The sequence below is a fragment of the Triturus cristatus genome, chromosome 1_1, assembly GCF_964204655.1.
Source record: "Triturus cristatus chromosome 1_1, aTriCri1.1, whole genome shotgun sequence".
In the NCBI taxonomy this organism is placed as follows: domain Eukaryota; kingdom Metazoa; phylum Chordata; class Amphibia; order Caudata; family Salamandridae; genus Triturus; species Triturus cristatus.
The window spans coordinates 814,415,543-814,552,412 of NC_140579.1; positions in this window are offsets into that span (position 1 = coordinate 814,415,543).

The window sequence follows — 136,870 nt, forward strand, 5'->3', positions numbered from 1 at the left end:
GGTGAGCTGCAGAAAGAGGGAAGAGAGGTGCAGAAAGAGATAAGAGGTGCAGAAAGATGGAAGAGAGGTACAGAACGAGGCAAGAGAGGTGCAGAAAGAGGGAATAGAGGTGCAGAAAGAGACAAGAGGTGCAGAAAGATGGAAGAGATGTGCAGAAAGAGGCAAGAGGTGCAGAAAGAGGCAAGAGGTGCAGAAAGAGGCGAGAGGTGCAGAAAGAGTCAGGCGAGGTGCATAAAGGAGAGAGGTGCATAAAGGAGAGAGGTGCAAAAATAGGCAAGAGGCGCAGAAATTGGCAAGAGGCAGAGAAATGGGCAAGTGGTGCAGAAAGAGGCAAGAGAGGTGCAGAAAGAGGCAAGAGGTGCAGAAAGATGCAAGAGAGGTGCAGAAATAGGCAAGAGAGGTGTAGAAAGAGGAAAAAGGTGCAGAAAGAGGAAAAGGTGCAGAAAGAAGCAAGTGAGGTATATAAAGAAGAGAGTGAGGTGCAGAAAGAGGCAAGAAGTGTAGAAAGAGGGAAGAGAAGTGTAGAAAGTGGTAGAAAGGTGCAGAAGGAGGCAATAACAAGAGAAATGCAGAAAAAGAAAGAAGGGCACCGAAATAAGCAAGAGAAGTGCAGAAATAAGCAAGTGAGGTGTAGAAAGAAGCAAGAGAGGTATAGAAAGAAAAGAGGTACAGAAAGAGGCAAGAGAGGTGCAGAAAGAGTCAAGAGAAGTAAAGAAAGAAGCTAGAGAGGTGCAGAAAGAAGCTAGAGAGGTGCAGAAAGAACAGAGAGGTGCAGAAAGAAGAGAGCTGCAGAAAGAAGAGAGAGCTGCAGAAAGTGGCAAAAGGTGCAGAAAGAGGCAAGAGATATGCAGAAAGAAGAGTGAGTTGCAGAAAGAGGCAAGAGAGGTAGAGAAAGAGGCAACAGACATGCAGAACGAGGCAAGAGAGGTGCAGAGAATGTCAAAAGAAGTGCAGAAAGAGGCAAGAGAGGTGCAGAAAGAGGCAAGGGATGTACAGAAAGAGGCAAGAGCGGTGCAAAAAGAGGAAAGAGCGGTGCAGAAAGAGGCAAGAGAGGTACAGAAAGAGGCAAGAGAGGTGTAGAAAGATACAAGAGAGGTACAGAAAGAGGCAAGAGAGGAGCTGCAGAAAGAGGGAAGAGAGGTGCAGAAAGAGGCAAGAGGTCCAGAAAGATGGAAGAGAGGTGCAGAAAGAGGCAAGAGGGGTACAGAAAGGCAAGAGAGGTACAGAAAGAAGAGTGCAGCTGAAAGAACCAAGAAAGGTGCAGAAAGAGGCAAGAAAGGTGCAGAAGAGGCAAGAAAGGTGCAGAAAGAACCAACAGAGATGCAAAAAGAAGAGTGAGCTGCAGAAAGAGGGAAGAGAGGTGCAGAAAGAGGCAAGAGAGGTGCAGAAAGAGGCAAGAGAGGTTCAGAAAGAGGCGAGAGGTGTAGAAAGAGGCAAGAAAGGCAGAGAAAGAGGCAATAGCAAGAGAAATGCAGAAAAGGAAAGAAAGGTGCAGAAAGGAGCCAGAGAAGCACAAAAAGAAGCAAGAAAGGTGCAGAAAGAAGCAAAAGAGATGCAGAAAGAGGCAAGATAGGTGCAGGAAGAGGCAATAGACATGCAGAAAGAGGTAAGAGAGGTGCAGAGAATGTCAAAAGAAGTGCAGAAAGAGGCAGCAGAGGAGCTGAAAGAGGCAAGAGTTGAGTAGAAAGGCAAGAGATGTGCAGATAGAGGCAAGGGAGGTATAGAAAGAGGCAAGAGCGGTGCAGAAAGAGGCAAGAGAGATACAGAAGGAGGCAAGAGAGGTGCAGAAGGAGGAAGAAAGGTGCAGAAAGGGACAAGAGAAGTGCAGTAAGTGGAAGAAAGGTGCAGAAAGAGGCAATAGCAAGAGAAATGCAGAAAAGGGAAGAAAGGCGCAGAAAGGCGCAAGAGAAGCACAGAAAGAAGCAAGAGAGGTGTAGAAAGAAGCAAAAGAGGTGCAGAAAGAAAAGAGTGGTGTAGAAAGAGGCAAAAGAGGTGCAGAAAGAGGCAAGAGACATGCAGAACGAGTCAAGAGAGGTGCAGAGAATGTCAAAAGAAGTGCAGAAAGAGACAAGAGAGGTGCAGAAAGAGGCAAGGGAGGTACAGAAAGAGGCAAGAGCGGTGAAAAAAGAGGAAGGAGCAGTGCAGCAAGAGGCAAGAGAGGTACGGAAAGAGGTGAGAGGTGCAGAAAGAGGCAAGAGATATGCAGAAAGAAGAGTGAGTTGCAGAAAGAGGCAAGAGAGGTACAGAAAGAGGCAACAGACATGCAGAACGAGGCAAGAGAGGTGCAGAGAATGTCAAAAGAAGTGCAGAAAGAGGCAAGAGAGGTGCAGAAAGAGGCAAGGGATGTACAGAAAGAGGCAAGAGCGGTGCAAAAAGAGGAAAGAGCGGTGCAGAAAAAGGCAAGAAAGGTACAGAAAGAGGCAAGAGAGGTGTAGAAAGATACAAGAGAGGTACAGAAAGAGGCAAGAGAGGAGCTGCAGAAAGAGGGAAGAGAGGTGCAGAAAGAGGCAAGAGGTCCAGAAAGATGGAAGAGAGGTGCAGAAAGAGGCAAGAGAGGTACAGAAAGGCAAGAGAGGTACAGAAAGAAGAGTGCAGCTGAAAGAACCAAGAAAGGTGCAGAAAGAGGCAAGAAAGGTGCAGAAGAGGCAAGAAAGGTGCAGAAAGAACCAACAGAGGTGCAAAAAGAAGAGTGAGCTGCAGAAAGAGGGAAGAGAGGTGCAGAAAGAGGCAAGAGAGGTGCAGAAAGAGGCAAGAGAGGTTCAGAAAGAGGCGAGAGGTGTAGAAAGAGGCAAGAAAGGCAGAGAAAGAGGCAATAGCAAGAGAAATGCAGAAAAGGGAAGAAAGGTGCAGAAAGGAGCCAGAGAAGCACAAAAAGAAGCAAGAGAGGTGCAGAAAGAAGCAAAAGAGACGCAGAAAGAGGCAAGATAGGTGCAGGAAGAGGCAATAGACATGCAGAAAGAGGTAAGAGAGGTGCAGAGAATGTCAAAAGAAGTGCAGAAAGAGGCAGCAGAGGTGCTGAAAGAGGCAAGAGTTGAGTAGAAGGCAAGAGATGTGTAGATAGAGGCAAGGGAGGTATAGAAAGAGGCAAGAGCGGTGCAGAAAGAGGCAAGAGAGATACAGAAGGAGGCAAGAGAGGTGCAGAAGGAGGAAGAAAGGTGCAGAAAGGGGCAAGAGAAGTGCAGTAAGTGGAAGAAAGGTGCAGAAAGAGGCAATAGCAAGAGAAATGCAGAAAAGGGAAGAAAGGCGCAGAAAGGCGCAAGAGAAGCACAGAAAGAAGCAAGAGAGGTGTAGAAAGAAGCAAAAGAGGTGCAGAAAGAAAAGAGTGGTGCAGAAAGAGGCAAAAGAGGTGCAGAAAGAGGCAAGAGACACGCAGAACGAGTCAAGAGAGGTGCAGAGAATGTCAAAAGAAGTGCAGAAAGAGACAAGAGAGGTGCAGAAAGAGGCAAGGGAGGTACAGAAAGAGGCAAGAGCGGTAAAAAAAGAGGAAGGAGCAGTGCAGAAAGAGGCAAGAGAGGTACGGAAAGAGGTGAGAGGTGCAGAAAGAGGCAAGAGGTGCAGAAAGAGGCAAGAGAGGTACAGAAAGAGGCATTAGAGGTTCAAAAAGAGGTAAGACATGTAGAAAGAGGCACGAGAGGTGCAGAAAGAGGCAAGAGAGGTGGAGAAAGAAGAAAGGTACAGAAAGGGGCAAGAGAGGTGCAGAAAGAGGCAAGACAGGTGCAGAAAGAAGAGAGTGAGCTGTAGAAAGAGGCAAGAGAGGTACAGAAACAGGCAAGAGAGATGCAGAAACAGGCGAGAGTTTCAGTAAGAGGTAAGAGAGGTGCAGAACATAGAGAGTGAGCTACAGAAAGAGGGAAGAGAGGTGCAGAAAGAGGCAAGAGAGGTGCAAGAGAGGTGCAGAAAGTAGAGAGCGAGCTGCAGAATCAGGGAAGAGAGGTGCAGAAAGATGTAAGAGAGGTGCAAAAAGAGGTAAGAGAGGTACAGAAACAGGCAAGAGAGGTGCAGAAACAGGTGAGAGGTTCAGTAAGAAGCAAGAGAGGTACAGAACGTAGAGAGTGAGCTATAGAAAGAGGGAAGAGAGGTGCAGAAAGAGGCACGAGAGGTGCAATAGAGGTGCAGAAAGTAGAGAGTGAGCTGCAGAATCAGGGAAGAGAGGTGCAGAAATAAGCAAGTGAGGTGTAGAAAGAAGTAAGAGAGGTATAGAAAGAAAAGAGGTGCAGAAAGAGGCAAGAGAGGTGCAGAAAGAGGCAAGAGAAATACAGAAAGAAGTTAGAGAGGTGCATAAAGAAGCTAGAGAGGTGCAGGAAGAAGGGAGAGGTGCAGAAAAAAGAGAGCTGCAGAAAGAAGAGAGAGCTGCAGAAAGTGGCAAGAGGTGCAGAAAGAGAAAACGGTGCAGAAAGAAGCAAGAGAGGTGCAGAAAGAAGAGTGAGCTGCAGAAAGGGAAGATGTGCAGAAAGAAGAGTGAGTTGCAGAAAGAGGCAAGAGAGATGCAGAAAAATGCAAGAGAGGTGCAGAAAGAGGCATTAGAGGTGCAAAAAGAGGTTAGACATGTAGAAAGAGGCAAGAGAGGTGCAGAAAGAGGAAGAAAGGCACAGAAAGAGGCAAGAGAAGAACAGAAAGAGGCAAGAGAAGTGCAGAAAGAGGCAAGATGTGCAGAAAAAGGCAAAAGGTGCAGAAAAGAAGAAAGGTACAGCAAGAGGCAAGACAGGTGGAGAAAGAATGGAGTGAGATGCAGAAAGAGGCAAGAGAGGTGCAGAAAGAGGTGAGAGGTGCAGAAAGAGGCAAGAGGTGCAAAAAGAGGCAAGAGGTGCAGAAAGAGACAGGAGAGGTGCATAAAGGAGAGAGGCGCAGAAATAGGCAAAAGGCACAGAAATTGGCAAGAGGCGCAGAAATAGGCAAGTGGCGCAGAAAGAGGCAAGAGAGGTACAGAAAGAGGCAAGAGGTGCAGAAAGAGGCAAGAGAGGTGCAGAAAGAGGCAAGAGAGGTGCAGAAAGAGGAAAAAGGTGCAGAAAGAATCCAGTGAGGTGTATAAAGAAGAGAGTGAGGTGCAGAAAGAGGTAAGAAGTGTAGAAAGAGGCAAGAGAAGCGCTGAAAGTGGTAGAAAGGTGCAGAAGGAGGCAATAGCAAGAGAAATGCAGAAAAAGAAAGAAAGACACCGAAATAAGCAAGAGAAGTGCAGAAATAAGCAAGTGAGGTGAAGAAAGGAGCAAGAGAGGTATAGAAAGAAAAGAGGTGCAGAAAAAGGCAGGGGAGGTGCAGAAAGAGGCAAGAGAAGTACAGAAAGAACCTAGAGAGGTGCAGAAAGAAGCTAGAGAGGTGCAGAAAGAAGAGAGAGGTGCAGAAAGAAGAGAGCTGCAGAAAGAAGAGAGAGCTGCAGAAAGTGGCAAGAGGTGCAGAAAGAGAAAAGGTGTAGAAAGAAGCAAGAAAGGTGCAGAAAGAAGAGTGAGCTGCAGAAACGGAAGAGGTGCAGAAAGAGGCAAGAGATGTGCAGAAAGAAAAGTGAGTTGCAGAAAGAGACAAGAGAGATGCAGAAAAATGCAAGAGAGATGCAGTAAGAGGCATTAGAGGTGCAAAAAGAGGTTAGACATGTAGAAAGAGGCAAGAGAGGTGCAGAAAGAGGAAGAAAGGCACAGAAAGAGGCAAGAGAAGAACAGAAAGAGGCAAGAGGTGCAGAAAGAGGCAAGAGGTGCAGAAAAGAAGAAAGGTACAGAAAGAGGCAAGAGCGGTGCAGAAAGAGGCAAGAGAGGTACAGAAAGAAGATAGTGAGCTGCAGAAAGAGGCAAGAGAAGTGCCGAAAGACAAGAGAGCTGCAGAAAGAAGCAAGAGAAGTGCAGACAGAGGGAAGAGAGGTGCATAAAGAGGCAAGAGATGTGCAGAAAGAGACAGGAGAGGTGCAGAAAGAAGAGAGGTGCAGAAATAGGTAAGAGGCACTGAAAGAGGCAAGAGGGGTGTAGAAAGAGGCAAGAGAGGTACAGAAAGAAGAGAGTGAGCTGCAGAAAGACGCAAGATAGGTTCAGAAGAGACTAGAGGAGTGCAGAAAGAGATGAGAGGTGCAGAAAGAGGAAAAAGGTGCAGAAAGAAGCAAGAGAAGCGCAGAAAGAAGCAAGAGAGGTTTATAAAGAGGCAAGAGAAGAGCAGAAAGAGGTTGAAAGGTGCAGAAAGAGGCAATAGCAAGAGAAATGCAGAAAAAGGAAGAAAGGCACTGAAAGGCACTGAAAGAAGCAAGAGAAGTGCAGAAATAAGCAAGAGAGGTATAGAAAGAAGCAAGAGAGGTACAGAAATAAAAGTGAGGTTCAGAAAGATGCAAGAGAGGTGCAGAAAGAGGCAATAGAAGTGCAGAAAGAGGTAAGAGAGGTGTAGAAAGGAACAAGAGAAGTGCAGAAAGAAGCTAGAGAGGTGCAGAAAGAGGCAAGAGTTGAATAGAAAGTCAAGAGAGCTGCAGATAGAGGCAAGGGAGGTGCAGAAAAAGGCAAGAGAGGTACAGAAAGAAGCATTAGAGGTGCAAAAAGAGGTAAGACATGTAGAAAGAGGCAAGAGAGGTACAGAAAGAGGCAAGAGAGGTGGAGAAAGAAGAAAGGTACAGAAAGGGGCAAGAGAGGTGCAGAAAGAGGCAAGACAGGTGCAGAAAGAAGAGAGTGAGCTGCAGAAAGAGGCAAGAGAGGTACAGAAACAGGCAAGAGAGGTGCAGAAACAGGCGAGAGGTTCAGTAAGAGGCAAGAGAGGTGCAGAACATAGAGAGTGAGCTACAGAAAGAGGGAAGAGAGGTGCAGAAAGAGGCAAGAGAGGTACAAGAGAGGTGCAGAAAGTAGAGAGCGAGCTGCAGAATCAGGGAAGAGAGGTGCAGAAATAGATAAGAGAGTTGCAAAAAGAGGTAAGAGAGGTACAGAAACAGGCAAGAGAGGTGCAGAAACAGGCAAGAGGTGCAGTAAGAGGCAAGAGAGGTGCAGAACGCAGAGAGTGAGCTACAGAAAGAGGGAAGAGCGGTGCAAAAAGAGGCAAGAGAGCTGCAGAAAGTAGAGAGTGAGCTGCAGAAAGGATCAAGAGAATTGCAGAAAGAGGCAACAGAGGTGCAGAAAGAGGAAAGAGGTGCAGAAAGAGGCAAGAGAGATGCAGAAAGGAGATTGTGCTGTAAAAAAAGGGAAGAGAGGTGCAGAAAGAGGCAAAAGAGGTGCAGAAAGGAGAGTGAGCTGCAGAAAGATGCAAGAGAAGTGCATACAGAGGCAAGAGAAGTGCATAAAGAGGTAACAGGGGTGCAGAAAGAGGCAAGACAGGTGCAAAAAGGAGAGGTGCAGAAAGAGGCAAGAGAGGTGCAGAAAGAGGCAAGAGAGGTGCAGAAAGATGCATCAGGGGTACAGAAAGATGCAAGAGAGGTGTTTACAGAAGGGTGAGCTGCAGAAAGAGGGAAGAGAGGTGCAGAAAGAGATAAGAGGTGCAGAAAGATGGAAGAGAGGTGCAGAAAGAGGCAAGAGAGGTGCAGAAAGAGGGAATAGAGGTGCAGAAAGAGACAAGAGGTGCAGAAAGATGGAAGAGATGTGCAGAAAGAGGCAAGAGGTGCAGAAAGAGGCAAGAGGTGCAGAAAGAGGCGAGAGGTGCAGAAAGAGTCAGGAGAGGTGCATAAAGGAGAGAGGTGCATAAAGGAGAGAGGCGCAAAAATAGGCAAGAGGCGCAGAAATTGGCAAGAGGCACAGAAATGGACAAGTGGTGCAGAAAGAGGCAAGAGAGGTGCAGAAAGAGGCAAGAGGTGCAGAAAGATGCAAGAGAGGTGCAGAAATAGGCAAGAGAGGTGTAGAAAGAGGAAAAAGGTGCAGAAAGAGGAAAAGGTGCAGAAAGAAGCAAGTGAGGTATATAAAGAAGAGAGTGAGGTGCAGAAAGAGGCAAGAAGTGTAAAAAGAGGGAAGAGAAGCGTAGAAAGTGGTAGAAAGGTGCAGAAGGAGGCAATAGCAAGAGAAATGCAGAAAAAGAAAGAAGGGCACCAAAATAGGCAAGAGAAGTGCAGAAATAAGCAAGTGAGGTGTAGAAAGAAGCAAGAGAGGTATAGAAAGAAAAGAGGTGCAGAAAGAGGCAAGAGAGGTGCAGAAAGAGTCAAGAGAAGTAAAGAAAGAAGCTAGAGAGGTGCAGAAAGAAGCTAGAGAGGTGCAGAAAAAAGAGAGAGGTGCAGAAAGAAGAGAGCTGCAGAAAGAAGAGAGAGCTGCAGAAAGTGGCAAGAGGCGCAGAAAGTGAAAAAGGTACATAAAGAAGCAAGAGAGGTGCAGAAAGAAGAGTGAGCTGCAGAAAGGGAAGAGGTGCAGAAAGAGGCAAGAGATGTGCAGAAAGAAGAGTGAGTTTCAGAAAGAGGCAAGAGAGGTACAGAAAGAGGCAAGAGACATGCAGAACAAGGCAAGAGAGGTGCAGAGAATGTCAAAAGAAGTGCAGAAAGAGGCAAGAGAGGTGCAGAAAGAGGCAAGGGATGTACAGAAAGAGGCAAGAGCGGTGCAAAAAGAGGAAAGCGCTGTGCAGAAAGAGGCAAGAGAGGTACAGAAAGAGGCAAGAGAGGTGTAGAAAGATACAAGAGAGGTACAGAAAAAGGCAAGAGAGGTGCTGACAGAAGAGTGAGCTGCAGAAAGAGGGAAGAGAGGTGCAGAAAGAGGCAAGATGTACAGAAAGATGGAAGAGAGGTGCAGAAAGAGGCAAGAGAGGTACAGAAAGGCAAGAGGGGTACTGAAAGAAGAGTGCAGCTGAAAGAACCAAGAAAGGTGCAAAAAGAGGCAAGAAAGGTGCAGAAGAGGCACGAAAGGTGCAGAAAGAACCAACAGAGGTGCAAAAAGAAGAGTGAGATGCAGAAAGAGGGAAGAGAGGTGCAGAAAGAGGCAAGAGAGGTGCAGAAAGAGGCAAGAGAGGTTCAGAAAGAGGCGAGAGGTGTAGAAAGAGGCAAGAAAGGCAGAGAAAGAGGCAATAGCAAGAGAAATGCAGAAATGGAAGAAAGGTGCAGAAAGGAGCCAGAGAAGCACAAAAATAAGCAAGAGAGGTGCAGAAAGAAGCAAAAGAGATGCAGAAAGAGGCAAGATAGGTGCAGAAAGAGGCAATAGACATGCAGAAAGAGGTAAGAGAGGTGCAGGGAATGTCAAAAGAAGTGCAGAAAGAGGCAGCAGAGGTGCTGAAAGAGGCAAGAGTTGAGTAGAAAGGCAAGAGAGGTGCAGATAGAGGCAAGGGAGGTATAGAAAGAGGCAAGAGCGGTGCAGAAAGAGGCAAGAGAGATACAGAAGGAGGCAAGAGAGGTGCAGAAAGAGGAAGAAAGGTGCAGAAAGGGGCAAGAGAAGTGCAGTAAGTGGAAGAAAGGTGCAGAAAGAGGCAATAGCAAGAGAAATGCAGAAAAGGGAAGAAAGGCGCAGAAAGGCGCAAGAGAAGCGAAGAAACAAGCAAGAAAGTTGTAGAAAGAAGCAAAAGAGGTGCAGAAAGAAAAGGGTGGTGCAGAAAGAGGCAAGAGAGGTACAGAAAGAGGCAGTAGACATGCAGAACAAGGCAAGAGAGGTGCAGAGAATGTCAAAAGAAGTGCAGAAAGAGGCAAGAGAGGTGCAGAAAGAGGCAAGGGAGGTACAGAAAGAGGCAAGAGCAGTGCAGAAAGAGGCAAGAGCGGTGCAGAAAGAGGCAGGAGAGGTACAGAAAGAGGCAAGAGAGGTACAGAAAAAAGAGGTGCAGAAAGAGTCAAGAGAGGTGCAGAAAGAGGCAAGAGAGGTGTAGAAAGATGCATGAGAGGTACAGAAAGAGGCCAGAGAGGTGCTGAAAGAAGGTTGAACTGCAGAAAGTGGGAAGAGAGATGCAGAAAGAGACAAGAGGTGCAGAAAGATGGAAGAGAGGTGCAGAAAGAGGCAAGAGAGGTGCAGAAAGAGGGAAGAGAGGTGTAGAAAGAGACAAGAGGTTCAGACAGATGGAAGAGATGTGCAGAAAGAGGCAAGAGAGGTGCAGAAAGAAGCAAGAGAGGTACAGAAAAAGGCAAGAGAGGTACAGAAAGAAGAGTGAGCTGCAGAAAGAAGAAAGAGGTGCAGAAAGAGGCAAGAGAGATACAGATAGAAGAGAGTGAGCCACAGAAAGGTGCAGAAAGACACAAGAGAGTTGCAGAAAGAAAAGAGTGAGGTGCAGAAAGAGGCAAGAGAGGTGCCGAAAGAAGCAAGAGTTGAATAGAAAGACTAGAGAGGTGCAGATAAAGGCAAGGGAGGTGCAGAAAGAAGCAAGAGAGGTACAGAAAGAGTCAAGAAAGGTGCAGAAAGAAGAGTGAGCTGCAGAAAGAGGGACTAGAGGTGCAGAAAGAGGCAAGAGAGGTGCAGAAAGAGGCGAGAAGTGCAGAAAGAGGCAATAGGTGCAGAAAGAGGCAAGGGTGCAGAAACAGACAGGAGAGGTGCATAAAGGAGAGAAGTGCATAAAGGAGAGGGGTGCATAACGGAGAGAGGTGCAGAAATAGACAAGAGGCGCAGAAATATGCAAGAGGCGCAGAAATAGGCAAGTGGCGCAGAGAGAGGCAAGAGAAGTCCAGAAAGAGGCAAGAGGTGCAGAAAGAGGCAAGAGAGGTGCATAAAGAGGCATGAGAGGTGCATAAAGAGGAAACAGGTACAGAAAGAGGAAAAGGGTGCAGAAAGAAGCAAGTGAGGTGTATAAAGAAGAGACTGAGGTGCAGAAAGAGGCAAGAAGTGTAGAAAGAGGCAAGAGAAGCGTAGAAAGTGGTAGAAAGGTACAGAAGGAGGCAACAGCAGAAGAAATGCTTAAAAAGAAAGAAAGAAAGGCACCGCAATAAGCAAAAGAAGTGCAGAAATAAGCAAGTGAGGTGTAGAAAGGAGCAAGAGAGGTATAGAAAGAAAAGAGGTGTAGAAAGAGGCAAGAGAGGTGCAGAAAGAGGCAAGAGAGGTGCAGAAAGATGCACGAGAGGTACAGAAAGAGGCAAGAGAGGTGCTGACAGAAGGTTGAGCTGCAGAAAGTGGGAAGAGAGATGCAGAAAGAGAAAAGAGGTGCATAAAGAGGCAAGAGAGGTTCAGAAAGAGGCGAGAGGTGTAGAAAGAGGCAAGAAAGGCAGAGAAAGAGGCAATGGCAAGAGAAATGCAGAAAAGGGAAGAAAGGTGCAGAAAGGAGTCAGAGAAGCACAAAAAGAAGCAAGAGAGGTGGAGAAAGAAGCAAAAGAGATGCAGAAAGAGGCAAGATAGGTGCAGAAAGAGGCAATAGACATGCAGAAAGAGCTAAGAGAGGTGCAGAGAATGTCAAAGGAAGTGCAGAAAGAGGCAGCAGAGGTGCCGAAAGAGGCAAGAGTTGAGTAGAAAGGAAAGAGAGGTGCAGATAGAGGCAAGGGAGGTATAGAAAGAGGCAAGAGCGGTGCAGAAAGAGGCAAAAGAGATACAGAAGGAGGCAAGAGAGGTGCAGAAAGAGGAAGAAAGGTGCAGAAAGGGCCAAGAGAAGTACAGTAAGTGGAAGAAAGGTGCAGAAAGAGGCAATAGCAAGAGAAATGCAGAAAAGGGAAGAAAGGCGCAGAAAGGAGCAAGAGAAGCAAAGAAACAAGCAAGAAAGTTGTAGAAAGAAGCAAAAGAGGTGCAGAAAGAAAAGGGTGGTGCAGAAAGAGGCAAGAGAGGTACAGAAAGAGGCAGTAGACATGCAGAACGAAGCAAGAGAGGTGCAGAGAATGTCAAAAGAAGTGCAGAAATAGGCAAGAGAGGTGCAGAAAGAGGCAAGGGAGGTACAGAAAGAGGCAAGAGCAGTGCAGAAAGAGGCAAGAGCGGTGCAGAAAGAGGCAGGAGAGGTACAGAAAGAGGCAAGAGAGGTATGGAAAAAAGAGGTGCAGAAAGAGTCAAGAGAGGTGCAGAAAGAGGCAAGAGAGGTGCAGAAAGATGCATGAGAGGTACAGAAAGAGGCAAGAGAGGTGCTGACAGAAGGGTGAGCTGCAGAAAGTGGGAAGAGAGATGCAGAAAGAGACAAGAGGTCCAGAAACATGGAAGAGAGGTGCAGAAAGAGGCAAGAGAGGTGCAGAAAGAGAGAAAAGAGGTGTAGAAAGAGACAAGAGGTTCAGACAGATGGAAGAGAGGTGCAGAAAGAGGCAAGAGAGGTACAGAAAGAGGCAAGAGAGGTACAGAAAAAGGCAAGAGAGGTACAGAAAGAAGAGTGAGCTGCAGAAAGAAGAAAGAGGTGCAGAAAGAGGCAAGAGAGATACAGGTAAAGAGAGTAAGCCACAGAAAGGTGCAGAAAGAAGCAAGAGAGGTGCAGAAAGAAAAGAGTGAGGTGCAGAAAGAGGAAAGAGAGGTGCCGAAAGAAGCAAGAGTTGAATAGAAAGACTAGAGAGGTGCAGATAAAGGCAAGGGAGGTGCAGAAAGAAGCAAGAGAGGTACAGAAAGAGTCAAGAAAGGTACAGAAAGAAGAGTGAGCTGCTGAAAGAGGGAAGAGAGGTGCAGAAAGAGGCAAGAGAGGTGCAAAAAGAGGCGAGAAGTGCAGAAAGAGGCAATAGGTGCAGAAAGAGGCAAGGGTGCAGAAACAGACAGGAGAGGTGCATAAAGGAGAGAAGTGCATAAAGGAGAGAGGTGCATAAAGGAGAGAGGTGCAGAAATAGACTAGAGGTGCAGAAATATGCAAGAGGCGCAGAAATAGGCAAGTGGCGCAGAAAGAGGCAAGAGAGGTCCAGAAAGAGGCAAGAGGTGCAGAAAGAGGCAAGAGAGGTGCAGAAAGAGGCATGAGAGGTGCATAAAGAGGAAACAGGTGCAGAAAGAGGACAAGGGTGCAGAAAGAAGCACGTGAGGTGTATAAAGAAGAGAGTGAGGTGCAGAAAGGGGCAAGAAGTGTAGAAAGAGGCAAGAGAAGCGTAGAAAGTGGTAGAAAGGTGCAGAAGGAGAAAACAGCAAGAGAAATGCTTAAAAAGAAAGAAAGAAAGGCACCGAAATAAGCAAGAGAAGTGCAGAAATAAGCAAGTGAGGTGAAGAAAGAAGCAAGAGAGGTATAGAAAGAAAAGAGGTGTAGAAAGAGGCAAGAGAGGTGCAGAAAGAGGCAAGAGAGGTGCAGAAAGATGCACGAGAGGTACATAAAGAGGCAAGAGAGGTGCTGACAGAAGGGTGAGCTGCAGAAAGTGGGAAGAGAGATACAGAAAGAGACAAGAGGTGCAGATGATGGAAGAGAGGTGCAGAAAGAGGCAAGAGAGGTGCAGAAAGAGGGAAGAGAGGTGTAGAAAGAGACAAGAGGTTCAGACAGATGGAAGAGAGGTGCAGAAAGAGGCAAGAGAGGTGCAGAAAGAGGCAAGAGAGGTGCAGAAAAAGGCAAGAGATGTATAGAAAGAAGAGTGAGCTGCAGAAAGAAGAAAGAGGTGCAGAAAGAGGCAAGAGAGATACAGATAGAAGAGAGTGAGCCACAGAAAGGTGCAGAAAGAAGCAAGAGAGGTGCAGAAAGGGAAGATGTGCAGAAAGAAGAGTGAGTTGCAGAAAGAGGCAAGAGAAATGCAGAAAAATGCAAGAGTGGTGCAGAAAGAGGCATTAGAGGTGCAAAAAGAGGTTAGACATGTAGAAAGAGGCAAGAGAGATGCAGAAAGAGGAAGAAAGGTGCAGAAAGAGGCAAGAGAATAACAGAAAGAGGCAAGAGAAGAGCAGAAAGAGGCAAGAGGTGCAGAAAAAGGCAAGAGGTGCAGAAAAGAAGAAAGGTACAGAAATAGGCAAGAGCGGCGCAGAAAGAGGCAAAACAGGTGGAGAAAGAATGGAGTGAGCTGCAGAAAGCGGCAAGAGAGGTGCAGAAAGAGGCGAGAGGTGCAGAAAGAGGCAAGTGGTGCAGAAAGAGGCAAGAGGTGCAGAAAGAGGCAAGAGGTACAGAAAGAGACAGGAGAGGTGCATAAAGGAGAGAGGTGCATAAAGGAGAGAGGTGCATAAAGGAGAGAGACACAGAAATAGGAAAGAGGTGCAGAAATTGGCAAGAGGCGCAGAAATAGGCAAGTGGAGCAGAAAGAGGTAAGAGAGGTACAGAAAGAAGCTAGAGAGGTGCAGAAAGAAGAGAGAGGTGCAGAAAGAAGAGAGCTACAGAAAGAAGAGAGAGCTGCAGAAAGTGGCAAGAGGTGCAGTTAAAGAGAAAATGGTGCAGAAAGAAGCAAGAGAGATGCAGGAAGAAGAGTGAGCTGCAGAAAGGGAAGATGTGCAGAAAGAAGAGTGAGTTGCAGAAAGAGGCAAGAGAGATGCAGAAAGTGGTAGAAAGGTGCAGAAGGAGGCAATAGCAAGAGAAATGCAGAAAAAGAAAGAAAGAAAGGCATCTAAATAAGCAAGAGAAGTGCAGAAATAAGCAAGTGAGGTGTAGAAAGAAGCAAGACAGGTATAAAAAGAAAAGAGGTGCGGAAAGAGGCAAGAGAGGTGCAGAAAGAGTCAAGAGAAGTAAAGAAAGAAGCTAGAGAGGTGCAGAAAGAAGCTAGAGAGGTACAGAAAGAAGAGAGAGGTACAGAAAGAAGAGAGCTGCAGAAAGAAGAGAGAGCTGCAGAAAGTGGCAAGAGGTGCAGAAAGTGAAAAAGGTACAGAAAGAAGCAAGAGAGGTACAGAAACAGGCAAGAGAGGTGCAGAAACAGGCGAGAGGTTCAGTAAGAGGCAAGAGAGGTGCAGAACATAGAGAGTGAGCTACAGAAAGAGGGAAGAGAGGTGCAGAAAGAGGCAAGAGAGGTGCAAGAGAGGTGCAGAAAGTAGAGAGCGAGCTGCAGAATCAGGGAAGAGAGGTGCAGAAAGAGATAAGAGAGGTGCAAAAAGAGGTAAGAGAGGTACAGAAACAGGCAAGAGACATGCAGAACGAGTCAAGAGAGGTGCAGAGAATGTCAAAAGAAGTGCAGAAAGAGACAAGAGAGGTGCAGAAAGAGGCAAGGGAGGTACAGAAAGAGGCAAGAGCGGTGAAAAAAGAGGAAGGAGCAGTGCAGCAAGAGGCAAGAGAGGTACGGAAAGAGGTGAGAGGTGCAGAAAGAGGCAAGAGATATGCAGAAAGAAGAGTGAGTTGCAGAAAGAGGCAAGAGAGGTACAGAAAGAGGCAACAGACATGCAGAACGAGGCAAGAGAGGTGCAGAGAATGTCAAAAGAAGTGCAGAAAGAGGCAAGAGAGGTGCAGAAAGAGGCAAGGGATGTACAGAAAGAGGCAAGAGCGGTGCAAAAAGAGGAAAGAGCGGTGCAGAAAGAGGCAAGAGAGGTACAGAAAGAGGCAAGAGATGTGTAGAAAGATACAAGAGAGGTACAGAAAGAGGCAAGAGAGGAGCTGCAGAAAGAGGGAAGAGAGGTGCAGAAAGAGGCAAGAGGTCCAGAAAGATGGAAGAGAGGTGCAGAAAGAGGCAAGAGAGGTACAGAAAGGCAAGAGAGGTACAGAAAGAAGAGTGCAGCTGAAAGAACCAAGAAAGGTGCAGAAAGAGGCAAGAAAGGTGCAGAAGAGGCAAGAAAGGTGCAGAAAGAACCAACAGAGGTGCAAAAAGAAGAGTGAGCTGCAGAAAGAGGGAAGAGAGGTGCAGAAAGAGGCAAGAGAGGTGCAGAAAGAGGCAAGAGAGGTTCAGAAAGAGGCGAGAGTTGTAGAAAGAGGCAAGAAAGGCAGAGAAAGAGGCAATAGCAAGAGAAATGCAGAAATGGGAAGAAAGGTGCAGAAAGGAGCCAGAGAAGCACAAAAAGAAGCAAGAGAGGTGCAGAAAGAAGCAAAAGAGATGCAGAAAGAGGGAAGAGAAGTACATAAAGAGGCAAGAGAGGTGCAGAAAGAGGCAAGAGACGTGGAGAAAGAAGAAAGGTACAGAAAGGGGCAAGAGAGGTACAGAAAGATGCAAGAGAGGTGTCAAAAGAGGAAGATAGGTACAAAAAGATGCAATAGAAGCACCGAAAGAAGCAAGAGAGGTGCAGAAAGAAGAGAGGTGCAGAAAGAGGCAAGAGATGTGTAGAAAGATACAAGAGAGGTACAGAAAGAGGCAAGAGAGGAGCTGCAGAAAGAGGGAAGAGAGGTGCAGAAAGAGGCAAGAGGTCCAGAAAGATGGAAGAGAGGTGCAGAAAGAGGCAAGAGAGGTACAGAAGGGCAAGAGAGGTACAGAAAGAAGAGTGCAGCTGAAAGAACCCAGAAAGGTGCAGAAAGAGGCAAGAAAGGTGCAGAAGAGGCAAGAAAGGTGCAGAAAGAACCAACAGAGGTGCAAAAAGAAGAGTGAGCTGCAGAAAGAGGGAAGAGAGGTGCAGAAAGAGGCAAGAGAGGTGCAGAAAGAGGCAAGAGAGGTTCAGAAAGAGGCGAGAGTTGTAGAAAGAGGCAAGAAAGGCAGAGAAAGAGGCAATAGCAAGAGAAATGCAGAAATGGGAAGAAAGGTGCAGAAAGGAGCCAGAGAAGCACAAAAAGAAGCAAGAGAGGTGCAGAAAGAAGCAAAAGAGATGCAGAAAGAGGGAAGAGAAGTACATATAGAGGCAAGAGAGGTGCAGAAAGAGGCAAGAGACGTGGAGAAAGAAGAAAGGTACAGAAAGGGGCAAGAGAGGTACAGAAAGATGCAAGAGAGGTGTCAAAAGAGGAAGATAGGTACAAAAAGATGCAATAGAAGCACAGAAAGAAGCAAGAGAGGTGCAGAAAGAAGAGAGGTGCAGAAAGAGGCAAGAAAGGTGGAGAAACAGGCAAGAGAAGTGCAGAAAGAGGAAGAAAGGTGCAGAAAGAGGCAATAGCAAGAGAAATGCAGAAAAGGGTAGAAAGGCACAGAAAGGAGCATGTGATGTATAGAAAGAAGGAAAAGAGGTGCAGAAAGAAAAGAGTGAGGTGTAGAACGAGGCAAGAGGTGCAGAAAGAGGCAATAGACATGTAGAAAGAGGCAAGAGGTGCAGAAAGAGGCAAGAGTGGTACAGAAAGAGGTACGAGTTGAGTAGGAATTCAAGATCGGTGCTGATAGAGGCAAGGGAGGTACAGAAAGAGGCAAGAAAGTTGCAGAAAGAGGCAAGTGAGGGCAGAAAGAGGCAAGAGAGATGCAGAAAGGAGATTGAGCTGTAAAAAAAGGGAAGAGAGGTGCAGAAAGAGGCAAAAGAGGTGCAGAAAGGAGAGTGAGCTGCAGAAAGATGCAAGAGAAGTGCATACAGAGGCAAGAGAAGTGCATAAAGAGGTAACAGAGGTGCAGAAAGAGGCAAGACAGGTGCAAAAAGGAGAGGTGCAGAAAGAGGCAAGAGAGGTGCAGAAAGAGGCAAGAGAGGTGCAGAAAGATGCATCAGGGGTACAGAAAGATGCAAGAGAGGTGTTGACAGAAGGGTGAGCTGCAGAAAGAGGGAAGAGAGGTGCAGAAAGAGATAAGAGGTGCAGAAAGATGGAAGAGAGGTGCAGAACGAGGCAAGAGAGGTACAGAAAGAGGGAATAGAGGTGCAGAAAGAGACAAGAGGTGCAGAAAGATGGAAGAGATGTGCAGAAAGAGGCAAGAGGTGCAGAAAGAGGCAAGAGGTGCAGAAAGAGGCGAGAGGTGCAGAAAGAGTCAGGAGAGGTGCATAATGGAGAGAGGTGCATAAAGGAGAGAGGCGCAAAAATAGGCAAGAGGCGCAGAAATTGGCAAGAGGCAGAGAAATGGGTAAGTGGTGCAGAAAGAGGCAAGAGAGGTGCAGAAAGAGGCAAGAGGTGCAGAAAGATGCAAGAGAGGTGCAGAAATAGGCAAGAGAGGTGTAGAAAGAGGAAAAAGGTGCAGAAAGAGGAAAAGGTGCAGAAAGAAGCAAGTGAGGTGTATAAAGAAGAGAGTGAGGTGCAGAAAGAGGCAAGAAGTGTAGAAAGAGGGAAGAGAAGCGTAGAAAGTGGTAGAAAGGTGCAGAAGGAGGCAATAGCAAGAGAAATGCAGAAAAAGAAAGAAGGGCACCGAAATAAGCAAGAGAAGTGCAGAAATAAGCAAGTGAGGTGTAGAAAGAAGCAAGAGAGGTATAGAAAGAAAAGAGGTACAGAAAGAGGCAAGAGAGGTGCAGAAAGAGTCAAGAGAAGTAAAGAAAGAAGCCAGAGAGGTGCAGAAAGAAGCTAGAGAGGTGCAGAAAGAAGAGAGAGGTGCAGAAAGAAGAGAGCTGCAGAAAGAAGAGAGAGCTGCAGAAAGTGGCAAGAGGTGCAGAAAGTGAAAAAGGTACAGAAAGAAGCAAGAGAGGTGCAGAAAGAAGAGTGAGCTGCAGAAAGGGAAGAGGTGCAGAAAGAGGCAAGAGATATGCAGAAAGAAGAGTGAGTTGCAGAAAGAGGCAAGAGAGGTACAGAAAGAGGCAACAGACATGCAGAACGAGGCAAGAGAGGTGCAGAGAATGTCAAAAGAAGTGCAGAAAGAGGCAAGAGAGGTGCAGAAAGAGGCAAGGGATGTACAGAAAGAGGCAAGAGCGGTGCAAAAAGAGGAAAGAGCGGTGCAGAAAGAGGCAAGAGAGGTACAGAAAGAGGCAAGAGAGGTGTAGAAAGATACAAGAGAGGTACAGAAAGAGGCAAGAGAGGAGCTGCAGAAAGAGGGAAGAGAGGTGCAGAAAGAGGCAAGAGGTCCAGAAAGATGGAAGAGAGGTGCAGAAAGAGGCAAGAGAGGTACAGAAAGGCAAGAGAGGTACAGAAAGAAGAGTGCAGCTGAAAGAACCAAGAAAGGTGCAGAAAGAGGCAAGAAAGGTCCAGAAGAGGCAAGAAAGGTGCAGAAAGAACCAACAGAGGTGCAAAAAGAAGAGTGAGCTGCAGAAAGAGGGAAGAGAGGTGCAGAAAGAGGCAAGAGAGGTGCAGAAAGAGGCAAGAGAGGTTCAGAAAGAGGCGAGATGTGTAGAAAGAGGCAAGAAAGGCAGAGAAAGAGGCAATAGCAAGAGAAATGCAGAAAAGGGAAGAAAGGTGCAGAAAGGAGCCAGAGAAGCACAAAAAGAAGCAAGAGAGGTGCAGAAAGAAGCAAAAGAGATGCAGAAAGAGGGAAGAAATGTGCAGAAAGAAGAGTGAACTACAAAAAGAGGCAAGAGTGGTGCAGAAAGAGGAAGATAGGTGCAGAAAGAAGAGTGAACTGCAAAAAAAGGCAAGAGAGGTGCAGAAAGAAGAGTGAGGTGCAGAAAGAGGCAAGAGAAGCACAGAAAGAAGCATGAGTGGTGCATAAAGAAGTGTGAGGTGCAGAAAGGCGCAAGGGAAGTGCAGAAATAGGCAAGAGAAGTACATAAAGAGGCAAGAGAGGTGCAGAAAGAGGCAAGAGAGGTGGAGAAAGAAGAAAGGTACAGAAAGGGGCAAGAGAGGTGCAGAAAGATGCAAGAGAGGTGTCAAAAGAGGAAGATAGGTACAAAAAGATGCAATAGAAGCAAAGAAAGAAGCAAGAGAGGTGCATAAAGAAGAGAGGTGCAGAAAGAGGCAAGAAAGGTGGAGAAACAGGCAAGAGAAGTGCAGAAAGAGGAAGAAAGGTGCAGAAAGAGGCAATAGCAAGAGAAATGCAGAAAAAGGTAGAAAGGCACAGAAAGGAGCATGAGATGTATAGAAAGAAGGAAAAGAGGTGCAGAAAGAAAAGAGTGAGGTTCAGAACGAGGCAAGAGGTGCAGAAAGAGGCAATAGACATGCAGAAAGAGGCAAGAGGTGCAGAAAGAGGCAAGAGTGGTACAGAAAGAGGTACAAGTTGAGTAGGAAGGCAAGAGCGGTGCTGATAGAGGCAAGGGAGGTACAGAAAGAGGCAAGAAAGTTGCAGAAAGAGGCAAGTGAGGGCAGAAAGAGGCAAGAGAGGTGCAGAAAGAAGAGAGTGAGCTGCAGAAAGGATCAAGAGAACTGCAGAAAGAGGCAACAGAGGTGCAGAAAGAGGAAAGAGGTGCAGAAAGAGGCAAGAGAGATGCAGAAAGGAGATTGAGCTGTAAAAAAAGGGAAGAGAGGTGCAGAAAGAGGCAAAAGAGGTGCAGAAAGGAGAGTGAGCTGCAGAAAGATGCAAGAGAAGTGCATACAGAGGCAAGAGAAGTGCATAAAGAGGTAACAGAGGTGCAAAAAGAGGCAAGACAGGTGCAAAAAGGAGAGGTGCAGAAAGAGGCAAGAGAGGTGCAGAAAGAGGCAAGAGAGGTGCAGAAAGAGGCAAGGGAGGTACAGAAAGAGGAAAAAGGTGCAGAAAGAAGCAAGTGAGGTGTATAAAGAAGAGAGTGAGGTGCAGAAAGAGGTAAGAAGTGTAGAAAGAGGCAAGAGAAGCGCAAAAAGTGGTAGAAAGTTGCAGAAGGAGGCAATAGCAAGAGAAATGCAGAAAAAGAAAGAAAGGCACCGAAATAAGCAAGAGAAGTGCAGAAATAAGCAAGTGAGGCGTAGAAAGGAGCAAGAGAGGTATAGAAAGAAAAGAGGTGCAGAAAAAGGCAGGGAGGTGCAGATAGAGGCAAGAGAAGTACAGAAAGAACCTAGAGAGGTGCAGAAAGAATCTAGAGAGGTGCAGAAAGAAGAGAGAGGTGCAGAAAGAAGAGAGCTGCAGAAAGAAGAGAGAGCTGCAGAAAGTGGCAAGTGGTGCAGAAAGAGAAAAGGTGTAGAAAGAAGCAAGAAAGGTGCAGAAAGAAGAGTGAGCTGCAGAAAGGGAAGAGGTGCAGAAAGAGGCAAGAGATGTGCAGAAAGAAAAGTGAGTTGCAGAAAGAGGCAAGAGAGATGCAGAAAAATGCAAGAGAGATGCAGTAAGAGGCATTAGAGGTGCAAAAAGAGGTTAGACATGTAGAAAGAGGCAAGAGAGGTGCAGAAAGAGGAAGAAAGGCACAGAAAGAGGCAAGAGAAGAACAGAAAGAGGCAAGAGGTGCAGAAAGAGGCAAGAGGTGCAGAAAAGAAGAAAGGTGCAGAAAGAGGCAAGAGCGGTGCAGAAAGAGGCAAGAGAGGTACAGAAAGAAGATAGTGAGCTGCAGAAAGAGGCAAGAGAAGTGCCGAAAGACAAGAGAGCTGCAGAAAGAAGCAAGAGAAGTGCAAGTGCAGACAGAGGGAAGAGAGGTGCATAAAGAGGCAAGAGATGTGCAGAAAGAGACAGGAGAGGTGCAGAAAGAAGAGAGGTGCAGAAATAGGTAAGAGGCACAGAAAGAGGCAAGAGGGGTGTAGAAAGAGGCAAGAGAGGTACAGAAAGAAGAGAGTGAGCTGCAGAAAGAGGCAAGATAGGTTCAAAAGAGACAAGAGGAGTGCAGAAAGAGATGAGAGGTGCAGAAAGAGGAAAAAGGTGCAGAAAGAAGCAAGAGAAGCGCAGAAAGAAGCAAGAGAGGTTTATAAAGAGGCAAGAGAAGAGCAGAAAGAGGTTGAAAGGTGCAGAAAGAGGCAATAGCAAGAGAAATGCAGAAAAAGGAAGAAAGGCACTGAAAGGCACTGAAAGAAGCAAGAGAAGTGCAGAAATAAGCAAGAGAGGTATAGAAAGAAGCAAGAGAGGTACAGAAATAAAAGTGAGGTTCAGAAAGATGCAAGAGAGGTGCAGAAAGAGGCAATAGAAGTGCAGAAAGAGGTAAGAGAGGTGTAGAAAGGAACAAGAGAAGTGCAGAAAGAAGCTAGAGAGGTGCAGAAAGAGGCAAGAGTTGAATAGAAAGTCAAGAGAGCTGCAGATAGAGGCAAGGGAGGTGCAGAAAAAGGCAAGAGAGGTACAGAAAGAGGCATTAGAGGTGCAAAAAGAGGTAAGACATGTAGAAAGAGGCAAGAGAGGTGCAGAAAGAGGCAAGAGAGGTGGAGAAAGAAGAAAGGTACAGAAAGGGGCAAGAGAGGTGCAGAAAGAGGCAAGACAGGTGCAGAAAGAAGAGAGTGAGCTGCAGAAAGAGGCAAGAGAGGTACAGAAACAGGCAAGAGAGGTGCAGAAACAGGCGAGAGGTTCAGTAAGAGGCAAGAGAGGTGCAGAACATAGAGAGTGAGCTACAGAAAGAGGGAAGAGAGGTGCAGAAAGAGGCAAGAGAGGTGCAAGAGAGGTGCAGAAAGTAGAGAGCGAGCTGCAGAATCAGGGAAGAGAGGTGCAGAAAGAGATAAGAGAGTTGCAAAAAGAGGTAAGAGAGGTACAGAAACAGGCAAGAGAGGTGCAGAAACAGGCGAGAGGTGCAGTAAGAGGCAAGAGAGGTGCAGAACGCAGAGAGTGAGCTACAGAAAGAGGGAAGAGCGGTGCAAAAAGAGGCAAGAGAGGTGCAGAAAGTAGAGAGTGAGCTGCAGAAAGGATCATGAGAATTGCAGAAAGAGGCAACAGAGGTGCAGAAAGAGGAAAGAGGTGCAGAAAGAGGCAAGAGAGATGCAGAAAGGAGATTGAGCTGTAAAAAAAGGGAAGAGAGGTGCAGAAAGAGGCAAAAGAGGTACAGAAAGGAGAGTGAGCTGCAGAAAGATGCAAGAGAAGTGCATACAGAGGCAAGAGAAGTGCATAAAGAGGTAACAGAGGTGCAGAAAGAGGCAAGACAGGTGCAAAAAGGAGAGGTGCAGAAAGAGGCAAGAGAGGTGCAGAAAGAGGCAAGAGAGGTGCAGAAAGATGCATCAGGGGTACAGAAAGATGCAAGAGAGGTGTTGACAGAAGGGTGAGCTGCAGAAAGAGGGAAGAGAGGTGCAGAAAGAGATAAGAGGTGCAGAAAGATGGAAGAGAGGTGCAGAAAGAGGCAAGAGAGGTGCAGAAAGAGGGAATAGAGGTGCAGAAAGAGACAAGAGGTGCAGAAAGATGGAAGAGATGTGCAGAAAGAGGCAAGAGGTGCAGAAAGAGGCAAGAGGTGCAGAAAGAGGCGAGAGGTGCAGAAAGAGTCAGGAGAGGTGCATAAAGGAGAGAGGTGCATAAAGGAGAGAGGCGCAAAAATAGGCAAGAGGCGCAGAAATTGGCAAGAGGCACAGAAATGGGCAAGTGGTGCAGAAAGAGGAAAGAGAGGTGCAGAAAGAGGCAAGAGGTGCAGAAAGATGCAAGAGAGGTGCAGAAATAGGCAAGAGAGGTGTAGAAAGAGGAAAAAGGTGCAGAAAGAGGAAAAGGTGCAGAAAGAAGCAAGTGAGGTATATAAAGAAGAGAGTGAGGTGCAGAAAGAGGCAAGAAGTGTAAAAAGAGGGAAGAGAAGCGTAGAAAGTGGTAGAAAGGTGCAGAAGGAGGCAATAGCAAGAGAAATGCAGAAAAAGAAAGAAGGGCACCGAAATAAGCAAGAGAAGTGCAGAAATAAGCAAGTGAGGTGTAGAAAGAAGCAAGAGAGGTATAGAAAGAAAAGAGGTGCAGAAAGAGGCAAGAGAGGTGCAGAAAGAGTCAAGAGAAGTAAAGAAAGAAGCTAGAGAGGTGCAGAAAGAAGCTAGAGAGGTGCAGAAAGAAGAGAGAGGTGCAGAAAGAAGAGAGCTGCAGAAAGAAGAGAGAGCTGCAGAAAGTGGCAAGAGGTGCAGAAAGTGAAAAAGGTACAGAAAGAAGCAAGAGAGGTGCAGAAAGAAGAGTGAGCTGCAGAAAGGGAAGAGGTGCAGAAAGAGGCAAGAGATGTGCAGAAAGAAGAGTGAGTTGCAGAAAGAGGCAAGAGAGGCACAGAAAGAGGCAAGAGACATGCAGAACAAGGCAAGAGAGGTGCAGAGAATGTTAAAAGAAGTGCAGAAAGAGGCAAGAGAGGTGAAGAAAGAGGCAAGGGATGTACAGAAAGAGGCAAGAGCGGTGCAAAAAGAGGAAAGCGCTGTGCAGAAAGAGGCAAGAGAGGTACAGAAAGAGGCAAGAGAGGTGTAGAAAGATACAAGAGAGGTACAGAAAGAGGCAAGAGAGGTGCTGACAGAAGAGTGAGCTGCAGAAAGAGGGAAGAGAGGTGCAGAAAGAGGCAAGAGGTACAGAAAGATGGAAGAGAGGTGCAGAAAGAGGCAAGAGAGGTACAGAAAGGCAAGAGGGGTACAGAAAGAAGAGTGCAGCTGAAAGAACCAAGAAAGATGCAGAAAGAGGCAAGAAAGGTGCAGAAGAGGCACGAAAGGTGCAGAAAGAACCAACAGAGGTGCAAAAAGAAGAGTGAGCTGCAGAAAGAGGGAAGAGAGGTGCAGAAAGATGCAAGAGAGGTGCAGAAAGAGGCAAGAGAGGTTCAGAAAGAGGCGAGAGGTGTAGAAAGAGGCAAGAAAGGCAGAGAAAGAGGCAATAGCAAGAGAAATGCAGAAAATGGAAGAAAGGTGCAGAAAGGAGCCAGAGAAGCACAAAAAGAAGCAAGAGAGGTGCAGAAAGAAGCAAAAGAGATGCAGAAAGAGGCAAGATAGGTGCAGAAAGAGGCAATAGACATGCAGAAAGAGGTAAGAGAGGTGCAGAGAATGTCAAAGGAAGTGCAGAAAGAGGCAGCAGAGGTGCCGAAAGAGGCAAGAGTTGAGTAGAAAGGAAAGAGAGGTGCAGATAGAGGCAAGGGAGGTATAGAAAGAGGCAAGAGCGGTGCAGAAAGAGGCAAAAGAGATACAGAAGGAGGCAAGAGAGGTGCAGAAAGAGGAAGAAATGTGCAGAAAGGGCCAAGAGAAGTACAGTAAGTGGAAGAAAGGTGCAGAAAGAGGCAATAGCAAGAGAAATGCAGAAAAGGGAAGAAAGGCGCAGAAAGGAGCAAGAGAAGCAAAGAAACAAGCAAGAAAGTTGTAGAAAGAAGCAAAAGAGGTGCAGAAAGAAAAGGGTGGTGCAGAAAGAGGCAAGAGAGGTACAGAAAGAGGCAGTAGACATGCAGAACGAGGCAAGAGAGGTGCAGAGAATGTCAAAAGATGTGCAGAAATAGGCAAGAGAGGTGCAGAAAGAGGCAAGGGAGGTACAGAAAGAGGCAAGAGCAGTGCAGAAAGAGGCAAGAGCGGTGCAGAAAGAGGCAGGAGAGGTACAGAAAGAGGCAAGAGAGGTACAGAAAAAAGAGGTGCAGAAAGAGTCAAGAGAGGTGCAGAAAGAGGCAAGAGAGGTGCAGAAAGATGCATGAGAGGTACAGAAAGAGGCAAGAGAGGTGCTGACAGAAGGGTGAGCTGCAGAAAGTGGGAAGAGAGATGCAGAAAGAGACAAGAGGTCCAGAAACATGGAAGAGAGGTGCAGAAAGAGGCAAGAGAGGTACAGAAAGAGGCAAGAGAGGTACAGAAAAAGGCAAGAGAGGTACAGAAAGAAGAGTGAGCTGCAGAAAGAAGAAAGAGGTGCAGAAAGAGGCAAGAGAGATACAGGTAAAGAGAGTAAGCCACAGAAAGGTGCAGAAAGAAGCAAGAGAGGTGCAGAAAGAAAAGAGTGAGGTGCAGAAAGAGGCAAGAGAGGTGACGAAAGAAGCAAGAGTTGAATAGAAAGACTAGAGAGGTGCAGATAAAGGCAAGGGAGGTGCAGAAAGAAGCAAGAGAGGTACAGAAAGAGTCAAGAAAGGTACAGAAAGAAGAGTGAGCTGCTGAAAGAGGGAAGAGAGGTGCAGAAAGAGGCAAGAGAGGTGCAAAAAGAGGCGAGAAGTGCAGAAAGAGGCAATAGGTGCAGAAAGAGGCAAGGGTGCAGAAACAGACAGGAGAGGTGCATAAAGGAGAGAAGTGCATAAAGGAGAGGTGCATAAAGGAGAGAGGTGCAGAAATAGACAAGAGGTGCAGAAATATGCAAGAGGCGCAGAAATAGGCAAGTGGCGCAGAAAGAGGCAAGAAAGGTCCAGAAAGAGGCAAGAGGTGCAGAAAGAGGCAAGAGCGGTGCAGAAAGAGGCATGAGAGGTGCATAAAGAGGAAACAGGTGCAGAAAGAGGAAAAGGGTGCAGAAAGAAGCACGTGAGGTGTATAAAGAAGAGAGTGAGGTGCAGAAAGAGGCAAGAAGTGTAGAAAGAGGCAAGAGAAGCGTAGAAAGTGGTAGAAAGGTGCAGAAGGAGAAAACAGCAAGAGAAATGCTTAAAAAGAAAGAAAGAAAGGCACCAAAATAAGCAAGAGAGGTGCAGAAATAAGCAAGTGAGGTGAAGAAAGAAGCAAGAGAGGTATAGAAAGAAAAGAGGTGTAGAAAGAGGCAAGAGAGGTGCAGAAAGAGGCAAGAGAGGTGCAGAAAGATGCATGAGAGGTACATAAAGAGGCAAGAGAGGTGCTGACAGAAGGGTGAGCTGCAGAAAGTGGGAAGAGAGATGCAGAAAGAGACAAGAGGTGCAGATGATGGAAGAGAGGTGCAGAAAGAGGCAAGAGAGGTGCAGAAAGAGGGAAGAGAGGTGTAGAAAGAGACAAGAGGTTCAGACAGATGGAAGAGAGGTGCAGAAAGAGGCAAGAGAGGTGCAGAAAGAGGCAAGAGAGGTGCAGAAAAAGGCAAGAGAGGTATAGAAAGAAGAGTGAGCTGCAGAAAGAAGAAAGAGGTGCAGAAAGAGGCAAGAGAGATACAGATAGAAGAGAGTGAGCCACAGAAAGGTGCAGAAAGAATCAAGAGAGGTGCAGAAAGGGAAGATGTGCAGAAAGAAGAGTGAGTTGCAGAAAGAGGCAAGAGAAATGCAGAAAAATGCAAGAGTGGTGCAGAAAGAGGCATTAGAGGTGCAAGAAGAGGTTAGACATGTAGAAAGAGGCAAGAGAGATGCAGAAAGAGGAAGAAAGGTGCAGAAAGAGGCAAGAGAAGAACAGAAAGAGGCAAGAGAAGAGCAGAAAGAGGCAAGAGGTGCAGAAAAAGGCAAGAGGTGCAGAAAAGAAGAAAGGTACAGAAATAGGCAAGAGCGGTGCAGAAAGAGGCAAGACAGGTGGAGAAAGAATGGAGTGAGCTGCAGAAAGCGGCAAGAGAGGTGCAGAAAGAGGCGAGAGGTGCAGAAAGAGGCAAGTGGTGCAGAAAGAGGCAAGAGGTGCAGAAAGAGGCAAGAGGTACAGAAAGAGACAGGAGAGGTGCATAAAGGAGAGAGGTGCATAAAGAAGAGAGGTGCATAAAGGAGAGAGACACAGAAATAGGAAAGAGGTACAGAAATTGGCAAGAGGCGCAGAAATAGGCAAGTGGAGCAGAAAGAGGTAAGAGAGGTACAGAAAGAAGCTAGAGAGGTGCAGAAAGAAGAGAGAGGTGCAGAAAGAAGAGAGCTACAAAAAGAAGAGAGAGCTGCAGAAAGTGGCAAGAGGTGCAGTTAAAGAGAAAATGGTGCAGAAAGAAGCAAGAGAGATGCAGGAAGAAGAGTGAGCTGCAGAAAGGGAAGATGTGCAGAAAGAAGAGTGAGTTGCAGAAAGAGGCAAGAGAGATGCAGAAAGTGGTAGAAAGGTGCAGAAGGAGGCAATAGCAAGAGAAATGCAGAAAAAGAAAGAAAGAAAGGCATCTAAATAAGCAAGAGAAGTGCAGAAATAAGCATGTGAGGTATAGAAAGAAGCAAGACAGGTATAAAAAGAAAAGAGGTGCGGAAAGAGGAAGAAAGGCACAGAAAGAGGCAAGAGAAGTACAGAAAGAAGCTAGAGAGGTACAGAAAGAGGCAAGAGGTGCAGAAAGAGACAAGAGGTTCAGACAGATGGAAGAGAGGTGCAGAAAGAGGCAAGAGCAGTGCAGAAAGAGGCAAGACAGGTGCAGAAAGAATGGAGTGAGTTGCAGAAAGAGGCAAGAGAGGTGCAGAAAGAGGCAAGAGGTGCAGAAAGAGGCAAGAGGTGCAGAAAGAGGCAAGAGGTGCAGAAAAAGGCAAGAGGTACAGAAAGAGACAGGAGAGGTGCATAAAGGAGAGAGGTGCATAAAGGAGAGAGGTGCATAAAGGAGAGAGATGCAGAAATAGGCAAGAGGTGCAGAAATTGGCAAGAGGTGCAGAAATAGGCAAGTGGCGCAGAAAGAGGTAAGAGAGGTGCAGAAAGAGGCAAGAGGTGCAGAAAGAAGCTAGAGAGGTGCAGAAAGAAGAGAGAGGTGCAGAAAGAAGAGAGCTACAGAAAGTGGCAAGAGGTGAAGGAAGAAGAGTGAGCTGCAGAAAGGGAAGATGTGCAGAAAGAAGAGTGAGTTGCAGAAAGAGGCAAGAGAGATGCAGAAAAATGCAAGAGAGGTGCAGAAAGAGGCATTAGAGGTGCAGAAAGAGGAAAAAAGGTGCAGAAAGAGGCAAGAGAAGAACAGAAAGAGGCAAGAGAAGAGCAGAAAGAGGCAAGAGGTGCAGAAATAGGCAAGTGGCGCAGAAAGAGGTAAGAGAGGTGCAGAAAGAGGCAAGAGGTGCAGAAAGAAGCTAGAGAGGCGCAGAAAGAAGAGAGAGGTGCAGAAAGAAGAGAGCTACAGAAAGAAGAGAGAGCTGCAGAAAGTGGCAAGAGGTGCAGAAAGAGAAAACGGTACAGAAAGAAGCAAGAGAGGTGCAGGAAGAAGAGTGAGCTGCAGAAAGGGAAGATGTGCAGGAAGAAGAGTGAGTTGCAGAAAGAGGCAAGAGAGATGCAGAAAAATGCAAGAGAGGTGCAGAAAGAGGCATTAGAGGTGCAAAAAGAGGTTAGACATGTAGAAAGAGGCAAGAGAGGTGCAGAAAGAGGAAGAAAGGCGCAGAAAGAGGCAAGAGAAGAACAGAAAGAGGCAAGAGAAAAGCAGAAAGAGGCAAGAGGTGCAGAAAAAGGCAAGAGGTGCAGAAAAGAAGAAAGGTACAGAAAGAGGCAAGAGCGGTGCAGAAAGAGGCGAGAGGTGCAGAAAGAGGCAAGTGGTGCAGAAAGAGGCAAGAGGTGCAGAAAGAGACAGGAGAGGTGCATAAAGGAGAGAGGTGCATACAGGAGTGAGGTGCATAAAGGAGAGAGGTGCAGAAATAGGCAAAAGGAGCAGAAATTGGCTGGAGGTGCAGAAATAGGCAAGTGGCGAAGAAAGAAGCAAGAGAGGTGCAGAAAGAGGCAAGAGGTGCAGAAAGAGGCAAGAGAGGTGCAGAAAGAGGCAAGAGAGGTGCAGAAAGAGGAAAAAGGTACAGAAAGAAGCAAGTGAGGTGTATAAAGAAGAGAGTGAGGTTCAGAAAGAGGCAGGAAGTGTAGAAAGAGGCAAGAGAAGTGCAGAAAGTGGTAGAAAGGTGCAGAAGGAGGCAATAGCAAGAGAAATGCAGAAAAAGAGAGAAAGAAAGGCATCTAAATAAGCAAGAGAAGTGCAGAAATAAGCAAGTGAGGTGTAGAAAGAAGCAAGACAGGTTAGAAAGAAAAGAGGTGCAGAAAGAGGAAGAAAGGCACAGAAAGAGGCAAGAGAAGTACAGAAAGAATCTAGAGAGGTGCAGAAAGAGGCAAGAGGTGCAGAAAAAGGCAAGAGGTGCAGAAAAGAAGAAAAGTACAGAAAGAGGCAAGAGCGGTGCAGAAAGAAGCAAGACAGGTGGAGAAAGAATGGAGTGAGCTGCAGAAAGGGGCAAGAGAGGTGCAGAAAGAGGTGAGAGGTACAGAAAGAGGCAAGAGGTGCAGAAAGAGGCAGGAGGTGCAGAAAGAGGAAGAGGTACAGAAAGAGACAGGAGAGGTGCATAAAGGAGAGAGGTGCATAAAGGAGAGAGTTGCATAAAGGCGAGAGACGCAGAAATAGGCAAGAGGTGCAGAAATTGGCAAGAGGCACAGAAATAGGCAAGTGTCGCAGAAAGAGGTAAGAGAGGAGCAGAAAGAGGCAAGAGGTGCAGAAAGAAGCTAAAGAGGTGCAGAAAGAAGAGAGAGGTGCAGAAAGAAGAGAGCTACAGAAAGAACAGAGAGCTGCAGAAAGTGGCAAGAGGTGCAGAAAGAGAAAACTGTGCAGAAAGCAGCAAGAGAGGTGCAGGAAGAAGAGTGAGCTGCAGAAAGGGAAGATGTGCAGAAAGAAGAGTGAGTTGCAGAAAGAGGCAAGAGAGATGCAGAAAAATGCAAGAGAGGTGCAGAAAGAGGCATTAGAGGTGCAAAAAGAGGTTAGACATGTAGAAAGAGGCAAGAGAGTTGCAGAAAGAGGAAGAAAGGCGCAGAAAGAGGCAAGAGAAGAACAGAAAGAGGCAAGAGAAGAGCAGAAAGAGGCAAGAGGTGCAGAAAAAGGCAAGAGGTGCAGAAAAGAAGAAAGGTACAGAAAGAGGCAAGAGCGGTGCAGAAAGAGGCGAGAGGTGAAGAAAGAGGCAAGAGGTGCAGAAAGAGGCAAGAGGTGCAGAAAGAGGCAAGAGGTGCAGAAAGAGACAGGAGAGGTGCATAAAGCAGAGAGGTGCATAAAGGAGAGAGGTGCATAAAGGAGAGAGGTGCAGAAATAGGCAAAAGGTGCAGAAATTGGCAAGAGGCGCAGAAATAGGCAAGTGGTGCAGAAAGAAGCAAGAGAGGTGCAGAAAGAGGCAAGAGGTGCAGAAAGAGGCAAGAGAGGTGCAGAAAAAGGCAAGAGAGGTGCAGAAAGAGGAAAAAGGTACAGAATGAAGCAAATGAGGTGTATAAAGAAGAGAGTGAGGTGCAGAAAGAGGCAGGAAGTGCAGAAAGAGGCAAGAGAAGCACAGAAAGTGGTAGAAAGGTGCAGAAGGAGGCAATAGCAAGAGAAATGCAGAACAAGAAAGAAAGAAAGGCATCTAAATAAGCAAGAGAAGTGCAGAAATAAGCAAGTGAGGTGTAGAAAGGAGCAAGAGAGGTATAGAAAGAAAAGAAGTGCAGAAAGAGGAAGAAAGGCACAGAAAGAGGCAAGAGAAGTACAGAAAGAAGCTAGAGAGGTGCAGAAAGAGGCAAGAGGTGCAGAAAAGAAGCAAGGTACAGAAAGAGGCAAGAGCGGTGCAGAAAGATGCAAGACAGGTGGAGAAGGAATGGAGTGAGCTGCAGAAAGAGGCAAGAGAGGTGCAGAATGAGGCGAGAGGTGCATTAAGAGGCAAGAGGTGCGGAAAGAGGCAAGAGGTGCAGAAAGAGGAAGAGGTACAGAAAGAGACAGGAGAGGTGCATAAAGGAGAGAGGTGCATAAAGGAGAGAGGTGCATAAAGGTGAGAGACGCAGAAATAGGCAAGAGGTGCAGAAATTGGCAAGAGGCGCAGAAATAGGCAAGTGGCGCAGAAAGAGGTAAGAGAGTTGCAGAAAGAGGCAAGAGGTGCAGAAAGAAGCTAAAGAGGTGCAGAAAGAAGAGAGAGGTGCAGAAAGAAGAGAGCAGAAAGAAGAGAGAGCTGCAGAAAGTCGCAAGAGGTGCAGAAAGAGAAAACGGTGCAGAAAGAAGCAAGAGTGGTGCAGGAAGAAGAGTGAGCTGCAGAAAGGGAAGATGTGCAGAAACAAGTGTGAGTTGCAGAAAGAGGCAAGAGAGATGCAGACAAAATGCAAGAGAGGTGCAGAAAGAGGCATTAGAGGTGCAAAAACAGGTTAGACATGTAGAAAGAGGCAAGAGAGGTGCAGAAAGAGGAAGAAAGGTGCAGAAAGAGGCAAGAGAAGAACAGAAAGAGGCAAGAGAAGTGCAGAAAGAGGCAAGATGTGCAGAAAAAGGCAAGAGGTGCAGAAAAGAAGAAAGGTACAGAAAGAGGCAAGAGCGGTGCAGAAAGAGGCAAGACAGGTGGAGAAAGAATGGAGTGAGCTGCAGAAAGAGGCAAGAGAGGTGCAGAAAGAGGCGAGAGGTGCAGAAAGAGGCAAGAGGTACAGAAAGAGGTAAGAAGTGTAGAAAGAGGCAAGAGAAGCGCAGAAAGTGGTAGAAAGGTGCAGAAGGAGGCAATAGCAAGAGAAATGCTTAAAAAGAAAGAAAGAAAGGCACTGAAATAAACAAGAGAAGTGCAGAAATAAGCAAGTGAGGTGTAGAAAGAAGCAAAAGAGGTATAGAAAGCAAAGAGGTGTAGAAAGAGGCAATAGAAGTACAGAAAGAAGCTAGAGAGGTGCAGAAAGAAGCTAGAGAGGTGCAGAAAGAAGAGAGAGGTGCAGAAAGAAGAGAGCTGCAGAAAGAAGAGAGAGCTGCAGAAAGTGGCAAGAGGTGCAGAAAGAGAAAACGGTACAGAAAGAAGCAAGAGAGGTGCAGAAAGAAGAGTGAGCTGCAGAAAGGGAAGATGTGCAGAAAGAAGAGTGAGTTGCAGAAAGAGGAAAGAGAGGTGCAGAAAGAGGAAGAAAAGCGCAGAAAGAGGCAAGAGAAGAACAGAAAGAAACAAGAGAAAAACAAAAAGAGGCAAGAGGTGCAGAAAAAGGCAAGAGGTGCAGAAACGGAGAAAGGTACAGAAAGAGGCAAGAGCGGTGCAGAAAGAGGCAAAACAGGTAGAGAAAGAATGGAGTGAGCTGCAGAAAGAGGCAAGAGAGGTGCAGAAAGAGGCGAGAGGTGCAGAAAGAGGCAAGAGGTGTAGAAAGAGGCAAGAGGTGCAGAAAGAGTCAGGAGAGGTGCATAAAGGAGAGAGGTGCATAAAGGAGAGAGACGCAGAAATAGGCAAGAGGTGCAGAAATTGGCAAGAGGCGCAGAAATAGGCAAGTGGCGCAGAAAGAGGTAAGAGAGGTGCAGAAAGAGGCTAGAGGTGCAGAAAGAAGCAAGAGAGGTGCAGAAAGAAGAGTGAGCTGCAGAAGGGGAAGATGTGCAGAAAGAAGAGTGAGTTGCAGAAAGAGGCAAGAGAGATGCATAAAAATGCAAGAGAGGTGCAGAAAGAGGCATTAGAGGTGCAAAACGAGGTTAGACATGTAGAAAGAGGCAAGAGAGGTGCAGAAAGAGGAAGAAAGGCACAGAAAGAGGCAAGAGAAGAACAGAAAGAGGCAAGAGAAGAGCAGAAAGAGGCAAGAGATGCAGAAAAAGGCAAGAGGTGCAGAAAAGAAGAAAGGTACAGAAAGAGGCAAGAGTGGTGCAGAAAGAGGCAAGACAGGTGGAGAAAGAATGGAGTGAGCTGCAGAAAGAGGCAAGAGAGGTGCAGAAAGAGGCGAGAGGTGCAGAAAGAGGCAAGAGGTGCAGAAAGAGGCAAGAGGTGCAGAAAGAGACAGGAGAGGTTCATAAAGGAGAGAGGTGCATAAAGGAGAGAGGTGCATAAAGGAGAGAGGCACAGAAATAGGCAAAAGGTGCAGAAATTGGCAAGAGGCGCAGAAATAGGCAAGTGGCGCAGAAAGAAGCAAGAGAGGTGCAGAAAGAGGCAAGAGGTGCAGAAAGAGTGCAGAAAGAGGCAAGAGAGGTACAGAAAGAAGCAAGTGAGGTGTATAAAGAAGAGAGTGAGGTGCAGAAAGAGGCAGGAAGCGTAGAAAGAGGCAAGAGAAGCGCAGAAAGTGGTAGAAAGGTGCAGAGGGAGGCAATAGCAAGAGAAATGCAGAAAAAGAAAGAAAGGCATCTAAATAAGCAAGAGAAGTGCAGAAATTAGCAAGTGAGGTGTAGAAAGAAGAGAGTTGCAAAAAGAAGAGAGAGCTGCAGAAAGTGGCAAGAGGTGTAGAAAGAGAAAAAGGTGTAGAAAGAAGCAAGAGAGGGGACGAAAGAAGAGTGAATTGCAGAAAGGGAAGAGGTGCAGAAAGAGGCAAGAGAGATGCAGAAAAATGCAAGAAAGGTGCAGAAAGAGGCATTAGAGGTGCAAAAAGAGGTTAGACATGTAGAAAGAGGCAAGAGAGGTGCAGAAAGAGGAAGAAAGGCACAGAAAGAGGCAAGAAAAGAACAGAAAGAGGCAAGAGGTGCAGAAAGAGGCAAGAGGTGCAGAAAAGAAGAAAGGTGCAGAAAGAGGCAAGAGCAGTACAGAAAGAAGAGAGTGAGCTGCAGAAAGAGGCAAGAGAAGTGCCGAAAGACAAGAGAGCTGCAGAAAGAAGCAAGAGAAGTGCAGACAGAGGGAAGAGAGGTGCAGAAAGAGACAAGAGAAGTGCAGAAAGAAGCTAGAGAGGTGCAGAAAGAGGCAAGAGTTGAATAGAAAAGCAAGAGAGCTACAGATAGAGGCAAGGGAGGTGCAGAAAAAGGCAAGAGAGGTACAGAAAGAGGCATTAGAGGTGCAACAAGAGGTAAGACATGTAGAAAGAGGCAAGAGAGGTGCAGAAAGAGGCAAGAGAGGTGGAGAAAGAAGAAAGGTACAGAAAGGGGCAAGAGAGGTGCAGAAAGAGGCAAGACAGGTGCAGAAAGAATAGAGTGAGCTGCAAAAAGAGGCAAGACAGGTGCAGAAAGAGGCAAGACAGGTGCAGAAAGAGGCAAGAGAAGTACAGAAAGAAGCTAGAGAGGTGCATAAAGAAGCTAGAGATGTGCAGGAAGAAGAGAGAGGTGCAGAAAGAAGAGAGTGAGCTGCAGAAAGAGGAAAGAGAAGTGCCGAAAGACAAGAGAGGTGCAGAAAGAAGCAAGAGAAGTGCAGACAGAGGGAAGAAAGGTGCACAAAGAGGCAAGAGATGTGCAGAAAGAGACAGGAGAGGTGCAGAAAGAAGAGACGTGCAAAAATAGGCAAGAGAGGTGCAGAAAGAAGAGAGTGAGCTGCAGAAAGAGGCAAGATAGGTGCAGAAAGAGACAAGAGACATTCAGAAAGAGACGAGAGGTGCAGAAAGAGGAAAAGGTGCAGAAAGAAGCAAAAGAAGCGCAGAAAGAAGCAAGAGAGGTTTATAAAGAGGAGAGTGATGTGCAGAAAGAGGTAAGAGAAGTGTAGAAAGAGGCAAGAGAAGAGCAGTAAGAGGTAGAAAGGGGCAGAAAGAGGCAATAGCAAGAGAAATGCAGAAAAAGGAAGAAAGGCACTGAAAGAAGCACGAGAAGTGCAGAAATGCGCAATAGAGGTATAGAAAGAAGGAAGAGAGGTGCAGAAAGAAAAGTGAGGTTCAGAAAGATGCAAGAGAGGTGCAGAAAGAGGCAAAAGAAGTGGAGAAAGAGGTAAGAGGGGTGCAGAAAGAGACAAGAGAAGTGCAGAAAGAAGCTAGAGAGGTGCAGAAAGAGGCAAGAGTTGAATAGAAAGGCAAGAGAGCTATAGATAGAGGCAAGGGAGGTGCAGAAAAAGGCAAGAGAGGTACAGAAAGAGGCATTCGAGGTGCAAAAAGAGGTAAGACATGTAGAAAGAGGCAAGAGAGGTGCAGAAAGAGGCAAGAGAGGTGGGGAAAGAAGAAAGGTACAGAAAGGGGCAAGAGAGGTGCAGAAAGAGGCAAGACAGGTGCAGAAAGAATAGAGTGAGCTGCAGAAAGAGGCAAGACAGGTGCAGAAAGAGGCAAGACAGGTGCAGAAAGAAGAGAGTGAGCTGCAGAAAGAGGCAAGAGAGGTGCAGCTAGAGGCAAGAGAAGTACAGAAAGAAGCTAGAGAGGTGCATAAAGAAGCTAGAGAGGTGCAGGAAGAAGAGAGAGGTGCAGAAAGAAGAGAGCTGCAGAAAGAAGAGAGAGCTGCAGAAAGTGTCAATAGGTGCAGAAAGAGAAAGCGGTGCAGAAAGAAGAGTGAGCTGCAGAAAGGGAAGATGTGCAGAAAGAACAGTGAGTTGCAGAAAGAGGCAAGAGAGATGCAGAAAAATGCAAGAGAGGTGCAGAAAGAGGCATTAGAGGTGAAAAAAGAGGTTAGACATGTAGAAAGAGGCAAGAGGGTGCACAAAGAGGAAGAAAGGCACAGAAAGAGGCAAGAGAAGAACAGAAAGAGGCAAGAGAAGAGCAGAAAGAGGCAAGATATGCAGAAAAAGGCAAGAGGTGCAGAAAAGAAGAAAGGTACAGAAAGAGGCAAGAGCGGTGCAGAAAGAGGCAAGACAGGTGGAGAAAGAATGGAGTGAGCTGCAGATAGAGGCAAGAGAGGTGCAGAAAGAGGCGAGGTGCAGAAAGAGGCAAGAGGTGCAGAAAGAGGCAAGAGGTGCAGAAAGAGACAGGAGAGGTTCATAAAGGAGAGAGGTGCATAAAGGAGAGAGGTGCATAAAGGAGAGAGGCACAGAAATAGGCAAAAGGTGCAGAAATTGGCAAGAGGCGCAGAAATAGGCAAGTGGCGCAGAAAGAAGCAAGAGAGGTGCAGAAAGAGGCAAGAGGTGCAGAAAGAGTGCAGAAAGAGGCAAGAGAGGTGCAGAAAGAGGCAAGAGAGGTGCAGAAAGAGGAAAAAGGTACAGAAAGAAGCAAATGAGGTGTATAAAGAAGAGAGTGAGGTGCAGAAAGAGGCAGGAAGCGTAGAAAGAGGCAAGAGAAGCGCAGAAAGTGGTAGAAAGGTGCAGAAGGAGGCAATAGCAAGAGAAATGCAGAAAAAGAAAGAAAGGCATCTAAATAAGCAAGAGAAGTGCAGAAATTAGCAAGTGAGGTGTAGAAAGAAGAGAGCTGCAAAAAGAAGAGAGAGCTGCAGAAAGTGGCAAGAGGTGTAGAAAGAGAAAAAGGTGTAGAAAGAAGCAAGAGAGGGGCAGAAAGAAGAGTGAGCTGCAGAAAGGGAAGAGGTGCAGAAAGAGGCAAGAGAGATGCAGAAAAATGCAAGAGAGGTGCAGAAAGAGGCATTAGAGGTGCAAAAAGAGGAAGAAAGGCACAGAAAGAGGCAAGAGAAGAACAGAAAGAGGCAAGAGGTGCAGAAAGAGGCAAGAGGTGCAGAAAAGAAGAAAGGTGCAGAAAGAGGCAAGAGCAGTACAGAAAGAAGAGAGTGAGCTGCAGAAAGAGGCAAGAGAAGTGCCGAAAGACAAGAGAGCTGCAGAAAGAAGCAAGAGAAGTGCAGACAGAGGGAAGAGAGGTGCAGAAAGAGACAAGAGAAGTGCAGAAAGAAGCTAGAGAGGTGCAGAAAGAGGCAAGAGTTGAATGGAAAGGCAAGAGAGCTACAGATAGAGGCAAGGGAGGTGCAGAAAAAGGCAAGAGAGGTACAGAAAGAGGCAAGAGAGGTGGAGAAAGAGGTAAGACATGTAGACAGAGGCAAGAGAGGTACAGAAAGAGGCAAGAGAGGTGGAGAAAGAAGAAAGGTACAGAAAGGGGCAAGAGAGGTGCAGAAAGAGGATAGTGAGCTGCAGAAAGAGGCAAGAGAGGTGTAGCCAGAGGCAAGAGAAGTACAGAAAGAAGCTAGAGAGGTGCATAAAGAAGCTAGAGAGGTGCAGGAAGAAGAGAGAGGTGCAGAAAGAAGAGAGCTGCAGAAAGAAGAGAGAGCTGCAGAAAGTAGAAAACAGTGCAGAAAGAAGCAAGAGAGGTGCAGGAAGAAGAGTGAGCTGCAGAAAGGGAAGATGTGCAGAAACAAGAGTGAGTTGCAGAAAGAGGCAAGAGAGATGCAGAAAAATGCAAGAGAGGTGCAGAAAGAGGAATTAGAGGTGCAAAAAGAGGTTAGACATGTAGAAAGAGGCAAGAGAGGTGCAGAAAGAGGAAGAAAGGCGCAGAAAGAGGCAAGAGAAGAACAGAAAGAGGCAAGAGAAGTGCAGAAAGAGGCAAGATGTGCAGAAAAAGGCAAGAGGTGCAGAAAAGAAGAAAGGTACAGAAAGAGGCAAGAGCGGTGCAGAAAGAGGCAAGACAGGTGGAGAAAGAATGGAGTGAGCTGCAGAAAGAGGCAAGAGAGGTGCAGAAAGAGGCGAGAGGTGCAGAAAGAGGCAAGAGGTACAGAAAGAGGTAAGAAGTGTAGAAAGAGGCAAGAGAAGCGCAGAAAGTGGTAGAAAGGTGCAGAAGGAGGCAATAGCAAGAGAAATGCTTAAAAAGAAAGAAAGAAAGGCACTGAAATAAACAAGAGAAGTGCAGAAATAAGCAAGTGAGGTGTAGAAAGAAGCAAAAGAGGTATAGAAAGCAAAGAGGTGTAGAAAGAGGCAATAGAAGTACAGAAAGAAGCTAGAGAGGTGCAGAAAGAAGCTAGAGAGGTGCAGAAAGAAGAGAGAGGTGCAGAAAGAAGAGAGCTGCAGAAAGAAGAGAGAGCTGCAGAAAGTGGCAAGAGGTGCAGAAAGAGAAAACGGTACAGAAAGAAGCAAGAGAGGTGCAGAAAGAAGAGTGAGCTGCAGAAAGGGAAGATGTGCAGAAAGAAGAGTGAGTTGCAGAAAGAGGAAAGAGAGATGCAGAAAAATGCAAGAGAGGTGCAGAAAGATGCATTAGAGGTACAAAAAGAGGTTAGACATGTAGAAAGAGGCAAGAGAGGTGCAGAAAGAGGAAGAAAAGCGCAGAAAGAGGCAAGAGAAGAACAGAAAGAAACAAGAGAAGAACAAAAAGAGGCAAGAGGTGCAGAAAAAGGCAAGAGGTGCAGAAACGGAGAAAGGTACAGAAAGAGGCAAGAGCGGTGCAGAAAGAGGCAAAACAGGTAGAGAAAGAATGGAGTGAGCTGCAGAAAGAGGCAAGAGAGGTGCAGAAAGAGGCGAGAGGTGCAGAAAGAGGCAAGAGGTGTAGAAAGAGGCAAGAGGTGCAGAAAGAGGCAAGAGGTACAGAAAGAGTCAGGAGAGGTGCATAAAGGAGAGAGGTGCATAAAGGAGAGAGACGCAGAAATAGGCAAGAGGTGCAGAAATTGGCAAGAGGCGCAGAAATAGGCAAGTGGCGCAGAAAGAGGTAAGAGAGGTGCAGAAAGAGGCTAGAGGTGCAGAAAGAAGCAAGAGAGGTGCAGAAAGAAGAGTGAGCTGCAGAAGGGGAAGATGTGCAGAAAGAAGAGTGAGTTGCAGAAAGAGGCAAGAGAGATGCATAAAAAAGCAAGAGAGGTGCAGAAAGAGGCATTAGAGGTGCAAAACGAGGTTAGACATGTAGAAAGAGGCAAGAGAGGTGCAGAAAGAGGAAGAAAGGCACAGAAAGAGGCAAGAGAAAAACAGAAAGAGGCAAGAGAAGAGCAGAAAGAGGCAAGAGATGCAGAAAAAGGCAAGAGGTGCAGAAAAGAAGAAAGGTACAGAAAGAGGCAAGAGTGGTACAGAAAGAGGCAAGACAGGTGGAGAAAGAATGGAGTGAGCTGCAGAAAGAGGCAAGAGAGGTGCAGAAAGAGGCGAGAGGTGCAGAAAGAGGCAAGAGGTGCAGAAAGAGGCAAGAGGTGCAGAAAGAGACAGGAGAGGTTCATAAAGGAGAGAGGTGCATAAAGGAGAGAGGTGCATAAAGGAGAGAGGCACAGAAATAGGCAAAAGGTGAAGAAATTGGCAAGAGGTGCAGAAATAGGCAAGTGGCGCAGAAAGAAGCAAGAGAGGTGCAGAAAGAGGCAAGAGGTGCAGAAAGAGTGCAGAAAGAGGCAAGAGAGGTGCAGAAAGAGGCAAGAGAGGTGCAGAAAGAGGAAAAAGGTACAGAAAGAAGCAAGTGAGGTGTATAAAGAAGAGAGTGAGGTGCAGAAAGAGGCAGGAAGTGTAGAAAGAGGTAAGAGAAGCGCAGAAAGTGGTAGAAAGGTGCAGAAGGAGGCAATAGCAAGAGAAATGCAGAAAAAGAAAGAAAGGCATCTAAATAAGCAAGAGAAGTGCAGAAATTAGCAAGTGAGGTGTAGAAAGAAGAGAGCTGCAAAAAGAAGAGAGAGCTGCAGAAAGTGGCAAGAGGTGTAGAAAGAGAAAAAGGTGTAGAAAGAAGCAAGAGAGGGGCAGAAAGAAGAGTGAGCTGCAGAAAGGGAAGAGGTGCAGAAAGAGGCAAGAGAGATGCAGAAAAATGCAAGAGAGGTGCAGAAAGAGGCATTAGAGGTGCAAAAAGAGGAAGAAAGGCACAGAAAGAGGCAAGAGAAGAACAGAAAGAGGCAAGAGGTGCAGAAAGAGGCAAGAGGTGCAGAAAAGAAGAAAGGTGCAGAAAGAGGCAAGAGCAGTACAGCAAGAAGAGAGTGAGCTGCAGAAAGAGGCAAGAGAAGTGCCGAAAGACAGGAGAGCTGCAGAAAGAAGCAAGAGAAGTGCAGACAGAGGGAAGAGAGGTGCAGAAAGAGACAAGAGAAGTGCAGAAAGAAGCTAGAGAGGTGCAGAAAGAGGCAAGAGTTGAATAGAAAGGCAAGAGAGCTACAGATAGAGGCAAGGGAGGTGCAGAAAAAGGCAAGAGAGGTACAGAAAGAGGCAAGAGAGGTGCAGAAAGAGGAAGAAATGCACAGAAAGAGGCAAGAAAAGAACAGAAAGAGGCAAGAGGTGCAGAAAGAGGCAAGAGGTGCAGAAAAGAAGAAAGGTGCAGAAAGAGGCAAGAGCAGTACAGAAAGAAGAGAGTGAGCTGCAGAAAGAGGCAAGAGAAGTGCCGAAAGACAAGAGAGCTGCAGAAAGAAGCAAGAGAAGTGCAGACAGAGGGAAGAGAGGTGCAGAAAGAGACAAGAGAAGTGCAGAAAGAAGCTAGAGAGGTGCAGAAAGAGGCAAGAGTTGAATAGAAAGGCAAGAGAGCTACAGATAGAGGCAAGGGAGGTGCAGAAAAAGGCAAGAGAGGTACAGAAAGAGGCATTAGAGGTGCAAGAAGAGGTAAGACATGTAGAAAGAGGCAAGAGAGGTGCAGAAAGAGGCAAGAGAGGTGGAGAAAGAAGAAAGGTACAGAAAGGGGCAAGAGAGGTGCAGAAAGAGGCAAGACAGGTGCACAAAGAATAGAGTGAGCTGCAAAAAGAGGCAAGAGAGGTGCAGAAAGAGGCAAGACAGGTGCAGAAAGAGGCAAGAGAAGTACAGAAAGAAGCTAGAGAGGTGCATAAAGAAGCTAGAGATGTGCAGGAAGAAGAGAGAGGTGCAGAAAGAAGAGAGTGAGCTGCAGAAAGAGGCAAGAGAAGTGCCGAAAGACAAGAGAGCTGCAGAAAGAAGCAAGAGAAGTGCAGACAGAGGGAAGAGAGGTGCATAAAGAGGCAAGAGATGTGCAGAAAGAGACAGGAGAGGTGCAGAAAGAAGAGAGGTGCAAAAATAGGCAAGAGAGGTGCAGAAAGAAGAGAGTGAGCTTCAGAAAGAGGCAAGATAGGTGCAGAAAGAGACAAGAGACATTCAGAAAGAGACGAGAGGTGCAGAAAGAGGAAAAGGTGCAGAAAGAAGCAAAAGAAGCGCAGAAAGAAGAAAGAGAGGTTTATAAAGAGGAGAGTGATGTGCAGAAAGAGGTAAGAGAAGTGTAGAAAGAGGCAAGAGAAGAGCAGTAAGAGGTAGAAAGGGGCATAAAGAGGCAATAGCAAGAGAAATGCAGAAAAAGGAAGAAAGGCACTGAAAGAAGCACGAGAAGTGCAGAAATGCGCAATAGAGGTATAGAAAGAAGGAAGAGAGGTGCAGAAAGAAAAGTGAGGTTCAGAAAGATGCAAGAGAGGTGCAGAAAGAGGCAAAAGAAGTGGAGAAAGAGGTAAGAGGGGTGCAGAAAGAGACAAGAGAAGTGCAGAAAGAAGCTAGAGAGGTGCAGAAAGAGGCAAGAGTTGAATAGAAAGGCAAGAGAGCTATAGATAGATGCAAGGGAGGTGCAGAAAAAGGCAAGAGAGGTACAGAAAGAGGCATTCGAGGTGCAAAAAGAGGTAAGACATGTAGAAAGAGGCAAGAGAGGTGCAGAAAGAGGCAAGAGAGGTGGGGAAAGAAGAAAGGTACAGAAAGGGGCAAGAGAGGTGCAGAAAGAGGCAAGACAGGTGCAGAAAGAATAGAGTGAGCTGCAGAAAGAGGCAAGACAGGTGCAGAAAGAGGCAAGACAGGTGCAGAAAGAAGAGAGTGAGCTGCAGAAAGAGGCAAGAGAGGTGCAGCTAGAGGCAAGAGAAGTACAGAAAGAAGCTAGAGAGGTACATAAAGAAGCTAGAGAGGTGCAGGAAGAAGAGAGAGGTGCAGAAAGAAGAGAGCTGCAGAAAGAAGAGAGAGCTGCAGAAAGTGTCAATAGGTGCAGAAAGAGAAAGCGGTGCAGAAAGAAGAGTGAGCTGCAGAAAGGGAAGATGTGCAGAAAGAACAGTGAGTTGCAGAAAGAGGCAAGAGAGATGCAGAAAAATGCAAGAGAGGTGCAGAAAGAGGCATTAGAGGTGAAAAAAGAGGTTAGACATGTAGAAAGAGGCAAGAGGGTGCAGAAAGAGGAAGAAAGGCACAGAAAGAGGCAAGAGAAGAACAGAAAGAGGCAAGAGAAGAGCAGAAAGAGGCAAGATATGCAGAAAAAGGCAAGAGGTGCAGAAAAGAAGAAAGGTACAGAAAGAGGCAAGAGCGGTGCAGAAAGAGGCAAGACAGGTGGAGAAAGAATGGAGTGAGCTGCAGAAAGAGGCAAGAGAGGTGCAGAAAGAGGCGAGAGGTGCAGAAAGAGGCAAGAGGTGCAGAAAGAGACAGGAGAGGTTCATAAAGGAGAGAGGTGCATAAAGGAGAGAGGCACAGAAATAGGCAAAAGGTGCAGAAATTGGCAAGAGGCGCAGAAATAGGCAAGTGGCGCAGAAAGAAGCAAGAGAGGTGCAGAAAGAGGCAAGAGGTGCAGAAAGAGTGCAGAAAGAGGCAAGAGAGGTGCAGAAAGAGGCAAGAGAGGTGCAGAAAGAGGCAAGACAGGTGGAGAAAGAATGGAGTGAGCTGCAGATAGAGGCAAGAGAGGTGCAGAAAGAGGCGAGGTGCAGAAAGAGGCAAGAGGTGCAGAAAGAGGCAAGAGGTGCAGAAAGAGACAGGAGAGGTTCATAAAGGAGAGAGGTGCATAAAGGAGAGAGGTGCATAAAGGAGAGAGGCACAGAAATAGGCAAAAGGTGCAGAAATTGGCAAGAGGCGCAGAAAGAAGCAAGAGAGGTGCAGAAAGAGTGCAGAAAGAGGCAAGAGAGGTGCAGAAAGAGGCAAGAGAGGTGCAGAAAGAGGAAAAAGGTACAGAAAGAAGCAAATGAGGTGTATAAAGAAGAGAGTGAGGTGCAGAAAGAGGCAGGAAGCGTAGAAAGAGGCAAGAGAAGCGCAGAAAGTGGTAGAAAGGTGCAGAAGGAGGCAATAGCAAGAGAAATGCAGAAAAAGAAAGAAAGGCATCTAAATAAGCAAGAGAAGTGCAGATATTAGCAAGTGAGGTGTAGAAAGAAGAGAGCTGCAAAAAGAAGAGAGAGCTGCAGAAAGTGGCAAGAGGTGTAGAAAGAGAAAAAGGTGTAGAAAGAAGCAAGAGAGGGGCAGAAAGAAGAGTGAGCTGCAGAAAGGGAAGAGGTGCAGAAAGAGGCAAGAGAGATGCAGAAAAATGCAAGAGAGGTGCAGAAAGAGGCATTAGAGGTGCAAAAAGAGGAAGAAAGGCACAGAAAGAGGCAAGAGAAGAACAGAAAGAGGCAAGAGGTGCAGAAAGAGGCAAGAGGTGCAGAAAAGAAGAAAGGTGCAGAAAGAGGCAAGAGCAGTACAGAAAGAAGAGAGTGAGCTGCAGAAAGAGGCAAGAGAAGTGCCGAAAGACAAGAGAGCTGCAGAAAGAAGCAAGAGAAGTGCAGACAGAGGGAAGAGAGGTGCAGAAAGAGACAAGAGAAGTGCAGAAAGAAGCTAGAGAGGTGCAGAAAGAGGCAAGAGTTGAATGGAAAGGCAAGAGAGCTACAGATAGAGGCAAGGGAGGTGCAGAAAAAGGCAAGAGAGGTACAGAAAGAGGCAAGAGAGGTGGAGAAAGAGGTAAGACATGTAGACAGAGGCAAGAGAGGTACAGAAAGAGGCAAGAGAGGTGGAGAAAGAAGAAAGGTACAGAAAGGGGCAAGAGAGGTGCAGAAAGAGGATAGTGAGCTGCAGAAAGAGGCAAGAGAGGTGTAGCCAGAGGCAAGAGAAGTACAGAAAGAAGCTAGAGAGGTGCATAAAGAAGCTAGAGAGGTGCAGGAAGAAGAGAGAGGTGCAGAAAGAAGAGAGCTGCAGAAAGAAGAGAGAGCTGCAGAAAGTAGAAAACGGTGCAGAAAGAAGCAAGAGAGGTGCAGGAAGAAGAGTGAGCTGCAGAAAGGGAAGATGTGCAGAAACAAGAGTGAGTTGCAGAAAGAGGCAAGAGAGATGCAGAAAAATGCAAGAGAGGTGCAGAAAGAGGAATTAGAGGTGCAAAAAGAGGTTAGACATGTAGAAAGAGGCAAGAGAGGTGCAGAAAGAGGAAGAAAGGCGCAGAAAGAGGCAAGAGAAGAACAGAAAGAGGCAAGAGAAGTGCAGAAAGAGGCAAGATGTGCAGAAAAAGGCAAGAGGTGCAGAAAAGAAGAAAGGTACAGAAAGAGGCAAGAGCGGTGCAGAAAGAGGCAAGACAGGTGGAGAAAGAATGGAGTGAGCTGCAGAAAGAGGCAAGAGAGGTGCAGAAAGAGGCGAGAGGTGCAGAAAGAGGCAAGAGGTACAGAAAGAGGTAAGAAGTGTAGAAAGAGGCAAGAGAAGCGCAGAAAGTGGTAGAAAGGTGCAGAAGGAGGCAATAGCAAGAGAAATGCTTAAAAAGAAAGAAAGAAAGGCACTGAAATAAACAAGAGAAGTGCAGAAATAAGCAAGTGAGGTGTAGAAAGAAGCAAAAGAGGTATAGAAAGCAAAGAGGTGTAGAAAGAGGCAATAGAAGTACAGAAAGAAGCTAGAGAGGTGCAGAAAGAAGCTAGAGAGGTGCAGAAAGAAGAGAGAGGTGCAGAAAGAAGAGAGCTGCAGAAAGAAGAGAGAGCTGCAGAAAGTGGCAAGAGGTGCAGAAAGAGAAAACGGTACAGAAAGAAGCAAGAGAGGTGCAGAAAGAAGAGTGAGCTGCAGAAAGGGAAGATGTGCAGAAAGAAGAGTGAGTTGCAGAAAGAGGAAAGAGAGATGCAGAAAAATGCAAGAGAGGTGCAGAAAGATGCATTAGAGGTACAAAAAGAGGTTAGACATGTAGAAAGAGGCAAGAGAGGTGCAGAAAGAGGAAGAAAAGCGCAGAAAGAGGCAAGAGAAGAACAGAAAGAAACAAGAGAAGAACAAAAAGAGGCAAGAGGTGCAGAAAAAGGCAAGAGGTGCAGAAACGGAGAAAGGTACAGAAAGAGGCAAGAGCGGTGCAGAAAGAGGCAAAACAGGTAGAGAAAGAATGGAGTGAGCTGCAGAAAGAGGCAAGAGAGGTGCAGAAAGAGGCGAGAGGTGCAGAAAGAGGCAAGAGGTGTAGAAAGAGGCAAGAGGTGCAGAAAGAGGCAAGAGGTACAGAAAGAGTCAGGAGAGGTGCATAAAGGAGAGAGGTGCATAAAGGAGAGAGACGCAGAAATAGGCAAGAGGTGCAGAAATTGGCAAGAGGCGCAGAAATAGGCAAGTGGCGCAGAAAGAGGTAAGAGAGGTGCAGAAAGAGGGTAGAGGTGCAGAAAGAAGCAAGAGAGGTGCAGAAAGAAGAGTGAGCTGCAGAAGGGGAAGATGTGCAGAAAGAAGAGTGAGTTGCAGAAAGAGGCAAGAGAGATGCATAAAAAAGCAAGAGAGGTGCAGAAAGAGGCATTAGAGGTGCAAAACGAGGTTAGACATGTAGAAAGAGGCAAGAGAGGTGCAGAAAGAGGAAGAAAGGCACAGAAAGAGGCAAGAGAAGAACAGAAAGAGGCAAGAGAAGAGCAGAAAGAGGCAAGAGATGCAGAAAAAGGCAAGAGGTGCAGAAAAGAAGAAAGGTACAGAAAGAGGCAAGAGTGGTACAGAAAGAGGCAAGACAGGTGGAGAAAGAATGGAGTGAGCTGCAGAAAGAGGCAAGAGAGGTGCAGAAAGAGGCGAGAGGTGCAGAAAGAGGCAAGAGGTGCAGAAAGAGGCAAGAGGTGCAGAAAGAGACAGGAGAGGTTCATAAAGGAGAGAGGTGCATAAAGGAGAGAGGTGCATAAAGGAGAGAGGCACAGAAATAGGCAAAAGGTGAAGAAATTGGCAAGAGGTGCAGAAATAGGCAAGTGGCGCAGAAAGAAGCAAGAGAGGTGCAGAAAGAGGCAAGAGGTGCAGAAAGAGTGCAGAAAGAGGCAAGAGAGGTGCAGAAAGAGGCAAGAGAGGTGCAGAAAGAGGAAAAAGGTACAGAAAGAAGCAAGTGAGGTGTATAAAGAAGAGAGTGAGGTGCAGAAAGAGGCAGGAAGTGTAGAAAGAGGTAAGAGAAGCGCAGAAAGTGGTAGAAAGGTGCAGAAGGAGGCAATAGCAAGAGAAATGCAGAAAAAGAAAGAAAGGCATCTAAATAAGCAAGAGAAGTGCAGAAATTAGCAAGTGAGGTGTAGAAAGAAGAGAGCTGCAAAAAGAAGAGAGAGCTGCAGAAAGTGGCAAGAGGTGTAGAAAGAGAAAAAGGTGTAGAAAGAAGCAAGAGAGGGGCAGAAAGAAGAGCGAGCTGCAGAAAGGGAAGAGGTGCAGAAAGAGGCAAGAGAGATGCAGAAAAATGCAAGAGAGGTGCAGAAAGAGGCATTAGAGGTGCAAAAAGAGGAAGAAAGGCACAGAAAGAGGCAAGAGAAGAACAGAAAGAGGCAAGAGGTGCAGAAAGAGGCAAGAGGTGCAGAAAAGAAGAAAGGTGCAGAAAGAGGCAAGAGCAGTACAGAAAGAAGAGAGTGAGCTGCAGAAAGAGGCAAGAGAAGTGCCGAAAGACAAGAGAGCTGCAGAAAGAAGCGAGAGAAGTGCAGACAGAGGGAAGAGAGGTGCAGAAAGAGACAAGAGAAGTGCAGAAAGAAGCTAGAGAGGTGCAGAAAGAGGCAAGAGTTGAATAGAAAGGCAAGAGAGCTACAGATAGAGGCAAGGGAGGTGCAGAAAAAGGCAAGAGAGGTACAGAAAGAGGCAAGAGAGGTGGAGAAAGAAGAAAGGTACAGAAAGGGGCAAGAGAGGTGCAGAAAGAGGCAAGACAGGTGCAGAAAGAATAGAGTGAGCTGCAGAAAGAGGCAAGACAGGTGCAGAAAGAGGCAAGACAGGTGCATAAAGAAGAGAGTGAACTGCAGAAAGAGGCAAGAGAGGTGCAGAAAGAGGCAAGAGAAGTACAGAAAGAAGCTAGAGAGGTGCATAAAGAAGCTAGAGATGTGCAGGAAGAAGAGAGAGGTGCAGAAAGAAGAGAGTGAGCTGCAGAAAGAGGCAAGAGAAGTGCCGAAAGACAAGAGAGGTGCAAAAAGAAGCAAGAGAAGTGCAGACAGAGGGAAGAGAGGTGCACAAAGAGGCAAGAGATGTGCAGAAAGAGACAGGAGAGGTGCAGAAAGAAGAGAGGTGCAGAAATAGGCAAGAGAGGTGCAGAAAGAAGAGAGTGAGCTGCAGAAAGAGACAAGATAGGTGCAGAAAGAGACAAGAGACATTCAGAAAGAGACGAGAGGTGCAGAAAGAGGAAAAGGTGCAGAAAGAAGCAAAAGAAGCGCAGAAAGAAGCAAGAGAGGTTTATAAAGAGGAGAGTGAGGTGCAGAAAGAGGTAAGAGAAGTGTAGAAAGAGGCAAGAGAAGAGCAGTAAGAGGTAGAAAGGGGCAGAAAGAGGCAATAGCAAGAGAAATGCAGAAAAAGGAAGAAAGGCACTGAAAGAAGCAAGAGAAGTGCAGAAATGAGCAAGAGAGGTATAGAAAGAAGGAAGAGAGGTGCAGAAAGAAAAGTGAGGTTCAGAAAGATGCAAGAGAGGTGCAGAAAGAGGCAAAAGAAGTGCAGAAAGAGGTAAGAGGGGTGCAGAAAGAGACAAGAGAAGTGCAGAAAGAAGCTAGAGAGGTGCAGAAAGAGGCAAGAGTTGAATAGAAAGGCAAGAGAGCTACAGATAGAGGCAAGGGAGGTGCAGAAAAAGGCAAGAGAGGTACAGAAAGAGGCATTCGAGGTGCAAAAAGAGGTAAGACATGTAGACAGAGGCAAGAGAGGTGCAGATAGAGGCAAGAGAGGTGGAGAAAGAAGAAAGGTACAGAAAGGGGCAAGAGAGGTGCAGAAAGAGGAGAGTGAGCTGCAGAAAGAGGCAAGAGAGGTGTAGCCAGAGGCAAGAGAAGTACAGAAAGAAGCTAGAGAGGTGCATAAAGAAGCTAGAGAGGTGCAGGAAGAAGAGAGAGGTGCAGAAAGAAGAGAGCTGCAGAAAGAAGAGAGAGCTGCAGAAAGTGGCAATAGGTGCAGAAAGAGAGAGCGGTGCAGAAAGAAGAGAGAGCTGCAGAAAGTGGCAAGAGGTGCAGAAAGAGAAAACGGTGCAGAAAGAAGCAAGAGAGGTGCAGGAAGAAGAGTGAGCTGCAGAAAGGGAAGATGTGCAGAAACAAGAGTGAGTTGCAGAAAGAGGCAAGAGAGATGCAGAAAAATGCAAGAGAGGTGCAGAAAGAGGCATTAGAGGTGCAAAAAGAGGTTAGACATGTAGAAAGAGGCAAGAGAGGTGCAGAAAGAGGAAGAAAGGCGCAGAAAGAGGCAAGAGAAGAACAGAAAGAGGCAAGAGAAGTGCAGAAAGAGGCAAGATGTGCAGAAAAAGGCAAGAGGTGCAGAAAAGAAGAAAGGTACAGAAAGAGGCAAGAGCGGTGCAGAAAGAGCCAAGACAGGTGGAGAAAGAATGGAGTGAGCTGCAGAAAGAGGCAAGAGAGGTGCAGAAAGAGGCGAGAGGTGCAGAAAGAGGCAAGAGGTACAGAAAGAGGTAAGAAGTGTAGAAAGAGGCAAGAGAAGCGCAGAAAGTGGTAGAAAGGTGCAGAAGGAGGCAATAGCAAGAGAAATGCTTAAAAAGAAAGAAAGAAAGGCACTGAAATAAACAAGAGAAGTGCAGAAATAAGCAAGTGAGGTGTAGAAAGAAGCAAAAGAGGTATAGAAAGCAAAGAGGTGTAGAAAGAGGCAATAGAAGTACAGAAAGAAGCTAGAGAGGTGCAGAAAGAAGCTAGAGAGGTGCAGAAAGAAGAGAGAGGTGCAGAAAGAAGAGAGCTGCAGAAAGAAGAGAGAGCTGCAGAAAGTGGCAAGAGGTGCAGAAAGAGAAAACGGTACAGAAAGAAGCAAGAGAGGTGCAGAAAGAAGAGTGAGCTGCAGAAAGGGAAGATGTGCAGAAAGAAGAGTGAGTTGCAGAAAGAGGAAAGAGAGATGCAGAAAAATGCAAGAGAGGTGCAGAAAGATGCATTAGAGGTACAAAAAGAGGTTAGACATGTAGAAAGAGGCAAGAGAGGTGCAGAAAGAGGAAGAAAAGCGCAGAAAGAGGCAAGAGAAGAACAGAAAGAAACAAGAGAAGAACAAAAAGAGGCAAGAGGTGCAGAAAAAGGCAAGAGGTGCAGAAACGGAGAAAGGTACAGAAAGAGGCAAGAGCGGTGCAGAAAGAGGCAAAACAGGTAGAGAAAGAATGGAGTGAGCTGCAGAAAGAGGCAAGAGAGGTGCAGAAAGAGGCGAGAGGTGCAGAAAGAGGCAAGAGGTGTAGAAAGAGGCAAGAGGTGCAGAAAGAGGCAAGAGGTACAGAAAGAGTCAGGAGAGGTGCATAAAGGAGAGAGGTGCATAAAGGAGAGAGACGCAGAAATAGGCAAGAGGTGCAGAAATTGGCAAGAGGCGCAGAAATAGGCAAGTGGCGCAGAAAGAGGTAAGAGAGGTGCAGAAAGAGGCTAGAGGTGCAGAAAGAAGCAAGAGAGGTGCAGAAAGAAGAGTGAGCTGCAGAAGGGGAAGATGTGCAGAAAGAAGAGTGAGTTGCAGAAAGAGGCAAGAGAGATGCATAAAAATGCAAGAGAGGTGCAGAAAGAGGCATTAGAGGTGCAAAACGAGGTTAGACATGTAGAAAGAGGCAAGAGAGGTGCAGAAAGAGGAAGAAAGGCACAGAAAGAGGCAAGAGAAGAACAGAAAGAGGCAAGAGAAGAGCAGAAAGAGGCAAGAGATGCAGAAAAAGGCAAGAGGTGCAGAAAAGAAGAAAGGTACAGAAAGAGGCAAGAGTGGTGCAGAAAGAGGCAAGACAGGTGGAGAAAGAATGGAGTGAGCTGCAGAAAGAGGCAAGAGAGGTGCAGAAAGAGGCGAGAGGTGCAGAAAGAGGCAAGAGGTGCAGAAAGAGACAGGAGAGGTTCATAAAGGAGAGAGGTGCATAAAGGAGAGAGGTGCATAAAGGAGAGAGGCACAGAAATAGGCAAAAGGTGCAGAAATTGGCAAGAGGCGCAGAAATAGGCAAGTGGCGCAGAAAGAAGCAAGAGAGGTGCAGAAAGAGGCAAGAGGTGCAGAAAGAGTGCAGAAAGAGGCAAGAGAGGTGCAGAAAGAGGCAAGAGAGGTGCAGAAAGAGGAAAAAGGTACAGAAAGAAGCAAGTGAGGTGTATAAAGAAGAGAGTGAGGTGCAGAAAGAGGCAGGAAGCGTAGAAAGAGGCAAGAGAAGCGCAGAAAGTGGTAGAAAGGTGCAGAAGGAGGCAATAGCAAGAGAAATGCAGAAAAAGAAAGAAAGGCATCTAAATAAGCAAGAGAAGTGCAGAAATTAGCAAGTGAGGTGTAGAAAGAAGAGAGCTGCAAAAAGAAGAGAGAGCTGCAGAAAGTGGCAAGAGGTGTAGAAAGAGAAAAAGGTGTAGAAAGAAGCAAGAGAGGGGCAGAAAGAAGAGTGAGCTGCAGAAAGGGAAGAGGTGCAGAAAGAGGCAAGAGAGATGCAGAAAAATGCAAGAGAGGTGCAGAAAGAGGCATTAGAGGTGCAAAAAGAGGAAGAAAGGCACAGAAAGAGGCAAGAGAAGAACAGAAAGAGGCAAGAGGTGCAGAAAGAGGCAAGAGGTGCAGAAAAGAAGAAAGGTGCAGAAAGAGGCAAGAGCAGTACAGAAAGAAGAGAGTGAGCTGCAGAAAGAGGCAAGAGAAGTGCCGAAAGACAAGAGAGCTGCAGAAAGAAGCAAGAGAAGTGCAGACAGAGGGAAGAGAGGTGCAGAAAGAGACAAGAGAAGTGCAGAAAGAAGCTAGAGAGGTGCAGAAAGAGGCAAGAGTTGAATAGAAAGGCAAGAGAGCTACAGATAGAGGCAAGGGAGGTGCAGAAAAAGGCAAGAGAGGTACAGAAAGAGGCAAGAGAGGTGGAGAAAGAAGAAAGGTACAGAAAGGGGCAAGAGAGGTGCAGAAAGAGGCAAGACAGGTGCAGAAAGAATAGAGTGAGCTGCAGAAAGAGGCAAGACAGGTGCAGAAAGAGGCAAGACAGGTGCATAAGGAAGAGAGTGAACTGCAGAAAGAGGCAAGAGAGGTGCAGAAAGAGGCAAGAGAAGTACAGAAAGAAGCTAGAGAGGTGCATAAAGAAGCTAGAGATGTGCAGGAAGAAGAGAGAGGTGCAGAAAGAAGAGAGTGAGCTGCAGAAAGAGGCAAGAGAAGTGCCGAAAGACAAGAGAGGTGCAGAAAGAAGCAAGAGAAGTGCAGACAGAGGGAAGAGAGGTGCACACAGAGGCAAGAGATGTGCAGAAAGAGACAGGAGAGGTGCAGAAAGAAGAGAGGTGCAGAAATAGGCAAGAGAGGTGCAGAAAGAAGAGAGTGAGCTGCAGAAAGAGGCAAGATAGGTGCAGAAAGAGACAAGAGACATTCAGAAAGAGACGAGAGGTGCAGAAAGAGGAAAAGGTGCAGAAAGAAGCAAAAGAAGCGCAGAAAGAAGCAAGAGAGGTTTATAAAGAGGAGAGTGAGGTGCAGAAAGAGGTAAGAGAAGTGTAGAAAGAGGCAAGAGAAGAGCAGTAAGAGGTAGAAAGGGGCAGAAAGAGGCAATAGCAAGAGAAATGCAGAAAAAGGAAGAAAGGCACTGAAAGAAGCAAGAGAAGTGCAGAAATGAGCAAGAGAGGTATAGAAAGAAGGAAGAGAGGTGCAGAAAGAAAAGTGAGGTTCAGAAAGATGCAAGAGAGGTGCAGAAAGAGGCAAAAGAAGTGCAGAAAGAGGTAAGAGGGGTGCAGAAAGAGACAAGAGAAGTGCAGAAAGAAGCTAGAGAGGTGCAGAAAGAGGCAAGAGTTGAATAGAAAGGCAAGAGAGCTACAGATAGAGGCAAGGGAGGTGCAGAAAAAGGCAAGAGAGGTACAGAAAGAGGCATTTGAGGTGCAAAAAGAGGTAAGACATGTAGACAGAGGCAAGAGAGGTGCAGAAAGAGGCAAGAGAGGTGGAAAAAGAAGAAAGGTACAGAAAGGGGCAAGAGAGGTGCAGAAAGAGGAGAGTGAGCTGCAGAAAGAGGCAAGAGAGGTGTAGCCAGAGGCAAGAGAAGTACAGAAAGAAGCTAGAGAGGTGCATAAAGAAGCTAGAGAGGTGCAGGAAGAAGAGAGAGGTGCAGAAAGAAGAGAGCTGCAGAAAGAAGAGAGAGCTGCAGAAAGTGGCAATAGGTGCAGAAAGAGAGAGCGGTGCAGAAAGAAGAGTGAGCTGCAGAAAGGGAAGATGTGCAGAAAGAACAATGAGTTGCAGAAAGAGGCAAGAGAGATGCAGAAAAATGCAAGAGAGGTGCAGAAAGAGGCATTAGAGGTGAAAAAAGAGGTTAGACATGTAGAAAGAGGCAAGAGAGGTGCAGAAAGAGGAAGAAAGGTGCATAAAGAGGCAAGAGAAGAACAGAAAGAGGCAAGAGAAGAGCAGAAAGAGGCAAGATGTGCAGAAAAAGGCAAGAGTTGCAGAAAAGAAGAAAGGTACAGAAAGAGGCAAGAGCGGTGCAGAAAGAGGCAAGACAGGTGGAGAAAGAATGGAGTGAGCTGCAGAAAGAGGCAAGAGAGGTGCAGAAAGAGGCGAGAGGTGCAGAAAGAGGCAAGAGGTGCAGAAAGAGGCAAGAGGTGCAGAAAGAGACAGGAGAGGTTCATAAAGGAGAGAGGTGCATAAAGGAGAGAGGTGCATAAAGGAGAGAGGCACAGAAATAGGCAAAAGGTGCAGAAATTGGATAGAGGCGCAGAAATAGGCAAGTGGCGCAGAAAGAAGCAAGAGAGGTGCAGAAAGAGGCAAGAGGTGCAGAAAGAGTGCAGAAAGAGGCAAGAGAGGTGCAGAAAGAGGCAAGAGAGGTGCAGAAAGAGGAAAAAGGTACAGAAAGAAGCAAGTGAGGTGTATAAAGAAGAGAGTGAGGTGCAGAAAGAGGCAGGAAGTGTAGAAAGAGGCAAGAGAAGCGCAGAAAGTGGTAGAAAGGTGCAGAAGGAGGCAATAGCAAGAGAAATGCAGAAAAAGAAAGAAAGGCATCTAAATAAGCAAGAGAAGTGCAGAAATTAGCAAGTGAGCTGCAGAAAGGGAAGAGGTGCAGAAAGAGGCAAGAGAGATGCAGAAAAATGCAAGAGAGGTGCAGAAAGAGGCATTAGAGGTGCAAAAAGAGGAAGAAAGGCACAGAAAGAGGCAAGAGAAGAACAGAAAAAGGGCAAGAGGTGCAGAAAGAGGCAAGAGGTGCAGAAAAGAAGAAAGGTGCAGAAAGAGGCAAGAGCAGTACAGAAAGAAGAGAGTGAGCTGCAGAAAGAGGCAAGAGAAGTGCCGAAAGACAAGAGAGCTGCAGAAACAAGCAAGAGAAGTGCAGACAGAGGGAAGAGAGGTGCAGAAAGAGACAAGAGAAGTGCAGAAAGAAGCTAGAGAGGTGCAGAAAGAGGCAAGAGTTGAATAGAAAGGCAAGAGAGCTACAGATAGAGGCAAGGGAGGTGCAGAAAAAGGCAAGAGAGGTACAGAAAGAGGCATTAGAGGTGCCAAAAGAGGTAAGACATGTAGAAAGAGGCAAGAGAGGTGCAGAAAGAGGCAAGAGAGGTGGAGAAAGAAGAAAGGTACAGAAAGGGGCAAGAGAGGTGCAGAAAGAGGCAAGACAGGTGCATAAAGAAGAGAGTGAACTGCAGAAAGAGGCAAGAGAGGTGCAGAAAGAGGCAAGAGAAGTACAGAAAGAAGCTAGAGAGGTGCATAAAGAAGCTAGAGATGTGCAGGAAGAAGAGAGAGGTGCAGAAAGAAGAGAGTGAGCTGCAGAAAGAGGCAAGAGAAGTGCCGAAAGACAAGAGAGGTGCAGAAAGAAGCAAGAGAAGTGCAGACAGAGGGAAGAGAGGTGCACAAAGAGGCAAGAGATGTGCAGAAAGAGACAGGAGAGGTGCAGAAAGAAGAGAGGTGCAGAAATAGGCGAGAGAGGTGCAGAAAGAAGAGAGTGAGCTGCAGAAAGAGGCAAGATAGGTGCAGAAAGAGACAAGAGACATTCAGAAAGAGACGAGAGGTGCAGAAAGAGGAAAAGGTGCAGAAAGAAGCAAAAAAAGCGCAGAAAGAAGCAAGAGAGGTTTATAAAGAGGAGAGTGAGGTGCAGAAAGAGGTAAGAGAAGTGTAGAAAGAGGCAAGAGAAGAGCAGTAAGAGGTAGAAAGGGGCAGAAAGAGGCAATAGCAAGAGAAATGCTGAAAAAGGAAGAAAGGCACTGAAAGAAGCAAGAGAAGTGCATAAATGAGCAAGAGAGGTATAGAAAGAAGGAAGAGAGGTGCAGAAAGAAAAGTGAGGTTCAGAAAGATGCAAGAGAGGTGCAGAAAGAGGCAAAAGAAGTGCAGAAAGAGGTAAGAGGGGTGCAGAAAGAGACAAGAGAAGTGCAGAAAGAAGCTAGAGAGGTGCAGAAAGAGGCAAGAGTTGAATAGAAAGGCAAGAGAGCTACAGATAGAGGCAAGGGAGGTGCAGAAAAAGGCAAGAGAGGTACAGAAAGAGGCATTTGAGGTGCAAAAAGAGGTAAGACATGTAGAAAGAGGCAAGAGAGGTGCAGAAAGAGGCAAGAGAGGTGGAGAAAGAAGAAAGGCACAGAAAGGGGCAAGAGAGGTGCAGAAAGAGGCAAGACAGGTGCAGAAAGAATAGAGTGAGCTGCAGAAAGAGGCAAGACAGGTGCAGAAAGAGGCAAGACAGGTGCAGAAAGAAGAGAGTGAGCTGCAGAAAGAGGCAAGAGAGGTGTAGCCAGAGGCAAGAGAAGTACAGAAAGAAGCTAGAGAGGTGCATAAAGAAGCTAGAGAGGTGCAGGAAGAAGAGAGAGGTGCAGAAAGAAGAGAGCTGCAGAAAGAAGAGAGAGCTGCAGAAAGTGGCAATAGGTGCAGAAAGAGAGAGCGGTGCAGAAAGAAGAGTGATATGCAGAAAGGGAAGATGTGCAGAAAGAACAATGAGTTGCAGAAAGAGGCAAGAGAGATGCAGAAAAATGCAAGAGAGGTGCAGAAAGAGGCATTAGAGGTGAAAAAAGAGGTTAGACATGTAGAAAGAGGCAAGAGAGGTGCAGAAAGAGGAAGAAAGGTGCATAAAGAGGCAAGAGAAGAACAGAAAGAGGCAAGAGAAGAGCAGAAAGAGGCAAGATGTGCAGAAAAAGGCAAGAGTTGCAGAAAAGAAGAAAGGTACAGAAAGAGGCAAGAGCGGTGCAGAAAGAGGCAAGACAGGTGGAGAAAGAATGGAGTGAGCGGCAGAAAGAGGCAAGAGAGTTGCAGAAAGAGGTGAGAGTTGCAGAAAGAGGCAAGAGGTGCAGAAAGAGGCAAGAGGTGCAGAAAGAGACAGGAGAGGTGCATAAAGGAGAGAGGTGCATAAAGAAGAGGCGCAGAAATAGGCAAGAGACACAGAAATTGGCAAGAGGCACAGAAATAGGCAAGTGGCGCAGAAAGAGGCAATAGAGGTGCAGAAAGAGGCAAGAGGTGCAGAAAGAGGCAAGAGAGGTGCAGAAAGAGGCAAGAGAGGTACAGAAAGAGGATCAAGGTGCAGAAAGAAGCAAGTGAGGTGTATAAAGAAGAGAGTGAGGTGCAGAAAGAGGTAAGAAGTGTAGAAAGAGGCAAGAGAAGCGCAGAAAGTGGTAGAAAGGTGCAGAAGGAGGCAATAGCAAGAGAAATGCAGAAAAAGAAAGAGAGGCACCGAAATAAGCAAGAGAAGTGCAGAAATAAGCAAGTGAGGTATAGAAAGAAGCAAGAGAGGTATAGAAAGAAAAGAGGTGCAAAAAGAGGCAAGAGAGGTGCAGAAAGAGGCAAGAGGTGCAGAAAAGAAGAAAGGTGCAGAAAGAGGCAAGAGCAGTACAGAAAGAAGAGAGTGAGCTGCAGAAAGAGGCAAGAGAAATGCCGAAAGACAAGAGAGCTGCAGAAAGAAGCAAGAGAAGTGCAGACAGAGGGAAGAGAGGTGCAGAAAGAGACAAGAGAAGTGCAGAAAGAAGCTAGAGAGGTGCAGAAAGAGGCAAGAGTTGAATAGAAAGGCAAGAGAGCTACAGATAGAGGCAAGGGAGGTGCAGAAAAAGGCAAGAGAGGTACAGAAAGAGGCATTAGAGGTGCCAAAAGAGGTAAGACATGAATAAAGAGGCAAGAGAGGTGCAGAAAGAGGAAAGAGAGGTGGAGAAAGAAGAAAGGTACAGAAAGGGGCAAGAGAGGTGCAGAAAGAGGCAAGACAGGTGCAGAAAGAATAGAGTGAGCTGCAGAAAGAGGCAAGACAGGTGCAGAAAGAGGCAAGACAGGTGCATAAAGAAGAGAGTGAACTGCAGAAAGAGGCAAGAGAGGTGCAGAAAGAGGCAAGAGAAGTACAGAAAGAAGCTAGAGAGGTGCATAAAGAAGCTAGAGATGTGCAGGAAGAAGAGAGAGGTGCAGAAAGAAGAGAGTGAGCTGCAGAAAGAGGCAAGAGAAGTGCCGAAAGACAAGAGAGGTGCAGAAAGAAGCAAGAGAAGTGCAGACAGAGGGAAGAGAGGTGCACAAAGAGGCAAGAGATGTGCAGAAAGAGACAGGAGAGGTGCAGAAAGAAGAGAGGTGCAGAAATAGGCGAGAGAGGTGCAGAAAGAAGAGAGTGAGCTGCAGAAAGAGGCAAGATAGGTGCAGAAAGAGACAAGAGACATTCAGAAAGAGACGAGAGGTGCAGAAAGAGGAAAAGGTGCAGAAAGAAGCAAAAAAAGCGCAGAAAGAAGCAAGAGAGGTTTATAAAGAGGAGAGTGAGGTGCAGAAAGAGGTAAGAGAAGTGTAGAAAGAGGCAAGAGAAGAGCAGTAAGAGGTAGAAAGGGGCAGAAAGAGGCAATAGCAAGAGAAATGCTGAAAAAGGAAGAAAGGCACTGAAAGAAGCAAGAGAAGTGCAGAAATGAGCAAGAGATGTATAGAAAGAAGGAAGAGAGGTGCAGAAAGAAAAGTGAGGTTCAGAAAGATGCAAGAGAGGTGCAGAAAGAGGTAAGAGGGGTGCAGAAAGAGACAAGAGAAGTGCAGAAAGAAGCTAGAGAGGTGCAGAAAGAGGCAAGAGTTGAATAGAAAGGCAATAGAGCTACAGATAGAGGCAAGGGAGGTGCAGAAAAAGGCAAGAGAGGTACAGAAAGAGGCATTCGAGGTGCAAAAAGAGGTAAGACATGTAGACAGAGGCAAGAGAGGTGCAGAAAGAGGCAAGTGGCGCAGAAAGAGGCAATAGAGGTGCAGAAAGAGGCAAGAGGTGCAGAAAGAGGCACGAGAGGTGCAGAAAGAGGCAAGAGAGGTACAGAAAGAGGATCAAGGTGCAGAAAGAAGCAAGTGAGGTGTATAAAGAAGAGAGTGAGGTGCAGAAAGAGGTAAGAAGTGTAGAAAGAGGCAAGAGAAGCGCAGAAAGTGGTAGAAAGGTGCAGAAGGAGGCAATAGCAAGAGAAATGCAGAAAAAGAAAGAGAGGCACCGAAATAAGCAAGAGAAGTGCAAAAATAAGCAAGTGAGGTATAGAAAGAAGCAAGAGAGGTATAGAAAGAAAAGAGGTGCAGAAAGAGGCAAGAGAGGTGCAGAAAGAGGCAAGAGGTGCAGAAAAGAAGAAAGGTGCAGAAAGAGGCAAGAGCAGTACAGAAAGAAGAGAGTGAGCTGCAGAAAGAGGCAAGAGAAATGCCGAAAGACAAGAGAGCTGCAGAAAGAAGCAAGAGAAGTGCAGACAGAGGGAAGAGAGGTGCAGAAAGAGACAAGAGAAGTGCAGAAAGAAGCTAGAGAGGTGCAGAAAGAGGCAAGAGTTGAATAGAAAGGCAAGAGAGCTACAGATAGAGGCAAGGGAGGTGCAGAAAAAGGCAAGAGAGGTACAGAAAGAGGCAAGAGAGGTGGAGAAAGAAGAAAGGTACAGAAAGGGGCAAGAGAGGTGCAGAAAGAGGCAAGACAGGTGCAGAAAGAATAGAGTGAGCTGCAGAAAGAGGCAAGACAGGTGCAGAAAGAGGCAAGACAGGTGCAGAAAGAAGAGAGTGAGCTGCAGAAAGAGGCAAGAGAGGTGTAGCCAGAGGCAAGAGAAGTACAGAAAGAAGCTAGAGAGGTGCATAAAGAAGCTAGAGAGGTGCAGGAAGAAGAGAGAGGTGCAGAAAGAAGAGAGCTGCAGAAAGAAGAGAGAGCTGCAGAAAGTGGCAATAGGTGCAGAAAGAGAGAGCGGTGCAGAAAGAAGAGTGATCTGCAGAAAGGGAAGATGTGCAGAAAGAACAATGAGTTGCAGAAAGAGGCAAGAGAGATGCAGAAAAATGCAAGAGAGGTGCAGAAAGAGGCATTAGAGGTGAAAAAAGAGGTTAGACATGTAGAAAGAGGCAAGAGAGGTGCAGAAAGAGGAAGAAAGGTGCATAAAGAGGCAATAAAAGAACAGAAAGAGGCAAGAGAAGAGCAGAAAGAGGCAAGATGTGCAGAAAAAGGCAAGAGTTGCAGAAAAGAAGAAAGGTACAGAAAGAGGCAAGAGCGGTGCAGAAAGAGGCAAGACAGGTGGAGAAAGAATGGAGTGAGCGGCAGAAAGAGGCAAGAGAGGTGCAGAAAGAGGTGAGAGTTGCAGAAAGAGGCAAGAGGTGCAGAAAGAGGCAAGAGGTGCAGAAAGAGACAGGAGAGGTGCATAAAGGAGAGAGGTGCATAAAGAAGAGGCGCAGAAATAGGCAAGAGACACAGAAATTGGCAAGAGGCACAGAAATAGGCAAGTGGCGCAGAAAGAGGCAATAGATGTGCAGAAAGAGGCAAGAGGTGCAGAAAGAGGCAAGAGAGGTGCAGAAAGAGGCAAGAGAGGTACAGAAAGAGGATCAAGGTGCAGAAAGAAGCAAGTGAGGTGTATAAAGAAGAGAGTGAGGTGCAGAAAGAGGTAAGAAGTGTAGAAAGAGGCAAGAGAAGCGCAGAAAGTGGTAGAAAGGTGCAGAAGGAGGCAATAGCAAGAGAAATGCAGAAAAAGAAAGAGAGGCACCGAAATAAGCAAGAGAAGTGCAGAAATATGCAAGTGAGGTATAGAAAGAAGCAAGAGAGGTATAGAAAGAAAAGAGGTGCAGAAAGAGGCAAGAGAGGTGCAGAAAGAGGCAAGAGAAGTACAGAAAGAAGCTAGAGAGGTGCAGAAAGAAGCTAGAGAGGTGCAGAAAGAAGAGAGAGGTGCAGAAAGAAGAGAGCTGCAGAAAGAAGAGAGAGCTGCAGAAAGTGGCAAGAGGTGCAGAAAGAGAAAAAGCTATAGAAAGACGCAAGAGAGGTGCAGAAAGAAGAGTGAGCTGCGGAAAGGGAAGAGGTGCAGAAAGAGGCAAGAGATGTGGAGAAACAAAAGTGAGTTGCAGAAAAAGGAAAGAGGCAAGAGAGATGCAGAAAAATGCAAGAGAGGTGCAGTAAGAGGCATTAGAGGTACAAAAAGAGGTTAGACACATGTAGAAAGAGGCAAGAGAGGTACAGAAAGAGGAAGAAAGGCACAGAAAGAGGCAAGAGAAGAACAGAAAGAGGCAAGAGGTGCAGAAATAGGCAAGAGGTGCAGAAAATAAGAAAGGTACAGAAAGAGGCAAGAGCGGTGCAGAAAGAGGCAAGAGAGGTACAGAAAGAAGAGAGTGAGCTGCAGAAAAAGGCATGAGAAGTGCCAAAAGAGAAAAGAGTTGCAGAAAGAAGCAAGAGAAGTACAGTCAGAGGGAAGAGAGGTGCAGAAAGAAGAGAGGTGCAGCTGGAGAAAGAGGCAAGATAGGTGCAGAAAGAGACAAGAGGAGTGCAGAAAGAGACGAGAGGTGCAGAAAGAGGAAAAAGGTGCAGAAAGAAGCAAGAGAAGCGCAGAAAGAAGCAAGAGAGGTTTATAAAGCGGCAAGAGAAGAGTAGAAAGAGGTTGAAAGGTGCAGAAAGAGGCAATAGCAAGAGAAATTCAGAAAAAGGAAGAAAGGCACTGAAAGAAGCAAGAGAAGTGCAGAAATAAGCAAGAGAGGTATAGAAAGCAGCAACTAAGCAAAAAACACAGAATACTCTACCCCTATGATTAAAGAATGTACAAAGTATCATGTATCTAACTCCAAAAGGATGGCACTCAGGTAGGAAAAAGACAATGTGACATCAAAACACATAGAGTTACCATAAAAATGGATGTAAGTGCAACAAAAAGCAAGACGACCAAGATAGAAAAAATATTGTTTCCTTTTATTTGGAAGTAAATTAGGAAATGTAATTCATTTGTTTATGTCACTTTGCAATACATCAATAACATACAAAACATACTAAAAATTTGTACAGAAAGGGATATAACACAAGTATGAATAAATTACAGGTTCCCAAACCGGGGGGAAAGGAATAGGGGGACAATTTTTTAATCAGACAAGCATGCATTCAAATTCAAACAGCTCGCATTCATACAAAATCACAAAATTCATTCAGCAAAGACCAAACAAACTTTCGAGGACCCATTCCCAAAAAGGTGATCCCAGGGGACTTTGATAATTAGTCAAGATGGTCAGAGAAACTTTTATCAAAGTATATAGAAAGCAGCAAGACAGGTGCAGAAATAGAAGTGAGGTTCAGAAAGATGCAAGAGAGGTGCAGAAAGAGGCAATAGAAGTACAGAAAGAGGTAAGAGAGGTGCAGAAAGGACAAGAGAAGTGCAGAAAGAAGCTAGAGAGGTGCAGAAAGAGGCAGGAGTTGAATAGAAAGGCAAGAGAGCTGCAGATAGAGGCAAGGGAGGTGCAGAAAAAGGCAAGAGAGGTACAGAAAGAGGCATTAGAGGTGCCAAAAGAGGTAAGACATGTAGAAAGAGGCAAGAGAGGAGCAGAAAGAGGCAAGAGAGATGGAGAAAGAAGAAAGGTACAGAAAGGGGCATTAGAGGTTCCAAAAGAGGTAAGACATGTAGAAAGAGGTAAGAGAGGTGCAGAAAGGACAAGAGAAGTGCAGAAAGAAGCTAGAGAGGTGCAGAAAGAGGCAAGAGTTAAATAGAAAGGCAAGAGGCAAGGGAGGTGCAGAAAAAGGCAAGAGAGGTACAGAAAGAGGCATTAGAGGTGCCAATAGAGGTAAGACATGTAGAAAGAGGCAAGAGAGGTCCAGAAACAGGCAAGAGAGGTCCAGAAACAGGTGAGAGGTTCAGTAAGAGGCAAGAGAGGTGCAGACCATAGAGAGTGAGCTACAGAAAGAGGGAAGAGAGGTGCAGAAAGAGGCACGAGAGGTGCAAGAGAGGTGCAGAAAGTAGAGATTGAGCTGCAGAATCAGGGAAGAGAGGTGCAGAAACAGGCGAGAGGTGCAGTAAGAGGCAAGAGAGGTGCAGAACGTAGAGAGTGAGCTACAGAAAGAGGGAAGAGCAGTGCAGAAAGAGGCAAGAGAGGTGCAGAAAGTAGAGAGTGAGCTGCAGAATCAGGGAAGAGAGGTGCAGAAAGATGCAAGAGAGGTTCAAAAAGAAGAGAGTGAACTGCAGAAAGAGGCAAGAGAGGGGCAGAACGAAGCTAGAGAGATGCAGAAAGAAGCAAGAGAAGTGCAGACAGAGGAAAGAGAGGCGCATAAAGAAGCAACAGAGGTGCAAAAAGAAGGGAGGTGCAGAAAGAGGCAAGAGAGGTGCAGAAAGATGCTAGAGGTGTCGAAAAAGGAAAGTGTGGTGTCGAAAGAGGCAAGAGATGTGCAGAAAGAGGCAAAAGAGGTACAGAAAGAGACAAGAGACATGCAGGAAGAGGCAAGAGATGTTCAGAAAGAGGCAAGAGATGTACAGAAAGAGGCAAGAGTGGTGCAGAAAGAGGGAAGAAATGTGCAGAAAGAAGAGTGAACGACAAAAAGAGGCAAGAGTGGTGCAGAAAGAGGAAGATAGGTGCAGAAAGAAGAGTGAACTGCAAAAAAGGCAAGAGAGGTGCAGAAAGAAGAGTGGGGTCCAGAAAGAGGCAAGAGAAGCACAGAAAGAAGCATGAGTGGTGCATAAAGAAGAGTGAGGTGCACAAAGGGGCAAGGGAAGTGCAGAAAGAGGCAAGAGAAGAGCAGAAAGAGGCAAGAGAGGTGCAGAAAGAGGCAAGAGAGGTGGAGAAAGAAGAAAGGTACAGAAAGGGCAAGAGAGGTGCAGAAAGATGCAAGAGAGGTCTCGAAAGAGGAAGATAGGTACAGAAAGAAGCAATGGAAGCACAGAAAGAAGCAATAGAGGTGCAGAAAAAAGAGGGGTGCAGAAAGAGGCAAGAAAGGTGGAGAAACAGGCAAGAGAAGTACAGAAAGAGGAAGAAAGGTTCAGAAAGAGGCAATAGCAAAAGAGATGCGCAAAAAGGTAGAAAGGCACAGAAAGGAGCATGAGATGTATAGAAAGAAGGAAAAGAGGTGCAGAAAGAAAAGAGTGAGGTGCAGAAAGAGGCAAGAGGTGCAGAAAGAGGCGTTAGACATGCAGAAAGAGGCAAGAGGTGCAGAAAGAGGCAAGAGTGGTACAGAAAGAGGTAAGAGTTGAGTAGAAAGGCAAGAGCGGTGCTGATTGAGGCAAGGGCGGTACAGAAAGAGGCAATAAAGTTGCAGAAAGAGGCAAGTGAGGGCAGAAAGCGGCAAGAGAGGTACAGAAAGAAGAGAGTGAGCTGCAGAAAGGAGCAAGAGAAGTGCAGAAAGAGGCAACAGAGGTGCAGAAAGGGGCAAGAGGTGCAGAAAGAGGCAAGAGAGATGCAGAAAGGAGAGTGAGCTGTAAGAAAAGGGAAGAGAGGTGCAGAAAGAGGCAAAAGAGGTGCAGAAAGGAGAGTGAGCTGCAGAAAGAGGCAAGAGAGCTAAAGAAAAATGCAAGAGAAGTGCATACAGAGGCAAGAGAAGTGTATAAAGAGGCAACAGAGGTGCAGAAAGAGGCAAGACAGGTGCAAAAAGGAGAGGTGCAGAAAGAGGCAAGAGAGGTGCAGAAAGAGACAAGAGGTGCAGAAAGAGGAAAAAGGTGCAGAAAGAAGCAAGAGAAGCACAGAAAGAAGAATGAGAGGTTTATAAAGCGGCAAGAGAAGAGTAGAAAGAGGTTGAAAGGTGCAGAAAGAGGCAATAGCAAGAGAAATGCCAAAAAAGGAAGAAAGGCACTGAAAGAAGCAAGAGAAGTGCAGAAATAAGCAAGAGAGGTATAGAAAGAAGGAAGAGAGGTGCAGAAAGAAAAGTGAGGTTCAGAAAGATGCAAGAGAGGTGCAGAAAGAGGCAAAAGAAGTGCAGAAAGAGGTAAGAGGGGTGCAGAAAGAGACAAGAGAAGTGCAGAAAGAAGCTAGAGAGGTGCAGAAAGAGGCAAGAGTTGAATAGAAAGGCAAGAGAGCTACAGATAGAGGCAAGGGAGGTGCAGAAAAAGGCAAGAGAGGTACAGAAAGAGGCATTTGAGGTGCAAAAAGAGGTAAGACATGTAGAAAGAGGCAAGAGAGGTGCAGAAAGAGGCAAGAGAGGTGGAGAAAGAAGAAAGGCACAGAAAGGGGCAAGAGAGGTGCAGAAAGAGGCAAGACAGGTGCAGAAAGAATAGAGTGAGCTGCAGAAAGAGGCAAGACAGGTGCAGAAAGAGGCAAGACAGGTGCAGAAAGAAGAGAGTGAGCTGCAGAAAGAGGCAAGAGAGGTGTAGCCAGAGGCAAGAGAAGTACAGAAAGAAGCTAGAGAGGTGCATAAAGAAGCTAGAGAGGTGCAGGAAGAAGAGAGAGGTGCAGAAAGAAGAGAGCTGCAGAAAGAAGAGAGAGCTGCAGAAAGTGGCAATAGGTGCAGAAAGAGAGAGCGGTGCAGAAAGAAGAGTGATATGCAGAAAGGGAAGATGTGCAGAAAGAACAATGAGTTGCAGAAAGAGGCAAGAGAGATGCAGAAAAATGCAAGAGAGGTGCAGAAAGAGGCATTAGAGGTGAAAAAAGAGGTTAGACATGTAGAAAGAGGCAAGAGAGGTGCAGAAAGAGGAAGAAAGGTGCATAAAGAGGCAAGAGAAGAACAGAAAGAGGCAAGAGAAGAGCAGAAAGAGGCAAGATGTGCAGAAAAAGGCAAGAGTTGCAGAAAAGAAGAAAGGTACAGAAAGAGGCAAGAGCGGTGCAGAAAGAGGCAAGACAGGTGGAGAAAGAATGGAGTGAGCGGCAGAAAGAGGCAAGAGAGTTGCAGAAAGAGGTGAGAGTTGCAGAAAGAGGCAAGAGGTGCAGAAAGAGGCAAGAGGTGCAGAAAGAGACAGGAGAGGTGCATAAAGGAGAGAGGTGCATAAAGAAGAGGCGCAGAAATAGGCAAGAGACACAGAAATTGGCAAGAGGCACAGAAATAGGCAAGTGGCGCAGAAAGAGGCAATAGAGGTGCAGAAAGAGGCAAGAGGTGCAGAAAGAGGCAAGAGAGGTGCAGAAAGAGGCAAGAGAGGTACAGAAAGAGGATCAAGGTGCAGAAAGAAGCAAGTGAGGTGTATAAAGAAGAGAGTGAGGTGCAGAAAGAGGTAAGAAGTGTAGAAAGAGGCAAGAGAAGCGCAGAAAGTGGTAGAAAGGTGCAGAAGGAGGCAATAGCAAGAGAAATGCAGAAAAAGAAAGAGAGGCACCGAAATAAGCAAGAGAAGTGCAGAAATAAGCAAGTGAGGTATAGAAAGAAGCAAGAGAGGTATAGAAAGAAAAGAGGTGCAAAAAGAGGCAAGAGAGGTGCAGAAAGAGGCAAGAGGTGCAGAAAAGAAGAAAGGTGCAGAAAGAGGCAAGAGCAGTACAGAAAGAAGAGAGTGAGCTGCAGAAAGAGGCAATAGAAATGCCGAAAGACAAGAGAGCTGCAGAAAGAAGCAAGAGAAGTGCAGACAGAGGGAAGAGAGGTGCAGAAAGAGACAAGAGAAGTGCAGAAAGAAGCTAGAGAGGTGCAGAAAGAGGCAAGAGTTGAATAGAAAGGCAAGAGAGCTACAGATAGAGGCAAGGGAGGTGCAGAAAAAGGCAAGAGAGGTACAGAAAGAGGCATTAGAGGTGCCAAAAGAGGTAAGACATGTATAAAGAGGCAAGAGAGGTGCAGAAAGAGGAAAGAGAGGTGGAGAAAGAAGAAAGGTACAGAAAGGGGCAAGAGAGGTGCAGAAAGAGGCAAGACAGGTGCAGAAAGAATAGAGTGAGCTGCAGAAAGAGGCAAGACAGGTGCAGAAAGAGGCAAGACAGGTGCATAAAGAAGAGAGTGAACTGCAGAAAGAGGCAAGAGAGGTGCAGAAAGAGGCAAGAGAAGTACAGAAAGAAGCTAGAGAGGTGCATAAAGAAGCTAGAGATGTGCAGGAAGAAGAGAGAGGTGCAGAAAGAAGAGATTGAGCTGCAGAAAGAGGCAAGAGAAGTGCCGAAAGACAAGAGAGGTGCAGAAAGAAGCAAGAGAAGTGCAGACAGAGGGAAGAGAGGTGCACAAAGAGGCAAGAGATGTGCAGAAAGAGACAGGAGAGGTGCAGAAAGAAGAGAGGTGCAGAAATAGGCGAGAGAGGTGCAGAAAGAAGAGAGTGAGCTGCAGAAAGAGGCAAGATAGGTGCAGAAAGAGACAAGAGACATTCAGAAAGAGACGAGAGGTGCAGAAAGAGGAAAAGGTGCAGAAAGAAGCAAAAAAAGCGCAGAAAGAAGCAAGAGAGGTTTATAAAGAGGAGAGTGAGGTGCAGAAAGAGGTAAGATAAGTGTAGAAAGAGGCAAGAGAAGAGCAGTAAGAGGTAGAAAGGGGCAGAAAGAGGCAATAGCAAGAGAAATGCTGAAAAAGGAAGAAAGGCACTGAAAGAAGCAAGAGAAGTGCAGAAATGAGCAAGAGATGTATAGAAAGAAGGAAGAGAGGTGCAGAAAGAAAAGTGAGGTTCAGAAAGATGCAAGAGAGGTGCAGAAAGAGGTAAGAGGGGTGCAGAAAGAGACAAGAGAAGTGCAGAAAGAAGCTAGAGAGGTGCAGAAAGAGGCAAGAGTTGATTAGAAAGGCAATAGAGCTACAGATAGAGGCAAGGGAGGTGCAGAAAAAGGCAAGAGAGGTACAGAAAGAGGCATTCGAGGTGCAAAAAGAGGTAAGACATGTAGACAGAGGCAAGAGAGGTGCAGAAAGAGGCAAGTGGCGCAGAAAGAGGCAATAGAGGTGCAGAAAGAGGCAAGAGGTGCAGAAAGAGGCACGAGAGGTGCAGAAAGAGGCAAGAGAGGTACAGAAAGAGGATCAAGGTGCAGAAAGAAGCAAGTGAGGTGTATAAAGAAGAGAGTGAGGTGCAGAAAGAGGTAAGAAGTGTAGAAAGAGGCAAGAGAAGCGCAGAAAGTGGTAGAAAGGTGCAGAAGGAGGCAATAGCAAGAGAAATGCAGAAAAAGAAAGAGAGGCACCGAAATAAGCAAGAGAAGTGCAAAAATAAGCAAGTGAGGTATAGAAAGAAGCAAGAGAGGTATAGAAAGAAAAGAGGTGCAGAAAGAGGCAAGAGAGGTGCAGAAAGAGGCAAGAGGTGCAGAAAAGAAGAAAGGTGCAGAAAGAGGCAAGAGCAGTACAGAAAGAAGAGAGTGAGCTGCAGAAAGAGGCAAGAGAAATGCCGAAAGACAAGAGAGCTGCAGAAAGAAGCAAGAGAAGTGCAGACAGAGGGAAGAGAGGTGCAGAAAGAGACAAGAGAAGTGCAGAAAGAAGCTAGAGAGGTGCAGAAAGAGGCAAGAGTTGAATAGAAAGGCAAGAGAGCTACAGATAGAGGCAAGGGAGGTGCAGAAAAAGGCAAGAGAGGTACAGAAAGAGGCAAGAGAGGTGGAGAAAGAAGAAAGGTACAGAAAGGGGCAAGAGAGGTGCAGAAAGAGGCAAGACAGGTGCAGAAAGAATAGAGTGAGCTGCAGAAAGAGGCAAGACAGGTGCAGAAAGAGGCAAGACAGGTGCAGAAAGAAGAGAGTGAGCTGCAGAAAGAGGCAAGAGAGGTGTAGCCAGAGGCAAGAGAAGTACAGAAAGAAGCTAGAGAGGTGCATAAAGAAGCTAGAGAGGTGCAGGAAGAAGAGAGAGGTGCAGAAAGAAGAGAGCTGCAGAAAGAAGAGAGAGCTGCAGAAAGTGGCAATAGGTGCAGAAAGAGAGAGCGGTGCAGAAAGAAGAGTGATCTGCAGAAAGGGAAGATGTGCAGAAAGAACAATGAGTTGCAGAAAGAGGCAAGAGAGATGCAGAAAAATGCAAGAGAGGTGCAGAAAGAGGCATTAGAGGTGAAAAAAGAGGTTAGACATGTAGAAAGAGGCAAGAGAGGTGCAGAAAGAGGAAGAAAGGTGCATAAAGAGGCAATAAAAGAACAGAAAGAGGCAAGAGAAGAGCAGAAAGAGGCAAGATGTGCAGAAAAAGGCAAGAGTTGCAGAAAAGAAGAAAGGTACAGAAAGAGGCAAGAGCGGTGCAGAAAGAGGCAAGACAGGTGGAGAAAGAATGGAGTGAGCGGCAGAAAGAGGCAAGAGAGGTGCAGAAAGAGGTGAGAGTTGCAGAAAGAGGCAAGAGGTGCAGAAAGAGGCAAGAGGTGCAGAAAGAGACAGGAGAGGTGCATAAAGGAGAGAGGTGCATAAAGAAGAGGCGCAGAAATAGGCAAGAGACACAGAAATTGGCAAGAGGCACAGAAATAGGCAAGTGGCGCAGAAAGAGGCAATAGATGTGCAGAAAGAGGCAAGAGGTGCAGAAAGAGGCAAGAGAGGTGCAGAAAGAGGCAAGAGAGGTACAGAAAGAGGATCAAGGTGCAGAAAGAAGCAAGTGAGGTGTATAAAGAAGAGAGTGAGGTGCAGAAAGAGGTAAGAAGTGTAGAAAGAGGCAAGAGAAGCGCAGAAAGTGGTAGAAAGGTGCAGAAGGAGGCAATAGCAAGAGAAATGCAGAAAAAGAAAGAGAGGCACCGAAATAAGCAAGAGAAGTGCAGAAATATGCAAGTGAGGTATAGAAAGAAGCAAGAGAGGTATAGAAAGAAAAGAGGTGCAGAAAGAGGCAAGAGAGGTGCAGAAAGAGGCAAGAGAAGTACAGAAAGAAGCTAGAGAGGTGCAGAAAGAAGCTAGAGAGGTGCAGAAAGAAGAGAGAGGTGCAGAAAGAAGAGAGCTGCAGAAAGAAGAGAGAGCTGCAGAAAGTGGCAAGAGGTGCAGAAAGAGAAAAAGCTATAGAAAGACGCAAGAGAGGTGCAGAAAGAAGAGTGAGCTGCGGAAAGGGAAGAGGTGCAGAAAGAGGCAAGAGATGTGGAGAAACAAAAGTGAGTTGCAGAAAAAGGAAAGAGGCAAGAGAGATGCAGAAAAATGCAAGAGAGGTGCAGTAAGAGGCATTAGAGGTACAAAAAGAGGTTAGACATGTAGAAAGAGGCAAGAGAGGTACAGAAAGAGGAAGAAAGGCACAGAAAGAGGCAAGAGAAGAACAGAAAGAGGCAAGAGGTGCAGAAATAGGCAAGAGGTGCAGAAAATAAGAAAGGTACAGAAAGAGGCAAGAGCGGTGCAGAAAGAGGCAAGAGAGGTACAGAAAGAAGAGAGTGAGCTGCAGAAAAAGGCATGAGAAGTGCCAAAAGAGAAAAGAGTTGCAGAAAGAAGCAAGAGAAGTACAGTCAGAGGGAAGAGAGGTGCAGAAAGAAGAGAGGTGCAGCTGGAGAAAGAGGCAAGATAGGTGCAGAAAGAGACAAGAGGAGTGCAGAAAGAGACGAGAGGTGCAGAAAGAGGAAAAAGGTGCAGAAAGAAGCAAGAGAAGCGCAGAAAGAAGCAAGAGAGGTTTATAAAGCGGCAAGAGAAGAGTAGAAAGAGGTTGAAAGGTGCAGAAAGAGGCAATAGCAAGAGAAATTCAGAAAAAGGAAGAAAGGCACTGAAAGAAGCAAGAGAAGTGCAGAAATAAGCAAGAGAGGTATAGAAAGCAGCAACTAAGCAAAAAACACAGAATACTCTACCCCTATGATTAAAGAATGTACAAAGTATCATGTATCTAACTCCAAAAGGATGGCACTCAGGTAGGAAAAAGACAATGTGACATCAAAACACATAGAGTTACCATAAAAATGGATGTAAGTGCAACAAAAAGCAAGACGACCAAGATAGAAAAAATATTGTTTCCTTTTATTTGGAAGTAAATTAGGAAATGTAATTCATTTGTTTATGTCACTTTGCAATACATCAATAACATACAAAACATACTAAAAATTTGTACAGAAAGGGATATAACACAAGTATGAATAAATTACAGGTTCCCAAACCGGGGGGGAAAGGAATAGGGGGACAATTTTTTAATCAGACAAGCATGCATTCAAATTCAAACAGCTCGCATTCATACAAAATCACAAAATTCATTCAGCAAAGACCAAACAAACTTTCGAGGACCCATTCCCAAAAAGGTGATCCCAGGGGACTTTGATAATTAGTCAAGATGGTCAGAGAAAACTTTTATCAAAGTATATAGAAAGCAGCAAGACAGGTGCAGAAATAGAAGTGAGGTTCAGAAAGATGCAAGAGAGGTGCAGAAAGAGGCAATAGAAGTACAGAAAGAGGTAAGAGAGGTGCAGAAAGGACAAGAGAAGTGCAGAAAGAAGCTAGAGAGGTGCAGAAAGAGGCAGGAGTTGAATAGAAAGGCAAGAGAGCTGCAGATAGAGGCAAGGGAGGTGCAGAAAAAGGCAAGAGAGGTACAGAAAGAGGCATTAGAGGTGCCAAAAGAGGTAAGACATGTAGAAAGAGGCAAGAGAGGAGCAGAAAGAGGCAAGAGAGATGGAGAAAGAAGAAAGGTACAGAAAGGGGCATTAGAGGTTCCAAAAGAGGTAAGACATGTAGAAAGAGGTAAGAGAGGTGCAGAAAGGACAAGAGAAGTGCAGAAAGAAGCTAGAGAGGTGCAGAAAGAGGCAAGAGTTAAATAGAAAGGCAAGAGGCAAGGGAGGTGCAGAAAAAGGCAAGAGAGGTACAGAAAGAGGCATTAGAGGTGCCAATAGAGGTAAGACATGTAGAAAGAGGCAAGAGAGGTCCAGAAACAGGCAAGAGAGGTCCAGAAACAGGTGAGAGGTTCAGTAAGAGGCAAGAGAGGTGCAGACCATAGAGAGTGAGCTACAGAAAGAGGGAAGAGAGGTGCAGAAAGAGGCACGAGAGGTGCAAGAGAGGTGCAGAAAGTAGAGATTGAGCTGCAGAATCAGGGAAGAGAGGTGCAGAAACAGGCGAGAGGTGCAGTAAGAGGCAAGAGAGGTGCAGAACGTAGAGAGTGAGCTACAGAAAGAGGGAAGAGCAGTGCAGAAAGAGGCAAGAGAGGTGCAGAAAGTAGAGAGTGAGCTGCAGAATCAGGGAAGAGAGGTGCAGAAAGATGCAAGAGAGGTTCAAAAAGAAGAGAGTGAACTGCAGAAAGAGGCAAGAGAGGGGCAGAACGAAGCTAGAGAGATGCAGAAAGAAGCAAGAGAAGTGCAGACAGAGGAAAGAGAGGCGCATAAAGAAGCAACAGAGGTGCAAAAAGAAGGGAGGTGCAGAAAGAGGCAAGAGAGGTGCAGAAAGATGCTAGAGGTGTCGAAAAAGGAAAGTGTGGTGTCGAAAGAGGCAAGAGATGTGCAGAAAGAGGCAAAAGAGGTACAGAAAGAGACAAGAGACATGCAGGAAGAGGCAAGAGATGTTCAGAAAGAGGCAAGAGATGTACAGAAAGAGGCAAGAGTGGTGCAGAAAGAGGGAAGAAATGTGCAGAAAGAAGAGTGAACGACAAAAAGAGGCAAGAGTGGTGCAGAAAGAGGAAGATAGGTGCAGAAAGAAGAGTGAACTGCAAAAAAGGCAAGAGAGGTGCAGAAAGAAGAGTGGGGTCCAGAAAGAGGCAAGAGAAGCACAGAAAGAAGCATGAGTGGTGCATAAAGAAGAGTGAGGTGCACAAAGGGGCAAGGGAAGTGCAGAAAGAGGCAAGAGAAGAGCAGAAAGAGGCAAGAGAGGTGCAGAAAGAGGCAAGAGAGGTGGAGAAAGAAGAAAGGTACAGAAAGGGCAAGAGAGGTGCAGAAAGATGCAAGAGAGGTCTCGAAAGAGGAAGATAGGTACAGAAAGAAGCAATGGAAGCACAGAAAGAAGCAATAGAGGTGCAGAAAAAAGAGGGGTGCAGAAAGAGGCAAGAAAGGTGGAGAAACAGGCAAGAGAAGTACAGAAAGAGGAAGAAAGGTTCAGAAAGAGGCAATAGCAAAAGAGATGCGCAAAAAGGTAGAAAGGCACAGAAAGGAGCATGAGATGTATAGAAAGAAGGAAAAGAGGTGCAGAAAGAAAAGAGTGAGGTGCAGAAAGAGGCAAGAGGTGCAGAAAGAGGCGTTAGACATGCAGAAAGAGGCAAGAGGTGCAGAAAGAGGCAAGAGTGGTACAGAAAGAGGTAAGAGTTGAGTAGAAAGGCAAGAGCGGTGCTGATTGAGGCAAGGGCGGTACAGAAAGAGGCAATAAAGTTGCAGAAAGAGGCAAGTGAGGGCAGAAAGCGGCAAGAGAGGTACAGAAAGAAGAGAGTGAGCTGCAGAAAGGAGCAAGAGAAGTGCAGAAAGAGGCAACAGAGGTGCAGAAAGGGGCAAGAGGTGCAGAAAGAGGCAAGAGAGATGCAGAAAGGAGAGTGAGCTGTAAGAAAAGGGAAGAGAGGTGCAGAAAGAGGCAAAAGAGGTGCAGAAAGGAGAGTGAGCTGCAGAAAGAGGCAAGAGAGCTAAAGAAAAATGCAAGAGAAGTGCATACAGAGGCAAGAGAAGTGTATAAAGAGGCAACAGAGGTGCAGAAAGAGGCAAGACAGGTGCAAAAAGGAGAGGTGCAGAAAGAGGCAAGAGAGGTGCAGAAAGAGACAAGAGGTGCAGAAAGAGGAAAAAGGTGCAGAAAGAAGCAAGAGAAGCACAGAAAGAAGAATGAGAGGTTTATAAAGCGGCAAGAGAAGAGTAGAAAGAGGTTGAAAGGTGCAGAAAGAGGCAATAGCAAGAGAAATGCCAAAAAAGGAAGAAAGGCACTGAAAGAAGCAAGAGAAGTGCAGAAATAAGCAAGAGAGGTATAGAAAGAAGGAAGAGAGGTGCAGAAAGAAAAGTGAGGTTCAGAAAGATGCAAGAGAGGTGCAGAAAGAGGCAAAAGAAGTGCAGAAAGAGGTAAGAGGGGTGCAGAAAGAGACAAGAGAAGTGCAGAAAGAAGCTAGAGAGGTGCAGAAAGAGGCAAGAGTTGAATAGAAAGGCAAGAGAGCTACAGATAGAGGCAAGGGAGGTGCAGAAAAAGGCAAGAGAGGTACAGAAAGAGGCATTTGAGGTGCAAAAAGAGGTAAGACATGTAGAAAGAGGCAAGAGAGGTGCAGAAAGAGGCAAGAGAGGTGGAGAAAGAAGAAAGGCACAGAAAGGGGCAAGAGAGGTGCAGAAAGAGGCAAGACAGGTGCAGAAAGAATAGAGTGAGCTGCAGAAAGAGGCAAGACAGGTGCAGAAAGAGGCAAGACAGGTGCAGAAAGAAGAGAGTGAGCTGCAGAAAGAGGCAAGAGAGGTGTAGCCAGAGGCAAGAGAAGTACAGAAAGAAGCTAGAGAGGTGCATAAAGAAGCTAGAGAGGTGCAGGAAGAAGAGAGAGGTGCAGAAAGAAGAGAGCTGCAGAAAGAAGAGAGAGCTGCAGAAAGTGGCAATAGGTGCAGAAAGAGAGAGCGGTGCAGAAAGAAGAGTGATATGCAGAAAGGGAAGATGTGCAGAAAGAACAATGAGTTGCAGAAAGAGGCAAGAGAGATGCAGAAAAATGCAAGAGAGGTGCAGAAAGAGGCATTAGAGGTGAAAAAAGAGGTTAGACATGTAGAAAGAGGCAAGAGAGGTGCAGAAAGAGGAAGAAAGGTGCATAAAGAGGCAAGAGAAGAACAGAAAGAGGCAAGAGAAGAGCAGAAAGAGGCAAGATGTGCAGAAAAAGGCAAGAGTTGCAGAAAAGAAGAAAGGTACAGAAAGAGGCAAGAGCGGTGCAGAAAGAGGCAAGACAGGTGGAGAAAGAATGGAGTGAGCGGCAGAAAGAGGCAAGAGAGTTGCAGAAAGAGGTGAGAGTTGCAGAAAGAGGCAAGAGGTGCAGAAAGAGGCAAGAGGTGCAGAAAGAGACAGGAGAGGTGCATAAAGGAGAGAGGTGCATAAAGAAGAGGCGCAGAAATAGGCAAGAGACACAGAAATTGGCAAGAGGCACAGAAATAGGCAAGTGGCGCAGAAAGAGGCAATAGAGGTGCAGAAAGAGGCAAGAGGTGCAGAAAGAGGCAAGAGAGGTGCAGAAAGAGGCAAGAGAGGTACAGAAAGAGGATCAAGGTGCAGAAAGAAGCAAGTGAGGTGTATAAAGAAGAGAGTGAGGTGCAGAAAGAGGTAAGAAGTGTAGAAAGAGGCAAGAGAAGCGCAGAAAGTGGTAGAAAGGTGCAGAAGGAGGCAATAGCAAGAGAAATGCAGAAAAAGAAAGAGAGGCACCGAAATAAGCAAGAGAAGTGCAGAAATAAGCAAGTGAGGTATAGAAAGAAGCAAGAGAGGTATAGAAAGAAAAGAGGTGCAAAAAGAGGCAAGAGAGGTGCAGAAAGAGGCAAGAGGTGCAGAAAAGAAGAAAGGTGCAGAAAGAGGCAAGAGCAGTACAGAAAGAAGAGAGTGAGCTGCAGAAAGAGGCAATAGAAATGCCGAAAGACAAGAGAGCTGCAGAAAGAAGCAAGAGAAGTGCAGACAGAGGGAAGAGAGGTGCAGAAAGAGACAAGAGAAGTGCAGAAAGAAGCTAGAGAGGTGCAGAAAGAGGCAAGAGTTGAATAGAAAGGCAAGAGAGCTACAGATAGAGGCAAGGGAGGTGCAGAAAAAGGCAAGAGAGGTACAGAAAGAGGCATTAGAGGTGCCAAAAGAGGTAAGACATGTATAAAGAGGCAAGAGAGGTGCAGAAAGAGGAAAGAGAGGTGGAGAAAGAAGAAAGGTACAGAAAGGGGCAAGAGAGGTGCAGAAAGAGGCAAGACAGGTGCAGAAAGAATAGAGTGAGCTGCAGAAAGAGGCAAGACAGGTGCAGAAAGAGGCAAGACAGGTGCATAAAGAAGAGAGTGAACTGCAGAAAGAGGCAAGAGAGGTGCAGAAAGAGGCAAGAGAAGTACAGAAAGAAGCTAGAGAGGTGCATAAAGAAGCTAGAGATGTGCAGGAAGAAGAGAGAGGTGCAGAAAGAAGAGATTGAGCTGCAGAAAGAGGCAAGAGAAGTGCCGAAAGACAAGAGAGGTGCAGAAAGAAGCAAGAGAAGTGCAGACAGAGGGAAGAGAGGTGCACAAAGAGGCAAGAGATGTGCAGAAAGAGACAGGAGAGGTGCAGAAAGAAGAGAGGTGCAGAAATAGGCGAGAGAGGTGCAGAAAGAAGAGAGTGAGCTGCAGAAAGAGGCAAGATAGGTGCAGAAAGAGACAAGAGACATTCAGAAAGAGACGAGAGGTGCAGAAAGAGGAAAAGGTGCAGAAAGAAGCAAAAAAAGCGCAGAAAGAAGCAAGAGAGGTTTATAAAGAGGAGAGTGAGGTGCAGAAAGAGGTAAGATAAGTGTAGAAAGAGGCAAGAGAAGAGCAGTAAGAGGTAGAAAGGGGCAGAAAGAGGCAATAGCAAGAGAAATGCTGAAAAAGGAAGAAAGGCACTGAAAGAAGCAAGAGAAGTGCAGAAATGAGCAAGAGATGTATAGAAAGAAGGAAGAGAGGTGCAGAAAGAAAAGTGAGGTTCAGAAAGATGCAAGAGAGGTGCAGAAAGAGGTAAGAGGGGTGCAGAAAGAGACAAGAGAAGTGCAGAAAGAAGCTAGAGAGGTGCAGAAAGAGGCAAGAGTTGATTAGAAAGGCAATAGAGCTACAGATAGAGGCAAGGGAGGTGCAGAAAAAGGCAAGAGAGGTACAGAAAGAGGCATTCGAGGTGCAAAAAGAGGTAAGACATGTAGACAGAGGCAAGAGAGGTGCAGAAAGAGGCAAGTGGCGCAGAAAGAGGCAATAGAGGTGCAGAAAGAGGCAAGAGGTGCAGAAAGAGGCACGAGAGGTGCAGAAAGAGGCAAGAGAGGTACAGAAAGAGGATCAAGGTGCAGAAAGAAGCAAGTGAGGTGTATAAAGAAGAGAGTGAGGTGCAGAAAGAGGTAAGAAGTGTAGAAAGAGGCAAGAGAAGCGCAGAAAGTGGTAGAAAGGTGCAGAAGGAGGCAATAGCAAGAGAAATGCAGAAAAAGAAAGAGAGGCACCGAAATAAGCAAGAGAAGTGCAAAAATAAGCAAGTGAGGTATAGAAAGAAGCAAGAGAGGTATAGAAAGAAAAGAGGTGCAGAAAGAGGCAAGAGAGGTGCAGAAAGAGGCAAGAGGTGCAGAAAAGAAGAAAGGTGCAGAAAGAGGCAAGAGCAGTACAGAAAGAAGAGAGTGAGCTGCAGAAAGAGGCAAGAGAAATGCCGAAAGACAAGAGAGCTGCAGAAAGAAGCAAGAGAAGTGCAGACAGAGGGAAGAGAGGTGCAGAAAGAGACAAGAGAAGTGCAGAAAGAAGCTAGAGAGGTGCAGAAAGAGGCAAGAGTTGAATAGAAAGGCAAGAGAGCTACAGATAGAGGCAAGGGAGGTGCAGAAAAAGGCAAGAGAGGTACAGAAAGAGGCAAGAGAGGTGGAGAAAGAAGAAAGGTACAGAAAGGGGCAAGAGAGGTGCAGAAAGAGGCAAGACAGGTGCAGAAAGAATAGAGTGAGCTGCAGAAAGAGGCAAGACAGGTGCAGAAAGAGGCAAGACAGGTGCAGAAAGAAGAGAGTGAGCTGCAGAAAGAGGCAAGAGAGGTGTAGCCAGAGGCAAGAGAAGTACAGAAAGAAGCTAGAGAGGTGCATAAAGAAGCTAGAGAGGTGCAGGAAGAAGAGAGAGGTGCAGAAAGAAGAGAGCTGCAGAAAGAAGAGAGAGCTGCAGAAAGTGGCAATAGGTGCAGAAAGAGAGAGCGGTGCAGAAAGAAGAGTGATCTGCAGAAAGGGAAGATGTGCAGAAAGAACAATGAGTTGCAGAAAGAGGCAAGAGAGATGCAGAAAAATGCAAGAGAGGTGCAGAAAGAGGCATTAGAGGTGAAAAAAGAGGTTAGACATGTAGAAAGAGGCAAGAGAGGTGCAGAAAGAGGAAGAAAGGTGCATAAAGAGGCAATAAAAGAACAGAAAGAGGCAAGAGAAGAGCAGAAAGAGGCAAGATGTGCAGAAAAAAGCAAGAGTTGCAGAAAAGAAGAAAGGTACAGAAAGAGGCAAGAGCGGTGCAGAAAGAGGCAAGACAGGTGGAGAAAGAATGGAGTGAGCGGCAGAAAGAGGCAAGAGAGGTGCAGAAAGAGGTGAGAGTTGCAGAAAGAGGCAAGAGGTGCAGAAAGAGGCAAGAGGTGCAGAAAGAGACAGGAGAGGTGCATAAAGGAGAGAGGTGCATAAAGAAGAGGCGCAGAAATAGGCAAGAGACACAGAAATTGGCAAGAGGCACAGAAATAGGCAAGTGGCGCAGAAAGAGGCAATAGATGTGCAGAAAGAGGCAAGAGGTGCAGAAAGAGGCAAGAGAGGTGCAGAAAGAGGCAAGAGAGGTACAGAAAGAGGATCAAGGTGCAGAAAGAAGCAAGTGAGGTGTATAAAGAAGAGAGTGAGGTGCAGAAAGAGGTAAGAAGTGTAGAAAGAGGCAAGAGAAGCGCAGAAAGTGGTAGAAAGGTGCAGAAGGAGGCAATAGCAAGAGAAATGCAGAAAAAGAAAGAGAGGCACCGAAATAAGCAAGAGAAGTGCAGAAATATGCAAGTGAGGTATAGAAAGAAGCAAGAGAGGTATAGAAAGAAAAGAGGTGCAGAAAGAGGCAAGAGAGGTGCAGAAAGAGGCAAGAGAAGTACAGAAAGAAGCTAGAGAGGTGCAGAAAGAAGCTAGAGAGGTGCAGAAAGAAGAGAGAGGTGCAGAAAGAAGAGAGCTGCAGAAAGAAGAGAGAGCTGCAGAAAGTGGCAAGAGGTGCAGAAAGAGAAAAAGCTATAGAAAGACGCAAGAGAGGTGCAGAAAGAAGAGTGAGCTGCGGAAAGGGAAGAGGTGCAGAAAGAGGCAAGAGATGTGCAGAAACAAAAGTGAGTTGCAGAAAAAGGAAAGAGGCAAGAGAGATGCAGAAAAATGCAAGAGAGGTGCAGTAAGAGGCATTAGAGGTACAAAAAGAGGTTAGACATGTAGAAAGAGGCAAGAGAGGTACAGAAAGAGGAAGAAAGGCACAGAAAGAGGCAAGAGAAGAACAGAAAGAGGCAAGAGGTGCAGAAATAGGCAAGAGGTGCAGAAAATAAGAAAGGTACAGAAAGAGGCAAGAGAGGTACAGAAAGAAGAGAGTGAGCTGCAGAAAAAGGCATGAGAAGTGCCGAAAGAGAAAAGAGTTGCAGAAAGAAGCAAGAGAAGTACAGTCAGAGGGAAGAGAGGTGCAGAAAGAAGAGAGGTGCAGCTGGAGAAAGAGGCAAGATAGGTGCAGAAAGAGACAAGAGGAGTGCAGAAAGAGACGAGAGGTGCAGAAAGAGGAAAAAGGTGCAGAAAGAAGCAAGAGAAGCGCAGAAAGAAGCAAGAGAGGTTTATAAAGCGGCAAGAGAAGAGTAGAAAGAGGTTGAAAGGTGCAGAAAGAGGCAATAGCAAGAGAAATTCAGAAAAAGGAAGAAAGGCACTGAAAGAAGCAAGAGAAGTGCAGAAATAAGCAAGAGAGGTATAGAAAGCAGCAACTAAGCAAAAAACACAGAATACTCTACCCCTATGATTAAAGAATGTACAAAGTATCATGTATCTAACTCCAAAAGGATGGCACTCAGGTAGGAAAAAGACAATGTGACATCAAAACACATAGAGTTACCATAAAAATGGATGTAAGTGCAACAAAAAGCAAGACGATCAAGATAGAAAAAATATTGTTTCCTTTTATTTGGAAGTAAATTAGGAAATGTAATTCATTTGTTTATGTCACTTTGCAATACATCAATAACATACAAAACATACTAAAAATTTGTACAGAAAGGGATATAACACAAGTATGAATAAATTACAGGTTCCCAAACCGGGGGGGAAAGGAATAGGGGGACAATTTTTTAATCAGACAAGCATGCATTCAAATTCAAACAGCTCGCATTCATACAAAATCACAAAATTCATTCAGCAAAGACCAAACAAACTTTTGAGGACCCATTCCCAAAAAGGTGATCCCAGGGGACTTTGATAATTAGTCAAGATGGTCAGAGAAAACTTTTATCAAAGTATATAGAAAGCAGCAAGACAGGTGCAGAAATAGAAGTGAGGTTCAGAAAGATGCAAGAGAGGTGCAGAAAGAGGCAATAGAAGTACAGAAAGAGGTAAGAGAGGTGCAGAAAGGACAAGAGAAGTGCAGAAAGAAGCTAGAGAGGTGCAGAAAGAGGCAGGAGTTGAATAGAAAGGCAAGAGAGCTGCAGATAGAGGCAAGGGAGGTGCAGAAAAAGGCAAGAGAGGTACAGAAAGAGGCATTAGAGGTGCCAAAAGAGGTAAGACATGTAGAAAGAGGCAAGAGAGGAGCAGAAAGAGGCAAGAGAGATGGAGAAAGAAGAAAGGTACAGAAAGGGGCATTAGAGGTTCCAAAAGAGGTAAGACATGTAGAAAGAGGTAAGAGAGGTGCAGAAAGGACAAGAGAAGTGCAGAAAGAAGCTAGAGAGGTGCAGAAAGAGGCAAGAGTTAAATAGAAAGGCAAGAGGCAAGGGAGGTGCAGAAAAAGGCAAGAGAGGTACAGAAAGAGGCATTAGAGGTGCCAATAGAGGTAAGACATGTAGAAAGAGGCAAGAGAGGTCCAGAAACAGGCAAGAGAGGTCCAGAAACAGGTGAGAGGTTCAGTAAGAGGCAAGAGAGGTGCAGACCATAGAGAGTGAGCTACAGAAAGAGGGAAGAGAGGTGCAGAAAGAGGCACGAGAGGTGCAAGAGAGGTGCAGAAAGTAGAGATTGAGCTGCAGAATCAGGGAAGAGAGGTGCAGAAACAGGCGAGAGGTGCAGTAAGAGGCAAGAGAGGTGCAGAACGTAGAGAGTGAGCTACAGAAAGAGGGAAGAGCAGTGCAGAAAGAGGCAAGAGAGGTGCAGAAAGTAGAGAGTGAGCTGCAGAATCAGGGAAGAGAGGTGCAGAAAGATGCAAGAGAGGTTCAAAAAGAAGAGAGTGAACTGCAGAAAGAGGCAAGAGAGGGGCAGAACGAAGCTAGAGAGATGCAGAAAGAAGCAAGAGAAGTGCAGACAGAGGAAAGAGAGGCGCATAAAGAAGCAACAGAGGTGCAAAAAGAAGGGAGGTGCAGAAAGAGGCAAGAGAGGTGCAGAAAGATGCTAGAGGTGTCGAAAAAGGAAAGTGTGGTGTCGAAAGAGGCAAGAGATGTGCAGAAAGAGGCAAAAGAGGTACAGAAAGAGACAAGAGACATGCAGGAAGAGGCAAGAGATGTTCAGAAAGAGGCAAGAGATGTACAGAAAGAGGCAAGAGTGGTGCAGAAAGAGGGAAGAAATGTGCAGAAAGAAGAGTGAACTACAAAAAGAGGCAAGAGTGGTGCAGAAAGAGGAAGATAGGTGCAGAAAGAAGAGTGAACTGCAAAAAAGGCAAGAGAGGTGCAGAAAGAAGAGTGGGGTCCAGAAAGAGGCAAGAGAAGCACAGAAAGAAGCATGAGTGGTGCATAAAGAAGAGTGAGGTGCACAAAGGGGCAAGGGAAGTGCAGAAAGAGGCAAGAGAAGAGCAGAAAGAGGCAAGAGAGGTGCAGAAAGAGGCAAGAGAGGTGGAGAAAGAAGAAAGGTACAGAAAGGGCAAGAGAGGTGCAGAAAGATGCAAGAGAGGTCTCGAAAGAGGAAGATAGGTACAGAAAGAAGCAATGGAAGCACAGAAAGAAGCAATAGAGGTGCAGAAAAAAGAGGGGTGCAGAAAGAGGCAAGAAAGGTGGAGAAACAGGCAAGAGAAGTACAGAAAGAGGAAGAAAGGTTCAGAAAGAGGCAATAGCAAAAGAGATGCGCAAAAAGGTAGAAAGGCACAGAAAGGAGCATGAGATGTATAGAAAGAAGGAAAAGAGGTGCAGAAAGAAAAGAGTGAGGTGCAGAAAGAGGCAAGAGGTGCAGAAAGAGGCGTTAGACATGCAGAAAGAGGCAAGAGGTGCAGAAAGAGGCAAGAGTGGTACAGAAAGAGGTAAGAGTTGAGTAGAAAGGCAAGAGCGGTGCTGATTGAGGCAAGGGCGGTACAGAAAGAGGCAATAAAGTTGCAGAAAGAGGCAAGTGAGGGCAGAAAGCGGCAAGAGAGGTACAGAAAGAAGAGAGTGAGCTGCAGAAAGGAGCAAGAGAAGTGCAGAAAGAGGCAACAGAGGTGCAGAAAGGGGCAAGAGGTGCAGAAAGAGGCAAGAGAGATGCAGAAAGGAGAGTGAGCTGTAAGAAAAGGGAAGAGAGGTGCAGAAAGAGGCAAAAGAGGTGCAGAAAGGAGAGTGAGCTGCAGAAAGAGGCAAGAGAGCTAAAGAAAAATGCAAGAGAAGTGCATACAGAGGCAAGAGAAGTGTATAAAGAGGCAACAGAGGTGCAGAAAGAGGCAAGACAGGTGCAAAAAGGAGAGGTGCAGAAAGAGGCAAGAGAGGTGCAGAAAGAGACAAGAGGTGCAGAAAGAGGAAAAAGGTGCAGAAAGAAGCAAGAGAAGCACAGAAAGAAGAATGAGAGGTTTATAAAGCGGCAAGAGAAGAGTAGAAAGAGGTTGAAAGGTGCAGAAAGAGGCAATAGCAAGAGAAATGCCAAAAAAGGAAGAAAGGCACTGAAAGAAGCAAGAGAAGTGCAGAAATAAGCAAGAGAGGTATAGAAAGAAGCAAGAGAGGTGCAGAAATAAAAGTGAGGTTCAGAAAGATGCAAGAGAGGTGCAGAAAGAGGTAAGAGAGGTGCAGAAAGGACAAGAGAAGTGCAGAAAGAAGCTAGAGAGGTGCAGAAAGAGGCAAGAGTTGAATAGAAAGGCAAGAGAGCTGCAGATAGAGGTAAGGGAGGTGCAGAAAAAGGCAAGAGAGGTACAGAAAGAGGCATTAGAGGTGCAAAAAGAGGTAAGACATGTAGAAAGAGGCAAGAGAGGTGCAGAAAGAGGCAAGAGAGGTGGAGAAAGAAGAAAGGTACAGAAAGGGGCAAGAGAGGTGCAGAAAGAGGCAAGACAGGTGCAGAAAGAAGAGAGTGAGCTGCAGAAAGAGGTTTCTGTGTTTACCTCCTTGACCTTGGCAGTGACTATCCTCTCCGGAACCCGCAGCGCTATCGCCCTGAGCTCGTCCCCGTCTCCCGCCACTGCTTCACCACCTACTGCGGCTGCGGAGCGGAGACGAGGACCACATAGTCCAGCAACCCTAGCGGCAGGAGAGCCGCTGACGCCCTATCCGCGCCAGGAGGCGCATAAAAGATCGCCTCAACCCCGGCAGAGCGGGCTTCTTTGTTTACCTCCTTGACCTTGGCAGTGACTATCCTCTCCGGAGCCCGCAGCGCTATCGCCCTGAGCTCGTCCCCGTCTCCCGCCACTGCTTCACCTCCTACTGCGGCTGCGGAGCAGAGACGAGGACCACATAGTCCAGCAACCCTAGTGGCAGGAGAGCCACCGACACCCTATCCACGCCAGGAGGCGCATAAAAGATCGCCTCAACCCCCGCATCGCGGGATCGCGCGCGGGCAGCGCCGGGCTAAGCCCGGGCAAAGGGCGGGCCGTCTGTGGCCGTCCGGGGCAGGAGGAGTCAGGGCCGGGCCCACTCTCTGAGACCTGCATATTGCCACAAAAGGTACAGTTTGTAAGCTCTTCTTTGTGACCATAACACCCTGCATTTCCTATTCTCGTGATTGTTTAAACCTGCATGAACTGGATACAGACACTTACATCTCCCAGCGCTGCTTAGAGCTATATTAGCCTACTACCATCATGTCGACACGTACTCCCAAAAGTAGATCCTCATTGCTGGGAGGCTCAGTGCGAGGCACATTGGATAACTTTATTACAAGGGCCGCTTCAGTCCTTGAAAAGGAGATCGCCCTGGTGGAGCGGCGCCTATCGGCCGAACATCTATACAGCAAACGCTCCTCGCTCGGATCTATTCAGATGGCCACTTCACCGGTGCCTGCACCACCCGTTCCCTGTTTAATAAATGACTCTCAGAGGGCTGCTAGACTCTCTTCACCCACGCGAGACTCCAATCTCCTGTCAAAACCTCACACCCATTTAACACCGTTTGTTTCTAACCCCCCTTCCGATCTTTCCTCTGAATGTATAACACTGGACTTACTGTCTCCCAGGGACGTCGTCGTAAGTCCTCAGCTAAAGAAGGGCAGGGGAACTATTAACGCAGGCCCTCCACCGAAAAAAAGAAAGAGGGGAGGGAAGAAACATAATAAAAACAATCCACTTAGTAATAACAAGTGCAACCAAGTGGAAAACACTCCGACTCATGTTCCACCAGTCGTTAAACAAACACAAGGCTCTGAAACCCAATTGGACCCCTATAACTATGACTCATTAATGAATGAAATCACGGGTCGATTGGAGTTACTTGTTAAATCACTTCTTCTTCCACTCCTTGAAAGAATGAAGGGAATGTCCAAACAACTTGGGTCAATGGAGAAGTTGATTTTAAATAACACTGACCAATTAAAAGAGCTATCGTCCAATAGATTGGTATCTTTAAATAGTCCCATCCATTCCAAACCATCTTCAACGATAGATGACAGACAACCTAATCTAGAGGCCAATAAAATCTTACCACCTTCATCAAGCCTAAAAAATCTGCCACCTAATCGAAAGAATAATATTGAGTTAGATTGTGTTCAGACAATTGTCAACTCCCAAATTAATGGGCCCGACTCCCAAACACGCAATGTATCTGCTGCCACTGCGCCGGGAAAGATCGATGGCGCAAATTGCCATCACATAGATTTGCCCCCGGAGGCGGTCCCTTATGTTGTAGTTTTGGCAGGAGTTCCAACATTAGAAATAGGGAAAAAAGAGGGATATTATGACCTAAAAAATAAGGTCATACACTGGTTGGGATAGAATAGACCCTCACCCTTTAACATCAATGGCGAAATTCTAAATGTCCGCAGACTTGGCTGGGTTGGCTCATGGCCGAAGGAAATTCAAGGCGACGTGATTATTATTAATTTTAGAGATCGCAGGGCCACAAGGCACATAATTAATTGGTTTTAAGGCCAAGATCAGAGTGTCATTAGAACCTATGACCTGACCTATTTTTATCCACAGATATTACTTAGGAACTTAACACAGCCCAGTACCTATTTACGGCCCCAACTAGGGTGCTCTAATTTTAATATTCCTATCTCCAATCGTTTCTCTTCTCTTAGAGGGTTAGAGGACGTCGATTGACTTTTTACTGGAGAATATACCCGGGTCCCTCTTGATCGTGCATCAAAGGTACAAGCAAATAGTGATTTTTGTTTTCCCCGTTTAACTCCTACTGTACCTCATAATAAGAAGCCATTATTTTTTACATTAAGCCCTGACCCTCCATCGACGGATGAACCGTTGAAATCTTCGATACCTCTATTAAATCCTATAACCACTTATGATCAAGAGACTAGCAAATCAAAAACAGCGGTTGCATTTTGGAACGTAGCTGGACAACGCTCCAAATTAGGGAATGACGTTTGGATTAATTTTATCTCAAATTTTAACATCCTCTGTTTACAGGAGACATGGCTGACAACAGTGATTCATCTCGACGGCTATAGAACGTACTTTTCACCTGCCCAACCTTCTAAGTCTGGCAGGGCTAAGGGTGGATTAACTACCTATATATCAAATCTGATTAAGATGGACGAGATGAGGGTCATAAAACTTGATCCTAGCTTTCAGCTTCTTAGCTTTAGTTTAAATGCGAAGAACTCTTTTCTGCTGGTCAATTATTATAACAATCTTTCAGACCCAGAAGCAGTGGAAATGGTTAATTCCATCGGCTCTTTAATATTATCTACTATTAGGAAATCAGCAAGAGAGGTGACTATTATATGGGGTGGCGATTTTAACCAGACTTCCTGTCGCGTTTCTAATCAATTTTTATGCGGCTTAAACGATGAGGATGATAACCCTATTCTCCATTTCACTCACTCGATTTTAGGCAGTTCCCTAAACGAAACTATGTTTAAGTTAGATCTGGGAATCGCCAATAACCTGGCCAATTCAAATACGATGCTGGCCCCTACCTACCATGGGAGAGGATGTAATTCCACCATTGACTTCATTTTGATTTCAAATGGAGCCATAAAAAGGGATACTATTTTCCACACACACCAGATCGTATTGAGTGACCATTATCCTCTTAGCATTACTTTTTATTTGACCGACAGGCCCAACCCTAAAATCTCCAGACTCTTGGATCAAAATAATTTAGTACTAACCAGACTTAATGGCTACTCTCTCAATTGGGCCCTAGTTGATCCCACCGAAATTGTTAACACTGTGGTAACTGACGTATACTCGTCCATCATGAAATGTCTGGATTTGACTACCACGGACGCCAATGTCATTACTAATTTTGGCACCGTGATTCAGGCCGTAAAAAAAGCCCTAACGGTAAAAAAGAATCATATCACAAGGAATAGACAGGGCTGGTTCAATCACACGTGCACAGCAGCGTACTCTAGATTAAAATCTGCTTTACGTAAGACAGTCAGGGTCCCCGCAGAAATATCCGAACTGAGGAGGGCTTATAACTTCGCTATAAAGGAAAGAAAATTGGAGTTAAAAAAACAACTCTGGGACCAACTACATGAGAGTTGTTTCAGTAAAAATAGTGCCGCCTTTTGGAAAGTGGTAAAATCACCTTTCTTGATTGATAAGGATGGCTTTCCAAAAGTAGAGGTCGCCATAGATGAAAAGGACTGGGTAGAGCATTTCTCTAAAATTTTTATGATTGACCCATTAACAATTAATGTCAGGGATAATGATTTTTATTGTCAACAGCCTTCGCCTTTTCCTATTGACTTGTCCATCTCACTCGATCAGGTTACTCGGGCTTTAAGTGCAAGCAAGAAAGAGAAGGCCCCGGGCCCCGATGGGGTCCCAATAGACTTCTTTAAAACCCATACTGAGCTTTGGATTCCTCTTTTGACCAGGGTCCTCAATGCACTGTGTACCATCGGCATTCCGGAATCCTGGAAAAAATCTATACTGGTCCCGATCTTCAAGAAAGGGGACAGAAGCTCAGTCTCCTGCTACCGCCCTATCTCCCTATTGGACTCCACGGGGAAAATGATGGGACGGATAATTCTTGATTGTTTGCAGGAGTGGGCAGAGGAAAATAACATCTTATCCGACCTACAATATGGGTTCCGTGAAGGTTTGGAGACCATAGATCAAGCCTTGAACTTATCACTCTTGATCGATAAATATGTAAACATCAAGGCTGGAGCACACTACATGGTCTATGTAGACCTGTCAGCTGCGTTTGACTGCGTCAGTCATTCTAAACTCTGGTCCATCTTATTAGATCTAGGGATGGATCGGACTGTAGTTACCTTTGTGAGGGAACTTTATGCCGACGCAACTGCCAGGGTGAGGTTTGGGACAAAGTGAGAACTCACCGCGTCGTTTGGGGTGGAGAGGGGCGTTAGACAAGGATGTGTCCTGGCTCCATTTCTATTCACCCTTTACACTAATGGTTTGGAGAGGGAGATGCTGAGGGGAGCCCAGGACCTTCCTATGGTAGCCAATCGTCGCATACCGGCCCTTCTGTATGCAGACGACGCGGTGATATTGGCTCGTACCCCAAACGAACTTCAGAGGGCTCTAAGTAGCTATGCACTTTTTATGGCCAGTCTGGATCTTAAAGTCAACATTGGGAAAACCTTTGTTATGAAGGCGGGGGTTGGTAAGAAAAATAAAACCAGGGCTATTTATTTGAATAAGGAAAAACTATCGAGCATTGACAAATATCCTTATTTAGGTGTCATGATCGACCAAAAATTAAGCTGGAAACCGGCAGTTGATGTGAGAAAACTCCAATTTGCGAGAACCACTTCCGCACTTGTAAATTTCTCTAGAAAACTAGGGAAGAAAGCACCTGTGGAAATGGTCAAAATCTATAAAGCCAAATGTATTTCAGTGGCTTTATATGGAGCGGGTGTATGGGGCCATGCAGCTGTGGGCCCCATTCAGGCAGTAGAGAACTGTTTTCTGAGATACCTTCTCGCATTACCAACTACAGCCGCAAATTATTCCTGCCATCTGGAACTGGGTCTTCCGTACGTGACAGACCTGGCGAGAATCCAGCCACTGTTATTGTGGCACCGAATTTGGTCGTCAGAAAGAACAGTCTTCACCCAAAAAATGATCCAAGACTGTAAGGCCCTTGAAAATGCACACAGATCTAGGTGGCTAGTCTATGTCAAAAGTTTCTTAAGTGACCTAGGGTTAGTAAAATATTATTACGACCCTACTTTGATTCAGGAGTTAACGAGGAAGGTTTTCTATAAACTCTGTTCTAACCACCTCGATGATCTACGACTTAACTCAGAGGTCACGAAGCAAACAGTTAGGCATAGTTTAACAGTTCAGACAGTATTTGGGATCCAGCCTTACCTAACCTATAGTATTACTTCTTATGAATTGTTTCTTTTAGTTAGGTTTAGGCTGAACCTTTTCCATCGTTTAGTAGTTTTTCCGTTGAGAAATAATTGGGCTAAAATACTATCACCTTGCCCCTGTGACGGGAGTTCCTCCCAGTCTACAATCCATACTATTCTTTTTTGTAAATATTATATGGATCAACGGAAAAAATTACTCATCCCCCTATTAAAACGTTTGGGCTTTCGTACCCGTCGCCCAGCTCTACTCTTTTTACAGTCACTGGAGGGGGAGGGGCCGGTCTATATTGTTTCTAATTTTCTACAGAATATCATGCGACATAGACCGAATTTAGGTTGATTTTATACATCTGGTTTTATTGTCAAATTGACTGCTAAAAATTAAATTGATGCTCTTTGCCCAGATACCTTGCATGTATTGCCACTTTAAATTTGCGAATGAAATCACTGTGATCACTCTTGTCTGTAATGAATTTTAAATTGACGGGATTTTTATGTGATATTTTACTATGTATTTTTATCTGTATCTATTATGACCTTTCTTCGGAAGGCCGAATAAAGAAAGTTTTGATTTCGATTTGAAGAGGCAAGAGAGGTACAGAAACAGGCAAGAGAGGTCCAGAAACAGGCAAGAGGTTCAGTAAGAGGCAAGAGAGGTGCAGAACATAGAGAGTGAGCTACAGAAAGAGGGAAGAGAGGTGCAGAAAGAGGCAAGAGAGGTGCAAGAGAGGTGCAGAAAGTGGACATTGAGCTGCAGAATCAGGGAAGAGAGGTGCAGAAAGAGGCAAGAGAGGTGCAAAAGGAGGTAAGAGAGGTACAGAAACAGGCAAGAGAGGTGCAGAAACAGGCGAGATGTGCAGTAAGAGGCAAGAGAGGTGCAGAACGTAGAGAGTGAGCTACAGAAAGAGGGAAGAGCGGTACAGAAAGAGGCAAGAGAGGTGCAGAAAGTAGAGTGAGCTGCAGAATCAGGGAAGAGAGGTGCAGAAAGATGCAAGAGAGGTGCAAAAAGAAGAGAGTGAACTGCAGAAAGAGGCAAGAGAGGTACTGAACGAAGCTAGAGAGCTGCAGAAAGAAGCAAGAGAAGTGCAGACATAGGCAAGAGAGGCGCATAAAGAAGCAACAGAGGTGCAGAAAGAGGCAAGATAGGTGCAGAAAGAGACAATAGAAGTGCAGAAAAAGGCAAGAGAGGTACAGAAAGAGGCAAAAGAAGTGCAGAATGAGGCAAGAGCAGTTCAAAAAGAGGCAGGAGTTGAGTAAAAAGGCAAGAGAGGTACAGCTAGGCAAGAGAGGTACAGAAAGAGGCAAGAGAGGTGCAGAAAGAGGCAAGAGAGCTGCAGAAAGAAGCAAGAGAAGTGCGGAAAGAGGCAACAGAGGTACAGAAAGAGGGAAGAGAGATGCAGACATAGGCACGAGAGCTTCAGAAAAAAGAGAGTGATCCGCAGAATGAACCAAGAGAGGTGCATAAAGAGGCAAGAGAGGTGCAGAAAGAGGGAAGAGAGGCGCAGAAGGAGGCAAGAGAGGTGCAGAAAGAATAGTGAGCAGCAGAAAGGGAGAAGAGAGGTGCAGAAAGAGGCAAGAGAGTTGCAAATAGAGGTAAGAGGTGTAGAAAGAGGAAGAAAGGTGCAGAAAGAAGCAAGAGAAGCGCAGAAAGAAGCAAGAGAGGTATATAAAGAAGAGTGAGGTGCATAAAGAGGCAAGAGAGGTTCAGAATGAGGCAAGAGAATTGCAGAAAAAGGTTGAAAGGTGCAGAATGAGGCAATGGCAAGAGAAATGCAGATAAAGGAAGAAAGGTACCGAAAGAAGCAAGAGAAGCGCAGAAAGAAGCAAGAGAGGTGTAAAAAGAAGGAAGAGAGGTGCAGAAAGAAAAGAGTGAGGTCTAGAAAGAGGCAAGAGAGGTGCAGAAAGAGCCAATAGATGTTCAGAAATAGGCAAGAGAGGTGCACAAAGAGGCAAAAGAAGTGCAGAATGAGGCAAGAGAGGTGCAGAAAGAGGCAGGAGTTGAGTAGAAAGTCAAGAGAGGTACAGATAGGCAAGGGAGGTGCAGAAAGAGGCAAGAGAGGTGCAGAAAGAGGCAAGAGAGCTGCAGAAAGAAGCAAGAGAAGTACAGACAGAGGCAAGAGGGGTGCAGAAAGAGGCAAGCAAGGTGAAGAAAGAGGCAAGAGAAGTGCAGAAAGAGGTAGGAAGGTGCAGAAAGAGGCAATAGCAAGAGAAATGCAGAAAAGGGAAGGAAGGCGCAGAACGGAGCTAGAGAAGCGCAGAAAGAAGCAAGAGAGGGTGTAGGAAGAAGCAAAATAGGTGCAGAAAGAAAAGAGGTGCAGAAAGATTCAAGAGAGGTGTAGAAAGAGGCAATAGACATGCAGAAAGAGGCAAGAAAGGTGCAGAAAGAGGCAAGAGCGATGCAGAAAAAGGCAAGGAAGGTACAGAAAGAGGCAAGAGCAGTGCAGAAGGAGGCAAGAGAGGTACAGAAAGAAAGAGGCAATAGAGATGGAGAAAGAAGAGAGGTGCAGAAAGAGGCAAGAGAGGTACAGAAAGATGTAAGGGAGGTACAGAAAGGTGCAAGAGAGGTGCTGACAGAAGAGAGTGACCTGCAGAAAGAGGGAAGAGAGGTGCAGAAAGAGGCAAGAGAGGTGCAGAAAGAAGCGCGTGAGCTGCAGAAAGAGGCACGAGAGATGCAGAAAGAGGCAAGAGAGGTACAGAAAGGCAAGAGAGGTATGGAAAGAAGAGTGAGCTATAGAAAGAAGCAAGAGAGTTGCAGTAAGAGGCAAGAGAGGTACAGAAAGAAGAGAGTGAGCAGCTGAAAGAACCATTAGCAGTGCAGAAAGAGGCAAGAAAGGTACAGCAAGAGGCAAGCAAGGTGCAGAAAGAGGGAAGAGAGGTACAGAAAGAAGCAAGAGAGGTACAGTAAAAGGCAAGAGAGGTACAGAGAGAAGAGAGTGGTGCAGAAAGAGTCTAGAGAGGAGCAGCAGGATGCAAGAGAGTTGCAGAAAGAGGCAAGAAAGGTGCTGATACAAGAGAGTGAGCTGTAGAAAGTGGCAAGCAAGGTGCAGAAAGAGGCAAGAGAGGTGCATAAAGATGGAAGAGAGGTGCAGAAAGAAGAGTGAGCTGCAGTAAAGGAGAGGAGATGTGCAGAAAGAAGCATGAGATGGACAGAAAGAAGAGTGAGATGCTGAAAGAGGCAAGAGAGATGCAGAAAGGTGCAAGAGAGGTGCAGCAAGAGGCAAGAGAGGTGCCGAAAGAGGAAGAACGGTACAGAAAGAGGCAAGTGAAGTTCAGAAACAGGCAAGAGGAGAGCAAAAGGAGGCAAGGAAGGTGCACACAGAGGTAAGAGAGGTACAGAAAGAGGCAAGAGGTGCAGAAATAGGATAGAGAGGTGCACAAAGAGGCAAGAGAGTTGCAGAAAGAAGAAGAAAGATACAGAAAGAGGCAAGAGAGGTGCAGAAAGAGGCAAAACAGGTGCAGAAAGAAAAGTGAGTTGCAGAAAGAGGCAAGCGAGGTGCAGAAAGAGGCAAGTGAGGCACAGAAAGAGGCAAGAGAGGTGCAGAAAGAAGCAAGAGAGGTACAGAAAGAAGAGAGTGAGCTGAAGAAAGAAGCAAGAGGTGCAGAAAGTGTCAAGAGAGCTTCAGAAAAAGGCAAGAGTGGTACAGAAAGAAGAGAGTGAGCTGCAGAAAGAAGCAAGAGGTGCAGAAAGTGTCAAGAGAGCTTCAGAAAGAATTGGGTGATCAGCAGAAAGGGGGAAGAGAGGTGCAGAAAGAGGCAAGAGATGTGCAGAAAGAGGCAAGAGAGTTGCAAATATAGGTAAGAGGTGTAGAACGAGGAAAAAAGGTGCAGAAAGAAGCAAGAGAAGCGCAGAAAGAAGCAAGAGAGGTATATAAAGAAGAGTGAGGTGCATAAAGAGGCAAGAGAGGTTCAGAATGAGGCAAGAGAATTGCAGAAAAAGGTTGAAAGGTGCAGAAAGAGGCAATGGCAAGAGAAATGCAGATAAAGGAAGAAAGGCACCGAAAGAAGCAAGAGAAGCGCAGAAAGAAGCAAGAGAGGTATAAAAAGAAGGAAGAGAGGTGCAGAAAGAAAAGAGTGAGGTCTAGAAAGAGGCAAGAGAGGTGCAGAAAGAGCCAATAGATGTTCAGAAATAGGCAAGAGAGGTGCAGAAAGAGGCAGGAGTTGAGTAGAAAGTCAAGAGAGGTACAGATAGGCAAGGGAGGTGCAGAAAGAGGCAAGAGAGGTGCAGAAAGAGGCAAGAGAGGTGCAGAAAGAAGCAAGAGAAGTACAGACAGAGGCAAGAGGGGTGCAGAAAGAGGCAAGCAAGGTGAAGAAAGAGGCAAGAGAAGTGCAGAAAGAGGTAGGAAGGTGCAGAAAGAGGCAATAGCAAGAGAAATGCAGAAAAGGGAAGGAAGGCGCAGAACGGAGCTAGAGAAGCGCAGAAAGAAGCAAGAGAGGTGTAGAAAGAAGCAAAATAGGTGCAGAAAGAAAAGAGGTGCAGAAAGATGCAAGAGAGGTGTAGAAAGAGGCAATAGACATGCAGAAAGAGGCAAGAAAGGTGCAGAAAGAGGCAAGAGCGGTGCAGAAAGAGGCAAGGAAGGTACAGAAAGAGGCAAGAGCAGTGCAGAAGGAGGCAAGAGAGGTACAGAAAGAGGTAATAGAGGTGGAGAAAGAAGAGAGTTGCAGAAAGAGGCAAGAGAGGTACAGAAAGATATAAGGGAGGTACAGAAAGGTGCAAGAGAGGTGCTGACAGAAGAGAGTGACCTGCAGAAAGAGGGAAGAGAGGTGCAGAAAGAGGCAAGAGAGGTGCAGAAAGAAGAGCGTGAGCTGCAGAAAGAGGCACGAGAGATGCAGAAAGAGGCAAGAGAGGTACAGAAAGGCAAGAGAGGTATGGAAAGAAGAGTGAGCTGCAGAAAGAAGCAAGAGAGTTGCAGTAAGAGGCAAGAGAGGTACAGAAAGAAGAGAGTGAACAGCTGAAAGAACCATTAGAAGTGCAGAAAGGGGCAAGAAAGGTACAGAAAGAGGCAAGCAAGGTGCAGAAAGAGGGAAGAGAGGTACAGAAAGAAGCAAGAGAGGTACAGAAAAAGGCAAGAGAGGTACAGATAAAAGAGAGTGGTGCAGAAAGAGTCTAGAGAGGAGCAGAAAGATGCAAGAGAGTTGCAGAAAGAGGCAAGAGAGGTGCTGATACAAGAGAGTGAGCTGTAGAAAGTGGCAAGCGAGGTGCAGAAAGAGGCAAGAGAGGTGCATAAAGATGGAAGAGAGGTGCAGAAAGAAGAGTGAGCTGCAGTAAAGGAGAGGAGATGTGCAGAAAGAAGCATGAGATGTACAGAAAGAAGAGTGAGATGCTGAAAGAGGCAAGAGAGATGCAGAAAGGTGCAAGAGAGGTGCAGCAAGAGGCAAGAGAGGTGCCGAAAGAGGAAGAACGGTACAGAAAGAGGCAAGTGAAGTACAGAAACAGGCAAGAGGAGAGCAAAAGGAGGCAAGGACGGTGCAGACAGAGGTAAGAGAGGTACAGAAAGAGGCAAGAGGTACATAAATAGGATAGAGAGGTGCACAAAGAGGCAAGAGAGGTGCAGAAAGAAGAAGAAAGATACAGAAAGAGGCAAGAGAGGTGCAGAAAGAGGCACAACAGGTGCAGAAAGAAAAGTGAGTTGCAGAAAAAGGCAAGCGAGGTGCAGAAAGAGGCAAGTGAGGCACAGAAAGAGGCAAGAGAGGTGTAGAAAGAAGCAAGAGAGGTACAGAAAGAGGCAAGAGAGGTACAGAAAGGCAAGAGAGGTATGGAAAGAAGAGTGAGCTGCAGAAAGAAGCAAGAGAGTTGCAGTAAGAGGCAAGAGAGGTACAGACAGAAGAGAGTGAGCAGCTGAAAGAACCATTAGAAGTGCAGAAAGGGGCAAGAAAGGTACAGAAAGAGGCAAGCAAGGTGCAGAAAGAGGGAAGAGAGGTACAGAAAGAAGCAAGAGAGGTACAGAAAAAGGCAAGAGAGGTACAGATAGAAGAGAGTGGTGCAGAAAGAGTCTAGAGAGGAGCAGAAAGATGCAAGAGAGTTGCAGAAAGAGGCAAGAGAGGTGCTGATACAAGAGAGTGAGCTGTAGAAAGTGGCAAGCGAGGTGCAGAAAGAGGCAAGAGAGGTGCAGAAAGATGGAAGAGAGGTGCAGAAAGAAGAGTGAGCTGCAGTAAAGGAGAGGAGATGTGCAGAAAGAAGCATGAGATGTGCAGAAAGAAGAGTGAGATGCTGAAAGAGGCAAGAGAGATGCAGAAAGGTGCAAGAGAGGTGCAGCAAGAGGCAAGAGAGGTGCCGAAAGAGGAAGAACGGTACAGAAAGAGGCAAGTGAAGTACAGAAACAGGCAAGAGGAGAGCAAAAGGAGGCAAGGAAGGTGCAGACAGAGGTAAGAGAGGTACAGAAAGAGGCAAGAGGTGCAGAAATAGGATAGAGAGGTGCACAAAGAGGCAAGAGAGGTGCAGAAAGAAGAAGAAAGATACAGAAAGAGGCAAGAGAGGTGCAGAAAGAGGCAAAACAGGTGCAGAAAGAAAAGTGAGTTGCAGAAAAAGGCAAGCGAGGTGCAGAAAGAGGCAAGTGAGGCACAGAAAGAGGCAAGAGAGGTGTAGAAAGAAGCAAGAGAGGTACAGAAAAATGAAAGAGAGGTACAGAAAGAAGAGAGTGAGCTGCAGAAAGAAGCAAGAGGTGCAGAAAGTGTCAAGAGAGCTTCAGAAAAAGGCAAGAGTGGTACAGAAAGAAGAGAGTGAGCTGCAGAAAGAAGCAAGAGGTGCAGAAAGTGTCAAGCGAGCTTCAGAAAGAAGAGGGTGATCAGCAGAAAGGGGGAAGAGAGGTGCAGAAAGAGGCAAGAGCTGTGCAGAAAGAGGCAAGAGAGTTGCAAATATAGGTAATAGGTGTAGAACGAGGAAGAAAGGTGCAGAAAGAAGCAAGAGAAGTGCAGAAAGAAGCAAGAGACATATATAAAGAAGAGAGTGAGGTGCAGAAAGAGGCAAGAGAGGTGCATAATGAGGCAAGAGAAGTGCAGAAAGAGGTTGAAAGGTGCAGAAAGAGGCAAGAGAAGCATAAAAAGAAGCAAGAGAGGTGTAGAAAGAAGGAAGAGGGGTGCAGAAAGAAAAGAGTGAGGTCCAGAAAGAGGCAAGAGAGGTGCAGAAAGAGGCAATAGACGTGCAGAATGAGGTAAGAGAGGGGCAGAAAGAGGCAGGAGTTGAGTAGAAAGGCAAGAGAGGTACATATAGGCAAGAGAGGTGCAGACAGAGGCAAGAGAGGTACAGACAGAGGCAAAAGGTGCAGAAAGAGGCAAGAGTGGTGCAGAAAGAGTCTAGAGAGGTGCATAAATATACAAGAGAGTTGCAGAAAGAGGCAAGAGAGGTGCTGATACAAGAGAGTGAGCTGTAGAAAGTGGCAAGCAAGGTGCAGAAAGAGGCAAGAGAGGTGCATAAAGATGGAAGAGAGGTGCAGAAAGAAGAGTGAGCTGCAGTAAGGGAGAGGAGAGGTGCAGAAAGAAGCATGAGATGTGAAGAAAGAAGAGTGAGATGCTGAAAGAGGCAAGAGAGATGCAGAAAGGTGCAAGAGAGGTGCAGCAAGAGGCAAGAGAGGTGCCGAAAGAGGAAGAAGGGTACAGACAGAGGCAAGTGAAGTATAGAAACAGGCAAGAGGAGAGCAAAAGGAGGCAAGGAAGATGCAGACAGAGGTAAGAGAGGTACAGAAAGAGGCAAGAGGTGCAGAAATAGGATAGAGAGGTGCACAAAGAGGCAAGAGAGGTGCAGAAAGAAGAAGAAAGATACAGAAAGAGGCAAGAGAGGTGCAGAAAGATGCAAAACAGGTGCAGAAAGAAAAGTGAGTTACAGAAAGAGGCAAGCGAGGTGCAGAAAGAGCCAAGTGAGGCACAGAAAGAGGCAAGAGAGGTGCAGAAAGAAGCAAGAGAGGTACATAAAAATGAAAGAGGTACAGAAAGAAGAGAGTGAGCTGCAGAAAGAAGCAAGAGATGCAGAAAGTGTCAAGAGAGCTTCAGAAAAAGGCAAGAGTGGTACAGAAAGAAGAGAGTGAGCTGCAGAAAGAAGCAAGAGGTGCAGAAAGTGTCAAGAGAGCTTCAGAAAGAAGAGGGTGATCAGCAGAAAGGGGGAAGAGAGGTGCAGAAAGAGGCAAGAGATGTGCAGAAAGAGGCAAGAGAGTTGCAAATATAGGTAAGAGGTGTAGAACGAGGAAGAAAGGTGCAGAAAGAAGCAAGAGAAGTGCAGAAAGAAGCAAGAGACGTATATAAAGAAGAGAGTGAGGTGCAGAAAAAGGCAAGAGAGGTGCATAATGAGGCAAGAGAAGTGCAGAAAGAGGTTGAAAGGTGCAGAAAGAGGCAATAGCAAGAGAAATGCAGAAAAAGGAGGAAAGGCACCGAAAGAAGCAAGAGAAGCGTAGAGAGAAGCAAGAGAGGTGTAGAAAGAAGGAAGAGGGGTGCAGAAAGAAAAGAGTGAGGTCCAGAAAGAGGCAAGAGAGGTGCAGGAAGAGGCAATAGACGTGCAGAAATAGGCAAGAGAGGTGCAAAAAGAGGCAATAGAAGTGCAGAATGAGGCAAGAGAGGTGCAGAAAGAGGCAGGAGTTGAGTAGAAAGGCAAGAGAGGTGCAGATTGGCAAGAGAGGTGCAGACAGAGGCAAGAGAGGTACAGACAGAGGCAAAAGGTGCAGAAAGAGGCAAGAGTGGTACAGAAAGAGTCTAGAGAGGTGCATAAATATGCAAGAGAGTTGCAGAAAGAGGCAAGAGAGGTGCTGATACAAGAGAGTGAGCTGTAGAAAGTGGCAAGCAAGGTGCAGAAAGAGGCAAGAGAGGTGCATAAAGATGGAAGAGAGGTGCAGAAAGAAGAGTCAGCTGCAGTAAGGAAGAGAAGAGGTGCAGAAAGAAGCATGAGATGTGCAGAAAGAAGAGTGAGCTGCTGAAAGAGGAAGAGATATGCAGAAAGGTGCAAGAGAGGTGCAGCAAGAGGCAAGAGAGGTGCCGAAAGAGGAAGAAAGGTACAGACAGAGGCAAGAGGGGTGCAGAAAGAGGCAAGCAAGGTGAAGAAAGAGGCAAGAGAAGTGCAGAAAGAGGTAGGAAGGTGCAGAAAGAGGCAATAGCAAGAGAAATGCAGAAAAGGGAAGGAAGGCGCAGAACGGAGCTAGAGAAGCGCAGAAAGAAGCAAGAGAGGGTGTAGGAAGAAGCAAAATAGGTGCAGAAAGAAAAGAGGTGCAGAAAGATTCAAGAGAGGTGTAGAAAGAGGCAATAGACATGCAGAAAGAGGCAAGAAAGGTGCAGAAAGAGGCAAGAGCGGTGCAGAAAAAGGCAAGGAAGGTACAGAAAGAGGCAAGAGCAGTGCAGAAGGAGGCAAGAGAGGTACAGAAAGAAAGAGGCAATAGAGATGGAGAAAGAAGAGAGGTGCAGAAAGAGGCAAGAGAGGTACAGAAAGATGTAAGGGAGGTACAGAAAGGTGCAAGAGAGGTGCTGACAGAAGAGAGTGACCTGCAGAAAGAGGGAAGAGAGGTGCAGAAAGAGGCAAGAGAGGTGCAGAAAGAAGCGCGTGAGCTGCAGAAAGAGGCACGAGAGATGCAGAAAGAGGCAAGAGAGGTACAGAAAGGCAAGAGAGGTATGGAAAGAAGAGTGAGCTATAGAAAGAAGCAAGAGAGTTGCAGTAAGAGGCAAGAGAGGTACAGAAAGAAGAGAGTGAGCAGCTGAAAGAACCATTAGCAGTGCAGAAAGAGGCAAGAAAGGTACAGCAAGAGGCAAGCAAGGTGCAGAAAGAGGGAAGAGAGGTACAGAAAGAAGCAAGAGAGGTACAGTAAAAGGCAAGAGAGGTACAGAGAGAAGAGAGTGGTGCAGAAAGAGTCTAGAGAGGAGCAGCAGGATGCAAGAGAGTTGCAGAAAGAGGCAAGAAAGGTGCTGATACAAGAGAGTGAGCTGTAGAAAGTGGCAAGCAAGGTGCAGAAAGAGGCAAGAGAGGTGCATAAAGATGGAAGAGAGGTGCAGAAAGAAGAGTGAGCTGCAGTAAAGGAGAGGAGATGTGCAGAAAGAAGCATGAGATGGACAGAAAGAAGAGTGAGATGCTGAAAGAGGCAAGAGAGATGCAGAAAGGTGCAAGAGAGGTGCAGCAAGAGGCAAGAGAGGTGCCGAAAGAGGAAGAACGGTACAGAAAGAGGCAAGTGAAGTTCAGAAACAGGCAAGAGGAGAGCAAAAGGAGGCAAGGAAGGTGCACACAGAGGTAAGAGAGGTACAGAAAGAGGCAAGAGGTGCAGAAATAGGATAGAGAGGTGCACAAAGAGGCAAGAGAGTTGCAGAAAGAAGAAGAAAGATACAGAAAGAGGCAAGAGAGGTGCAGAAAGAGGCAAAACAGGTGCAGAAAGAAAAGTGAGTTGCAGAAAGAGGCAAGCGAGGTGCAGAAAGAGGCAAGTGAGGCACAGAAAGAGGCAAGAGAGGTGCAGAAAGAAGCAAGAGAGGTACAGAAAGAAGAGAGTGAGCTGAAGAAAGAAGCAAGAGGTGCAGAAAGTGTCAAGAGAGCTTCAGAAAAAGGCAAGAGTGGTACAGAAAGAAGAGAGTGAGCTGCAGAAAGAAGCAAGAGGTGCAGAAAGTGTCAAGAGAGCTTCAGAAAGAATTGGGTGATCAGCAGAAAGGGGGAAGAGAGGTGCAGAAAGAGGCAAGAGATGTGCAGAAAGAGGCAAGAGAGTTGCAAATATAGGTAAGAGGTGTAGAACGAGGAAAAAAGGTGCAGAAAGAAGCAAGAGAAGCGCAGAAAGAAGCAAGAGAGGTATATAAAGAAGAGTGAGGTGCATAAAGAGGCAAGAGAGGTTCAGAATGAGGCAAGAGAATTGCAGAAAAAGGTTGAAAGGTGCAGAAAGAGGCAATGGCAAGAGAAATGCAGATAAAGGAAGAAAGGCACCGAAAGAAGCAAGAGAAGCGCAGAAAGAAGCAAGAGAGGTATAAAAAGAAGGAAGAGAGGTGCAGAAAGAAAAGAGTGAGGTCTAGAAAGAGGCAAGAGAGGTGCAGAAAGAGCCAATAGATGTTCAGAAATAGGCAAGAGAGGTGCAGAAAGAGGCAGGAGTTGAGTAGAAAGTCAAGAGAGGTACAGATAGGCAAGGGAGGTGCAGAAAGAGGCAAGAGAGGTGCAGAAAGAGGCAAGAGAGGTGCAGAAAGAAGCAAGAGAAGTACAGACAGAGGCAAGAGGGGTGCAGAAAGAGGCAAGCAAGGTGAAGAAAGAGGCAAGAGAAGTGCAGAAAGAGGTAGGAAGGTGCAGAAAGAGGCAATAGCAAGAGAAATGCAGAAAAGGGAAGGAAGGCGCAGAACGGAGCTAGAGAAGCGCAGAAAGAAGCAAGAGAGGTGTAGAAAGAAGCAAAATAGGTGCAGAAAGAAAAGAGGTGCAGAAAGATGCAAGAGAGGTGTAGAAAGAGGCAATAGACATGCAGAAAGAGGCAAGAAAGGTGCAGAAAGAGGCAAGAGCGGTGCAGAAAGAGGCAAGGAAGGTACAGAAAGAGGCAAGAACATTGCAGAAGGAGGCAAGAGAGGTACAGAAAGAAAGAGGCAATAGAGATGGAGAAAGAAGAGAGGTGCAGAAAGAGGCAAGAGAGGTACAGAAAGATGTAAGGGAGGTACAGAAAGGTGCAAGAGAGGTGCTGACAGAAGAGAGTGACCTGCAGAAAGAGGGAAGAGAGGTGCAGAAAGAGGCAAGAGAGGTGCAGAAAGAAGAGCGTGAGCTGCAGAAAGAGGCACAAGAGATGCAGAAAGAGGCAAGAGAGGTACAGAAAGGCAAGAGAGGTATGGAAAGAAGAGTGAGCTACAGAAAGAAGCAAGAGAGTTGCAGTAAGAGGCAAGAGAGGTACAGAAAGAAGAGAGTGAGCAGCTGAAAGAACCATTAGCAGTGCAGAAAGAGGCAAGAAAGGTACAGCAAGAGGCAAGCAAGGTGCAGAAAGAGGGAATAGAGGTACAGAAAGAAGCAAGAGAGGTACAGAAAAAGGCAAGAGAGGTACAGAGAGAAGAGAGTGGTGCAGAAAGAGTCTAGAGAGGAGCAGCAGGATGCAAGAGAGTTGCAGAAAGAGGCAAGAAAGGTGCTGATACAAGAGAGTGAGCTGTAGAAAGTGGCAAGCGAGGTGCAGAAAGAGGCAAGAGAGGTGCAGAAAGATGGAAGAGAGGTGCAGAAAGAAGAGTGAGCTGCAGTAAAGGAGAGGAGATGTGCAGAAAGAAGCATGAGATGTGCAGAAAGAAGAGTGAGATGCTGAAAGAGGCAAGAGAGATGCAGAAAGGTGCAAGAGAGGTGCAGCAAGAGGCAAGAGAGGTGCCGAAAGAGGAAGAACGGTACAGAAAGAGGCAAGTGAAGTACAGAAACAGGCAAGAGGAGAGCAAAAGGAGGCAAGGAAGGTGCACACAGAGGTAAGAGAGGTACAGAAAGAGGCAAGAGGTGCAGAAATAGGATAGAGAGGTGCACAACGAGGCAAGAGAGGTGCAGAAAGAAGAAGAAAGATACAGAAAGAGGCAAGAAAGGTGCAGAAAGAGGCAAAACAGGTGCAGAAAGAAAAGTGAGTTGCAGAAAGAGGCAAGCGAGGTGCAGAAAGAGGCAAGTGAGGCACAGAAAGAGGCAAGAGAGGTGCAGAAAGAAGCAAGAGAGGTACAGAAAGAAGAGAGTGAGCTGCAGAAAGAAGCAAGAGGTGCAGAAAGTGTCAAGAGAGCTTCAGAAAAAGGCAAGAGTGGTACAGAAAGAAGAGAGTGAGCTGCAGAAAGAAGCAAGAGGTGCAGAAAGTGTCGAGAGAGCTTCAGAAAGAAGAGGGTGATCAGCAGAAAGGGGGAAGAGAGGTGCAGAAAGAGGCAAGAGATGTGCAGAAAGAGGCAAGAGAGTTGCAAATATAGGTAAGAGGTGTAGAACGAGGAAGAAAGGTGCAGAAAGAAGCAAGAGAAGCGCAGAAAGAAGCAAGAGAGGTATAAAAAGAAGGAAGTGAGGTGCAGAAAGAAAAGAGTGCGGTCTAGAAAGAGGCAAGAGAGGTGCAGAAAGAGCCAATAGATGTTCAGAAATAGGCAAGAGAGGTGCAGAAAGAGGCAAAAGAAGTGCAGAATGAGGCAAGAGAGGTGCAGAAAGAAGCAGGAGTTGAGTAGAAAGTCAAGAGAGGTACAGATAGGCAAGGGAGGTACAGAAAGAGGCAAGAGAGGTGCAGAAAGAGGCAAGAGAGCTGCAGAAAGAAGCAAGAGAAGTACAGACAGAGGCAAGAGGGGTGCAGAAAAAAGGAAGCAAGGTGAAGAAAGAGGCAAGAGAAGTGAAGAAAGAGGTAGGAAGGTGCAGAAAGAGGCAATAGCAAGAGAAATGCAGAAAAAGGAAGGAAGGCACAGAACGGAGCTAGAGAAGCGCAGAAAGAAGCAAGAGAGGTGTAGAAAGAAGCAAAATAGGTGCAGAAAGAAAAGAGGTACAGAAAGAGGCAAGAGAGGTGTAGAAAGAGGCAATAGACATGCAGAAAGAGGCAAGAAAGGTGCAGAAAGAGGCAAGAGCGGTGCAGAAAGAGGCAAGGAAGGTACAGAAAGAGGCAAGAGCAGTGCAGAAGGAGGCAAGAGAGGTACAGAAAGAGGCAATAGAGGTGGAGAAAGAAGAGAGTTGCAGAAAGAGGCAAGAGAGGTACAGAAAGATATAAGGGAGGTACAGAAAGGTGCAAGAGAGGTGCTGACAGAAGAGAGTGACCTGCAGAAAGAGGGAAGAGAGGTGCAGAAAGAGGCAAGAGAGGTGCAGAAAGAAGAGCGTGAGCTGCAGAAAGAGGCACGAGAGATGCAGAAAGAGGCAAGAGAGGTACAGAAAGGCAAGAGAGGTATGGAAAGAAGAGTGAGCTGCAGAAAGAAGCAAGAGAGTTGCAGTAAGAGGCAAGAGAGGTACAGAAAGAAGAGAGTGAACAGCTGAAAGAACCATTAGAAGTGCAGAAAGGGGCAAGAAAGGTACAGAAAGAGGCAAGCAAGGTGCAGAAAGAGGGAAGAGAGGTACAGAAAGAAGCAAGAGAGGTACAGAAAAAGGCAAGAGAGGTACAGATAAAAGAGAGTGGTGCAGAAAGAGTCTAGAGAGGAGCAGAAAGATGCAAGAGAGTTGCAGAAAGAGGCAAGAGAGGTGCTGATACAAGAGAGTGAGCTGTAGAAAGTGGCAAGCGAGGTGCAGAAAGAGGCAAGAGAGGTGCATAAAGATGGAAGAGAGGTGCAGAAAGAAGAGTGAGCTGCAGTAAAGGAGAGGAGATGTGCAGAAAGAAGCATGAGATGTACAGAAAGAAGAGTGAGATGCTGAAAGAGGCAAGAGAGATGCAGAAAGGTGCAAGAGAGGTGCAGCAAGAGGCAAGAGAGGTGCCGAAAGAGGAAGAACGGTACAGAAAGAGGCAAGTGAAGTACAGAAACAGGCAAGAGGAGAGCAAAAGGAGGCAAGGACGGTGCAGACAGAGGTAAGAGAGGTACAGAAAGAGGCAAGAGGTACATAAATAGGATAGAGAGGTGCACAAAGAGGCAAGAGAGGTGCAGAAAGAAGAAGAAAGATACAGAAAGAGGCAAGAGAGGTGCAGAAAGAGGCACAACAGGTGCAGAAAGAAAAGTGAGTTGCAGAAAAAGGCAAGCGAGGTGCAGAAAGAGGCAAGTGAGGCACAGAAAGAGGCAAGAGAGGTGTAGAAAGAAGCAAGAGAGGTACAGAAAGAGGCAAGAGAGGTACAGAAAGGCAAGAGAGGTATGGAAAGAAGAGTGAGCTGCAGAAAGAAGCAAGAGAGTTGCAGTAAGAGGCAAGAGAGGTACAGACAGAAGAGAGTGAGCAGCTGAAAGAACCATTAGAAGTGCAGAAAGGGGCAAGAAAGGTACAGAAAGAGGCAAGCAAGGTGCAGAAAGAGGGAAGAGAGGTACAGAAAGAAGCAAGAGAGGTACAGAAAAAGGCAAGAGAGGTACAGATAGAAGAGAGTGGTGCAGAAAGAGTCTAGAGAGGAGCAGAAAGATGCAAGAGAGTTGCAGAAAGAGGCAAGAGAGGTGCTGATACAAGAGAGTGAGCTGTAGAAAGTGGCAAGCGAGGTGCAGAAAGAGGCAAGAGAGGTTCAGAAAGATGGAAGAGAGGTGCAGAAAGAAGAGTGAGCTGCAGTAAAGGAGAGGAGATGTGCAGAAAGAAGCATGAGATGTGCAGAAAGAAGAGTGAGATGCTGAAAGAGGCAAGAGAGATGCAGAAAGGTGCAAGAGAGGTGCAGCAAGAGGCAAGAGAGGTGCCGAAAGAGGAAGAACGGTACAGAAAGAGGCAAGTGAAGTACAGAAACAGGCAAGAGGAGAGCAAAAGGAGGCAAGGAAGGTGCAGACAGAGGTAAGAGAGGTACAGAAAGAGGCAAGAGGTGCAGAAATAGGATAGAGAGGTGCACAAAGAGGCAAGAGAGGTGCAGAAAGAAGAAGAAAGATACAGAAAGAGGCAAGAGAGGTGCAGAAAGAGGCAAGTGAGGCACAGAAAGAGGCAAGAGAGGTGTAGAAAGAAGCAAGAGAGGTACAGAAAAATGAAAGAGAGGTACAGAAAGAAGAGAGTGAGCTGCAGAAAGAAGCAAGAGATGCAGAAAGTGTCAAGAGAGCTTCAGAAAAAGGCAAGAGTGGTACAGAAAGAAGAGAGTGAGCTGCAGAAAGAAGCAAGAGGTGCAGAAAGTGTCAAGCGAGCTTCAGAAAGAAGAGGGTGATCAGCAGAAAGGGGGAAGAGAGGTGCAGAAAGAGGCAAGAGCTGTGCAGAAAGAGGCAAGAGAGTTGCAAATATAGGTAATAGGTGTAGAACGAGGAAGAAAGGTGCAGAAAGAAGCAAGAGAAGTGCAGAAAGAAGCAAGAGACATATATAAAGAAGAGAGTGAGGTGCAGAAAGAGGCAAGAGAGGTGCATAATGAGGCAAGAGAAGTGCAGAAAGAGGTTGAAAGGTGCAGAAAGAGGCAAGAGAAGCATAAAAAGAAGCAAGAGAGGTGTAGAAAGAAGGAAGAGGGGTGCAGAAAGAAAAGAGTGAGGTCCAGAAAGAGGCAAGAGAGGTGCAGAAAGAGGCAATAGACGTGCAGAATGAGGTAAGAGAGGGGCAGAAAGAGGCAGGAGTTGAGTAGAAAGGCAAGAAAGGTACATATAGGCAAGAGAGGTGCAGACAGAGGCAAGAGAGGTACAGACAGAGGCAAAAGGTGCAGAAAGAGGCAAGAGTGGTGCAGAAAGAGTCTAGAGAGGTGCATAAATATACAAGAGAGTTGCAGAAAGAGGCAAGAGAGGTGCTGATACAAGAGAGTGAGCTGTAGAAAGTGGCAAGCAAGGTGCAGAAAGAGGCAAGAGAGGTGCATAAAGATGGAAGAGAGGTGCAGAAAGAAGAGTGAGCTGCAGTAAGGGAGAGGAGAGGTGCAGAAAGAAGCATGAGATGTGAAGAAAGAAGAGTGAGATGCTGAAAGAGGCAAGAGAGATGCAGAAAGGTGCAAGAGAGGTACAGCAAGAGGCAAGAGAGGTGCCGAAAGAGGAAGAAGGGTACAGACAGAGGCAAGTGAAGTATAGAAACAGGCAAGAGGAGAGCAAAAGGAGGCAAGGAAGATGCAGACAGAGGTAAGAGAGGTACAGAAAGAGGCAAGAGGTGCAGAAATAGGATAGAGAGGTGCACAAAGAGGCAAGAGAGGTGCAGAAAGAAGAAGAAAGATACAGAAAGAGGCAAGAGAGGTGCAGAAAGATGCAAAACAGGTGCAGAAAGAAAAGTGAGTTACAGAAAGAGGCAAGCGAGGTGCAGAAAGAGCCAAGTGAGGCACAGAAAGAGGCAAGAGAGGTGCAGAAAGAAGCAAGAGAGGTACATAAAAATGAAAGAGAGGTACAGAAAGAAGAGAGTGAGCTGCAGAAAGAAGCAAGAGATGCAGAAAGTGTCAAGAGAGCTTCAGAAAAAGGCAAGAGTGGTACAGAAAGAAGAGAGTGAGCTGCAGAAAGAAGCAAGAGGTGCAGAAAGTGTCAAGAGAGCTTCAGAAAGAAGAGGGTGATCAGCAGAAAGGGGGAAGAGAGGTGCAGAAAGAGGCAAGAGATGTGCAGAAAGAGGCAAGAGAGTTGCAAATATAGGTAAGAGGTGTAGAACGAGGAAGAAAGGTGCAGAAAGAAGCAAGAGAAGTGCAGAAAGAAGCAAGAGACGTATATAAAGAAGAGAGTGAGGTGCAGAAAAAGGCAAGAGAGGTGCATAATGAGGCAAGAGAAGTGCAGAAAGAGGTTGAAAGGTGCAGAAAGAGGCAATAGCAAGAGAAATGCAGAAAAAGGAGGAAAGGCACCGAAAGAAGCAAGAGAAGCGTAGAGAGAAGCAAGAGAGGTGTAGAAAGAAGGAAGAGGGGTGCAGAAAGAAAAGAGTGAGGTCCAGAAAGAGGCAAGAGAGGTGCAGGAAGAGGCAATAGACGTGCAGAAATAGGCAAGAGAGGTGCAAAAAGAGGCAAAAGAAGTGCAGAATGAGGCAAGAGAGGTGCAGAAAGAGGCAGGAGTTGAGTAGAAAGGCAAGAGAGGTGCAGATAGGCAAGAGAGGTGCAGACAGAGGCAAGAGAGGTACAGACAGAGGCAAAAGGTGCAGAAAGAGGCAAGAGTGGTACAGAAAGAGTCTAGAGAGGTGCATAAATATGCAAGAGAGTTGCAGAAAGAGGCAAGAGAGGTGCTGATACAAGAGAGTGAGCTGTAGAAAGTGGCAAGCAAGGTGCAGAAAGAGGCAAGAGAGGTGCATAAAGATGGAAGAGAGGTGCAGAAAGAAGAGTCAGCTGCAGTAAGGAAGAGAAGAGGTGCAGAAAGAAGCATGAGATGTGCAGAAAGAAGAGTGAGCTGCTGAAAGAGGAAGAGATATGCAGAAAGGTGCAAGAGAGGTGCAGCAAGAGGCAAGAGAGGTGCCGAAAGAGGAAGAAAGGTACAGAAAGAGGCAAGTGAAGTGCAGAAACAGGCAAGAGGAGAGCAGAAGGAGGCAAGAGAGGTGCAGAAAAAGGCAAGAGGTGCAGAAAGAATATATTTTCAGAAAGAGTCTAGAGAGATACAGAAAGAAGAGAGTGAGCTGCAGAAAGAGGCAAGAGAGGTGCAGAACGAGGTAAGAGAGGTACAGAAAGAGGCAAGAGAGGTGCAGAAAGAGGCAAGAGAGGTGCAGAAATAGGCTAGAGAGCTGCAGGACGAAGCAAGAGAAGCGCAGCCAGAGGCAAGAGAGGTGCAGAAAGAGGCAACAGAGGTGTAGAAAGAGGCAAGTGAGGTAGAGAAAGAGGCAAGAGAGGTACAGAAAGAAGAGAGTAAGCAGCTGAAAGAACCAAGAGAACTTCAGAAAGCGGCAAGAAAGGTGCAGAAAGAGGCAAGAAAGGTGCAGAAAGAAGAGAGTGAGCTGCAGAAAGAGGCACGAGAGATGCAGAAAGATGAAAGAGAGGTACATAAAAAGGAAAGAGAGGTGCAAAGAGAGGAAGAAAGGCAGAGAAGGAGGCAAGTGAACAAAGAGGCAAGAGGAGAGCAGAAAGAGTCAAGAGAGGTGCAGAAAGAGGCAAGAAAGGTGCAGAAAGAGGCAAGTGAGATGCAGAAAGAGGCAAGTGAGGTGCAGAACGAGGCAAGAGAGGTACAGAAAGAAGCAAGAGAGGTACAGAAAAAGGCAAGAGGTGCAGAAAGAGTGCAGAAAGAGGCAAGAGAGGTGCAGAAAGAGGCAAGAGAGGTGCAGAAAGAGGAAAAAGGTACAGAGAGAAGCAAGTGAGGTGTATAAAGAAGAGAGTGAGGTGCAGAAAGAGGCAGGAAGCGTAGAAAGAGGCAAGAGAAGCACAGAAAGTGGTAGAAAGGTGCAGAAGGAGGCAATAGCAAGAGAAATGCAGAAAAAGAAAGAAAGACATCTAAATAAGCAAGAGAAGTGCAGAAATTAGCAAGTGAGGTGTAGAAAGAAGAGAGCTGCAAAAAGAAGGGAGAGCTGCAGAAAGTGGCAAGAGGTGTAGAAAGAGAAAAAGGTGTAGAAAGAAGCAAGAGGGGGCAGAAAGAAGAGTGAGCTGCAGAAAGGGAAGAGGTGCAGAAAGAGGCAAGAGAGATGCAGAAAAATGCAAGAGAGGTGCAGAAAGAGGCATTAGAGGTGCAAAAAGAGGTTAGACATGTAGAAAGAGGCAAGAGAGGTGCAGAAAGAGGAAGAAAGGCACAGAAAGAGGCAAGAGAAGAACAGAAAGAGGCAAGAGGTGCAGAAAGAGGCAAGAGGTGCAGAAAAGAAGAAAGGTGCAGAAAGAGGCAAGAGCAGTACAGAAAGAAGAGAGTGAGCTGCAGAAAGAGGCAAGAGAAGTGCCGAAAGACAAGAGAGCTGCAGAAAGAAGCAAGAGAAGTGCAGACAGAGGGAAGAGAGGTGCAGAAAGAGACAAGAGAAGTGCAGAAATAAGCTAGAGAGGTGCAGAAAGAGGCAAGAGTTGAATAGAAAGGCAAGAGAGCTACAGATAAAGGCAAGGGAGGTGCAGAAAAAGGCAAGAGAGGTACAGAGAGAGGCATTAGAGGTGCCAAAAGAGGTAAGACATGTAGAAAGAGGCAAGATAGGTGCAGAAAGAGGCAAGAGAGGTGGAGAAAGAAGAAAGGTACAGAAAGGGGCAAGAGAGGTGCAGAAAGAGGCAAGACAGGTGCAGAAAGAATAGAGTGAGCTGCAGAAAGAGGCAAGACAGGTGCAGAAAGAGGCAAGACAGGTGCATAAAGAAGAGAGTGAACTGCAGAAAGAGGCAAGAGAGGTGCAGAAAGAGGCAAGAGGAGTACAGAAAGAAGCTAGAGAGGTGCATAAAGAAGCTAGAGATGTGCAGGAAGAAGAGAGAGGTGCAGAAAGAAGAGAGTGAGCTGCAGAAAGAGGCAAGAGAAGTGCCGAAAGACAAGAGAGGTGCAGAAAGAAGCAAGAGAAGTGCAGACAGAGGGAAGAGAGGTGCACAAAGAGGCAAGAGATGTGCAGAAAGAGACAGGAGAGGTGCAGAAAGAAGAGAGGTGCATAAATAGGCAAGAGAGGTGCAGAAAGAAGAGAGTGAGCTGCAGAAAGAGGCAAGATAGGTGCAGAAAGAGACAAGAGACATTCAGAAAGAGACGAGAGGTGCAGAAAGAGGAAAAGGTGCAGAAAGAAGCAAAAGAAGCGCAGAAAGAAGCAAGAGAGGTTTATAAAGAGGAGAGTGAGGTGCAGAAAGAGGTAAGAGAAGTGTAGAAAGAGGCAAGAGAAGAGCAGTAAGAGGTAGAAAGGGGCAGAAAGAGGCAATAGCAAGAGAAATGCAGAAAAAGGAAGAAAGGCACTGAAAGAAGCAAGAGAAGTGCAGAAATGAGCAAGAGAGGTATAGAAAGAAGGAAGAGAGGTGCAGAAAGAAAAGTGAGGTTCAGAAAGATGCAAGAGAGGTGCAGAAAGAGGCAAAAGAAGTGCAGAAAGAGGTAAGAGGGGTGCAGAAAGAGACAAGAGAAGTGCAGAAAGAAGCTAGAGAGGTGCAGAAAGAGGCAAGAGTTTAATAGAAAGGCAAGAGAGCTACAGATAGAGGCAAGGGAGGTGCAGAAAAAGGCAAGAGAGGTACAGAAAGAGGCATTCGAGGTGCAAAAAGAGGTAAGACATGTAGAAAGAGGCAAGAGAGGTGCAGAAAGAGGCAAGAGAGGTGGAGAAAGAAGAAAGGTACAGAAAGGGGCAAGAGAGGTGCAGAAAGAGGCAAGACAGGTGCAGAAAGAATAGAGTGAGCTGCAGAAAGAGGCAAGACAGGTGGAGAAAGAGGCAAGACAGGTGCAGAAAGAAGAGAGTGAGCTGCAGAAAGAGGCAAGAGAGGTGTAGCCAGAGGCAAGAGAAGTACAGAAAGAAGCTAGAGAGGTGCAGGAAGAAGAGAGAGGTGCAGAAAGAAGAGAGCTGCAGAAAGAAGAGAGAGCTGCAGAAAGTGGCAATAGGTGCAGAAAGAGAGAGCGGTGCAGAAAGAAGAGTGAGCTGCAGAAAGGGAAGATGTGCAGAAAGAACAATGAGTTGCAGAAAGAGGCAAGAGAGATGCAGAAAAATGCAAGAGAGGTGCAGAAAGAGGCATTAGAGGTGAAAAAAGAGGTTAGACATGTAGAAAGAGGCAAGAGAGGTGCAGAAAGAGGAAGAAAGGTGCATAAAGAGGCAAGAGAAGAACAGAAAGAGGCAAGAGAAGAGCAGAAAGAGGCAAGATGTGCAGAAAAAGGCAAGAGTTGCAGAAAAGAAGAAAGGTACAGAAAGAGGCAAGAGCGGTGCAGAAAGAGGAAAGACAGGTGGAGAAAGAATGGAGTGAGCGGCAGAAAGAGGCAAGAGAGGTGCAGAAAGAGGTGAGAGTTGCAGAAAGAGGCAAGAGGTGCAGAAAGAGGCAAGAGGTGCAGAAAGAGACAGGAGAGGTGCATAAAGGAGGGAGGTGCATAAAGAAGAGGCGCAGAAATGGGCAAAAGACACAGAAATTGGCAAGAGGCACAGAAATAGGCAAGTGGTGCAGAAAGAGGCAATAGAGGTGCAGAAAGAGGCAAGAGGTGCAGAAAGAGGCAAGAGAGGTGCAGAAAGAGGCAAGAGAGGTACAGAAAGAGGATCAAGGTGCAGAAAGAAGCAAGTGAGGTATATAAAGAAGAGAGTGAGGTGCAGAAAGAGGTAAGAAGTGTAGAAAGAGGCAAGAGAAGCGCAGAAAGTGGTAGAAAGGTGCAGAAGGAGGCAATAGCAAGAGAAATGCATAAAAAGAAAGAGAGGCACCGAAATAAGCAAGAGAAGTGCAGAAATAAGCAAGTGAGGTGTAGAAAGAAGCAAGAGAGGTATAGAAAGAAAAGAGGTGCAGAAAGAGTCATGAGAGGTGCAGAAAGAGGCAAGAGAAGTACAGAAAGAAGCTAGAGAGGTGCAGAAAGAAGCTAGAGAGGTGAAGAAAGAAGAGAGAGGTGCAGAAAGAAGAGAGCTGCAGGAAGAAGAGAGAGCTGCAGAAAGTGGCAAGAGGTGCAGAAAGAGAAAAAAGGTATAGAAAGAAGCAAGAGAGGTGCAGAAAGAAGAGTGAGCTGCGGAAAGGGAAGAGGTGCAGAAAGAGGCAAGAGATGTGCAGAAACAAAAGTGAGTTGCAGAACAAGGAAAGAGGCAAGAGAGATGCAGAAAAATGCAAGAGAGGTGCAGTAAGAGGCATTAGAGGTGCAAAAAGAGGTTAGACATGTAGAAAGAGGCAAGAGAGGTACAGAAAGAGGAAGAAAGGCACAGAAAGAGGCAAGAGAAGAACAGAAAGAGGCAAGAGGTGCAGAAAGAGGCAAGAGGTGCAGAAAATAGGAAAGGTACAGAAAGAGGCAAGAGCGGTGCAGAAAGAGGCAAGAGAGGTACAGAAAGAAGAGAGTGAGCTGCAGAAAGAGGCATGAGAAGTGCCGAAAGAGAAGAGAGTTGCAGAAAGAAGCAAGAGAAGTACAGTCAGAGGGAAGAGAGGTGCAGAAAGAAGAGAGGTGCAGCTGCAGAAATAGGCAAGATAGGTGCAGAAAGAGACAAGAGGAGTGCACAAAGAGACAAGAGGTGCAGAAAGAGGAAAAAGGTGCAGAAAGAAGCAAGAGAAGCGCAGAAAGAAGCAAGAGAGGTTTATAAAGCGGCAAGAGAAGAGTAGAAAGAGGTTGAAAGGTGCAGCAAGAGGCAATAGCAAGAGAAATTCAGAAAAAGGAAGAAAGGCACTGAAAGAAGCAAGAGAAGTGCAGAACTAAGCAAGAGAGGTATAGAAAGCAGCAAGACAGGTGCAGAAATAGAAGTGAGGTTCAGAAAGATGCAAGAGAGGTGCATAAAGAGGCAATAGAAGTACAGAAAGAGGTAAGAGAGGTGCAGAAAGGACAAGAGAAGTGCAGAAAGAAGCTAGAGAGGTGCAGAAAGAGGCAAGAGTTGAATAGAAAGGCAAGAGAGCTGCAGATAGAGGCAAGGGAGGTGCAGAAAAAGGCAAGAGAGGTACAGAAAGAGGCATTAGAGGTGCCAAAAGAGGTAAGACATGTAGAAAGAGGCAAGAGAGGAGCAGAAAGAGGCAAGAGAGATGGAGAAAGAAGAAAGGTACAGAAAGGAGCATTAGAGGTGCCAAAAGAGGTAAGACATGTAGAAAGAGGTAAGAGAGGTGCAGAAAGGACAAGAGAAGTGCAGAAAGAAGCTAGAGAGGTGCAGAAAGAGGCAAGAGTTGAATAGAAAGGCAAGAGAGCTGCAGATAGAGGCAAGGGAGGTGCAGAAAAAGGCAAGAGAGGTACAGAAAGAGGCATTAGAGGTGCCAATAGAGGTAAGACATGTAGAAAGAGGCAAGAGAGGTACAGAAACAGGCAAGAGAGGTCCAGAAACAGGCGAGAGGTTCAGTAAGAGGCAAGAGAGGTGCAGACCATAGAGAGTGAGCTACAGAAAGAGGGAAGAGAGGTGCAGAAAGAGGCATGAGAGGTGCAAGAGAGGTGCAGAAAGTAGAGATTGAGCTGCAGAATCAGGGAAGAGAGGTGCAGAAACATGCGAGAGGTGCAGAAAGAGGCAAGAGAGGTGCAGAAAGTAGAGAGTGAGCTGCAGAATCAGGGAAGAGAGGTGCAGAAAGATGCAAGAGAGGTGCAAAAAGAAGAGAGTGAACTGCAGAAAGAGGCAAGAGAGGGGAAGAACGAAGCTAGAGAGCTGCAGAAAGAAGCAAGAGAAGTGCAGACAGAGGCAAGAGAGGCGCATAAAGAAGCAACAGAGGTGCAAAAAGAAGGGAGGTGCAGAAAGAGGCAAGAGAGGTGCAGAAAGATGCTAGAGGTGTCGAAAAAGGAAAGTGTGGTGTCGAAAGAGGCAAGAGATGTGCAGAAAGAGGCAAAAGAGGTACAGAAAGAGACAAGAGACGTGCAGAAAGAGGCAAGAGATGTTCAGAAAGAGGCAAGAGATGTACAGAAAGAGGCAAGAGTGGTGCAGAAAGAGGGAAGAAATGTGCAGAAAGAAGAGTGAACTACAAAAAGAGGCAAGAGTGGTGCAGAAAGAGGAAGATAGGTGCAGAAAGAAGAGTGAACTGCAAAAAAGGCAAGAGGGGTGCAGAAAGAAGAGTGGGGTCCAGAAAGAGGCAAGAGAAGCACAGAAAGAAGCATGAGTGGTGCATAAAGAAGAGTGAGGTGCACAAAGGGGCAAGGGAAGTGCAGAAAGAGGCAAGAGAAGAGCAGAAAGAGGCAAGAGAGGTGCAGAAAGAGGCAAGAGAGGTGGAGAAAGAAGAAAGGTACAGAAAGGGCAAGAGAGGTGCAGAAAGATGCAAGAGAGGTCTCGAAAGAGGAAGATAGGTACAGAAAGAAGCAATGGAAGCACAGAAAGAAGCAATAGAGGTGCAGAAAAAAGAGAGGTGCAGAAAGAGGCAAGAAAGGTGGAGAAACAGGCAAGAGAAGTGCAGAAAGAGGAAGAAAGGTGCAGAAAGAGGCAATAGCAAAAGAGATGCGCAAAAAGGTAGAAAGGCACAGAAAGGAGCATGAGATGTATAGAAAGAAGGAAAAGAGGTGCAGAAAGAAAAGAGTGAGGTGTAGAAAGAGGCAAGAGGTGCAGAAAGAGGCGTTATACATGAAGAAAGAGGCAAGAGGTGCAGAAAGAGGCAAGAGTGGTACAGAAAGAGGTAAGCGTTGAGTAGAAAGGCAAGAGCGGTGCTGATTGAGGCAAGGGCGGTACAGAAAGAGGCAATAAAGTTGCAGAAAGAGGCAAGTGAGGGCAGAAAGAGGCAAGAGAGGTACAGAAAGAAGAGAGTGAGCTGCAGAAAGGAGCAAGAGAAGTGCAGAAAGAGGCAACAGGGGTGCAGAAAGGGGCAAGAGGTGCAGAAAGAGGCAAGAGAGATGCAGAAAGGAGAGTGAGCTGTAAGAAAAGGGAAGAGAGGTGCAGAAAGAGGCAAAAGAGGTGCAGAAAGGAGAGTGAGCTGCAGAAAGAGGCAAGAGAGCTAAAGAAAAATGCAAGATAAGTGCATACAGAGGCAAGAGAAGTGCATAAAGAGGCAACAGAGGTGCAGAAAGAGGCAAGACAGGTGCAAAAAGGAGAGGTGCAGAAAGAGGCAAGAGAGGTGCAGAAAGAGACAAGAGGTGCAGAAAGAGGAAAAAGGTGCAGAAAGAAGCAAGAGAAGCACAGAAAGAAGCATGAGAGGTTTATAAAGCGGCAAGAGAAGAGTAGAAAGAGGTTGAAAGGTGCAGAAAGAGGCAATAGCAAGAGAAATGCCGAAAAAGGAAGAAAGGCACTGAAAGAAGCAAGAGAAGTTCAGAAATAAGCAAGAGAGGTATAGAAAGAAGCAAGAGAGGTGCAGAAATAAAAGTGAGGTTCAGAAAGATGCAAGAGAGGTGCAGAAAGAGGCAATAGAAGTGCAGAAAGAGGTAAGAGAGGTACAGAAAGGACAAGAGAAGTGCAGAAAGAAGCTAGAGAGGTGCAGAAAGAGGCAAGAGTTGAATAGAAAGGCAAGAGAGCTGCAGATAGAGGCAAGGGAGGTGCAGAAAAAGGCAAGAGAGGTACAGAAAGAGGCATTAGAGGTGCAAAAAGAGGTAAGACATGTAGAAAGAGGCAAGAGAGGTGCAGAAAGATGCAAGAGAGGTGGAGAAAGAAGAAAGGTACAGAAAGGGGCAAGAGAGGTGCAGAAAGAGGCAAGACAGGTGCAGAAAGAAGAGAGTGAGCTGCAGAAAGAGGTTTCTGTGTTTACCTCCTTGACCTTGGCAGTGACTATCCTCTCCGGAACCCGCAGCGCTATCGCCCTGAGCTCGTCCCCGTCTCCCGCCGCTGCTTCACCACCTACTGCGGCTGCGGAGCGGAGACGAGGACCACATAGTCCAGCAACCCTAGCGGCAGGAGAGCCGCTGACGCCCTATCCGCGCCAGGAGGTGCATAAAAGATCGCCTCAACCCCAGCAGAGCGGGCTTCTGTGTTTACCTCCTTGACCTTGGCAGTGACTATCCTCTCCGGAACCCGCAGCGCTATCACCCTGAGCTCGTCCCTGTCTCCCGCCGCTGCTTCACCACCTACTGCGGCCGCGGAACGGAGACGAGGACCACATAGTCCAGCAACCCTAGCGGCAGGAGAGCCGCCGATGCCCTATCCACGCCAGGAGGCGCATAAAAGATCGCCTCAACCCCGGCAGAGCGGGCTTCTGTGTTTACCTCCTTGACCTTGGCAGTGACTATCCTCTCCGGAACCCGCAGCGCTATCGCCCTGAGCTCGTCCCCGTCTCCCGCCGCTGCTTCACCTCCTACTGCGGCTGCGGAGCAGAGACGAGGACCACATAGTCCAGCAACCCTAGCGGCAGGAGAGCCGCCGACGCCCTATCCGCGCTAGGAGGCGCATAAAAGATCGCCTCAACCCCCGCATCGCGGGATCGCGCGGGCAGCGCCGGGCTAAGCCCGGGCAAAGGGCGGGCCGTCTGTGGCCGTCCGGGGCAGGAGGAGTCAGGGCCGGGCCCACTCTCTGAGACCTGCATATTGCCACAAAAGGTACAGTTTGTAAGCTCTTCTTTGTGACTATTACACCCTGCATTTCCTATTCTCATGATTGTTTAAATGTTGGACAGGCCACACGAAGGGCTTGCTCCCTCCCCGCACGACAGGGCCCGAGCTCCGGCCCACCAGGCATAACCCACGAAAAGCACCGGTACCCCGTCTCACGACGGATCTTCTGCCCTCGGACCTCTACTCCTCACGGGGCCCAGCCCCACCGGCTCCCCCGGCCGGTTCAAGCCGCCATCTTGGGCCCTGCACCACGAGGCCGCGTGGCCTCGCCCCGACCCTAACCCCGGGCCTGGCCGGCCCCGACATCCCGGCACCACCGTCCATCCGGGAGGTGAGCGGACCACTTGGCAGGTCAATGGGAGAACGAAGTGTCAAGAGCTCTTCCCCCGCCAGGTGCCGATCGCCTCCAGCTCCCCCAGGCGCTGGCTCCACCCCCTGCTGGGTGTCTGGACACCTTCATCCCGGGCCCTTCGACCTCCAAGTGCGAGGGTCCGGACATCAAAGGGCGCCTGCCCTATAACTGGGACAACTCCGGAGCAGGAAGGCAGTTGTATCCTGGAGTCGAGAGACACCGAGAGAACTCAGCCTTGACGGACTACTGGCGCTGCCGTAGCCCGCTCTTGTGAACCATCATCCTGCCTGCTGGCGCTGCCGCGGCCTTCTACAACATCCATCCTCGTCGGGACCTGCTGGCGCTGCCGCGGCCCGTTGTAACGACCACCCTCGTCGGGACCTGCTGGCGCTGCCGCGGCCTGCTGTAACGACCACCCTCGTCGGGACCTGCTGGCGCTGCCGCGGCCCGTTGTAATGACCATCCTCACCGGGACCTGCTGGCGCTGCCGCGGACCGTCCATCGACCATCTTTCCGGGACCTGCTGGCGCTGCCGCGGCCCGTACCAACCAAGCTCGAGGATTGTGAGCTAATCATCATCTCATCCAAACTACCTGACTGGTAGACAGACTGTCCCGCTACCCCTTACCCTGCTTTGAGAGACTTGAATCGAGGGGACCCCTGGGTCCAGACCTCCTTGTACCAGTCAACCGTACCCTAAGAAGTGCTTATAAAGAACCCTGAACCTTATCCGTGTGTGGTATTTGTCTGTGGGGGGGAAGTTACTTGTCTGTACGATCGCTGGAGACGGCTCTCCCCGGAGACCTCTCCTCCTGACCCCGGCCGACCCTCCCGGTCCGTCTACCCCTTTCTAACATTGGTGGCCAGCGGCGCGATCCGAATCAACGCGTAATCGTACAGAGAGTAGCTCACCCCACGACAAAAACACGATGTCAGCCAAAGATAGCAACTCCACCGAGAAATTCCAAATGGATAAAATAGAAGAATACAACCACCGCGAACTGAGACAATTCTGCATAGAACTTGGCATTGCTACCACCGGCCTGAGTACCAAAGAGGATCTAAAACACGCCCTGGAGTCGTGGACAGAAACTGGGGTCGCCGGACCCTCCGACCAAAGCAGCATCACACCAGAGGAGAACGCCACGGCTCCCGAGGAGCGGGGAACGGGCCTCCCGCAGGAGGAGATCCGAGAAAGAGAAAGAACCAGATTGCACGAGTTGGAAATGGCACGACTCAAGATGGATGGGGAACTCAAGTTAGCTGAACAGAAACTCAACCTCGAGCACATGCGGCTCCGAGATGAACGAGAAGAGAAGCAGAGACAGAGAGAGCTTGAGGAGAAAAAAATAACGCTCGAGCACGAGCGCAAACTGGCGGAAATAGAACTTCGGAAACAGAATAAAGAACTGGGGGTGCCTGAGCGACCACACACCCCGGGGATAATCGAGAAAAAAGTCCACATCCCCAAGGATGTTGTCCGCGAGTATGTCCGAGAAGACGACATACAACAGTGGTTTAAAGCCTACGAGATCGCCATGACCTCCCACCGGATCGACCGGAGTGATTGGGGAGCCGGACTTTGGGGGAGGTTTATCAACGAGGGTCGCGATGCCCTACTACAGCTCCCAGATCACCAAATGTCGTCCTACGACCACATGAAGGCTGCCCTCCTCACCCGCTACGGCCTCACACCCGAGATGTACCGCCAGAGGTTCAGAGATTGCACCCGGATCCCAGGTACAACTTGGGTAGAATACGTGAACTATTTCAGCCGTGCCTTCGAGGGTTGGATAAAGGGGAGCCAGGTCACCACCTACGAACAACTCTTTAACCTGATGGTATGGGAGCACCTGTCAAACAACTGTTTCGTCGAGCTCAGGCAGCACCTCCTCGACAGTAAGCTGACTGACCCCCGGCAGCTCGCCGCCGAAGCTGACCGATGGGAAAGCACCCGAGTGGGCCGGAGGGGGCCACACGAACAGAACAGAAACAACCAAGGCCAGCACCGTCCTCGGGGAGGAGGAGGGGGCCAGGGGCGAGGGAGAGACGCCTTGCCCGCAACACCCGTGGCCAGCACCCTGGCCCCGGCCGGTCGGGGCAACCCCCCGTGGCGTCCTGGGGTCCGAGCCAACGTCACGTGCCACCGATGCCAGCGAGTCGGCCACTACGCCAATGACCCGAGCTGCCCGCAGAACCAAACACCCAAGCCCCGCCAGGTAGCTGCCGCCGCCCTGGGGGAAGAGCGATCATTGGACGAACCAGAGGAGTATGAGCCGGCCCAGCAAGAGTGGGAACCGGCCGCCATGGTCCTGGCGTGCTTAGGGGGAAGAGACATGGTCCCGCGAGCTCCCCTACCCGCTAACACCAGGAAATACGGTCAGTGGGTGACCATTAATGGACAACGAGCCGAGGCCTTGCGTGACACAGGCGCCAGTGTGACGGCCGTCCGCTGTCACCTGGTGAAACCCGAGCAGATCCTGCCGAACATTCTCTGCCCCGTCCGCTCGGCAGACAACTCTGAAAGTATGTGTCAAATGGCCTGCGTCCCATTCGAATGGGGAGGGGTCTCCGGCCTGTTGAAGGTGACGGTCCGGGACGATGCCCCCGTGGACTGCCTCCTGGGGAATGACCTCGAGAGTTCCCCGTGGGCCACCGTTGAGAGAAGAGAGCACCTGGGGATGCTGGGCCTCCCGGACTGGGCCTGCATAACCACCCGGTCCATGGCCGCCCGTGCCGTCCCTCGATCAGAAGAACCAGAATGGCCAGCACCCCCGCCCCCAGTCGCCCCAGTAGAAGACAACGACGAGGCCAGCCTCCCAGACTCGACGACCGAAGGGGACGCGCAACCCCAGGACCTTCCTGACCTGGCTCAGTGGCGTCAGGAAGGGGGGCCCACCCAAGAACAGTTCCGCCAGGAACAAAAGACCTGTCCCTCCCTCGAGGGACTCCGCCAACAAGCCAGCGCCCAGAACACAGGGGACTCCACCGGAACTCACTGGGTCTACTGGGATAACGACCTGCTCTGCAGCGAGCAAAGAATCGCCGAGCTGGGGGCCGGTCGAGTACTGGTGGTACCTCTCCGCTTCAGAGACTTTCTGCTCAACCTGGCCCACGATGTCCCCCTGGCTGGACACCTGGGCCAGGATAAAACGTACAGCCGCCTAGTGACCCACTTTTTCTGGCCGAAAATGAGGAACGACGTCCTGAACCACTGCCGATCTTGCCCCACATGCCAAGCCAGCGGGAAGAGTGGTCGGAAGCTGAAAGCCCCTCTGCAACCCTTCCCTGTGGTCACCACCCCGTTCGACAGGGTGGGGATAGACATCGTGGGGCCTCTGGACCCCCGCACGGCACAAGGACACAGGTTCATCTTAGTACTGGTGGACCATGCCACCCGCTACCCCGAGGTGGTGCCCCTACGGACCGTGACAGCTCCGGTGGTTGGCCGGGCCCTAATGGGGATCTTCTCCCGGGTAGGCTTCCCCCGAGAAGTCGTCAGCGACCGAGGCACGAACTTTATATCCAAATACATGAAGTCCCTCTGGCAACAATGCGGGGTCACCTACAGATTCACGACCCCCTATCACCCCCAAGGGAACGGACTAGTGGAGCGTTTCAACCGCACCCTCAAGGGGATGATTGGGGGATTGGAAGAGCCCCTCCGTCGCCAGTGGGATGTACTACTCCCGTGCCTCCTCTTCGCTTACCGAGAAGTTCCCCAGAAGTCCCTCGGTTTTAGCCCTTTCGAACCCCTGTACGGGCACCCTGTGCGAGGGCCCCTCAGCCTAGTAAAAGAAGGTTGGGAGATGGCCCCCCTAAAGACCCCTCCAGACGTCTTCAGATACATCCTGGCCCTACGCAACCAGACCCGGCGCTTCAGAGAGATGGCCAAGGCGAACCTCGAGGCCAGCCAGGAGGACATGAAGAAGTGGTATGATCACAATGCCTCCTCCGTTGAGTTCGAGCCTGGACAACAAGTATGGGTGATGTCCCCCACCGAACCATGTGCCTTGCAAGATAAGTGGACGGGGCCCTTCAAAGTGGTCGAGCGCAAAAGCCCCGTCACTTACCTCATCGACCTGGGGACCTCCCGGAACCCCCTTCGGGTCCTCCACTCCAACCGACTCAAACCACACTTTGTGCGCTCAGAACTCAGCCTCCTGATGGCTACGGACAGTGGGGCAGAGGAGGACTCCGAACCCCTCCCGGATCTTCTGAAGACTCAGGAGAATGACGGCTCCGTGGACGGGGTCCGGCTCTCTGACGCCCTCACTTCGGAGCAACGCCAGGGCTGCCGGAACCTCCTGCTGCAGTTTGCTACCCTGTTCTCCCTCACCCCCGGGGTCACCCCTTGGTGTTTGCACGACGTGGACACCGGGGACAGTCCCCCTGTCCGACACCGGGCCTACCGCGTACCGGATCGGGTACGGGCCTGCATACAGGAGGAGGTGGCCAAGATGCTTACAATCGGGGTCATCGAGCCCTCGGACAGTCCCTGGGCCAGTCCGGTTGTATTGGTCCCCAAAGCCGCTGCCCCCGGCACCGCACCTGAACTGAGATTCTGCGTCGACTACCGGGGCTTGAACGCTGTCACCCGGACCGACGCTCACCCGATCCCCCGAGCAGACGAGCTGATCGACCGGCTGGGGGCTGCCCGCTACCTCAGTATCTTCGACCTAACAGCGGGCTACTGGCAGATCGGCCTCACACCCAGGGCTCAGGAACGGTCAGCCTTCTCTACCCCCGATGGCCACTACCAATTCAAGGTCATGCCCTTCGGCATGAAGAATGCCCCCGCCACGTTTCAACGCCTCGTGAACCAGGTCTTGGCGGGGCTCGAAGAGTTCAGCGCTGCCTACCTGGACGATATCGCTGTATACAGCCGCCACTGGCCCGACCACCTCCGTCACCTCCAAGAGGTCCTACAGGCCCTCCAGCGGGCCGGCCTCACAATTAAGGCCGGCAAGTGCCAAATTGGCCAAGGGTCTGTGACCTACCTTGGGCACCAAGTGGGAAGCGGGCTGGTGGCCCCGCTACAACTTAAGATTGCTGCCATCCAGTCCTGGCAGCCCCCCGTCACCCAGACCGAGGTCCGAGCCTTCTTGGGGCTCACCGGCTACTACCGGCGGTTCGTGAAGGACTACGGCAGCATCGTGGGGCCCCTCACGGGTCTCACGTCCAAGAACCAACCGAAGCGGATTAATTGGACCCCCGATTGTCAAGCGGCCTTCGAGAAGCTGAAGGCCGCCCTGTGCACCGCCCCTGTGCTCCAGGCCCCCGATTACAGTCGGGAATTCGTGGTACAGACCGACGCCTCCGACCACGGCATCGGAGCCGTCCTTTCTCAATTAAACCCCGAAGGTCATGACCAGCCGGTGGCCTTCATCAGTCGACGTCTCCTGGCCCGAGAACAGCGCTGGAGCACCATCGAGAGGGAGGCCTTCGCAGTGGTGTGGGCCCTCAAAAAGCTCCGGCCCTATCTCTTCGGTACCCATTTCCGGGTACAAACCGACCATCGACCCCTGCAGTGGCTGATGCAGATGCGGGGGGAGAACCCAAAACTCTTGCGCTGGTCCATTTCCCTGCAGGGAATGGACTTCACTGTGGAGCACCGACCAGGCCAAGACCACGCCAACGCGGACGGCCTGTCCCGCTTTTTCCGCCTCGACGAAGAGAGTCCCCAAGGAGATGGGTGACTCTCCCCGCCTTCAGCTGGGGGGGACGCATGTTGGACAGGCCACACGAAGGGCTTGCTCCCTCCCCGCACGACAGGGCCCGAGCTCCGGCCCACCAGGCATAACCCACGAAAAGCACCGGTACCCCGTCTCACGACGGATCTTCTGCCCTCGGACCTCTACTCCTCACGGGGCCCAGCCCCACCGGCTCCCCCGGCCGGTTCAAGCCGCCATCTTGGGCCCTGCACCACGAGGCCGCGTGGCCTCGCCCCGACCCTAACCCCGGGCCTGGCCGGCCCCGACATCCCGGCACCACCGTCCACCCGGGAGGTGAGCGGACCACTTGGCAGGTCAATGGGAGAACAAAGTGTCAAGAGCTCTTCCCCCGCCAGGTGCCGATCGCCTCCAGCTCCCCCAGGCGCTGGCTCCACCCCCTGCTGGGTGTCTGGACACCTTCATCCCGGGCCCTCCGACCTCCAAGTGCGAGGGTCCGGACATCAAAGGGCGCCTGCCCTATAACTGGGACAACTCCGGAGCAGGAAGGCAGTTGTATCCTGGAGTCGAGAGACACCGAGAGAACTCAGCCTTGACGGACTACTGGCGCTGCCGTAGCCCGCTCTTGTGAACCATCATCCTGCCTGCTGGCGCTGCCGCGGCCTTCTACAACATCCATCCTCGTCGGGACCTGCTGGCGCTGCCGCGGCCCGTTGTAACGACCACCCTCGTCGGGACCTGCTGGCGCTGCCGCGGCCCGCTGTAACGACCACCCTCGTCGGGACCTGCTGGCGCTGCCGCGGCCCGTTGTAACGACCATCCTCACCGGGACCTGCTGGCGCTGCCGCGGACCGTCCATCGACCATCTTTCCGGGACCTGCTGGCGCTGCCGCGGCCCGTACCAACCAAGCTCGAGGATTGTGAGCTAATCATCATCTCATCCAAACTACCTGACTGGTAGACAGACTGTCCCGCTACCCCTTACCCTGCTTTGAGAGACTTGAATCGAGGGGACCCCTGGGTCCAGACCTCCTTGTACCAGTCAACCGTACCCTAAGAAGTGCTTATAAAGAACCCTGAACCTTATCCGTGTGTGGTATTTGTCTGTGGGGGGGAAGTTACTTGTCTGTACGATCGCTGGAGACGGCTCTCCCCGGAGACCTCTCCTCCTGACCCCGGCCGACCCTCCCGGTCCGTCTACCCCTTTCTAACATTAAACCTGCATGAACTGGATACAGACACTTACATCTCCCAGCGCTGCTTAGAGCTATATTAGCCTACTACCATCATGTCGACACGTACTCCCAAAAGTAGATCCTCATTGCTGGGAGGCTCAGTGCGAGGCACATTGGATAACTTTATTACAAGGGCCGCTTCAGTCCTTGAAAAGGAGATCGCCCTGGTGGAGCGGCGCCTATCGGCCGAACATCTATACAGCAAACGCTCCTCGCTCGGATCTATTCAGATGGCCACTTCACCGGTGCCTGCACCACCCGTTCCCTGTTTAATAAATGACTCTCAGAGGGCTGCTAGACTCTCTTCACCCACGCGAGACTCCAATCTCCTGTCAAAACCTCACACCCATTTAACACCGTTTGTTTCTAACCCCCCTTCCGATCTTTCCTCTGAATGTATAACACTGGTCTTACTGTCTCCCAGGGCCTTCGTCGTAAGTCCTCAGCTAAAGAAGGGCAGGGGAACTATTAACGCAGGCCCTCCACCGAAAAAAAGAAAGAGGGGAGGGAAGAAACATAATAAAAACAATCCACTTAGTAATAACAAGTGCAACCAAGTGGAAAACACTCCGACTCATGTTCCACCAGTCGTTAAACAAACACAAGGCTCTGAAACCCAATTGGACCCCTATAACTATGACTCATTAATGAATGAAATCACGGGTCGATTGGAGTTACTTGTTAAATCACTTCTTCTTCCACTCCTTGAAAGAATGAAGGGAATGTCCAAACAACTTGGGTCAATGGAGAAGTTGATTTTAAATAACACTGACCAATTAAAAGAGCTATCGTCCAATAGATTGGTATCTTTAAATAGTCCCATCCATTCCAAACCATCTTCAACGATAGATGACAGACAACCTAATCTAGAGGCCAATAAAATCTTACCACCTTCATCAAGCCTAAAAAATCTGCTACCTAATCAAAAGAATAATATTGAGTTAGATTGTGGTCAGACAATTGTCAACTCCCAAATTAATGGGCCCGACTCCCAAACACGCAATGTATCTGCTGCCACTGCGCCGGGAAAGATCGATGGCGCAAATTGGCATCACATAGATTTGCCCCCAGAGGCGGTCCCTTATGTTGTAGTTTTGGCAGGAGTTCCAACATTAGAAATAGGGAAAAAAGAGGGCTATTATGACCTAAAAAATAAGGTCATACACTGGTTGGGATAGAATAGACCCTTACCCTTTAACATCAATGGCGAAATTCTAAATGTCCGCAGACTTGGCTGGGTTGGCTCATGGCCGAAGGAAATTCAAGGCGACGTGATTATTATTAATTTTAGAGATCGCAGGGCCACAAGGCACATAATTAATTGGTTTTAAGGCCAAGATCAGAGTGTCATTAGAACCTATGACCTGACCTATTTTTATCCACAGATATTACTTAGGAACTTAACACAGCCCAGTACCTATCTACGGCCCCAACTAGGGTGTTCTAATTTTAATATTCCTATCTCCAATCGTTTCTCTTCTCTTAGAGGGTTAGAGGACGTCGATTGACTTTTTACTGGAGAATATACCCGGGTCCCTCTTGATCGTGCATCTAAGGTACAAGCAAATAGTGATTTTTGTTTTCCCTGTTTAACTCCTACTGTACCTCATAATAAGAAGCCATTATTTTTTACATTAAGCCCTGACCCTCAATCGACGGATGAACCGTTGATATCTTCGATACCTCTATTAAATCCTATAACCACTTATGATCAAGAGACTAGCAAATCAAAAACAGCGGTAGCATTTTGGAACGTAGCTGGACAACGCTCCAAATTAGGGAATGACGTTTGGATTAATTTTATCTCAAATTTTAACATCCTCTGTTTACAGGAGACATGGCTGACAACAGTGATTCATCTCGACGGCTATAGAACGTACTTTTCACCTGCCCAACCTTCTAAGTCTGGCAGGGCTAAGGGTGGATTAACTACCTATATATCAAATCTGATTAAGATGGACGAGATGAGGGTCATAAAACTTGATCCTAGCTTTCAGCTTCTTAGCTTTAGTTTAAATGCGAAGAACTCTTTTCAGCTGGTCAATTATTATAACAATCTTTCAGACCCAGAAGCAGTGGAAATGGTTAATTCCATCGGCTCTTTAATATTATCTACTATTAGGAAATCAGCAAGAGAGGTGACTATTATATGGGGTGGCGATTTTAACCAGACTTCCTGTCGCGTTTCTAATCAATTTTTATGCAGTTTAAACGATGAGGATGATAACCCTATTCTCCATTTCACTCACTCGATTTTAGGCAGTTCCCTAAACGAAACTATGTTTAAGTTAGATCTGGGAATCGCCAATAACCTAGCCAATTCAAATACGACGCTGGCCCCTACCTACCATGGGAGAGGATGTAATTCCACCATTGACTTCATTTTGATTTCAAATGGAGCCATGAAAATGGATACTATTTTCCACACACACCAGATCGTATTGAGTGACCATTATCCTCTTAGCATTACTTTTTATTTTTCCGACAGGCCCAACCCTAAAATCTCCAGACTCTTGGATCAAAATAATTTAGTACTAACCAGACTTAATGGCTACTCTCTCAATTGGGCCCTAGTTGATCCCACCGAAATTGTTAACACTGTGGTAACTGACGTATACTCGTCCATCATGAAATGTCTGGACTTGACTACCACGGACGCCAACGTCATTACTAATTTTGGCACCGTGATTCAGGCCGTAAAAAAAGCCCTAACGGTAAAAAAGAATCATATCGCAAGGAATGGACACGGCTGGTTCAATCACACGTGCACAGCAGCGTACTCTAGATTAAAATCTGCTTTACGTAAGACAGTCAGGGTCCAAGCAGAAATATCCGAACTGAGGAGGGCTTATAACTTCGCTATAAAGGAAAGAAAATTGGAGTTAAAAAAACAACTCTGGGACCAACTACATGAGAGTTGTTTCAGTAAAAATAGTGCCGCCTTTTGGAAAGTGGTAAAATCACCTTTCTTGATTGATAAGGATGGCTTTCCAAAAGTAGAGGTCGCCATAGATGAAAAGGACTGGGTAGAGCATTTCTCTAAAATTTTTATGATTGACCCATTAACAATTAATGTCAGGGATAATGATTTTTATTGTCAACAGCCTTCGCCTTTTCCTATTGACTTGTCCATCTCACTCGATCAGGTTACTCGGGCTTTAAGTGCAAGCAAGAAAGAGAAGGCCCCGGGCCCTGATGGGGTCCCAATAGACTTCTTTAAAACCCATACTGAGCTTTGGATTCCTCTTTTGACCAGGGTCCTCAATGCACTGTGTACCATCGGCATTCCGGAATCCTGGAAAAAATCTATACTGGTCCCGATCTTCAAGAAAGGGGACAGAAGCTCAGTCTCCTGCTACCGCCCTATCTCCCTATTGGACTCCACGGGGAAAATGATGGGACGGATAATTCTTGATTGTTTGCAGGAGTGGGCAGAGGAAAATAACATCTTATCCGACCTACAATATGGGTTCCGTGAAGGTTTGGAGACCATAGATCAAGCCTTGAACTTATCACTCTTGATCGATAAATATGTAAACATCAAGGCTGGAGCACACTACATGGTCTATGTAGACCTGTCAGCTGCGTTTGACTGCGTCAGTCATTCTAAACTCTGGTCCATCTTATTAGATCTAGGGATGGATCGGACTGTAGTTACCTTTGTGAGGGAACTTTATGCCGACGCAACTGCCAGGGTGAGGTTTGGGACAAAGTGAGAACTCACCGCGTCGTTTGGGGTGGAGAGGGGCGTTAGACAAGGATGTGTCCTGGCTCCATTTCCATTCACCCTTTACACTAATGGTTTGGAGAGGGAGATGCTGAGGGGAGCCCAGGACCTTCCTATGGTAGCCAATCGTCGCATACCGGCCCTTCTGTATGCAGACGACGCGGTGATATTGGCTCGTACCCCAAACGAACTTCAGAGGGCTCTAAGTAGCTATGCACTTTTTATGGCCAGTCTGGATCTTAAAGTCAACATTGGGAAAACCTTTGTTATGAAGGCGGGGGTTGGTAAGAAAAATAAAACCAGGGCTATTTATTTGAATAAGGAAAAACTATCGAGCATTGACAAATATCCTTATTTAGGTGTCATGATCGACCAAAAATTAAGCTGGAAACCGGCAGTTGATGTGAGAAAACTCCAATTTGCGAGAACCACTTCCGCACTTGTAAATTTCTCTAGAAAACTAGGGAAGAAAGCACCTGTGGAAATGGTCAAAATCTATAAAGCCAAATGTATTTCAGTGGCTTTATATGGAGCGGGTGTATGGGGCCATGCAGCTGTGGGCCCCATTCAGGCAGTAGATTACTGTTTTCTGAGATACCTTCTTGCATTACCAACTACAGCCGCAAATTATTCCTGCCATCTGGAACTGGGTCTTCCGTACGTGACAGACCTGGCGAGAATCCAGCCACTGTTATTGTGGCACCGAATTTGGTCATCAGAAAGAACAGTCTTCACCCAAAAAATGATCCGAGACTGTAAGGCCCTTGAAAATGCACACAGATCTAGGTGGCTAGTCTATGTCAAAAGTTTCTTAAGTGACCTAGGGTTAGTAAAATATTATTACGACCCTACTTTGATTCAGGAGTTAACGAGGAAGGTTTTCTATAAACTCTGTTCTAACCACCTCGATGATCTACGACTTAACTCAGAGGTTACGAAGCAAACAGTTAGGCATAGTTTAACAGTTCAGACAGTATTCGGGATCCAGCCTTACCTAACCTATAGTATTACTGCTTATGAATTGTTTCTTTTAGTTAGGTTTAGGCTGAACCTTTTCCATCGTTTAGTAGTTTTTCCGTTGAGAAATAATTGGGCTAAAATACTATCACCTTGCCCCTGTGACGGGAGTTCCTCCCAGTCTACAATCCATACTATTCTTTTTTGTAAATATTATATGGATCAACGGAAAAAATTACTCATCCCCCTATTAAAACGTTTGGGCTTTCGTACCTGTCGCCCAGCTCTACTCTTTTTACAGTCACTGGAGGGGGAGGGGCTGGTCTATATTGTTTCTAATTTTCTACAGAATATCATGCGACATAGACCGAATTTAGGTTGATTTTATACATCTGGTTTTATTGTCAAATTGACTGCTAAAAATTAAATTGATGCTCTTTGCCCAGATACCTTGCATGTATTGCCACTTTAAATTTGCGAATGAAATCACTGTGATCACTCTTGTCTGTATTGAATTTTAAATTGACGGGATTTTTATGTGATATTTTACTATGTATTTTTATCTGTATCTATTATGACCTTTCTTCGGAAGGCCGAATAAAGAAAGTTTTGATTTTGATTTGAAGAGGCAAGAGAGGTACAGGAACAGGCAAGAGAGGTCCAGAAACAGGCGAGAGGTTTAGTAAGAGGCAAGAGAGGTGCAGAACATAGAGAGTGAGCTACAGAAAGAGGGAAGAGAGGTGCAGAAAGAGGCATGAGAGGTGCAAGAGAGGTGCAGAAAGTAGAGATTGAGCTGCAGAATCAGGGAAGAGAGGTGCAGAAAGATGCAAGAGAGGTGCAAAAGGAGGTAAGAGAGGTACAGAAACAGGCAAGAGAGGTGCAGAAACAGGCGAGATGTGCGGTAAGATGCAAGAGAGGTGCAGAACGTAGAGAGTGAGCTACAGAAAGAGGGAAGAGCGGTACAGAAAGAGGCAAGAGAGGTGCAGAAAGTAGAGTGAGCTGCAGAATCAGGGAAGAGAGGTGCAGAAAGATGCAAGAGAGGTGCAAAAAGAAGAGATTGAACTGCAGAAAGAGGCAAGAGAGGTACTGAACGAAGCTAGAGAGCTGCAGAAAGAAGCAAGAGAAGTGCAGACAGAGGCAAGAGAGGCGCATAAAGAAGCAACAGAGGTGCAGAAAAAGGCAAGATAGGTGCAGAAAGAGGCAATAGAAGTGCAGAAAAAGGCAAGAGAGGTACAGAAAGAGGCAAAAGAAGTGCAGAATGAGGCAAGAGCGGTGCAGAAAGAGGCAGGAGTTGAGTAAAAAGGCAAGAGAGGTACAGATAGGCAAGAGAGGTACAGAAAGAGGCAAGAGAGGTGCAGAAAGAGGCAAGAGAGCTGCAGAAAGAAGCAAGAGAAGTGCAGAAAGAGGCAACAGAGGTACAGAAAGAGGGAAGAGAGGTGCAGAAATAGGCACGAGAGCTTCAGAGAAAAGAGAGTGATCCGCAGAATGAACCAAGAGATGTGCAGAAAGAGGCAAAAGAGGTACAGAAAGAGACAAGAGACGTGCAGAAAGAGGCAAGAGATGTTCAGAAAGAGGCAAGAGATGTACAGAAAGAGGCAAGAGTGGTGCAGAAAGAGGGAAGAAATGTGCAGAAAGAAGAGTGAACTACAAAAAGAGGCAAGAGTGGTGCAGAAAGTGGAAGATAGGTGCAGAAAGAAGAGTGAACTACAAAAAAGGCAAGAGGGGTGCAGAAAGAAGAGTGGGGTCCAGAAAGAGGCAAGAGAAGCACAGAAAGAAGCATGAGTGGTGCATAAAGAAGAGTGAGGTGCACAAAGGGGCAAGGGAAGTGCAGAAAGAGGCAAGAGAAGAGCAGAAAGAGGCAAGAGAGGTGCAGAAAGAGGCAAGAGAGCTGGAGAAAGAAGAAAGGTACAGAAAGGGCAAGAGAGGTGCAGAAAGATGCAAGAGAGGTCTCGAAAGAGGAAGATAGGTACAGAAAGAAGCAATGGAAGCACAGAAAGAAGCAATAGAGGTGCAGAAAAAAGAGAGGTGCAGAAAGAGGCAAGAAAGGTGGAGAAACAGGCAAGAGAAGTGCAGAAAGAGGAAGAAAGGTGCAGAAAGAGGCAATAGCAAAAGAGATGCGCAAAAAGGTAGAAAGGCACAGAAAGGAGCATGAGATGTATAGAAAGAAGGAAAAGAGGTGCAGAAAGAAAAGAGTGAGGTGCAGAAAGAGGCAAGAGGTGCAGAAAGAGGCGTTAGACATGAAGAAAGAGGCAAGAGGTGCAGAAAGAGGCAAGAGTGGTACAGAAAGAGGTAAGAGTTGAGTAGAAAGGCAAGAGCGGTGCTGATTGAGGCAAGGGCGGTACAGAAAGAGGCAATAAAGTTGCAGAAAGAGGCAAGTGAGGGCAGAAAGAGGCAAGAGAGGTACAGAAAGAAGAGAGTGAGCTGCAGAAAGGAGCAAGAGAAGTGCAGAAAGAGGCAACAGAGGTGCAGAAAGGGGCAAGAGGTGCAGAAAGAGGCAAGAGAGATGCAGAAAGGAGAGTGAGCTGTAAGAAAAGGGAAGAGAGGTGCAGAAAGAGGCAAAAGAGGTGCAGAAAGGAGAGTGAGCTCCAGAAAGAGGCAAGAGAGCTAAAGAAAAATGCAAGAGAAGTGCATACAGAGGCAAGAGAAGTGCATAAAGAGGCAACAGAGGTGCAGAAAGAGGCAAGACAGGTGCAAAAAGGAGAGGTGCAGAAAGAGGCAAGAGAGGTGCAGAAAGAGACAAGAGGTGCAGAAAGAGGAAAAAGGTGCAGAAAAAAGCAAGAGAAGCACAGAAAGAAGCATGAGAGGTTTATAAAGCGGCAAGAGAAGAGTAGAAAGAGGTTGAAAGGTGCAGAAAGAGGCAATAGCAAGAGAAATGCCGAAAAAGGAAGAAAGGCACTGAAAGAAGCAAGAGAAGTGCAGAAATAAGCAAGAGAGGTATAGAAAGAAGCAAGAGAGGTGCAGAAATAAAAGTGAGGTTCAGAAAGATGCAAGAGAGGTGCAGAAAGAGGCAATAGAAGTGCAGAAAGAGGTAAGAGAGGTGCAGAAAGGACAAGAGAAGTGCAGAAAGAAGCTAGAGAGGTGCAGAAAGAGGCAAGAGTTGAATAGAAAGGCAAGAGAGCTACAGATAGAGGCAAGGGAGGTGCAGAAAAAGGCAAGAGAGGTACAGAAAGAGGCATTAGAGGTGCAAAAAGAGGTAAGACATGTAGAAAGAGGCAAGAGAGGTACAGAAAGATGCAAGAGAGGTGGAGAAAGAAGAAAGGTACAGAAAGGGGCAAGAGAGGTGCAGAAAGAGGCAAGACAGGTGCAGAAAGAAGAGAGTGAGCTGCAGAAAGAGGTTTCTGTGTTTACCTCCTTGACCTTGGCAGTGACTATCCTCTCCGGAACCCGCAGCGCTATCGCCCTGAGCTCTTCCCCGTCTCCCGCCGCTGCTTCACCACCTACTGCGGCAGCGGAGCGGAGACGAGGACCACATAGTCCAGCAACCCTAGCGGCAGGAGAGCCGCTGACGCCCTATCCGCGCCAGGAGGTGCATAAAAGATCGCCTCAACCCCGGCAGAGCGGGCTTCTGTGTTTACCTCCTTGACCTTGGCAGTGACTATCCTCTCCGGAACCCGTAGCGCTATCACCCTGAGCTCGTCCCCGTCTCCCGCCGCTGCTTCACCTCCTACTGCGGCTGCGGAGCGGAGACGAGGACCACATAGTCCAGCAACCCTAGCGGCAGGAGAGCCGCCGACGCCCTATCCGCGCCAGGAGGCGCATAAAAGATCGCCTCAACCCCCGCATCGCGGGATCGCGCGGGCAGCGCCGGGCTAAGCCCGGGCAAAGGGCGGGCCGTCTGTGGCCGTCCGGGGCAGGAGGAGTCAGGGCCGGGCCCACTCTCTGAGACCTGCATATTGCCACAAAAGGTACAGTTTGTAAGCTCTTCTTTGTGACTATTACACCCTGCATTTCCTATTCTCGTGATTGTTTAAACCTGCATGAACTGGATACAGACACTTACATCTCCCAGCGCTGCTTAGAGCTATATTAGCCTACTACCATCATGTCGACACGTACTCCCAAAAGTAGATCCTCATTGCTGGGAGGCTCAGTGCGAGGCACATTGGATAACTTTATTACAAGGGCCGCTTCAGTCCTTGAAAAGGAGATCGCCCTGGTGGAGCGGCGCCTATCGGCCGAACATCTATACAGCAAACGCTCCTCGCTCGGATCTATTCAGATGGCCACTTCACCGGTGCCTGCACCACCCGTTCCCTGTTTAATAAATGACTCTCAGAGGGCTGCTAGACTCTCTTCACCCACGCGAGACTCCAATCTCCTGTCAAAACCTCACACCCATTTAACACCGTTTGTTTCTAACCCCCCTTCCGATCTTTCCTCTGAATGTATAACACTGGACTTACTGTCTCCCAGGGCCGTCGTCGTAAGTCCTCAGCTAAAGAAGGGCAGGGGAACTATTAACGCAGGCCCTCCACCGAAAAAAAGAAAGAGGGGAGGGAAGAAACATAATAAAAACAATCCACTTAGTAATAACAAGTGCAACCAAGTGGAAAACACTCCGACTCATGTTCCACCAGTCGTTAAACAAACACAAGGCTCTGAAACCCAATTGGACCCCTATAACTATGACTCATTAATGAATGAAATCTCGGGTCGATTGGAGTTACTTGTTAAATCACTTCTTCTTCCACTCCTTGAAAGAATGAAGGGAATGTCCAAACAACTTGGGTCAATGGAGAAGTTGATTTTAAATAACACTGACCAATTAAAAGAGCTATCGTCCAATAGATTGGTATCTTTAAATAGTCCCATCCATTCCAAACCATCTTCAACGATAGATGACAGACAACCTAATCTAGAGGCCAATAAAATCTTACCACCTTCATCAAGCCTAAAAAATCTGCCACCTAATCAAAAGAATAATATTGAGTTAGATTGTGGTCAGACAATTGTCAACTCCCAAATTAATGGGCCCGACTCCCAAACACGCAATGTATCTGCTGCCACTGCGCCGGGAAAGATCGATGGCGCAAATTGGCATCACATAGATTTGCCCCCAGAGGCGGTCCCTTATGTTGTAGTTTTGGCAGGAGTTCCAACATTAGAAATAGGGAAAAAAGAGGGCTATTATGACCTAAAAAATAAGGTCATACACTGGTTGGGATAGAATAGACCCTTACCCTTTAACATCAATGGCGAAATTCTAAATGTCCGCAGACTTGGCTGGGTTGGCTCATGGCCGAAGGAAATTCAAGGCGACGTGATTATTATTAATTTTAGAGATCGCAGGGCCACAAGGCACATAATTAATTGGTTTTAAGGCCAAGATCAGAGTGTCATTAGAACCTATGACCTGACCTATTTTTATCCACAGATATTACTTAGGAACTTAACACAGCCCAGTACCTATCTACGGCCCCAACTAGGGTGTTCTAATTTTAATATTCCTATCTCCAATCGTTTCTCTTCTCTTAGAGGGTTAGAGGACGTCGATTGACTTTTTACTGGAGAATATACCCGGGTCCCTCTTGATCGTGCATCTAAGGTACAAGCAAATAGTGATTTTTGTTTTCCCTGTTTAACTCCTACTGTACCTCATAATAAGAAGCCATTATTTTTTACATTAAGCCCTGACCCTCAATCGACGGATGAACCGTTGATATCTTCGATACCTCTATTAAATCCTATAACCACTTATGATCAAGAGACTAGCAAATCAAAAACAGCGGTAGCATTTTGGAACGTAGCTGGACAACGCTCCAAATTAGGGAATGACGTTTGGATTAATTTTATCTCAAATTTTAACATCCTCTGTTTACAGGAGACATGGCTGACAACAGTGATTCATCTCGACGGCTATAGAACGTACTTTTCACCTGCCCAACCTTCTAAGTCTGGCAGGTCTAAGGGTGGATTAACTACCTATATATCAAATCTGATTAAGATGGACGAGATGAGGGTCATAAAACTTGATCCTAGCTTTCAGCTTCTTAGCTTTAGTTTAAATGCGAAGAACTCTTTTCAGCTGGTCAATTATTATAACAATCTTTCAGACCCAGAAGCAGTGGAAATGGTTAATTCCATCGGCTCTTTAATATTATCTACTATTAGGAAATCAGCAAGAGAGGTGACTATTATATGGGGTGGCGATTTTAACCAGACTTCCTGTCGCGTTTCTAATCAATTTTTATGCAGTTTAAACGATGAGGATGATAACCCTATTCTCCATTTCACTCACTCGATTTTAGGCAGTTCCCTAAACGAAACTATGTTTAAGTTAGATCTGGGAATCGCCAATAACCTAGCCAATTCAAATACGACGCTGGCCCCTACCTACCATGGGAGAGGATGTAATTCCACCATTGACTTCATTTTGATTTCAAATGGAGCCATGAAAAGGGATACTATTTTCCACACACACCAGATCGTATTGAGTGACCATTATCCTCTTAGCATTACTTTTTATTTTTCCGACAGGCCCAACCCTAAAATCTCCAGACTCTTGGATCAAAATAATTTAGTACTAACCAGACTTAATGGCTACTCTCTCAATTGGGCCCTAGTTGATCCCACCGAAATTGTTAACACTGTGGTAACTGACGTATACTCGTCCATCATGAAATGTCTGGACTTGACTACCACGGACGCCAACGTCATTACTAATTTTGGCACCGTGATTCAGGCCGTAAAAAAAGCCCTAACGGTAAAAAAGAATCATATCGCAAGGAATGGACACGGCTGGTTCAATCACACGTGCACAGCAGCGTACTCTAGATTAAAATCTGCTTTACGTAAGACAGTCAGGGTCCAAGCAGAAATATCCGAACTGAGGAGGGCTTATAACTTCGCTATAAAGGAAAGAAAATTGGAGTTAAAAAAACAACTCTGGGACCAACTACATGAGAGTTGTTTCAGTAAAAATAGTGCCGCCTTTTGGAAAGTGGTAAAATCACCTTTCTTGATTGATAAGGATGGCTTTCCAAAAGTAGAGGTCGCCATAGATGAAAAGGACTGGGTAGAGCATTTCTCTAAAATTTTTATGATTGACCCATTAACAATTAATGTCAGGGATAATGATTTTTATTGTCAACAGCCTTCGCCTTTTCCTATTGACTTTTCCATCTCACTCGATCAGGTTACTCGGGCTTTAAGTGCAAGCAAGAAAGAGAAGGCCCCGGGCCCTGATGGGGTCCCAATAGACTTCTTTAAAACCCATACTGAGCTTTGGATTCCTCTTTTGACCAGGGTCCTCAATGCACTGTGTACCATCGGCATTCCGGAATCCTGGAAAAAATCTATACTGGTCCCGATCTTCAAGAAAGGGGACAGAAGCTCAGTCTCCTGCTACCGCCCTATCTCCCTATTGGACTCCACGGGGAAAATGATGGGACGGATAATTCTTGATTGTTTGCAGGAGTGGGCAGAGGAAAATAACATCTTATCCGACCTACAATATGGGTTCCGTGAAGGTTTGGAGACCATAGATCAAGCCTTGAACTTATCACTCTTGATCGATAAATATGTAAACATCAAGGCTGGAGCACACTACATGGTCTATGTAGACCTGTCAGCTGCGTTTGACTGCGTCAGTCATTCTAAACTCTGGTCCATCTTATTAGATCTAGGGATGGATCGGACTGTAGTTACCTTTGTGAGGGAACTTTATGCCGACGCAACTGCCAGGGTGAGGTTTGGGACAAAGTGAGAACTCACCGCGTCGTTTGGGGTGGAGAGGGGCGTTAGACAAGGATGTGTCCTGGCTCCATTTCCATTCACCCTTTACACTAATGGTTTGGAGAGGGAGATGCTGAGGGGAGCCCAGGACCTTCCTATGGTAGCCAATCGTCGCATACCGGCCCTTCTGTATGCAGACGACGCGGTGATATTGGCTCGTACCCCAAACGAACTTCAGAGGGCTCTAAGTAGCTATGCACTTTTTATGGCCAGTCTGGATCTTAAAGTCAACATTGGGAAAACCTTTGTTATGAAGGCGGGGGTTGGTAAGAAAAATAAAACCAGGGCTATTTATTTGAATAAGGAAAAACTATCGAGCATTGACAAATATCCTTATTTAGGTGTCATGATCGACCAAAAATTAAGCTGGAAACCGGCAGTTGATGTGAGAAAACTCCAATTTGCGAGAACCACTTCCGCACTTGTAAATTTCTCTAGAAAACTAGGGAAGAAAGCACCTGTGGAAATGGTCAAAATCTATAAAGCCAAATGTATTTCAGTGGCTTTATATGGAGCGGGTGTATGGGGCCATGCAGCTGTGGGCCCCATTCAGGCAGTAGAGAACTGTTTTCTGAGATACCTTCTTGCATTACCAACTACAGCCGCAAATTATTCCTGCCATCTGGAACTGGGTCTTCCGTACGTGACAGACCTGGCGAGAATCCAGCCACTGTTATTGTGGCACCGAATTTGGTCATCAGAAAGAACAGTCTTCACCCAAAAAATGATCCGAGACTGTAAGGCCCTTGAAAATGCACACAGATCTAGGTGGCTAGTCTATGTCAAAAGTTTCTTAAGTGACCTAGGGTTAGTAAAATATTATTACGACCCTACTTTGATTCAGGAGTTAACGAGGAAGGTTTTCTATAAACTCTGTTCTAACCACCTCGATGATCTACGACTTAACTCAGAGGTTACGAAGCAAACAGTTAGGCATAGTTTAACAGTTCAGACAGTATTCGGGATCCAGCCTTACCTAACCTATAGTATTACTGCTTATGAATTGTTTCTTTTAGTTAGGTTTAGGCTGAACCTTTTCCATCGTTTAGTAGTTTTTCCGTTGAGAAATAATTGGGCTAAAATACTATCACCTTGCCCCTGTGACGGGAGTTCCTCCCAGTCTACAATCCATACTATTCTTTTTTGTAAATATTATATGGATCAACGGAAAAAATTACTCATCCCCCTATTAAAACGTTTGGGCTTTCGTACCTGTCGCCCAGCTCTACTCTTTTTACAGTCACTGGAGGGGGAGGGGCTGGTCTATATTGTTTCTAATTTTCTACAGAATATCATGCGACATAGACCGAATTTAGGTTGATTTTATACATCTGGTTTTATTGTCAAATTGACTGCTAAAAATTAAATTGATGCTCTTTGCCCAGATACCTTGCATGTATTGCCACTTTAAATTTGCGAATGAAATCACTGTGATCACTCTTGTCTGTATTGAATTTTAAATTGACGGGATTTTTATGTGATATTTTACTATGTATTTTTATCTGTATCTATTATGACCTTTCTTCGGAAGGCCGAATAAAGAAAGTTTTGATTTTGATTTGAAGAGGCAAGAGAGGTACAGAAACAGGCAAGAGAGGTCCAGAAACAGGCGAGAGGTTTAGTAAGAGGCAAGAGAGGTGCAGAACATAGAGAGTGAGCTACAGAAAGAGGGAAGAGAGGTGCAGAAAGAGGCATGAGAGGTGCAAGAGAGGTGCAGAAAGTAGAGATTGAGCTGCAGAATCAGGGAAGAGAGGTGCAGAAAGATGCAAGAGAGGTGCAAAAGGAGGTAAGAGAGGTACAGAAACAGGCAAGAGAGGTGCAGAAACAGGCGAGATGTGCGGTAAGAGGCAAGAGAGGTGCAGAACGTAGAGAGTGAGCTACAGAAAGAGGGAAGAGCGGTACAGAAAGAGGCAAGAGAGGTGCAGAAAGTAGAGTGAGCTGCAGAATCAGGGAAGAGAGGTGCAGAAAGATGCAAGAGAGGTGCAAAAAGAAGAGATTGAACTGCAGAAAGAGGCAAGAGAGGTACTGAACGAAGCTAGAGAGCTGCAGAAAGAAGCAAGAGAAGTGCAGACAGAGGCAAGAGAGGCGCATAAAGAAGCAACAGAGGTGCAGAAAAGGCAAGATAGGTGCAGAAAGAGGCAATAGAAGTGCAGAAAAAGGCAAGAGAGGTACAGAAAGAGGCAAAAGAAGTGCAGAATGAGGCAAAAGCGGTGCAGAAAGAGGCAGGAGTTGAGTAAAAAGGCAAGAGAGGTACAGATAGGCAAGAGAGGTACAGAAAGAGGCAAGAGAGGTGCAGAAAGAGGCAAGAGAGCTGCAGAAAGAAGCAAGAGAAGTGCAGAAAGAGGCAACAGAGGTACAGAAAGAGGGAAGAGAGGTGCAGAAATAGGCACGAGAGCTTCAGAGAAAAGAGAGTGATCCGCAGAATGAACCAAGAGATGTGCAGAAAGAGGCAAAAGAGGTACAGAAAGAGACACGAGACGTGCAGAAAGAGGCAAGAGATGTTCAGAAAGAGGCAAGAGATGTACAGAAAGAGGCAAGAGTGGTGCAGAAAGAGGGAAGAAATGTGCAGAAAGAAGAGTGAACTACAAAAAGAGGCAAGAGTGGTGCAGAAAGTGGAAGATAGGTGCAGAAAGAAGAGTGAACTGCAAAAAAGGCAAGAGGGGTGCAGAAAGAAGAGTGGGGTCCAGAAAGAGGCAAGAGAAGCACAGAAAGAAGCATGAGTGGTGCATAAAGAAGAGTGAGGTGCACAAAGGGGCAAGGGAAGTGCAGAAAGAGGCAAGAGAAGAGCAGAAAGAGGCAAGAGAGGTGCAGAAAGAGGCAAGAGAGGTGGAGAAAGAAGAAAGGTACAGAAAGGGCAAGAGAGGTGCAGAAAGATGCAAGAGAGGTCTCGAAAGAGGAAGATAGGTACAGAAAGAAGCAATGGAAGCACAGAAAGAAGCAATAGAGGTGCAGAAAAAAGAGAGGTGCAGAAAGAGGCAAGAAAGGTGGAGAAACAGGCAAGAGAAGTGCAGAAAGAGGAAGAAAGGTGCAGAAAGAGGCAATAGCAAAAGAGATGCGCAAAAAGGTAGAAAGGCACAGAAAGGAGCATGAGATGTATAGAAAGAAGGAAAAGAGGTGCAGAAAGAAAAGAGTGAGGTGCAGAAAGAGGCAAGAGGTGCAGAAAGAGGCGTTAGACATGAAGAAAGAGGCAAGAGGTGCAGAAAGAGGCAAGAGTGGTACAGAAAGAGGTAAGAGTTGAGTAGAAAGGCAAGAGCGGTGCTGATTGAGGCAAGGGCGGTACAGAAAGAGGCAATAAAGTTGCAGAAAGAGGCAAGTGAGGGCAGAAAGAGGCAAGAGAGGTACAGAAAGAAGAGAGTGAGCTGCAGAAAGGAGCAAGAGAAGTGCAGAAAGAGGCAACAGAGGTGCAGAAAGGGGCAAGAGGTGCAGAAAGAGGCAAGAGAGATGCAGAAAGGAGAGTGAGCTGTAAGAAAAGGGAAGAGAGGTGCAGAAAGAGGCAAAAGAGGTGCAGAAAGGAGAGTGAGCTCCAGAAAGAGGCAAGAGAGCTAAAGAAAAATGCAAGAGAAGTGCATACAGAGGCAAGAGAAGTGCATAAAGAGGCAACAGAGGTGCAGAAAGAGGCAAGACAGGTGCAAAAAGGAGAGGTGCAGAAAGAGGCAAGAGAGGTGCAGAAAGAGACAAGAGGTGCAGAAAGAGGAAAAAGGTGCAGAAAGAAGCAAGAGAAGCACAGAAAGAAGCATGAGAGGTTTATAAAGCGGCAAGAGAAGAGTAGAAAGAGGTTGAAAGGTGCAGAAAGAGGCAATAGCAAGAGAAATGCCGAAAAAGGAAGAAAGGCACTGAAAGAAGCAAGAGAAGTGCAGAAATAAGCAAGAGAGGTATAGAAAGAAGCAAGAGAGGTGCAGAAATAAAAGTGAGGTTCAGAAAGATGCAAGAGAGGTGCAGAAAGAGGCAATAGAAGTGCAGAAAGAGGTAAGAGAGGTGCAGAAAGGACAAGAGAAGTGCAGAAAGAAGCTAGAGAGGTGCAGAAAGAGGCAAGAGTTGAATAGAAAGGCAAGAGAGCTACAGATAGAGGCAAGGGAGGTGCAGAAAAAGGCAAGAGAGGTACAGAAAGAGGCATTAGAGGTGCAAAAAGAGGTAAGACATGTAGAAAGAGGCAAGAGAGGTACAGAAAGATGCAAGAGAGGTGGAGAAAGAAGAAAGGTACAGAAAGGGGCAAGAGAGGTGCAGAAAGAGGCAAGACAGGTGCAGAAAGAAGAGAGTGAGCTGCAGAAAGAGGTTTCTGTGTTTACCTCCTTGACCTTGGCAGTGACTATCCTCTCCGGAACCCGCAGCGCTATCGCCCTGAGCTCTTCCCCGTCTCCCGCCGCTGCTTCACCACCTACTGCGGCTGCGGAGCGGAGACGAGGACCACATAGTCCAGCAACCCTAGCGGCAGGAGAGCCGCTGACGCCCTATCCGCTCCAGGAGGTGCATAAAAGATCGCCTCAACCCCGGCAGAGCGGGCTTCTGTGTTTACCTCCTTGACCTTGGCAGTGACTATCTTCTCCGGAACCCGTAGCGCTATCACCCTGAGCTCGTCCCTGTCTCCCGCTGCTGCTTCACCACCTACTGCGGCCGCGGAGCGGAGACGAGGACCACATAGTCCAGCAACCCTAGCGGCAGGAGAGCCGCCGATGCCCTATCCGCGCCAGGAGGCGCATAAAAGATCGCCTCAACCCCGGCAGAGCGGGCTTCTGTGTTTACCTCCTTGACCTTGGCAGTGACTATCCTCTCCGGAACCCGCAGCGCTATCGCCCTGAGCTCGTCCCCGTCTCCCGCCGCTGCTTCACCTCCTACTGCGGCTGCGGAGCGGAGACGAGGACCACATAGTCCAGCAACCCTAGCGGCAGGAGAGCCGCCGACGCCCTATCCGCGCCAGGAGGCGCATAAAAGATCGCCTCAACCCCCGCATCGCGGGATCGCGCGGGCAGCGCCGGGCTAAGCCCGGGCAAAGGGCGGGCCGTCTGTGGCCGTCCGGGGCAGGAGGAGTCAGGGCCGGGCCCACTCTCTGAGACCTGCATATTGCCACAAAAGGTACAGTTTGTAAGCTCTTCTTTGTGACTATTACACCCTGCATTTCCTATTCTCGTGATTGTTTAAACCTGCATGAACTGGATACAGACACTTACATCTCCCAGCGCTGCTTAGAGCTATATTAGCCTACTACCATCATGTCGACACGTACTCCCAAAAGTAGATCCTCATTGCTGGGAGGCTCAGTGCGATGCACATTGGATAACTTTATTACAAGGGCCGCTTCAGTCCTTGAAAAGGAGATCGCCCTGGTGGAGCGGCGCCTATCGGCCGAACATCTATACAGCAAACGCTCCTCGCTCGGATCTATTCAGATGGCCACTTCACCGGTGCCTGCACCACCCGTTCCCTGTTTAATAAATGACTCTCAGAGGGCTGCTAGACTCTCTTCACCCACGCGAGACTCCAATCTCCTGTCAAAACCTCACACCCATTTAACACCGTTTGTTTCTAACCCCCCTTCCGATCTTTCCTCTGAATGTATAACACTGGACTTACTGTCTCCCAGGGCCGTCGTCGTAAGTCCTCAGCTAAAGAAGGGCAGGGGAACTATTAACGCAGGCCCTCCACCGAAAAAAAGAAA